The sequence below is a fragment of the Denticeps clupeoides genome, chromosome 1, assembly GCF_900700375.1.
Source record: "Denticeps clupeoides chromosome 1, fDenClu1.1, whole genome shotgun sequence".
Lineage (NCBI taxonomy): Eukaryota > Metazoa > Chordata > Actinopteri > Clupeiformes > Denticipitidae > Denticeps > Denticeps clupeoides.
This window is the reverse complement of record NC_041707.1, coordinates 27352832-27491876: the sequence shown is the minus strand read 5'-3', so window position 1 is coordinate 27491876 and position 139045 is coordinate 27352832. Positions and strand designations below refer to the sequence as shown.

At 40.0% G+C, this 139045-nt stretch overlaps 1 protein-coding gene across 3 annotated transcripts; it reads left to right on the top strand.

Moving 5' to 3' along the window:
• The first annotated feature begins 65257 nt into the window (after positions 1-65257).
• On the top strand, positions 65258-137452 carry elavl2 (ELAV like neuron-specific RNA binding protein 2). Of its 3 annotated transcripts, none has more exons than XM_028975261.1 (7): positions 65258-65329; positions 66102-66333; positions 74543-74646; positions 102445-102598; positions 111500-111725; positions 120330-120368; positions 137122-137452. In XM_028975261.1, the coding sequence occupies exons 1-7, from the start codon at positions 65258-65260 to the stop codon at positions 137450-137452; spliced, it is 1158 nt and encodes a 385-aa protein (XP_028831094.1). The 3 variants fall into 3 exon arrangements, with proteins under 3 accessions (XP_028831094.1, XP_028831103.1, XP_028831112.1); XM_028975279.1 differs by lacking the exon at positions 65258-65329 and adding an exon at positions 110282-110290 and having other exon boundaries at positions 66108-66333; XM_028975270.1 differs by lacking the exon at positions 120330-120368.
• The last annotated feature ends 1593 nt before the right edge of the window (positions 137453-139045 follow it).

Here is a 139045-nt window from a genome sequence, read left to right as displayed (position 1 = left end):
AAAAAGTTGATTCCGGACAGCGAATTCTAATCTTTTTACAACGTTCTCTTTCTTACAACTTAGAAACTTCATTTCCAATACAGAAAGTTGAAGATTTCAGCATGTCTCACTTGTTTCAGCTTGTTTTGTGCAAAAACACGTTTGACCTTGAAAAGTGACAATCTTTTGATAAATCACTTTCCCTTCAACATTTTCCACATCTAACACTTTGAAATACATAAGAACATCCCAAATTAAAAGGAGAAATAAAAGAATTTGAAATTTCATGTGTTTTAGAGGCCTCTTTTGTGTAAAACTAGGTTTGACATTGAAAAACATACTTTTCTCCTAAAACTACCCTTTCCATCAAAATTTTGCATGTCCAACACTGGGAAACAATTAAGAACATCATTTCTAGCAGTATCCTTAAAGAAAATTCGAAGTTTCATTTGTTTTTAGCTTTGTTTATGTTTGACCTTGAACAGAGTGCTTTAAAGTGATTTTCAGCGCGTTTAAGGCCAAAACATGAAAAAGTTGATTCCGGAAAGCGAATTCTAATCTTTTTACAACGTTCTCTTTCTTACAACTTAGAACTTCATTTCCAATACAGAAAGTTGAAAGATTTCAGAATGTCTCACTTGTTTTCAGCTTGTTTTGTGCAAAAACACGTTTTGACCTTGAAAAAGTGACAATCTTTTGATAATCACTTTCCTTTCAACATTTTCAACATCTAACACTTTGAAATACATATGAACATCCCAAACTAAAAGGAGAAATAAAGAGAATTTGAAATTTCATGTGTTTTAGGCCTCTTTTGTGTAAAACTATGTTTGACCTTGAAAAACACACTTTTGGCTGAAACTACACTTTTCCATCAAAATTTTGCATGTCCAACACTGTGAAACACTTAAGAACATCATTTCTAGCAGTATCCTTAAAGAATATTCGAATTTTTATTTGTTTTTAGCTTTGTTTATGTTTGACCTTGAACGGAATGCTTTAAAGTGATTTTCAGCGCGTGTAAAGCCAAAACATGAAAAAGTTGATTCCGGATAGCGAATTCTAATCTTTTTACAACATTCTCTTTTTTACAACTTAGAAACTTCGTTTTCATTACAGAAAGTTAAAGATCTCAGCATGTCTCACTTGTTTTTAGCTTGTTTTGTGCAAAAACACGTTTGACCTTGAAAAAGTGACAATCTTTTGATAAATCACTTTCCCTTCAACATTTTCAACATCTAACACTTTGAAATACATGAGAACATCCCAAACGAAAAGGAGAAATAAAGAGAATTTGAAATTTCATGTGTTTTAGGCCTCTTTTGTGTAAAACTAGGTTTGACATTGAAAAACATACTTTCTCCTAAAACTACACTTTTCCATCAAAATTTTGCATGTCCAACACTGTGAAACACTTAAGAACATCATTTCTAGCAGTCTCCTTAAAGAAAGTTCGAAGTTTCATTTGTTTTTACTTTTGTTTATGTTTGACCTTGAACAGAGTGCTTTAAAGTGATTTTCACCTCGTGTAAGGCCCAACATGAAAAAGTTGATTCCGGATAGCGAATTCTAATCTTTTTACAACATTCTCTTTCTTACAACTTAGAAACTTCGTTTTCAATACAGAAAGTTCAAGACTTCAGCATGTCTCATTTGTTTTCAGCTTTTTTTGTGCAAAAACACGTTTGACCTTAAAAAAGTGACAATCTTTTCATAAATCCCTTTCCCTTCAACATTTTCAACCTATAACACTTTGAAATACATAAGAACATCCCAAACTAAAAGGAAAAATAAAGAGAATTTGAAATTTCATGTGTTTTAGGCCTCTTTTGTGTAAAACTGTTTGACCTTGAAAAACACACTTTCTGCTAAAACTACACTTTTTCATGAAAATGTTGCATGTCCAACACTGTGAAACACTTAAGAACATCATTTCTAGCAGTATCCTTAAAGAAAATTCGAAGTTTCATTTGTTTTTAGCTTTGTTTATTTTTGACCTTGAACGGAGTGCTTTAAAGTGATTTTCAGCGCGTGTAAGGCCAAAACATGAAAAAGTTGATTCCGGATAGCGAATTCTAATCTTTTTCCAACGTTCTCTTTCTTACAACTTAGAAACTTCATTTCCAATACAGAAAGTTGAAGATTTCAGCATGTCTCACTTGTTTTCAGCTTGTTTTGTGCAAAAACACGTTTGACCTTGAAAAAGTGACAATCTTTTGATAAATCACTTTCCCTTCAACATTTTCCACATCTAACACTTTGAAATACATAAGAACATCCCAAATTAAAAGGAGAAATAAAAAGAATTTGAAATTTCATGTGTTTTAGGCCTCTTTTGTGTAAAACTAGGTTTGACCTTGAAAAACATACTTTCTCCTAAAACTACACTTTTCCATCAAAATTTTGCATGTCCAACACTGGGAAACAATTAAGAACATCATTTCTAGCAGTATCCTTAAAGAAAATTCGAAGTTTCATTTGTTTTTAGCTTTGTTTATGTTTGACCTTGAACAGAGTGCTTTAAAGTGATTTTCAGCGCGTTTAAGGCCAAAACATGAAAAAGTTGATTCCGGAAAGCGAATTCTAATCTTTTTACAACGTTCTCTTTCTTACAACTTAGAAACTTCATTTCCAATACAGAAAGTTGAAGATTTCAGAATGTCTCACTTGTTTTCAGCTTGTTTTGTGCAAAAACACGTTTGACCTTGAAAAAGTGACAATCTTTTGATAAATCACTTTCCCTTCAACATTTTCAACATCTAACACTTTGAAATACATATGAACATCCCAAACTAAAAGGAGAAATAAAGAGAATTTGAAATTTCATGTGTTTTAGACCTCTTTTGTGTAAAACTATGTTTGACCTTGAGAAACACAGTTTCTCCTAAAACTACACTTTTCCATCAAAATTTTGCATGTCCAACACTGTGAAACACTTAAGAACATCATTTCTAGCAGTATCCTTAAAGAAAATTCGAAGTTTCATTTGTTTTTAGCTTTGTTTATGTTTGACCTTGAACGGAGTGCTTTAAAGTGATTTTCAGCGCGTGTAAGGCCAAAACATGAAAAAGTTGATTCCGTACAGCGAATTCTAATCTTTTTACAATGTTCTCTTTCTTACAACTTAGAAACTTCATTTCCAATAAAGAAAGTTGAAGATTTCAGCATGTCTCACTTGTTTTCAGCTTGTTTTGTGCAAAAACACGTTTGAGCTTAAAAAAGTGACAATCTTTTGATAAATCACTTTCCCTTCAACATTTTCAACATCTAACACTTTGAAATACATAAGTAGTTATAATAATATACTTTATGTCAAAAATGATTGATGACATATCTGCATGAGGAAAAAGCGCGTGATTTATGACCATCTACCCTTCTACATTCAAGCCTTCTCCACCGGACACCGTGCGCGTAATTTATGACCTCCTTCCCTTCTCCCCTTCTCCACCGGACACCCTGCGCGTAATTTATGACCTCCTTCCTTCCTTCCCCCTCCAGACATCTGTTATGCAAGACAAAGCATGCTCCCGCGATGTCCATTCTTACATAAACACTTAGACAGGCTTTTAAAAAAACAGATGTCTTATCACTTGTTTACAAACTGGCTGTTGTGGGAGAGGTCATAAACCGGTATACCTCTACTTTTAAAACAGAAACCTTATTTTTAAGTGTATGGTTTTACTCAACTACTGTTTCAGTGTTTAACACGTTTAAACACAATACTTACACAAACTTATTGTAAAAATACAAACGCATACGCTATTCATATACTGACTGAATATGGTAGAATCCCATTTTGTATGTAGGAAGCATCACAGCACCTTCTGGCCCCACTCTATCGCTCTCTCCCTTGTGTCGCATTACAGATGTCATATACACTTAGACTAACTTTTAAAACAGATTTCTTATCACTTGTTTACAACTATGGCCATTGCTGATGGCTTATGTCCCCATTTCTCCCAACGCCATCCCTTTCCCCACCGCACTTCCATTCCCGGTTTCATCTCACATTCTTCCCCGACACCTTGCAGAGTCTCATATTGACACACACACACACACACACACACTTAGACTATTTTTAAAACCATATTTTAATGATATATAGTTTAAAAGGATTTCTAGTTAAAGAAAAACACGTTTAAACACAATACTTATTTTAAATATACAACACACACACACACACACAGACTTTTTCTTTTTCTTGCTAAAATAAAACTAATAACACTGTTTTATGAACAAACCTTTCTCACAGAAACGTTAACAAACTATAATTTCTATTTAATTGAACCACACACAGACTTCTGTTTATCAAACTGATTTATTTATGAACATGAAAAAACTTCTCAAATCCTACTTTAAAACCACTATTCTTTTTAATCATGTTTTTTTTTTTTTTTTTTTTCCACTTTGGATTATGTAATGATAATATTGAAAAATATACCTACACACTTCTAACCACTTTTTGTAGTTGTTGTAGTTCACATCAGACATATATATATTTTAGACACGATTTTTAATTTTATTATCAAGTAACTTTCTCAAAATTTCTAAATAAATTTCTTATGTTAACAATTTCATATTTTCTAAAATCGTATCAAGGGGTCTGATTTTTAGAGAGGGGGGGTTGCGACTTTTAGGGCTATAATATCAAGAATTTAAAGTTTCAGTTATTTTTTTCTACAGTATATTTGTATTTTTTTAAACCTTCTGATGCTGAAGGGCTTCACTGTTCATAGATTTACTATTTGTATGATTGACACACAACACACACACACACACACACACACACACATACAGAAAACAGACTTTTTCTTTTCCTTGCTAAAATAAAAACTAATCGTCACGCTGTTTATGAACAAGCCAGAGGTATTTCATTTATGGTTTTCAGATGATATGACACACAAAACGTTAATAAACTATAATTTTTATTTAGTTGAACCATACACAGGCTTTTGTTTATCAAACTGATATATTTATGATCATGAACATTTTTTTTTTTTTCAAGATTCTTTTCAGAAAATAAAATCCTACATTTATTAACAATGTTAATTTCCTCTGAAACTATCCCAGCTTGTGACCGCTCCTCATTGGCAGTAACAAGGTCTTCACCACCCAGCAGATAACCAACTACTTTTTAGTGCTCGCTTGAAACTGATGTTTGCAAAAATGACCATTGTTGGTGGTTTACGACCCCTCACATCAATGACACAGACCCACAGTTCACACACCCTTAGACTATCTTTTAAAACAGAAACCTTGTTTTTCACTCAAGGTTTTAACTCAACCATCAGTCATTTTCCAAAAGATACATCACATAATGGTATGTAGGAAGCATCACACCATTGACACAGGACATAACCTGTACACACACACACACACATACACAAACAGACTTTTTCTTTTCCTTGCTAAAATAAAACTAATCATAATGCTGATTTATGAACAAGCCTGAGGTATTTCATCTATGGTTTTCAGATGATATGACACACAAAACGTTAATAAACTATAATTTTTCTTTAGTTGAACCATACACTGATTGATAATGAATAAACAAACAATGAATTACATAATGTTTTTAACACCTTCTGTTTTTCTACGAAAAGGTTTTAAGGTGCAGTAGGACTTTTATCAAACTGATATATTTATGAACATGAAAATGTTGTATTTTTTTTTCAAGATTCTTTTCAGAAATAAAATCCTACATTTATTAACAATGTTAATTTCCTCTGAAACTATCCCAGCTTGTGACCGCTCCTCATTTGCAGTAACAAGGTCTTCACCACCCAGCAGATAACCAACTACTATTTAGTGCTCGCTTGAAACTGATGTTTGCAAAAATGACCATTGTTGATGGTTTACGACCCCTCACATCAATGACACAGACCCACAGTTCACACACCCTTAGACTATCTTTTAAAACAGAAACCATGTTTTTCACTCAAGGTTTTACTCAACCTATTGTTTCAGTGTTAAACACATACTAAACACAATACTAATTTTAATACAACGCAAACACTGTTCATATACTTACTGAATATGTTATCCCATCAGTCATTTTCCAAAAGATACATCAGATAATGGTATGTAGGAAGCATCACACCATTGGCACAGGACATAACCTGTTCACACACACACACACACACACACACAAACAGACTTTTTCTTTTCCTTGCTAAAATAAAACTAATCATAATGCTGATTTATGAACAAACCTTTCTCCAAAGGTGTCTCATCTATGGTTTTCAGATGATATGCCACACAAAAACTAATTGTAACACTGTTTTATGAACAAACCGTTCTCCAAAGGTGTCTCATCTTTGGTTTGCCGCACAAAAACGTTAACAAACTATAATTTCTATTTAACGAACCTCACACAGACTTCTGTTTATCAAACTGATATATTTATGAACATGAAAAAACTTTTCAACATTCTTTTTAATCATGTTTTTCCACTATGGATTATGTAATGATAATATTGAAAAATATACCTACACACTTTCTAACCACTTTTTAATATAGTTCACATCAGACATATATATATTTTAGACATGATTTTTCATATTATTATCAAGTAACTTCAAATAAATTTCTCATGTTAACAATTTCATATTTTCTGAAATCGTATCAAGGGGTGTGATTTTTAGGGAGGGGGCTTGCAACTTTAGGGCTATAATAACAAAGAATTTAAAGTTTCATTTATTTGTATATTTTTTTCTACAGTATATTTGTATTTTTTTTTTATCCTTCTGATGCTGAAGTGCTTCATTGTTCGTAGATTTTCTATCTGTATGATTGATTCTCGCTGGTCATATTATTAGGTAGACCTCGTTAGTACTCGGGTGGACCACCTTATGCCTTTAGAACCACCTTATTCTTCATGGCATAGCCTCAAAAAAGGGGTGGAAATATTCCTCAGATATATTGGTCCATAGAGACATGATAGCATCATGTAGCTGCGGCAGATTTGTCTGCTGGCTGTCTATGATATCCAAAGCCAATATCCGAAGGTGTTCTGTTTGGATCGAGACCTGGTGAATGTAGAGTATAGCGAACTCAATGTCATGTTCAAGTAACTAGTCTGAGATGGTTTGAGCTTTGTGACTTGGTGTATTATGCTGTATTTAAGTAGCCATCAAAAAGGGGATACACTGTGGTAATAAGGGGATGGACATGTCAGCAGCAATACTAATTTATGTGTACATCTATGGTATTTATCAGACAGCCTTATCCAGAGTGACTTACAATCGGTAGTTACATGGACAGTCCCCCTGAGAGACCAACACCAGCCTGAACCACTAGATCCAGGGTCGGATGCATCCATGCTTACATGTTGATTACACCACATTTTGACCCTACCAGCTGAATGTTAAATTGTTTTGATAATTCTCCAATCTTCAGTTTTCTAGTTAATAATGTAGAATAAAAAAAATAATAATAATAAAATAAAAAATTTAAATATACTTTTTGGCATTTACTGTCAATGTTACTCTTCCACAAATAACTTAAAAATACTAAAGATCCTTCAATACAAATCAGATATTTTAAACTTGATGTGACAATGACAAAATGCACTTTAAACCTTGCCACCACATATCTTTTTAAACACAACACAATATATGTTTTAATGCAACCCAGCAACATTACTTCATGGCCATTTACAAGAACCCTCTAAGGTGTCAGTGCTGAACTGTTTGGTTGAAAAACTTAAATCCCCCCAAAAATCCAATAATGGCTAACAATTGGCATAAACATATGAGGTGCTGCTTTTCTAATGCTTGCAAAAACAAAAAAAAAAACAAACAAACAAAAAAAAAAACACTAAGTTTACTAAATAATGAGGTTACAAGTCTTATCAGTGAACAATACCGAGATAATTATTATAAAAATTATTTAAAAAATGCATGAATTAATTATTCCTCGCACTCATACTGTACTTGGAGAAAATGGAATGTTTTGTGGTAACGTTTGGCACTGTTACGCGCACTATTACGCACACTTGTGCTTGCTCTGGAACGGGCAGATGGTCGTCCTGGTGGCAGCGCAGATCAGACAGCCGTGTATACATTTATTTTAACAAAGTAACTGTATTCTGATTATCACTCATTTAAACGGTACATGCATTCCGTCACTCCCCGACACTGTCCTCATACATTGGTTGTTCTGACATTTTGAGTCTGCCCTTTATCCTGTGACATCAACAAGGCTTTTTGTCTACACAACTGTTGCTAACCGGATCTTTTCTCTTTTTCAGACCTGGTAAACCCTACATATGGTTGTGCATGACAGTAGATCACCAGTTTCGAAAACTGCAATCGTGTCTCGTCCAGAACCACTTAAATATTCTTTTACCCCCATTCTAATGACTGGTTTGGAGTTCAGAAAATTGTTTTCACCACGTCTAGATGAGCTGTTTGTGTTAACCTACATGTAAAAGGAAAGGCCAGGCTGTATTTGACAGCACTGTTTAACCCCACTTAAAACCAATTTAAACGAGTACAAATTGTATTATACTGAATACATAAAAACTATATGCAATCACAATAATAAACATAACCAGTAAAAAATCCATAACCTGATTGAAACTGAAGGGAATTGATTTGTGGTTATGGGTCAGAAACTACATAAAACAGTGAAAAAAGTGGATTCTTCAGTCTGCTTAATGCTGATAAAATAACCGTAATCAAATACTTTTATCCAAAACTAATTCCTACAATGCAAAAAACATTCAGCAAAATATAAACTCGTAAATAAATGTATTTACCAATCCACAATATCACCACAATGTATAATATTAAAAGGAGAAATAAGTCAAACAAAATGCACTTCTAAGTCCTTGCCAGACAGAGGTCTCTCATCTGAAAAAGAATAGGTGGACGACCCTAAAATGAATGAAATAATATCTAAATGCTGTTAACAGCCATTGAAAATTATTAAATCAGATGCCTCTTTCAGTCCAGCACAGATAGAAAGCTCTGATAAGGTTATGGATAAGCCATTCACACGATAAAAGAGGACTTTACATCATGATTTGATGTTACTATGTGCTATTCAGGGTATTCAAGGAGAATTGAAGTCAGCGTCAGCACACATAACAGAGGATGGAGAGAGATCTAAATAAATTATATATACATACAGTGGAGGAGCCTAGGGTGGTAGTAGCCTAGTGGGTAACACACTCGCCTGTGAACTAGAAGACCCGGGTTCGAATCCCACTTACTACCATTGTGTCCCTGAGCAAGACACTTAACCCTATAGTTGCTCCAGGGAGACTGTCCCTGTAACTACCCTGTAAGTCGCTCTGGATAAGGGCGTCTAATAAATGCTGTAAATGTAAATGTAAATGAGGAAATAATTATTTGACCCCTCACTGATTTTGTAAGTTTGTCCAATGACAAAGAAATGAAAAGTCTCAGAACAGTATCATTTTAATGGTAGGTTTATTTTAACAGTGACAGATAGCACATCAAAAGGAAAAAAGACTTAATACTTAGTGGCAAAACCCTTGTTTGCATGCACAGAGGTCAAACGTTTCTTGTAGTTGATGACCAAGTTTGCACACAGTTTAGGAGGAATTTTGGTCCACTCCTCTTTGCAGATCATCTCTAAATCACTAGGTTTCGAGGCTGTCTCTGTGCAACTTTGAGCTTCAGCTCCCTCCATAGGTTTTCTATTGGATTAAAGTCAGGAGATTGACTAGGCCACTCCATGACCTTAATGTGCTTCTTTTTGAGTGACACCTTTGTTGCCTTTGCTGTATGTTTTGGGTCATTGTCGTGCTGGAACACCATCCATCCCCACTGTCAAGCATAGAGGTGGAAACATTTTGCTTTTGGGGTGTTTTTCTGCTAAGGGCACAGGACAGCTTCACCGACGGGAAAATGGACGGAGCCATGTATCGTAAAATCCTGAGCGACAACCTACTTCCCTCTGCGGGGAAATTGACAATGGGTCATGGATGGTGTTCCAGCACGACAATGACCCAAAACATACAGCAAAGGCAACAAAGGTGTCACTCAAAAAGAAGCACATTAAGGTCATGGAGTGGCCTAGTCAATCTCCTGACTTTAATCCAATAGAAAACCTATGGAGGGAGCTGAAGCTCAAAGTTGCACAGAGACAGCCTCGAAACCTAGTGATTTAGAGATGATCTGCAAAGAGGAGTGGACCAAAATTCCTCCTAAACTGTGTGCAAACTTGGTCATCAACTACAAGAAACGTTTGACCTCTGTGCATGCAAACAAGGGTTTTGCCACTAAGTATTAAGTCTTTTTTCCTTTTGATGTGCTATCTGTCACTGTTAAAATAAACCTACCATTAAAATGATACTGTTCTGAGACTTTTCATTTCTTTGTCATTGGACAAACTTACAAAATCAGCGAGGGGTCAAATAATTATTTCCTCCACTGTATGTATATATAATTTATTTAGATCTCTCTCCATCCTCTGTTATGTGTGCTGACGCTGACTTCAATTCTCCTTGAATACCCTGAATAGCACATAGTAACATCAAATCATGATGTAAAGTCCTCTTTTATCGTGTGAATGGCTTATCCATAACCTTATCAGAGCTTTCTATCTGTGCTGGACTGAAAGAGGCATCTGATTTAATAATTTTCAATGGCTGTTAACAGCATTTAGATATTATTTCATTCATTTTAGGGTCGTCCACCTATTCTTTTTCAGATGAGAGACCTCTGTCTGGCAAGGACTTAGAAGTGCATTTTGTTTGACTTATTTCTCCTTTTAATATTATACATTGTGGTGATATTGTGGATTGGTAAATACATTTATTTACGAGTTTATATTTTGCTGAATGTTTTTTGCATTGTAGGAATTAGTTTTGGATAAAAGTATTTGATTACGGTTATTTTATCAGCATTAAGCAGACTGAAGAATCCACTTTTTTCACTGTTTTATGTAGTTTCTGACCCATAACCACAAATCAATTCCCTTCAGTTTCAATCAGGTTATGGATTTTTTACTGGTTATGTTTATTATTGTGATTGCATATAGTTTTTATGTATTCAGTATAATACAATTTGTACTCGTTTAAATTGGTTTTAAGTGGGGTTAAACAGTGCTGTCAAATACAGCCTGGCCTTTCCTTTTACATGTAGGTTAACACAAACAGCTCATCTAGACGTGGTGAAAACAATTTTCTGAACTCCAAACCAGTCATTAGAATGGGGGTAAAAGAATATTTAAGTGGTTCTGGACGAGACACGATTGCAGTTTTCGAAACTGGTGATCTACTGTCATGCACAACCATATGTAGGGTTTACCAGGTCTGAAAAAGAGAAAAGATCCGGTTAGCAACAGTTGTGTAGACAAAAAGCCTTGTTGATGTCACAGGATAAAGGGCAGACTCAAAATGTCAGAACAACCAATGTATGAGGACAGTGTCGGGGAGTGACGGAATGCATGTACCGTTTAAATGAGTGATAATCAGAATACAGTTACTTTGTTAAAATAAATGTATACACGGCTGTCTGATCTGCGCTGCCACCAGGACGACCATCTGCCCGTTCCAGAGCAAGCACAAGTGTGCGTAATAGTGCGCGTAACAGTGCCAAACGTTACCACAAAACATTCCATTTTCTCCAAGTACAGTATGAGTGCGAGGAATAATTAATTCATGCATTTTTTAAATAATTTTTATAATAATTATCTCGGTATTGTTCACTGATAAGACTTGTAACCTCATTATTTAGTAAACTTAGTGTTTTTTTTTTTGTTTGTTTGTTTTTTTTTTTGTTTTTGCAAGCATTAGAAAAGCAGCACCTCATATGTTTATGCCAATTGTTAGCCATTATTGGATTTTTGGGGGGATTTAAGTTTTTCAACCAAACAGTTCAGCACTGACACCTTAGAGGGTTCTTGTAAATGGCCATGAAGTAATGTTGCTGGGTTGCATTAAAACATATATTGTGTTGTGTTTAAAAAGATATGTGGTGGCAAGGTTTAAAGTGCATTTTGTCATTGTCACATCAAGTTTAAAATATCTGATTTGTATTGAAGGATCTTTAGTATTTTTAAGTTATTTGTGGAAGAGTAACATTGACAGTAAATGCCAAAAAGTATATTTAAATTTTTTATTTTATTATTATTATTTTTTTTATTCTACATTATTAACTAGAAAACTGAAGATTGGAGAATTATCAAAACAATTTAACATTCAGCTGGTAGGGTCAAAATGTGGTGTAATCAACATGTAAGCATGGATGCATCCGACCCTGGATCTAGTGGTTCAGGCTGGTGTTGGTCTCTCAGGGGGACTGTCCATGTAACTACCGATTGTAAGTCACTCTGGATAAGGCTGTCTGATAAATACCATAGATGTACACATAAATTAGTATTGCTGCTGACATGTCCATCCCCTTATTACCACAGTGTATCCCCTTTTTGATGGCTACTTAAATACAGCATAATACACCAAGTCACAAAGCTCAAACCATCTCAGACTAGTTACTTGAACATGACATTGAGTTCGCTATACTCTACATTCACCAGGTCTCGATCCAAACAGAACACCTTCGGATATTGGCTTTGGATATCATAGACAGCCAGCAGACAAATCTGCCGCAGCTACATGATGCTATCATGTCTCTATGGACCAATATATCTGAGGAATATTTCCACCCCTTTTTTGAGGCTATGCCATGAAGAATAAGGTGGTTCTAAAGGCATAAGGTGGTCCACCCGAGTACTAACGAGGTCTACCTAATAATATGACCAGCGAGAATCAATCATACAGATAGAAAATCTACGAACAATGAAGCACTTCAGCATCAGAAGGATAAAAAAAAAATACAAATATACTGTAGAAAAAAATATACAAATAAATGAAACTTTAAATTCTTTGTTATTATAGCCCTAAAGTTGCAAGCCCCCTCCCTAAAAATCACACCCCTTGATACGATTTCAGAAAATATGAAATTGTTAACATGAGAAATTTATTTGAAGTTACTTGATAATAATATGAAAAATCATGTCTAAAATATATATATGTCTGATGTGAACTATATTAAAAAGTGGTTAGAAAGTGTGTAGGTATATTTTTCAATATTATCATTACATAATCCATAGTGGAAAAACATGATTAAAAAGAATGTTGAAAAGTTTTTTCATGTTCATAAATATATCAGTTTGATAAACAGAAGTCTGTGTGAGGTTCGTTAAATAGAAATTATAGTTTGTTAACGTTTTTGTGCGGCAAACCAAAGATGAGACACCTTTGGAGAACGGTTTGTTCATAAAACAGTGTTACAATTAGTTTTTGTGTGGCATATCATCTGAAAACCATAGATGAGACACCTTTGGAGAAAGGTTTGTTCATAAATCAGCATTATGATTAGTTTTATTTTAGCAAGGAAAAGAAAAAGTCTGTTTGTGTGTGTGTGTGTGTGTGTGTGTGAACAGGTTATGTCCTGTGCCAATGGTGTGATGCTTCCTACATACCATTATCTGATGTATCTTTTGGAAAATGACTGATGGGATAACATATTCAGTAAGTATATGAACAGTGTTTGCGTTGTATTAAAATTAGTATTGTGTTTAGTATGTGTTTAACACTGAAACAATAGGTTGAGTAAAACCTTGAGTGAAAAACATGGTTTCTGTTTTAAAAGATAGTCTAAGGGTGTGTGAACTGTGGGTCTGTGTCATTGATGTGAGGGGTCGTAAACCATCAACAATGGTCATTTTTGCAAACATCAGTTTCAAGCGAGCACTAAATAGTAGTTGGTTATCTGCTGGGTGGTGAAGACCTTGTTACTGCAAATGAGGAGCGGTCACAAGCTGGGATAGTTTCAGAGGAAATTAACATTGTTAATAAATGTAGGATTTTATTTCTGAAAAGAATCTTGAAAAAAAAATACAACATTTTCATGTTCATAAATATATCAGTTTGATAAAAGTCCTACTGCACCTTAAAACCTTTTCGTAGAAAAACAGAAGGTGTTAAAAACATTATGTAATTCATTGTTTGTTTATTCATTATCAATCAGTGTATGGTTCAACTAAAGAAAAATTATAGTTTATTAACGTTTTGTGTGTCATATCATCTGAAAACCATAGATGAAATACCTCAGGCTTGTTCATAAATCAGCATTATGATTAGTTTTATTTTAGCAAGGAAAAGAAAAAGTCTGTTTGTGTATGTGTGTGTGTGTGTGTACAGGTTATGTCCTGTGTCAATGGTGTGATGCTTCCTACATACCATTATGTGATGTATCTTTTGGAAAATGACTGATGGTTGAGTTAAAACCTTGAGTGAAAAACAAGGTTTCTGTTTTAAAAGATAGTCTAAGGGTGTGTGAACTGTGGGTCTGTGTCATTGATGTGAGGGGTCGTAAACCACCAACAATGGTCATTTTTGCAAACATCAGTTTCAAGCGAGCACTAAAAAGTAGTTGGTTATCTGCTGGGTGGTGAAGACCTTGTTACTGCCAATGAGGAGCGGTCACAAGCTGGGATAGTTTCAGAGGAAATTAACATTGTTAATAAATGTAGGATTTTATTTTCTGAAAAGAATCTTGAAAAAAAAAAAAATGTTCATGATCATAAATATATCAGTTTGATAAACAAAAGCCTGTGTATGGTTCAACTAAATAAAAATTATAGTTTATTAACGTTTTGTGTGTCATATCATCTGAAAACCATAAATGAAATACCTCTGGCTTGTTCATAAACAGCGTGACGATTAGTTTTTATTTTAGCAAGGAAAAGAAAAAGTCTGTTTTCTGTATGTGTGTGTGTGTGTGTGTGTGTGTGTGTGTTGTGTGTCAATCATACAAATAGTAAATCTATGAACAGTGAAGCCCTTCAGCATCAGAAGGTTTAAAAAAATACAAATATACTGTAGAAAAAAATAACTGAAACTTTAAATTCTTGATATTATAGCCCTAAAAGTCGCAACCCCCCTCTCTAAAAATCAGACCCCTTGATACGATTTTAGACCTTGTTACTGCCAATGAGGAGCGGTCACAAGCTGGGATAGTTTCAGAGGAAATTAACATTGTTAATAAATGTAGGATTTTATTTTCTGAAAAGAATCTTGAAAAAAAAAAAATGTTCATGATCATAAATATATCAGTTTGATAAAAGTCCTACTGCACCTTAAAACCTTTTCGTAGAAAAACAGAAGGTGTTAAAAACATTATGTAATTCATTGTTTGTTTATTCATTATCAATCAGTGTATGGTTCAACTAAAGAAAAATTATAGTTTATTAACGTTTTGTGTGTCATATCATCTGAAAACCATAGATGAAATACCTCAGGCTTGTTCATAAATCAGCATTATGATTAGTTTTATTTTAGCAAGGAAAAGAAAAAGTCTGTTTGTGTATGTGTGTGTGTGTGTACAGGTTATGTCCTGTGTCAATGGTGTGATGCTTCCTACATACCATTATGTGATGTATCTTTTGGAAAATGACTGATGGTTGAGTTAAAACCTTGAGTGAAAAACAAGGTTTCTGTTTTAAAAGATAGTCTAAGGGTGTGTGAACTGTGGGTCTGTGTCATTGATGTGAGGGGTCGTAAACCACCAACAATGGTCATTTTTGCAAACATCAGTTTCAAGCGAGCACTAAATAGTAGTTGGTTATCTGCTGGGTGGTGAAGACCTTGTTACTGCCAATGAGGAGCGGTCACAAGCTGGGATAGTTTCAGAGGAAATTAACATTGTTAATAAATGTAGGATTTTATTTTCTGAAAAGAATCTTGAAAAAAAAAAAATGTTCATGATCATAAATATATCAGTTTGATAAACAAAAGCCTGTGTATGGTTCAACTAAATAAAAATTATAGTTTATTAACGTTTTGTGTGTCATATCATCTGAAAACCATAAATGAAATACCTCTGGCTTGTTCATAAACAGCGTGACGATTAGTTTTTATTTTAGCAAGGAAAAGAAAAAGTCTGTTTTCTGTATGTGTGTGTGTGTGTGTGTGTGTGTGTGTTGTGTGTCAATCATACAAATAGTAAATCTATGAACAGTGAAGCCCTTCAGCATCAGAAGGTTTAAAAAAATACAAATATACTGTAGAAAAAAATAACTGAAACTTTAAATTCTTGATATTATAGCCCTAAAAGTCGCAACCCCCCTCTCTAAAAATCAGACCCCTTGATACGATTTTAGAAAATATGAAATTGTTAACATAAGAAATTTATTTAGAAATTTTGAGAAAGTTACTTGATAATAAAATTAAAAATCGTGTCTAAAATATATATATGTCTGATGTGAACTACAACAACTACAAAAAGTGGTTAGAAGTGTGTAGGTATATTTTTCAATATTATCATTACATAATCCAAAGTGGAAAAAAAAAAAAAAAAAAACATGATTAAAAAGAATAGTGGTTTTAAAGTAGGATTTGAGAAGTTTTTTCATGTTCATAAATAAATCAGTTTGATAAACAGAAGTCTGTGTGTGGTTCAATTAAATAGAAATTATAGTTTGTTAACGTTTCTGTGAGAAAGGTTTGTTCATAAAACAGTGTTATTAGTTTTATTTTAGCAAGAAAAAGAAAAAGTCTGTGTGTGTGTGTGTGTGTGCGCGCGCGTGTGTGTGTGTGCGTGTCAGTGATGTGATGCCTCCTACATACCATTGTGTGATGTATCTTTTGGAAAAAAACGACTGAATGTGTTGTATATTTAAAATAAGTATTGTGTTTAAACGTGTTTTTCTTTAACTAGAAATCCTTTTAAACTATATATCATTAAAATATGGTTTTAAAAATAGTCTAAGTGTGTGTGTGTGTGTGTGTGTCAATATGAGACTCTGCAAGGTGTCGGGGAAGAATGTGAGATGAAACCGGGAATGGAAGTGCGGTGGGGAAAGGGATGGCGTTGGGAGAAATGGGGACATAAGCCATCAGCAATGGCCATAGTTGTAAACAAGTGATAAGAAATCTGTTTTTAAAAGTTAGTCTAAGTGTATATGACATCTGTAATGCGACACAAGGGAGAGAGCGATAGAGTGGGGCCAGAAGGTGCTGTGATGCTTCCTACATACAAAATGGGATTCTACCATATTCAGTCAGTATATGAATAGCGTATGCGTTTGTATTTTTACAATAAGTTTGTGTAAGTATTGTGTTTAAACGTGTTAAACACTGAAACAGTAGTTGAGTAAAACTATACACTTAAAAATAAGGTTTCTGTTTTAAAAGTAGAGGTATACCGGTTTATGACCTCTCCCACAACAGCCAGTTTGTAAACAAGTGATAAGACATCTGTTTTTTTAAAAGCCTGTCTAAGTGTTTATGTAAGAATGGACATCGCGGGAGCATGCTTTGTCTTGCATAACAGATGTCTGGAGGGGGAAGGAAGGAAGGAGGTCATAAATTACGCGCAGGGTGTCCGGTGGAGAAGGGGAGAAGGGAAGGAGGTCATAAATTACGCGCACGGTGTCCGGTGGAGAAGGCTTGAATGTAGAAGGGTAGATGGTCATAAATCACACGCTTTTTCCTCATGCAGATATGTCATCAATCATTTTTGACATAAAGTATATTATTATAACTACTTACATACGAACATCCCAAACTAAAAGGAGAAATAAAGAGAATTTGAAATTTCATGTGTTTTAGGCCTCTTTTGTGTAAAACTATGTTTGACCTTGAGAAACACAGTTTCTCCTAAAACTACACTTTTCCATCAAAATTTTGCATGTCCAACACTGTGAAACACTTAAGAACATCATTTCTAGCAGTATCCTCAAAGAAAATTCGAAGTTTCATTTGTTTTTAGCTTTGTTTATGTTTGACCTTGAACGGAGTGCTTTAAAGTGATTTTCAGCGCGTGTAAGGCCAAAACATGAAAAAGTTGATTCCGGACAGCGAATTCTAATCTTTTTACAACGTTCTCTTTCTTACAATTTAGAAACTTCATTTCCAATAAAGAAAGTTGAAGATTTCAGCATGTCTCACTTGTTTTCAGCTTGTTTTGTGCAAAAACACGTTTGACCTTGAAAAAGTGACATTCTTTTGATAAATCACTTTCCCTTCAACATTTTCAACATCTAACACTTTGAAATACATGAGAACATCCCAAACGAAAAGGAGAAATAAAGAGAATTTGAAATTTCATGTGTTTTAGGCCTCTTTTGTGTAAAACTAGGTTTGACATTGAAAAACATACTTTCTCCTAAAACTACACTTTTCCATCAAAATTTTGCATGTCCAACACTGTGAAACACTTAAGAACATCATTTCTAGCAGTATCCTTAAAGAAAGTTCGAAGTTTCATTTGTTTTTACTTTTGTTTATGTTTGACCTTGAACAGAGTGCTTTAAAGTGATTTTCAGCTCGTGTAAGGCCAAAACATGAAAAAGTTAATTCCGGATAGCGAATTCTAATCTTTTTACAACATTCTCTTTCTTACAACTTAGAAACTTCGTTTTCAATACAGAAAGTTCAAGACTTCAGCATGTCTCATTTGTTTTCAGCTTGTTTTGTGCAAAAACACGTTTGACCTTGAAAAAGTGACAATCTTTTGATAAATAATTTTCCCTTCAACATTTTCAACATCTAACACTTTGAAATACATGAGAACATTCCAAACTAAAAGGAGAAATAAAGAGAATTTGAAATTTCATGTGTTTTAGGCCTCTTTTGTGTAAAACTATGTTTGACCTTGAAAAACACACTTTCTCCTAAAACTACACTTTTCCATCAAAATTTTGCATGTCCAACACTGTGAAACACTTAAGAACATCATTTCTAGCAGTATCCTTAAAGAAAATTCGAAGTTTCATTTGTTTTTACTTTTGTTTATGTTTGACCTTGAACAGAGTGCTTTAAAGTGATTTTCAGCGCATGTAAGGCCAAAACATGAAAAAGTTGATTCCGGACAGCGAATTCTAATCTTTTTCCAACGTTCTCTTTCTTACAACTTAGAAACTTCATTTCCAATACAGAAAGTTGAAGATTTCAGAATGTCTCACTTGTTTTCAGCTTGTTTTGTGCAAAAACACGTTTGACCTTGAAAAAGTGACAATCTTTTGATAAATCACTTTCCCTTCAACATTTTCAACATCTAACACTTTGAAATACATATGAACATCCCAAACTAAAAGGAGAAATAAAGAGAATTTGAAAATACATGTGTTTTAGACCTCTTTTGTGTAAAACTATGTTTGACCTTGAGAAACACAGTTTCTCCTAAAACTACACTTTTCCATCAAAATTTTGCATGTCCAACACTGTGAAACACTTAAGAACATCATTTCTAGCAGTATCCTTAAAGAAAATTCGAAGTTTCATTTGTTTTTAGCTTTGTTTATGTTTGACCTTGAACGGAGTGCTTTAAAGTGATTTTCAGCGCGTGTAAGGCCAAAACATGAAAAAGTTGATTCCGGACAGCGAATTCTAATCTTTTTCCAACGTTCTCTTTCTTACAACTTAGAAACTTCATTTCCAATAAAGAAAGTTGAAGATTTCAGCATGTCTCACTTGTTTTCAGCTTGTTTTGTGCAAAAACACGTTTGAGCTTAAAAAAGTGACAATCTTTTGATAAATCACTTTCCCTTCAACATTTTCAACATCTAACACTTTGAAATACATACGAACATCCCAAACTAAAAGGAGAAATAAAGAGAATTTGAAATTTCATGTGTTTTAGGCCTCTTTTGTGTAAAACTATGTTTGACCTTGAGAAACACAGTTTCTCCTAAAACTACACTTTTCCATCAAAATTTTGCATGTCCAACACTGTGAAACACTTAAGAACATCATTTCTAGCAGTATCCTTAAAGAAACTTCGAAGTTTCATTTGTTTTTAGCTTTGTTTATGTTTGACCTTGAACAGAGTGCTTTAAAGTGATTTTCAGCGCGTGTAAGGCCAAAACATGAAAAAGTTGATTCCGGACAGCGAATTCTAATCTTTTTACAACGATTTCTTTCTTACAACTTAGAAACTTCATTTCCAATACAGAAAGTTGAAGATTTCAGCATGTCTCACTTGTTTTCAGCTTGTTTTGTGCAAAAACACGTTTGACCTTGAAAAAGTGACAATCTTTGGATAAAACACTTTCCCTTCAACATTTTCAACATCTAACACTTTGAAACACATAAGAACATAGTAAACTACAAGGAGAAATAAAAAGAATGTGAAATTTCATTTGTTTTCGGCCTGTTTTTAGCAAAACTATGTTTGACCTTAAAAAACACAATTTTGGCTGAAACTACACTTTTCCATCAAAATTTTGCATGTCCAACACTGTGAAACACTTAAGAACATCATTTCTAGCAGTATCCTTAAAGAAAATTGGAAGTTTCATTTGTTTTTAGCTTTGTTTATGTTTTGACCTTGAACAGAGTGCTTTAAAGTGATTTTCAGCGCGTGTAAGGCCAAAACATGAAAAAGTTGATTCCGGAAAGCGAATTCTAATCTTTTTACAACGTTCTCTTTCTTACAACTTAGAAACTTCATTTCCAATACAGAAAGTTGAAGATTTCAGCATGTCTCACTTGTTTTCAGCTTGTTTTGTGCAAAAACACGTTTCAGCTTGAAAAAGTGACAATCTTTGGATAAAACACTTTCCCTTCAACATTTTCAACATCTAACACTTTGAAACACATAAGAACATAGTAAACTACAAGGAGAAATAAAAAGAATGTGAAATTTCATTTGTTTTCGGCCTGTTTTTAGCAAAACTATGTTTGACCTTGAGAAACACAGTTTCTCCTAAAACTACACTTTTCCATCAAAATTTTGCATGTCCAACACTGTGAAACACTTAAGAACATCATTTCTAGCAGTATCCTTAAAGAAAATTCGAAGTTTCATTTGTTTTTAGCTTTGTTTATGTTTGACATTGAACGGAGTGCTTTAAAGTGATTTTCAGCCCGTGTAAGGCCAAAACATGAAAAAGTTGATTCCGGACAGCGAATTCTAATCTTTTTACAACAATTTCTTTCTTACAACTTAGAAACTTTATTTCCAATAAAGAGGGTTGAAGATTTCAGCATGTCTCACTTGTTTTCAGCTTGTTTTGTGCAAAAACACATTTGAGCTTAAAAAAGTGACAATCTTTTCATAAATAACTTTCCCTTCAACATTTTCAACATCTAACACTTTGAAATACATACGAACATCCCAAACTAAAAGGAGAAATAAAGAGAATTTGAAATTTCATGTGTTTTAGGCCTCTTTTGTGTAAAACTATGTTTGACCTTGAAAAACATACTTTCTCCTAAAACTACACTTTTCCATCAAAATTTTGCATGTCCAACACTGTGAAACACTTAAGAACATCATTTCTAGCAGTATCCTTAAAGAAAATTGGAAGTTTCATTTGTTTTTAGCTTTGTTTATGTTTGACCTTGAACAGAGTGCTTTAAAGTGATTTTCAGCGCGTGTAAGGCCAAAACATGAAAAAGTTGATTCCGGAAAGCGAATTCTAATCTTTTTACAACGTTCTCTTTCTTACAACTTAGAAACTTCATTTCCAATACAGAAAGTTGAAGATTTCAGCATGTCTCACTTGTTTTCAGCTTGTTTTGTGCAAAAACACGTTTGACCTTGAAAAAGTGACAATCTTTGGATAAATCACTTTCCCTTCAACATTTTCAACATCTAACACTTTGAAATAAATACGAACATCCCAAACTAAAAGGAGAAATAAAGAGAATTTACAATTTCATGTGTTTTAGGCCTCTTTTGTGTAAAACTATGTTTGACCTTGAAAAACACACTTTCTCCTAAAACTACACTTTTCCATCAAAATTTTGCATGTCCAACACTGTGAAACACTTAAGAACATCATTTCTAGCAGTATCCTTAAAGAAAATTCGAAGTTTCATTTGTTTTTAGGTTTGTTTATGTTTGACCTTGAACGGAGTGCTTTAAAGTGATTTTCAGCGCGTGTAAGGCCAAAACATGAAAAAGTTGATTCCGGACAGCAAATTCTAATCTTTTTACAACGTTCTCTTTCTTACAACTTAGAAACTTCATTTCCAATACAGAACGTTGAAGATTTCAGCATGTCTCACTTGTTTTCAGCTTGTTTTGTGCAAAAACACGTTTGACCTTGAAAAAGTGACAATCTTTTGATAAATCACTTTCCCTTCAACATTTTCAACATCTAACACTTTGAAATACATATGAACATCCCAAACTAAAAGGAGAAATAAAGAGAATTTGAAATTTCATGTGTTTTAGGCCTCTTTTGTGTAAAACTATGTTTGACCTTGAGAAACACAGTTTCTCCTAAAACTACACTTTTCCATCAAAATTTTGCATGTCCAACACTGTGAAACACTTAAGAACATCATTTCTAGCAGTATCCTTAAAGAAAATTCGAAGTTTCATTTGTTTTTAGGTTTGTTTATGTTTGACCTTGAACGGAGTGCTTTAAAGTGATTTTCAGCGCGTGTAAGGCCAAAACATGAAAAAGTTGATTCCGGACAGCAAATTCTAATCTTTTTACAACGTTCTCTTTCTTACAACTTAGAAACTTCATTTCCAATACAGAACGTTGAAGATTTCAGCATGTCTCACTTGTTTTCAGCTTGTTTTGTGCAAAAACACGTTTGACCTTGAAAAAGTGACAATCTTTTGATAAATCACTTTCCCTTCAACATTTTCAACATCTAACACTTTGAAATACATATGAACATCCCAAACTAAAAGGAGAAATAAAGAGAATTTGAAATTTCATGTGTTTTAGGCCTCTTTTGTGTAAAACTATGTTTGACCTTGAGAAACACAGTTTCTCCTAAAACTACACTTTTCCATCAAAATTTTGCATGTCCAACACTGTGAAACACTTAAGAACATCATTTCTAGCAGTATCCTTAAAGAAAATTCGAAGTTTCATTTGTTTTTAGCTTTGTTTATGTTTGACCTTGAACGGAGTGCTTTAAAGTGATTTTCAGCGCGTGTAAGGCCAAAACATGAAAAAGTTGATTCCGGACAGCGAATTCTAATCTTTTTACAACTTTCTCTTTCTTACAACTTAGAAACTTCATTTCCAATACAGAAAGTTGAAGATTTCAGCATGTCTCACTTGTTTTCAGCTTGTTTTGTGCAAAAACACGTTTGACCTTGAAAAAGTGACAATCTTTGGATAAAACCATTTCCCTTCAACATTTTCAACATCTAACACTTTGAAATACATAAGAACATAGTAAACTAGAAGGAGAAATAAAAATAATGTGAAATTTCATTTGTTTTCGGCCTGTTTTTGGCAAAACTATGTTTGACCTTGAAAAACACACTTTTGGCTGAAACTACACTTTTCCATCAAAATTTTGCATGTCCAACACTGTGAAACACTTAAGAACATCATTTCTAGCAGTATCTTTAAAGAAAATTCGAAGTTTCATTTGTTTTTAGCTTTGTTTATGTTTGACCTTGAACGGAGTGCTTTAAAGTGATTTTCAACGCGTATAAGGCCAAAACATGAAAAAGTGGATTCCGGTCAGCCAATTCTAATCTTTTTACAACATTCTCTTTCTTACAACTTAGAAACTTCATTTCCAATACAGAAAGTTTAAGATTTCAGCATGTCTCACTTGTTTTCAGCTTGTTTTGCGCAAAAACACGTTTGTCTTTGAAAAAGTGACAATCTTTTGATAAATCACTTTCCCTTCAACATTTTCAACATCTAACACTTTGAAATACATAAGAACATCCCAAACTAAAAGGAGAACTTAAGAACATAATTTCTAGCAGTATCCTTAAAGATAATTCGAAGTTTCATTTGTTTTTAGCTTTGTTTATGTTTGACCTTGAACGGAGTGCTTTAAAGTGATTTTCAGCGCTTGTAAGGCGAAAACATGAAAAAGTTGATTCCGGACAGCGAATTCTAATCTTTTTACAACGTTCTCTTTCTTTCAACTTAGAAACTTCATTTCCAATACAGAAAGTTTAAGATTTCAGCATGTCTCACTTGTTTTCAGCTTGTTTTGTGCAAAAACACGTTTGACCTTGAAAAAGTGACAATATTTTGATAAATCACTTTCCCTTCAACATTTTCAACATCTAACACTTTGAAATACATAATAACATCCCAAACTAAAAGGGGAAATAAAGAGAATTTGAAATTTCATGTGTTTTAGGCCTCTTTTGTGTAAAACTATGTTTGACATTGAAAAACACACTTTCTCCTAAAACTACACTTTTCCATCAAAATTTTGCATGTCCAACACTGTGAAACACTTAAGAACATCATTTCTAGCAGTATCCTTAAAGAAAATTCGAAGTTTTATTTGTTTTTAGCTTTGTTTATGTTTGACCTTGAATGGAGTGCTTTAAAGTGATTTTCAGCGCGTGTAAGGCCAAAACATGAAAAAGTTGATTCCGGACAGCGAATTCTAATCTTTTTACAACGTTCTCTTTCTTACAACTTAGAAACTTCATTTCCAATACAGAAAGTTGAAGATTTCAGCATGTCTCTCTTGTTTTCAGCTTGTTTTGTGCAAAAACACGTTTGACCTTGAAAAAGTGACAATCTTTGGATAAATCACTTTCCCTTCAACATTTTCAACATCTAACACTTTGAATTACATAGGAACCTTCCAAACTAAAAGGAGAAATAAAGAGAATTTGAAATTTCATGTGTTTTAGGCCTCTTTTGTGTAAAACTATGTTTGACCTTGAAAAACACACTTTCTCCTGGAACAACACTTCCCATCAAAATTCTATATGACTATCACTGTGTAACACTTAAGAACATGTTTCTAACAGTATCCCTAAAGAAAGTTTGAAGTTTCCTTTGTTTTCAGCTTTGTTTCTGAAAAACTATGTTTGACCTTGAACGAAGTGCTTTAAAGTGATTTTCAGTGCGTGTAAGGCACTAACATGAAAAAAATGAGTCCGGACAGCGGATTATAATCTTTTTACATTTTTTTCTTTCTTACAACATAGAAACTTCATTTCCAATACAAAAAGTTGAAAAAAAAACAGCATGTCTCATGTGTATTCAGCTTGTTTTGTGCAAAAATACGTTTGACCTTGAAAAAGTTACTTTTTTGATAAAACATTTTCCCATCAACATGTTAAACAACTAACACTTTGAAATGCATAAGAAAATCACAAACTAACAGGAGAAATAAAGAAAATGTGGAATTTCATGTGTTTTAGGCTCTTTTTCTGTAAAACTATGTTTGACCTTGAAAAACACACTTTCTCCTGGAACAACACTTCCCATCAAAATTGTATATGTCTATCACTGTGAAACACTTAAAAACATGTTTCTAACAGTATCCCTAAAGAAAGTTTGAAGTTTCCTTTGTTTTCAGCTTTGTTTCTGGAAAACTATGTTTGACCTTGAACGAATTGCTTTAAAGTGATTTTCAGCGCGTGTAAGGCACAAACATGAATAAAATGAGTCCGGACAGCGCATTCTAATATTTTTACAACTTTTTCTTTCTTACAACATAGAAACTTCATTTCCAACACAGAAAGTTGAAAAACCAGCATGTCTCATGTGTATTCAGCTTGTTTTGTGCAAAAATACGTTTGACCTTGAAAAAGTTACTTTTTTGATAAAACATTTTCCCATCAACATGTTAAACAACTAACACTTTGAAATGCATAAGAAAATCACAAACTAACAGGAGAAATAAAGAAAATGTGGAATTTCATGTGTTTTAGGCTCTTTTTCTGTAAAACTATGTTTGACCTTGAAAAACACACTTTCTCCTGGAACAACACTTCCCATCAAAATTGTATATGTCTATCACTGTGAAACACTTAAAAACATGTTTCTAACAGTATCCCTAAAGAAAGTTTGAAGTTTCCTTTGTTTTCAGCTTTGTTTCTGGAAAACTATGTTTGACCTTGAACGAATTGCTTTAAAGTGATTTTCAGCGCGTGTAAGGCACAAACATGAATAAAATGAGTCCGGACAGCGCATTCTAATATTTTTACAACTTTTTCTTTCTTACAACATAGAAACTTCATTTCCAACACAGAAAGTTGAAAAACCAGCATGTCTCATGTGTATTCAGCTTGTTTTGTGCAAAAATACGTTTGACTTTGAAGAAGTTCCTTTTTTTGATAAAACATTTTCCCATAAACATGTTAAACAACTAACACTTTGAAATGCATAAGAACATCACAAACTAACGGGAGAAATAAAGAAAATTTGAAATGTCATTGTCACGACTACGGACTTACGAGGGAAGGAAGCGCAGAGGTTTGACATACTGGGAACGGGGTTTATTTATAACAAACAATAAAGAAATACAAATAAACAATGGCGCGGTGGCCGAAAACAATTTAACTTAAATTACGAACATAAACTAACCCGTAGGCGTGTGGCGATTGCCAGAACTCAAATTACAAACACTGTTATCAACTAAAGTTCACGAAAATGCCGGAGACCTAGAAGGGGCGGAAACATCCGGCATTTATGGGGCATCAGGATTGGAGTCAGGTGTGGAGCCCAGCTGCAGGCAATCCTGACAGAGCCCCCCCTCCAAGGGCTACGTCCTCGGAGCCCCAACAGTACCATCAGTGGAGGCGGCGGGGCGGACGGCGGCAACCACAGGGCTCCTGCCCTGCTGTATCCTCCCCTTGGAGGACCCGGTCCCTCGGGCTGGCTCCCCGGCGTGGTCAGGCGTGGCGGCCCCGGTCCCTCGGGCTGGCTCCCCGGCGTGGTCAGGCGTGGCGGCCCCAGTCCCTTGGGCTGGCTCCCCGGCGTGGTCCCGCATGGCGGCCCCGGACCCTCGGCCTGGCTCCCCGGCGTGGTCCCGCATGGCGGCCCCGGACCCTCGGCCTGGCTCCCCGGCGTGGTCGCGCTTGGCGGCCCCGGACTCCCGTACCTGCACACAAACAATCAGGGCCGATCCATCTGGGTACGTGTGGGCCCTGTCTCCACATGTCCCCTCTGACACGTCTTGTGTCACCCCCTGCACCACGCAGGGAGATTGTCCCAGAGCCTCCGGCGACTGTTCCAGGCACCCCAGGCTGGTGCCTTCTGGGACTATGCAGCCCCTCTCGCTGCGCGGCCCTGGTGCCAAGGGGGGGGCATTGCCAGACCATCCGGCTAGCCCCTTCTGCGTCCGTTGGGACAAGCAGGCCCTCTTCCTGCCTGTCCCAGCTGAGTCCTCATGCCTACCCGGGGGCTCTATGGCGCTCCACCCCTCTGGAGGCGGACACAGACCCATGCCTGGCCCACCCTCCTCACCGGCTACCGGAGGACCCAGCTCAATCGCTTCCCCACCTACCCTCCCCTCAGGAGGAGCCCCCAACCCGAACTGCACCCCCCCAAAAAATTCTTTGGGGGAGCACCCCCCCCGGCTGGACTTAGGGGTACCTTGGGGCTCGTCCACCTCGCCTTGGACCGGTGCAGTCAGGTTGGGAACTCCGTCCCTGGGGTTCGGCTCTGCTGCTGGGTCACCATCTGGTGGACACAAAGAGGGGAAGTGGGGGCGACATACGGACACATATACCACGCACACACACACAGACAGAGACAGACAGAAGAGAGGGTCGTCTGGCTCCCTCTCTGGGCTCTCCGGGACCTCCTCAGGGGGCACAGCCAGGATCTCGGGAGGAGTGACCTTCTCGTCGCCCACCAGTGCTGGGTCTTCTTGCCCTGGATCCTGACTGGCGCTGGATGTGGTGGAGGGGCAGAGTTTGATCCCTGGCTCAGGCTCTAGCCGATCAAACTCCACCCTCAGTCTATGCTGGAAGTCCCGAAAACTCCTGTCTGTCTCTCCCTGCTGCCAGAGGGCTGCGCTCCAGCCCCATGCTGACCCAAGCAGACACGCGAGGATGGTGGTGGTGTTATCAGTGTCTGCTGCCCCACTGAAGGGTCCCGGGACAATTGGGCTGTCCCACACGGGGCTGGGCTCGTGGGTGGAGATGGTGGTAGGTGTGTGGTGTGGAGGGGGGTGGACGTCTTCTCCAGCAGGTGTGGGTGCTGGTGCTGCGCTGCCATTTCGCTGGGGAACGTCCGGGCAGAGGGAAGGCGGGTCAGCGACTGGAGCAGGAATGGAGGATTCCCTGCGAGGCAGTCCTGGCAGCGCAGTTGCTGGCTGGCGACCTCCCGTCGCCCTCTTCCACCAGCTTTCCTCACACTGCTGGGAGGGACGTGGGTCTCCACGGACCTTGTGACGATCCTGGATGGGCGCGATGGGCGGAGCCATCCCGGCACCGACTGCCCAAACGGCGTCATCCTGGTCGTCGTCCGTGTCAACCTCGTACCCCCGGAAGTCACATGGGTCATCACGGACGCCGCGATGATCTCGGACGCGCACGCTGGGCGGAGCCATCCCGGCAACGACCGCCCACCGAAAATCCATGTCATCATCGCTTTCGTCATCCGTGTCCTCCCACCGGTGACTCCGAGGGTCGTCCACCCTGCGGACATCCTGGACCCATGGCGCGATAAGCTCCCATGGGCAGTACTCTGGCCATTCGGGCTGGAGGCTGCCCACCTCCTCGCTGGAGGAACGCCGCCGTTGTTGCCGCTTCTCACCCCCCTGGAAGTGACGTGGGTCCCCACGGACCTTGCGACGATCGCAGACTGGCGCGATGGGCGGAGCCCAACTCTCGTCTCCCGTGCTCTCGTCGTCGTCCGTGTCGTCCCAGTCCACAGGGAGCCTTGCCAGCAGAGCGCAGAGTTCTTGGCTCGACATGCCGAAGATCATGGGGGTCGCATCTTCTGCGCTCGCTGCCCACGTCACTTCCTCGCTGCTGCCGACGCCAACGTCCTCGCTCCGCCCACTCACCCGCCGACGTTGTCGCTTCCGGGTTTCGCAGAGTTTCCCGGGGGTGACGTCATCACGCGCCGCCGCGTACCACGGCTTCTCGGGGAGAAAACGCTCCACCAGAACGGGCGGCGCGTCTCTCCCCTGGCGTCCCGGCGCGGCGTTTCTTCTCCTCTGTTTTTTACCTCTGCGCTTTTGGGTGGGTCTCCGGCATTCTGTCACGACTACGGACTTACGAGGGAAGGAAGCGCAGAGGTTTGACATACTGGGAACGGGGTTTATTTATAATAAACAATAAAGAAATACAAATAAACAATGGCGCGGTGGCCGAAAACAATTTAACTTAAATTACGAACATAAACTAACCCGTAGGCGTGTGACGATTGCCAGAACTCAAATTACAAACACTGTTATCAACTGAAGTTCACGAAAATGCCGGAGACCTAGAAGGGGCGGAAACATCCGGCATTTATGGGGCATCAGGATTGGAGTCAGGTGTGGAGCCCAGCTGCAGGCAATCCTGACAGTCATGTTTTTTAGGCTCTTTTTCCGTAAAACTATGTTCGACCTTGAAAAACACACTTTCTCCTGGAACAACACTTTCCCATCAAAATTTTATATGTCTATTACTGTGAAACACTTAAGAACATGTTCCTAACAGTATCCCTAACGAAAGTTTGAAGTTTCCTGTGTTTCTTGAAAACTATGTTTGACCTTGAATGGAGTGCTTTAAAGTGATTTTCAGCGCGTGTAAGGCCCAAACATGAAAAAGTTGATTCCGGACAGCGCTTTTTAATGTTTTTACAAGTCTTTGATTCTTACAACATAGAAACTTCTTTTCCAACATAGAAAGTTAAAGAAACCAGCATGTCTTGTGTGTTTTCAGATTGTTTTGTTCAAAAACACGTTTGACCTTGAAAAAGTGACTTTCTTTGATAAAACACTTTCGCATCAACATGTTAAACATCTAACACTTTGAAATATATAAGAACATCACAAACTAACAGGAGAAATAAAGAAAATTTGAAATTTCAAGTTTTTTAGGCTCTTTTTCTGTAAAACTATGTTTGACCTTGAACTGAGTTCTTTAAAGTGATTTTCAGCGCGTGTAACGTCCAAAGATGAAAATGTTGATTCCGGACAGCGCATTCGAATCTTTTTACAACTTTTTCTTTCTTACAACATAGAGAGTTCATTTCCAACACAGACAGTTGAAGAAATCAGCATGTCTCATGTGTTTTCCGCTTGTTTTGTGCAAAAAAACTAACTGGAGAAATAAAGAAAATTGGAAATTTCATGTGTTTTAGGCTCTTTTTTTGTTAAACTATGTTTGACCTTGAAAAAAACACTTTCTCCTGGAACAATACTTTCCCATCAAAATTGTACATGTCTAACACTGCGAAACGCTTAAGAAAATCCTTTATAACAGTATTCTTAAAGAAAGTTTGATTTTTCATGTGTTTTCAGCTTTGTTTTATCAAAAGAAAGTCACTTTTTCAAAGTCAAACATGTTTTTGCACAAAACAAGCTGAAAACACATGAGACATGCTGGTTTTTCAACTTTCTGTGTTGGAAAAGAAGTTTCTATGTTGTAAGAATGAAAGAGTTTTAAAAAGATTAGAATGCGCTGTCCGGAATCAACTTTTTCATGTTTGGGCCTTACACACGCTGAAAAAAAGCCTAAAACATATGAAATTTCAAATTTTCTTTATTTGTCCTGTTAGTTATGATGTTCTTATGTATTTCAAAGTGTTAGAAGTCTAAAATGTTGAATGGAAAGTGTTTTATCAAAAGAATGTCACTTTTTCAAGGTCAAACGTGTTTTTGCACAAAACAAGCTGAAAACCCATGAGACACACTGGTTTTCTTCAACTTTCTTTGTTGGAAATGAAGTTTCTAGAATGAAAGAGTTTAAAAAGATTAGTATGCGCTGTCTGCGCATACTAATAATTTAGATTAATGTAGATTAAAATGGCTCATTTGAATTCTGCCGAAGGCATTTAGAATATGTGTGCTACCCAAATAATGACTAAAAGTAAGTCTTTGAGAACGGGTTTCTCAAGCCAGGTGGGGCATTAGACCAGGGGCTCATCTCCTGTTTCCAAAATGCATCACAAACTGCTTGAGAAAGCTGTTCTACTATGATAATTGGTGATAAATTATGTTCAATAAGATGTACTTGTGCTTACCAACATTTTATTCAGTTAAATAGCTGCATCCATGTTACCACATCATGTTTGAGGTGAAAGGTGAAAGTCATCATAGTGTAGCGGTTCTTCTTTTTGATTTAGTTTCTTGAACCACAAATGATGAGCTGCCACCCAAGAGATTTTCTGTGCAAAGTGTATTCTGTACAAAAAGCAAGGTCGCATCAGAACATCGCATCAGAACATCGCGTCACTTATCGCGTCTTTCTGCACCTCTCTCTAAAATATGCAGTATTAAAGGAACTTAAAAAAATATTCACAAAATAACACACATGCAAAATATTCCTAATATGTACATAAATTAAAATGAAAGAAATAACTTTTTGTACACAAACCCCATGCACCTCTCACAGCTCACGTCATGTGTCCAAGAGACCTGAACCGGGTCTCAAAAACAAAATAAAAGTCTTTAGAAAAATAAGAAAATAAAAGACACAAGAAAGAAGAAATATACTTATAAATCTAGTGTAACCATTTAACTTTAACAATAGCTTGCGTAGTATAGACCCAGCTCGTAACCCAACTTTGCGAATAGATTAACGGCTATATTTTTTTTATCGCACGATAAGAGTCTCATATTAACGCAGCGCGTTAACGCCGATAACGGCCCACCACAATCTAAAACACATGAAATTTCACATTTTCTTTATCTGTCCTTTTAGTTTATGAAGTTCTTAAGTATTTCAAAGTGTTCTTAAGTATTTCAAAGTTTAAAATGATGATTGGAAAGTGTTTTATCAAAAGAAAGTCAAGGTCAAACATGTTTTTGCACAAAACAAGCTGAAACCCATGAGACATGCTGTTTTTTTTTCAACTTTCTGTGTTGAAAATGAAGTTTCTATGTGGTAAGAATGAAAGATTTGTAAAAAGATTAGAATGCTACGGTGGCCCTGAAGTGCAAACCACAACAACAAAAGAAGAATCACAACAACAAAAGAAGAATCACAACGACAAAAGAAGAATCACAACGACAAATTGAGAATCACAATTACATTAAGAAACGGAAAGGGTAGGTACCAGTCAGCAACAGGAGACATCACTGATGGGACGACAGTCTTTCGTCTTTGGAACCGGACGTTCCTCTGCCTGCAGTGCATTTCGTTTGAACGGCGGAATGTTTCGTTCAGACTGTTGGAAAAAGTTGGTGGAGGAGTCACCAAACTTTTTCAGCGGCTGTGGCAAAAGGCTTTATGACGCATCTAGCATCGGAGACACTTCACTCCCATCGAGTAAGTTAATAAGCATGATAAAGGGTTTGTTTTTATGGTTGTATTAGCCTAGCATTAGCTGTTTCCAGACCATAACAGACCAGAGGGTCCTCACAACCAACACACAGAGCAGAGTGAAAAGAATACAGCATTTTAACAATAACATTACTGCTGGGTCGCTACAACATTTATGGAAAACTAATATGCATTACTTTGTTTGACATCCATTTGTGGCATGTTTTAAATTAGACCAAAATGTAACAGGGGATATTTTTTTTCAAACACTATAAAATGATCAAGAACAAAGCTAAATTGATACTTAAATATTACTAATTATATACCCAGGTCTCAGTTTTGGATGGACTTGTTTGGAGACCTAAGAGACTCTGGAAACTTTAATGGAAGCCACGAACACCAATGCTCGCTGAGATTCTGCTTCAGCAGGGTTCTACAGACAGACCTGGATGAATGCAAAGACCTCTGGAACAAACACAGGATCCGGCCAAGCAGACTTGCATCGTGTCCAGGGGAGATTCCAAACAAACTCTATCTCTTGCCTCACAGGTATTTGAGTTCTTAACAAAATGAATTAAGCTTTTGCATTAAACTTTAAAACTTTGCATTAAGTTGGTTACTATATATTCATAATTTTACACATAAGTATGATAGAGCAGTTTATAACCTGTCACTGCATGCGTTGATTTATATAGTTCCATATTGTCAGCAAAAAAATCCTTCACTGTTCTATTTTCATTTTGCAGATATGGTTCAAGAGACTGTGGATTTGCTGTTGAGGAGAGGGAACTGGATGCATTTCCTGAGGAGAGGCTACCAGTTGGATTGTGTGGTGATCCAAACATTCAGGAATATTTAAAACAGGCTCTACACTGCAGCAGCCACAAGACTGGGAATCAGCCACAGAACTGTATTTAGCCCTGAAGGACATAGCTGGGTTTTAGACACCAACTAACTGAACTTCAGTTTTGAATGTGTAATAAGGCACTCTGCGCGTCATTCACTCACGAGTTGCTCTACAGCTGATGGACAGCCATAATGAAAAACAGAAGGGTCAGAGTTACTCTGACGAAGACACACACTGTGTTGACACTTTAGTGCCTTTCCTTTTTTGCACCTAATAGAACCTTTGGACTCAATGGAGTGCTCCAGCCCTTCTGTTTTTCCTTCAGTTTTTAATGTATGTAGTGGTTCCTTTCCGTCTTGCTAAATTGAATATAATATTGTTCATATTGTTCATCTTTAATAAAACCATTTATAAATAGTGTCCAGCATTTGATACTTTTCCAACATACACAATATTCAGAATAAAATGGTGTTTATTAAGATGGAAGTTGCTTGTCACATGACAAGGGCATGCTTGCCAAGGGCAGCTGAACTTGACAAGGTAACATAGTGACTGTAACATGACCTTGGCGATTTAAGAACATCCAAATCCTGGAGCATTTTGAATTCCAAAGTCCATGTTGGCCTTAAAGATGCTGTATGAGTCACAGATGGGAAGCTTAAGAGTATTTGCACAGGTGTTTGCAACTGGAAAAGGCGATTCACTTCAAAACTGGATGCATGGTGGTGGTGGTGTCATTCCTGCCGGTGAACTGCCGTCAGCCCTGTGGCAAACATCATCAAATCTTCCAGACACACTGCTGTTGCCTTCTCTAAAAGAAGAAAGTAAACACTGTAGTACATTACAGAAAATTAATTTCGTTACCTCTCCTTTCATAAAACTATAAACAAAAAGGTATCCATTCAAACCTTCAGAATCAAGGAGATAATCTGCCCAAAAGACAAGTGTTAGGACCTCCTTATGCCGCCTGTTGCTTCCTGCTGGGCTGAGATCTGGTCTGAACATGCTCTCCAGTTCTGAAGCAGTCAGGGCCTTGGCAGAGAAGCATAGGAGTGGGGTCAGCACACTGGAATGCTGTTGCAGTGCACTTAAAAAACTAATCCCAAAAGCCAGGCTCACTCTGAAAATCACGGCTCAATAAAGGAACAAGCTAACCTGCAGTCATTCAGCTTATTCACTATGCAATATGCTTGTGGACAAGCCTGGTTCGTGGCACCCTAGCTGTGAGGTTTGTTTAACACTAGAAATGCCCCCAAACCTTCACTACTAGATAGGTCTTGAGCAGTCATTTTGAAAGCAGTGTGCATTTTCAAATGAGCCTTGATTTTCCGAGTTCGCTTCATGGAACAGACCTCTAATAAATAAAGTAAATATAAATAAAGTGAAGTGATTGTCACATGTGATACACAGCAGCACAGCACACGGTGCACACAGTGAAATTTGTCCTCTGCATTTATCCCATCACCCTGAGTGAGCAGTGGGCAGCCATGACAGGCGCCCGGGGAGCAGTGTGTGGGGACGGTGCTTTGCTCAGTGGCACCTTGGCAGATCGGGATTCGAACCAGCAACCTTCTGATTACGGGGCCGCTTCCTTAACCGCTAGGCCACCACTGCCTCTGGTCTGCTATGGTCTGGAAACAGCTAATGCTAGGCTAATACAACCATAAAAACACACCTTTTATCATGCTTATTAACTTACTCGACGGGAGTGAAGTGTCTCCGATGCTAGATGCGTCATAAAGCCTTTTGCCACAGCCGCTGCAAAAGTTCGGTGACTCCTCCACCAACTTTTTCCCACAGTCTGAACGAAACATTCCGCCATTCAAACGAAATACGCTGCAGGCAGAGGAACGTCCGGTTCCAAAGATGAAAGACTGTCGTCCAATTAGTGATGTCTCCTGTTGATGACTGGTACCTACCCTTTCCGGTTTCTTAATATAATTGTGATTCTCAATTTGTCGTTGTGATTCTTCTTTTGTCGTTGTGATTCTCTATTTGTCGTTGTGATTCTCAATTTGTCGTTGTGATTCATCTTTTGTTGTTGTGATTCTTCTTTTGTTGTTGTGATTCTTCTTTTGTTGTTGTGGTTTGCACTTCAGGGCCACCGTAGAATGCGCAGTCTGGAAACAACATTTTCATGTTTGGTCCTAACACAATGATAATCACTTTAAAGCACTCCGTTCAAGGTCAAACATAGTTTTCCATTAAACAAAGCTGAAAACACATAAAACTTCAAACTTTCTTTAGGGATACTGTTAGAAATTATGTTGATAAGTGTTTCACAGTGTTAGAAAAGTCAAATTTTGATGGGAAAGTGTAGTTCCAGGAGAAAGTGTGTTTTTCAAGGTCAAACATAGTTTTACAAAAAAGAGCCTAAAACACATGACATTTCATATTTTCTTTATTTGTCCTGTTAGTTTATGATGTTCCTATGTATTTCAAAGTGTTAGAAGTTAAAAATGTTAATGGGAAAGTGTTTTATCAAAAGAAAGTCACTTTTTCAAGGTCAAACATGTTTTTGCACAAAACAAGCTGAAAACACATGAGACATGCTGGTTTCTTCAACTTTCTGTGTTGGAAATGAAGTTTCTATGTTGTAAGTGTAAAAGAGTTGTAAAAAGATTAGAATGCGCTGTCCGGAATCAACATTTTCATGTTTGGGCCTCACACGTGGTGAAAATCACTTTTAAAGCACTCCGTTCAAGGTCAAACATAGTTTTCCAATAAACAAAGCTGAAAACACATGAAACTTCAAATTTTCTTCAAGGATATTGCTAGAAATTATGTTCTTAAGTGTTTCACAGTGTTAGACATGTAAAATTTTGATGGGAAAGTGTAGTTCAACAAGAAAGTGTGTTTTTCAAGGTCAAACATAGTTTTAAAGAAAAAATGCTTAAAACACATGATATTTCACATTTTCATTATTTGTCCTGTTAGTTCATGATGGTCTTATGTATTTCATGTTCGTCTCGTGTAATGTTCCCTGATCGTGTTCACCTGGTGTATATTTATATAATTGTATAAAGCTATCCTGTTCGTGTGTGTTCACCGTCGGGTCATTGTGCGTGTTGATGTTCCCCTGTCTTGTGAAGTTTGTATTAAACCCCTGTCCTGTGATCGTGCGAATGCGTCCTCCTTCACCGCCATGTCCAGCCCACCCGTGACAGAATGACCCGACCATGTGGACGCAGCTGATCTACGCCCCGCTGAGATCCAGGGAACCGTGGATGGTCGGGAGGACGTCTGCCCCACAGATCCATGTTCAAGGTTCCATGTATGGACGTCCCCCGACGCTGCCGTCTCGTCCAGATTCCAGCGACGCAGCTCCGGTAATCGCCAGTGCCCTGCCCAAGATCCAGTCCATGTTTTTAAAGTTTTCCCAAGCGTGGCAGACTCTCGGCGGCCTACGAAAGCTACCGTGGGGTCGAGAGGATCTGTCACGCGGTCCATGTTCCCCCTGGCGATTCCGGAGGCGGGGAGTACCGACGAATCCGTGCGACCGGACCTCGATGGCCTACGAAATCTACCGTGGGGTCGAGGAGACCGGTCGCGCAGTTCAGGTGCTCCCGGCGTTAACCGAGACGAGGGAGGCGGCGAATTTTCCAGCGGGGCGTACCGGAGACTGACCGGAGTGACGGTGCCTGCGGACAGGATGCCGGTCCCCCACGGACGAGCCGTGCTTTGGCCCGGGCCTGACGCCGCCGGTGCAGGACTGCCGCCACTCGTCCTTATGGACTTCTCCCCCCTTTCATGGACCGTTTTGTGGGCACTCCCAGGTGGTAGTGCTTTTAAGGGGGAGTACTGTCATGATCCGGACCGGCAGGGGTTGACTCCGGGTCCGGACCGGAGTTTCATGTTCGTCTCGTGTAATGTTCCCTGATCGTGTTCACCTGGTGTATATTTGTATAATTGTATAAAGCTATCCTGTTCGTGTCTGTTCACCGTCGGGTCATTGTGCGTGTTGATGTTCCCCTGTCTTGTGAAGTTTGTATTAAACCCCTGTCCTGTGATCGTGCGAATGCGTCCTCCTTCACCGCCATGTCCAGCCCACCCGTGACACATTACTTAAATATATATGTTGTTGTAAAATGAGAAATCAAGTTCATAAATACTGTTAGGCTTTTTACTTTCAATTTTTATTTTATTGAGCTCAGCTGACACAAAAATGATGCCTTTTGATTCAATATATAATCATGACTTGTCTGAGTTTAAAATGATATGTTAATCAAAAATAATTAAATTTTAAGTTCTGTCAATGTAAAATACAACCTGATTACGTGGAAACAGCCCACATTTTCCCTCTTCTGCTGAAGCGGACCTGTCTAACAGCATGTGTTCAAGGCTCAGCGTTGTGGTCGTGTTGAATGGTAAGTAATTTTATGCTTAATTACACATATTTGCATTCGCTTGGGATTCTGTTAGTGATGACCTACTTTAAAAGAACGATGTAACATATTATCTCTCCGGCTAGAGGGCGAGACGCTCCGATTAGCTTGCCCCCGCATTTGTGTGCACCGCAGTTCAGTTTTAACTTACACAGAGCCGCTAATTCAGCGATTGTTGTAACATTGAAAAGTAACGTTACTGTTATACAGACCATTGTAATTGTCTTATAATGTTTAAAAGATCACAGATTTAGTTAGCCACGATGCTAACGGCAATCTTTTATGGCACTAATGTAGCACACTTGGCTAAATTAATAACCAGTGCGGGAGAGGGTTGTGTTCATTCACTCCTTTATTGCACAGCTGCAATCACACACGAAACTCAAAATGAACAGCGCGAACTCGGCATGCACGCTACTCCGGCTGCCTTTGCTCTAATTCAGCGGTCGTGTAGAGCACTCGTCCTATGGTTCCTTTGGTGCCGCCCTAGTGGCGGGTGTTCGGTATGACATTTGCAGAATACAGGAAATATACATTCAGTTTTGCCATGACTCTGTGCCCAAACATGCAGGATTCTAGAAAATACAAAAAAATACAATGGGGGAGGCCCAGAATGATCCCAAAGAGTCCAGATCCCTACACTAACGCAGGCTTCTGTTGCGTGTGAGTTCTAAAGTTGAAGCTAGACAAGCAAAGTTGATATCACTGCAGTGTTTGCTGTTAGTGAAGTAGTGATGGAAAAGTTTTATTGTCGAAATGTGACATTTCTTTGTAAATGGAAGCCTGTTTATGTTAATAACTGTTAGGTAACGCTAATGCTAGATTCCGCTTTTCGCTTCTAAATGTACGTCAACAGCACAGTTTAAAATCATTTAACTTAATTTATTTCCCTACTTAGGTCTTCAGTTACTTTGATGTGTGCCTTGCAAGGACAAAAACTCAAGCCTTCATCTTCTCCTGGTATCCTGGTGTCATCCTGGTGGATGAAGGGGTTCAAGTTGAAACGTGGTCAGCCTTCTGAAGTAAGCGTGAACAAACATAGAGTAAGACAAAAACGTAAAGTATGGATTGGCCTCGCAAAATCTGTAAATATGTAACCTCTACTAGAGAAGAGTTGTTGAAACATTATAGGTTAAGTCAAACCCCCGGTGTGAAACCTCTGCCATGTCCTTACCTTGGTTGTTTTTGTTCATTTAAATTATGGGGTAGCCTGAAGTCACATATATCAAGGAGACACTCAACTCACTCATCAAGAGTAAGAACCTCAGAAATTCTCAGTTTCTGTTGCCAGTTCTGTAATGTGTGCACATTTTCCACTGAAAAAGAGTATTTTGAACATCTTCATCAACATTTGAAAAAGCAAGAAACTGTCTCCAGTGTTTTCAAAAATTGCAGTTTCAAAACTAATATTTATGGAACATTTGCTTCACATAGAAATCACAAGCATACTCCCCACTCATTAGATGAGTTTAAAGATGACGTTTTAAAGAGGTATGAAAACCCTTTGCAAACAGATCAGTGCAGTGATTTAGTTAATCTAATCAGTTAGTCTGACATTGATGAGTTTAGAGATGACAATGTAAAAGTACTGCCAAAGTTGATTGAAAGTAGCTTGGCTCATTTGATGTTGAAATTAGAGTTCCTTTCATGTTCCCAACTGATGCATTGATGAGCTTGTAGAGGAGTTGCATTTTATTTCTCATTCAGCCTCTGGTCCCATCATGAAAGACATTTTACTGTCTTGCTTGAAGAGACACAACTGTGAAATTGATGAAGCCATTGTGTCTGAAATGGTGAACGACATCTGTGGTGCTAACCCTATTAGCTCTGCCCTCCCTGATGGTGGTTCTCTTTCCTCTGCCTTCAAAAGAAGAAAGTATTTTAATGAACACTTTTCTGTTGTGGAACTGATTGAGTATATTCTTAGTGGAGAGAGCAGCTTCCAGTATGTCCCCATTCTAATGTTTTTACTTCAGGTTCTTAGCAGGAAAGATATAGTAAACCTGATCTTGAGTGAGGCAGAAGCTCAAAGAACTGTGTATGTCAAGTACAGCGGCTTGTAGTGTGGTGGTGTTGGTTGTAATGTGTTTTGGTTTTTGCTGACTGGTGCTCGTTTGGTGGGTCCTGGACTAAATGAACACTAATAATAACTGGCTATGTTCCTACCAGGGACTGGTGTGTTGAATCAGCCTGGTTCTCAATGACTCTGATGGACTAATTGGTGGAGACTGGGTATTGGTTGTGGGTAGGTTTGTATGCCTTATAAATAGGGCCCACCTTGCATCGTGAGGAGGCGGAGAGAACGGTGACGAGGAACCGGAACCGGGACACGGCGTAGTGGACCGTGACTGGCGGCGTAGTGGAGGGCGGTGCGGCCAGTGGCGCTACAGCCAGTAACCGACAACGCGAGCTAAGTACCCCGCAAAGGGAGGTCGGAGTTGTCATTTCCGGTTAACGCGCTATTGTATGTGGACCTGAATCATTCCATCTAGCAGCCCGACGGTGTTTGTGTTGCAGCGCGATCGGCGTATAGCGACGGCGGCCGACGGAAGAAGGAAGCGTGGACAGAGTGGAACGGCGCCTATTCTTGTTACGTTTTCATTCATACGGCCTGGCCGGGAACTGGGCGGAGCTTGTCGTCGAGCATTCCGGAGGGCGACGTGGGCGTGTTCGCGGGATCCTGGACTGCGTGATCCGGCGCAGCTGCGGAGTGGAGCGCTTGGAGACCGACGTGTGAACACTTCCTGTTTGACAATTTGTGCGACCATTCGTTTCGTGGGTTTGGGTAGACTAGTTTTCATACTGGTCGGGGGTAGCCGACCAGTATTTTTAAGATCTTTTCTTATTAGATAGGTATTTTTATATAGGTATATGTTTTAGGTAATTAGTAATGCTGTGTGTATGGGGGTTAAGATAACCAGCCTGGTTTGTCACCATACTGATTTTATTACCCACCCAACCCTCTTAAAATGTGCGTTTGAGGTGCTTCACTTGCGGTTTGAAAACATGTGTTTGGTGTGATCTCCGATTTCTGATGAATTGTGGGTTTGTACGTGTGTTCTGAATTGTTGTCACGATTTGCTGTGTGTACCGGGGAGGGTGGCATTGACCCTGCAGTACTAGTGAGGTGTAACCGTTCCTGGCAGTGTTATTCTCATACGCCCCCAACATGCATCTTGTCTGATTTTACTTAAACAACAAATAAAGTGTACTGTTTGAATTATACTTTGCGTGTCTGGGGTGGACAAAGTGGGAGCAATAAGTAACCTTACGGTCACGACATGTACAAGTCATTTCATGATGGCACCTTTTACAAAACCAATGAACTGTTCTCAAAAAGTGACCTTACAATTGCTCTCAATCTCTATGTGGATGACTTTGAGATTTGCAATCCGCTTGGTACATCCAGGAAAAAACAAGATGAACAAGTGCATCAAAGAGTTCCCCTATAAATGGTCAGACAAAACCGATGCACCACAGCCTGTCCCTGTGAACTTTGCCCAACGGAAAAGTGTGGGTGGCAATGCCCACGAGAATTGGGCTTTGCTGCGACTCTTGCCACTTATGGTTGGATCAAAAATCCCTGAGGGTGACAGCATGGGAAGTGCTTCTTGTGCTCTGAGACATTTTTGAGCTTGTTGTAAACCAAGTCCACACAAAGGAGACCATTTGCTTCCTGGACAGCAAGATAAACACAGGTTTCTCATGGTTTTCCCAGAGCAACGTCTTATCCCAAAACACCATTTCCTTGAACATTATCCAGAACTTATCAGGGCTTATGGTCCTCTGGTGTCACTGTGGACAATGCGGTTTGAGGCAAAGCACAGCTTTTTCAAGCGTGTTGTCAGACATACTCGTAGCTTTAGAAATATCCTGCTGTCACTTGCTATGAAGCATCAGTTGTTGCTTGATTATAACCAACATGATTCCAGAGCTGTCAGACCTTTACTACAGGCTACAACACTCTCTACAGTGGATGTTCGTGTGCTGAGAGAGGATATCCAAGAAGCACTGCTGGCCAAGTTTCTTGGTGAGACATGTGTCCAGATAGCCAAAAGTGTGTGTTACAGGGGCACCAAGTACACTAGTGGAATGATCCTGGCTAATGGTTCCACTGGTGGTCTACCAGATTTTGGGGGGTTGGATAAGATAAGATAAACCTTTATTAGTCCCACAAGTGGGAAATTGCACTTGTCACGGCAGAAAGTGGACAGAAGCAGAAGGTAATAGCAGCAAAAACAGAGGTAATAGCATCACAAAAAATAAGATAAATATGTATCTGTATATATGTACAAATTTACAATTTAAACAGTTAACAATTTAACAGAATGTGCCCAAGTGTGTGTGTTTGTCTGTGTATGTGTGGTCAGCTGTGAGGTCTTTGTTATAGAGTCTGACAGCGGTTGGAAGAAAAGACCTTCTGAACCTCTCCTTCCCACATAGTGGGTGCAGTAGCCTGCCACCGAAGGAGCTGCTCAGTGCTGTCAAAGTTTCCTGCATGGGGTGGGACATGTTTTCCAACAGGGATGACAGCTTAGCCACCATTCTCCTGTCACTCACCACCTCCACTGGGTCCAGAGGGTATCCTAGAATAGAGCTGGCCTTCCGGATCAGCCTGTTCAGCCTCTTCCTGTCCCCAGCGGAGATGCTTCTACCCCAGCAGACCACACCGTTAAAGATGGCTGATGCCACTACAGTCATAAAAAGTCTTTAGGAGTGGCCCCTGTACTCCAAAAGACCTGAGCCTCCGCAGCAGGTACAGCCTGCTCTGCCCTTTTTTATAAAGTGCATTAGTGTTATGAGTCCAGTCCAGTTTATTGTTCAGGTGAACACCAAGGTACTTGTAGCTCTCCACTGCCTCAATGGCCATACCCAGGATGTCCAGTGGTTGCAGTGGAGGATGTTTGTGCCTGCGGAAGTCTACCACCAGCTCTTTGGTTTTTCCAGTGTTGATCTGGAGGTAGTTCTGCTGGCACCAGTCCACAAAGTCCCTTGTCAGTTCTATGTACTCCCTGTCGTCCCCATCAGTGATGAGGCTGACTATTGCAGAGTCATCAGAGAACTTCTGCAGGAAGCAGTTGGTGGAGTTGTGTGGAGTCTGTTGGTGGAGTCTGCAGTATAGATTGTGTAGAGGAATGGCGCCAAAACCGTTCCCTGCGGGGCCCCCGTACTGCAGACAACTGTGTCTGACACACAGCCTTGAGTTCTCACATACTGTGGTCGGTTAGTGAGGTAGTCCAGGATCCATGTGGCTAGATGAAGGTCCACTCCTGTGTGCTCCAACTTGGCCCTCAGGATTGTGGGTAAGATGGTGTTGAAAGCACTGGAGAAATCACAGAACATGATTCTCACAGTGCTCCTAGCGGTCTCCAGGTGAGAGAGGGAACGATGTAGGAGGTGGATGATGGCATCATCCACTCCAATGCCAGGCTGGTAAGCAAACTGAAGCGGGATGGCGCAGCGTCTAAAATATAAGATGAACAATTTCAGAAGCAAGCTTAGAGGTCGCAGCGTCTAAAATATAATGGGCACAGCGTCTAAAATATAATATGAACAATTTCAGAAGCAAGCTTAGAGGTCTCGGCTGCCCTGAAGTTGAAGTAAACTCACTGAAGAGCAAAACTGTCATGGCCAACACTCATCCAGCCCACCAGAGAGCGCCAGACCAACCAGAAAGACCACGACCCGGAAGAGGAAACGTAAGCGTGCAGCGTCGAGTATAAAAGTCGGGTGACCCCGAGGAGACGCTGCATGCTCTTTGTATGAGACTACTCATTCGAGACGTTTGCTATCTTAAACCACGACCTAGATCTATCGACCAATGAATTACGACCTTCGCCTGCCCCCGACTCCGAGAATTGCTTGACCCTTCGATCTACGACGACATCCATGTTCCCCTGCCTTCCTGCCTCCCCAGCCGTCCTCTCGTCCCGCCCACGCTCCTGGACAACCCTGAAACCCGCCGTCTTCCTATTCTCCTCTGCCCCGGTAACCCCCACGGATCCCGACTTCCCTTCCCGCCGCACTGCGGAGCGTCCTCTACTTTCTCCACGTCCCCATTCCCCGCCAGTCTCTCCCCCACAGACCAAACGCCCCTGATCCTCCTCCCCAGCCCCTAGCATGTCTGCAAATGCGTCACAGAACTCACCGTGTGACAAAAACAAAACATGACCAATATCCGGCAAAGAATGTTAAAAAAACCAAGAAGGCTGAGGTGAACTACCTACCCCCTCATGCTCTAGGTGAAAGTAGTGAAAGTTTGGAAAAAGAGAGAGTTGAGCTCCAGGGTGGTATCTCAGAAAATGGCCAAAACGTTCAGCCTTCGTTGGGAGGAAATAGTGAAAGAGGCCATCAGTGACTTCATGAAGCGCTGGCCTGCACTTTTTAGTGAGGCACAGGTGAGATAATAAAATGTTTCTTAAATCAGTATTTTTGTACTGTGAATTGATAAATTGTGGATACATGTCCACATATTGAAGTCAAATAACAAAAAAACAAAACAGTATACAAATACACATTTAGATGTTTTATTTCTGCATCATTTATACATACTTATGTCTCTTTGGGTATTTTACACTGCTGTGCCCTACAGATATGTGAAGAATTCAAGAGGATAACAACATTTAGCCTTAAATCGACCTTTGTGGCCAAGCTTGACCAATGCACCCCAAAACTGATAGCCTTGACCCAGTCAAAAGGAGGAGCTGCAGGCCTGAAGATAAGGCAGATTAAGGACATGCTTCGGCAGGTATTGTTAGAAGAATTTGACTCTTCTCTGTAGAAGGTGTTATTTGAGTTGTTTTATTTCTGTTCTGCCTGCATTCCTATGTTTTTTCCGTGACTCACCTGTTCGGGGTCACAATTCTGTGTATAAATAAAGACTGCAAGCTTGGCTTAGGCAGAAATCGGTCAGCACTTCGGTGGACCCTTTCTTCTCAGCTGAGTAAGGCACATGGTTCTCCTGTCTACTTCTTGCTCTGGCGCTACACGGTGACTGTTTTCACCCAACAGTTCATGGTCCTTCGAGCCGGATAATACATTCCAGTGTGCGTCCCAAAATACCCATAAGAGGGGATAGGTCACCCCCACGTAAAAGTGACCGATTGAAAGAGAAGAAAAAACGTGAAATTTACCCACAAGATCAGCTAAAAGATATTGAACATAGCTTTCATTCTAAACATGATGTGGTAAACGAAGAGTCAGATAGTCAAAGTGATGACGAACTTCCAATAAGCCATATATATGTCCTATGGTAGAAGTGGCCAACCCGCGGGCGGGAAATGGACAACCTGCTACCATTAAAGTTTTTAGAAATGCATCGAGTGGTTGCTTTGACGCTTAAATCTCAATATTATAGAGTAAGGGGAGATTATACAGGGGCAAGAGCCAACAGGGACCCTATCCCATTTGATCATGCTGATTTGGAGGCTCAGTTGAACCAACTATAATACAAGCCCTCTAATAAAAGGCTGTTCATCAAGTCAGCCACAGGACATGTGTCTTGCCAATTTGAATCTGACCCATTAGATATAGTGGACATGCAGACGGGAAAAAGCACCTCTGGGTCAATAATAGTTGACTTAAGCTGTCCAATATATTTACTTGGATGAGACGTTATGCGTAATTTGAATATCTGCATACTACCTACAGAGGAGGGAATGAGAGCTGAAATTTTAACAGAAGTAGAACAAAATGTCTCATTCTCTCCCACCTCACCGTATTACTACTGGGTATTAGAAATTAGTTCTGGGTCTGTGGGTGGGGAAGTCCTAAAGATAATAAAACAGAAACTTCCTCATCCTGAAGAAACAATGAGCCCAAATGATTTACATTGTACCATGTGGTACAAGCCCACTCGGGGCCCAGACTTTGATTATGATAAAAATTTAACAACCAATTGTCTAAACAACAGACTATCACCTTACACCTTACATCACACCGTGCGGAAATGCTGTAGTTTCAGTTAGTCTAACAGGTGTACAGAAAAGGTTGTTCATAGGGGACACCCCCCACATGTCGGTATGCAGGAAAGACATGCCATGGAAGCTATTTGGATCGCTGACTCGACGAGTTATATCCCAAAGATATACAACACACACACCTCAAGGCTGAGAGAGAGCCCCGGAGGGGACTTTCTGATACCACCTGAGGTGGACAGTACGAGTCGTGCCAAAAACAAAATTAGATATGTGATTAAACACTTAATCACTTAGATATTATAAGAGCAATTAATGACATAATAGAACCAGAACCAGTTGAAGTGGCCGATCTCTACACAATTTTGAATAGATTAACAAACAAAAACATCTAGTTCACAGTAATAGATCTCAGTAATGCCTTCTTTTCTGTACCATTACACAAAGATTCACAATATATATTTGGGTTCAAATTTGACGGGGTAAATTGCACATATTCTAGATTACCACAAGGGTTCAAAAACAGCCCTAGTATTTACTCAAGAATATTGAAACATTCATTGTTGTCCCTACCAAGTCCTGAACAAGGCAAAATCATTTGTTATGTAGATGATATAATGATAACAGCGCCTACAAAACTCCTCTGTATACAAAAAACAAGAAAAGTACTGGAACACCTTCATAAGGAAGGTCATAAGGTTTCACTAGACAAATTACAATATGTGCAACAGACAGTAATATATTTGGGAGATGAAATTAGTCAGCATGGCCGTAGGTTAACCCCTCGGAGACTACAAGCTTTAGCTGATGCACCAAAACCAGTAACCAAACAACAAATAATGGCTTTTCTAGGATTATGTAACTACTGCCGTCTGTTTGTTGCTGATTTCGCCTACTTAACAAAAGATTTATTAGCATTAATATATGGAAAGGATATGGCTTTAGGAGACGTAATCGAATGGACAACTGAAGCAACCCAAGCATTTGAAAAAATTAAAAAGTCAATGCAAACAATGGAAGTATTAGCATATCCAAATCCAAACCACACCATAGACACAGACATTCTCAAAACGAATCAACTAGCTGCACCGCACAAAGAAATACAACAATGGATAAAAAAAAAAAAAAAAAGGAGCTACACAAATTGATAATATATATTACATGAATGACAAACCCATCCTACCTAAATCATTGCACAAAACAGCAGCCTTAGTGAGCAATGGGAATACCCATGTCTCAACAGGAGGGATGGTTACATTAATACACAAACACTATTACACTATAAACTTCAGCAAAACTTTTTGTACACAGTTACATGATTGTAAGAAGCACAATGCACAAGGCGCATATAGACAACCACGAGGAACCTTTCCAAAAGCCCCACACCCATTTCATACAATACACATGGATTTTATCGATATTCCAACAACGAGCAGAGCTAAATACGCTTTAGTTATTATTGATTTATTTTCCAAATGACCAGAAATATACCCATGTAAAAGAAATGATGCAGAAACAGTTGCTAAATGTTTATTACAACATTACATCCTTACTTATGGCATACCTAAGCTAATTAGATCAGATAATGGATCACATTTTGTAAACAAAATAATACAGTTATGCAGTCAAGTGTTAGGATTTGAATTAAAAACACATACCATCCACAAAGTACCGGTTTAGTGCAAAGAACTAATGGAACTATTAAGGAATGACTACGAAAAACACGAATGGATGAGAATCACAAAAACCACGGAAGGATTAAACACCACAGAGTGTTTTTCATGCCTAATTTTAATGATGTGCTCAAGCGCAGTGAACGTGAGCACACCTTATTACATTGGATGTCCAGGACACTACAAAATAAGGAAGTTCAAGAGAGCAATAATCTGCCAGATTCAGTAGTTCCTCCACACAGGTTGAAGCCAGGAGATTGGGTGCTGGTGAAGGTGATACAGAGGAAGGTGTGGGATCAACCACGCTGGGACGGACCATACCAGATCCTGCTGACCACGCCAACTGCTGTGAAGATAGCGGAAAGAGCCACCTGGATCCACATCAGTCACTGCAAGCCCGTAGAGCTCCGGGTGCCTGAGTAGGGGTGGAAGTCGGCCGGTATCAAAACCGTTGGCTGCAGAAGAAATCGACAGATCCCCGCTCCCAGCTATAGGGTATACGGTAGAGTCTCTTGGAAATGGCAAGTTTGGTGTGGTGGTGTTTTCTCGCTCTCTTCCTAGCTCAAGCTCAGCAAGAAACGGATGGGGCTCTGGCAGGTCGATACAATCCCCACGCCAGAGACCCCTGTAATGGAGGATCAGCAGACGATCAGAGTTTGTACTTCAGCCCAAGAGACAAGGTTGGACGAAAGGTACTCTGTTTCTGTTACAACGCAACAGTGGACGCACTCCTGGTGATCCCAAGGAGTTCCTTGGTCGAGAATCGGGGAATGTGGCCCGGAGCACCAACCAACTGGAATGGATACACCTGGTACTTAAAAGCTCGCACCTATAACGGTGGGGGCGATTCTTGGTCACGGACAATCACAGGAACTGACAGGTCGTTCACAGACAAACCTGATTCCTATGGTTGGGACACTGACGGTGCGCGGGCTGTGTTCTACAATTTTTCTGTCACTGATACTTTAGTCACTTTTCGCATGGAAACTACCAAAGTGCCCCTTTAGCCTACTTGGGGTCAAAATTGTTACAAAAATACTGATATGTGCTTGGGCAAAAGGGGCAGACCCTTGTTGGCCAATAGCCATGTGTAAGACTAGAAACCAGACTACCTTAACCTTGGTACCTGGTGACAGTGGAGCCCAAGCCCAGTGGCTGATCCCTAGTCCGGTGGATCGGCAAGCAAAAACCGTTAAAATAATAACCGAAAAACTTCTTGGTGTCAACAGGGGTTTCTGGGCATCGCTGCACTGCATGCTGTCCTTAAATGGCAATGACAGTTAACCCCACGGTAGGACTGGAACTCAACTCTCCCCTCTAGTCTCACTACAGCTCCGCCACGCCGCAGCTCCCGGAGACACCGGTTCGAGGCCAGTGACGGACAAAGGCGTTCTTTGGCTCTCACGCTGAGGGCCTCGCTGAAGATCCTGCAACATGACCTCTTGAGGAGAGGTGTGGCACTACAAGCAAGGACATTTCAGTTTCATTTTTTCCCTGAGTTTCAATAAAAAACGCATTTCTCATTTTTCAACCTGCGTCCTCCATTTATCACCTGAGCTAGAGGGGAAGGTGACAGAACCAGAACGAGAGAAGATGGCCGCATCCCACATCCCTCTGCCGATGGAAGAACCCCCTCAGCTGCTTCCTATACTTCATTGCCATGAAACACAGCTGAAACAGGTTTCTGAGGTACTCCAGCAAGTGGTGAATGCCCTGCAGTCCCCTACACGACCACCAGCTCTGCCCGCACCGACAGTGGAGCCTCGCAGCTCCAACCACCATCATGCTTTGCTGCCGGAGCGTTACAGCGGGGATCCGGGTACCTGCAGGAATTTCCTGCTCTCCTTTCAGCTGTATTTCGCAGAGTTTCCTGAGCTCACTGACATTCAGAAAATCTGTCTTCATCCAGCAGCTTTCTGGGCGTGCTCATGACTGGGAGGCAGACGTGTATCGGGGAGGAGGCCCTGAGACGACGTCTTACTCTGCATTCCTGGCAAGCTTCAAGATAGTCTTCGACCACCCGGACCAGGGGCAGTCGAGCAGTCAGCGCCTCCTGCGGCTCAGGCGGGGCAACGCTTCTGTGGCAGACTACTCAATCGAATTCCGGATCCTTGCCACAGACAGTGGCTGGAATGAGCCTGCGCTCATGTTCCGGAACGGTTTGAGCCAAGACTTACAGACCAAACTAGCCTGCCGCGATGCCGATTTAGGGCTGGATGCCGTGATCGCTCTGGCCATTAAGCTAGACCAGCATCTGTCTGGGAAAGGGCACTTGGCACCTGCGACTACTTCCACAACTTCTTCCAGACTCGTTTGTCCTCGGATCCGGTCCGATCCGGTGTCAGACTCCTGCCCCTTGTCTAGGGAGTGCGGAAGCTGCCCAGGAACCCATGCAGCCGAGGTCCACACGTTTGTCGGCCGAGGAGAACAGGAGACGGCAAGAGCTAGGACTTTGTCTCTATTGCGCAGACCCAAGGCACTCCGTAGTCGGGTGCCCGCGCCTTCGAGTACCAGAGGGGGCTAGTATTAGAGTACCACATCCTACCAATTCAGTTCTCATTTTTTTTGTTTCTGGTGTCATTTCCCATGGTGATAACTCTATCCCTGTGTCTGTCCTTATAGATTCGGGATCGGCTGGGAATTTCATCTCTTTATCCCTGGTCTCGATTCTCTCTATCCCAGGTGGAGTTGCCACGGCCGATCACCGTTCGGGCCCTGGATGGTCACCCCGTCAGTAATGCACCAGTCACGCACAAATCTGAATTGGTCACTATTTCTATTCCTGTATCCTCCCTTTGGAGGACCCGGTCCCTCGGGCTGGCTCCCCGGCGTGGTCAGGCGTGGCGGCCCTGGTCCCTTGGGCTGGCTCCCTGGCGAGGTCAGGCATGGCGGCCCCGGTCCCTCGGGCTGGCTCCCCGGTGAGGTCAGGTGTGGTGGCCCCGCTCCCCAGGCGTGGCGCCCCACCAGGCACCCCAGGCTGATGCCTTCTCGGCACGTGCAGCCCGTCTCACTGCACGCCCCTGGTGCCAAGGGGGGGGCATTGCCAGACCATCCGGCTAGCCCCTTCTGCATCCGTTGGGACAAGCAGGCCCTCTTCCTGCCTATCCCAGCTGGGTCCTCATGACTACCAGGGGGCTCTATGGCGCTCCACCCCTCTGGAGGCGGACACAGGCCCATGCCTGGCCCGCCCTCCTCACCGGCTACCGGAGGACCCAGCTTAATCGCTTCCCCACCTACCCTCCCCTCAGGAGGAGCCCCCAACCCGATCTGCACCCCCCCAAAAAATTTTTGGGGGAGCACCCCCCCGGCTGGACTTAGGGGTACCTTGGGGCTCATCCAGATGGGTCGCCATCTGGTGGACTTAAAGAGAGGAAGTGAGGGACGACATTCTGTCATGTCTACGGACTTACGGGGGAAGGAAGCGCAGAAGCAGGACATTCTGGGAAGGGGTTTTATTAATAACTAAACTAAATTAACGTCAGACGGATGTTATATAATATTTGAGTACTATGATGACTCAAAGGAGTTGATTACTGTAAACTCAAAATATTAGAGGTGAATTAACTTTTTTAAATATTTCAGTTAACAAAACCTAGATTTTTTGACACGCTTTTACGATTCAATCTTACAGTGAAATGTTTTGGGCTTGTTTCAGCAAGAAGTTGAAAGGAGTGCTTTAAAGAGATTTTCAGCAGGAATAAGTTGATTACGGACAGCGCACTCTAATCTTTTTACAACTTTTACTTTCTTACATTATAGAAACTTCATTTCCAACACAGAAAGTTAAATAAATCAGCATGTGTCATGTGTTTTCAGCTTGTTTTTTGCAAAAACAAGTTTGACCTAAAAAAGTGACTTTCTTTTAAAAACAATACTTTCCCATAAACATGTTAAACATCTAACACTGTGAAATACTTAAGAACATCATAAACTAAAAGTATCCTTAAATAACTTTTGAAATAAATCAGCATGTCTCATGTGTTTTCAGCTTTGTTTCTGTAAAACTATGTTGGACAATTTCTAAATAATTCTATGTTGGACAAATTCTAATAATTTCTAAAATTATCCTTGAAGAAAAAAATTAATGTCAACTGTGTTGTGCTTGTTTCGGCATGAATTTGAACGGAGATCTGCAGCATGTTTAAGGCCTAAACATGAAAAAGTTGATTCCGGACAGTGCATTATTTCCAACACATAAAGTTGAAGAAATCAGCATGCCTGATCAGTTTTTAGCTTGTTTTCTCCAAAAACAAGTTTGACCTTGAAAAAGTGACTTTCTTTTGAAAAAACACTTGTTAAACATGTTAAACATCTAACACTTTAAAATATCCTAAACTAACAGTACCCTTAAAAATGTTTGAAAGTTCATGTGTTTTCAGCTTTGTTTCTGCAAAACAATGTTTGACCTCGAAAAACTGACTTTCTTGCAAAACAACATCTAACATCAGCATGTTAGATATCTAATACTGTGAATTACTTAAGAACTTATCTAACAGTATCCAGGGAGACTGAACACAGGACTAGAGGGACCGGCTGGTTATAAAGAGGAGTGGACAGAGGAGTGGACAGACCCATTGCCGCTAAACTAACCAATCACCGATCAGAAGGACTAGAGGGACCGGCTGGTTATAAAGAGGAGTGGACAGACCCATTACCGCTAAACTAACCAATCACCGATCAGAAGTCATTATCCCGCTAAGCACCCGTGATTACCACCACTTACCTGTGATGAAGAACAGGTGGGAATAATCAGGGTGCTAGTGAGCCCCGGAAGAACACACACTAATGGGAGAGTTCGACCACTGGGGGCGTGGCAGAGGTGGCACGAATGTTACAGTTAGATAACATTGTGAATGAGTGTTGTTTCAAATAAAATGTCAATATTTCAAGGTCAATATTTTACAAGAACAAAGCTGAAAACACACAAGACTTGCTGCTTTCTTCAAGTTTCTGAAATGAAGCTTTTCTTTTTTAAAAAAAGAAGTAGTGCTCTGCCTGGAAACAACTGTTTCATATTTGGACCTTACACACGCTGAAAATCACTTTAAAGCAATTATGTTCTTAAGTGTTTCACAGAGTTAGACATAATACAAGTTGATGGGAAAGTTTTGTTTCAAGAGAAAGTATGTTTTTCAAGGTAAAACAATTTTTTTGCAAGAACAAACCTAAAAACACACGAGACATGCTGATTTCTTCAAGTTTCTGTGTTGGAAATAAAAATCTAAAGTGCGCTGCCCAATAGTACCTGTTTCATGTTTGGGTCATGCACGTGCTGAAAATCTTATTAGAGCATTCCGTTCAACTTAATGCTGAAACAAGCCCAAAACCTATGACATTCAAATTTTTCTTCAGGAATATTATTAGAAATTTTGTTCTTAAGTTTTTCACTGTTTCAGACTGTATTCCGGCAGTGTAGCATCATGATGCTAACGGAGACCTGGCTAACACCGGTAACTCCGGACACAAACGTGGCTCTGCCCGAATTCCAGCTGTTGCGGGCGGACAGAACAAAGGAGAGCGGTAAGCGGAAAGGAGGGGGACTGGCAATGTTTGTGAACGACATATGGTGTAACCCTGGGCACACCACTGTGAAAGAGCAACTTTGCAGTAGAGACATTGAGCTGTTAGCCGTTAGCATGCGACCATACTACCTCCCCAGGGAATTCACGCATGTTATCGCAATAATGGCGTATGCCCCCCCCCCCCCCCCCCCCCCCAATTACAGAATACATAAACTTGTGGATAACACCGTAGACTCAAAAAACTAATTTTTGTTTGTTCAATTTAAGTAATTAAAATGAGAAGATATGACTTAAATATTGATTAAAATCATTTGAGCTTAATTGAATTTAATTTAGTCAACATAATTTAGAGAAAAATAGGTGGGGTTTTTTTCTAGTTGAGTCAACATGAACATTTTTCGTTAATCATAACTGGATGTACGTCGTCAGCTGAAACGGATGAAGAAGCACTGTTCAGCGCCAAAAGAACATGTGAGGTAAGTAGGGGTGTTAATTAATCGTATAATCGATGCATTGAGATTCAGACGTGGACGATTTTGCATCAATGCAGTGCAGAACATAATCAATAATATCATGATGACGTGGAATTCAATTTCAGCCTGATCTGGGAACAGCGCCACTTCGGGTAGGAGTTTTACGCTGCACGTATTTTCACGTGACCAATTTGGACATCACACGTACCAAATATTACTGCTTTTATGTAATACAAAACGAAATAATACAAGGACCTTGGTTCTTCTGCTTGGTGGAGATGTCGATCTGCATCAGGACTGGGGCAGACGATTAACTCCGCCATGTGCATTTAAACTACCAGTATAAATAACTGTTACAAGGTGAGTGCGGATGTAACAAGTTTTTCTGCTCTGGAGCAAATCAGAGCGTCCACACAGGCGCACGAGACCGTAACTCTGGTATTTGGAAACATCATGTGACCATGTCTGGGATGCATCGATATCGAGGCACTGCTAATCGTAATCGAATCGAATCGTGAGACCAGTGAAGGTTCACACCACTAAAGGTAAGTATTACTTTTTTAATCTATCACCATCCGAATATTAATGTCATGCTGCATGTCAGGAAATAATTAACTTAAGAGTGTGATTAATAATAATTGACTTTAGCCTTTAGGTTGCAGCTATTAATGTTTAATCATCCATTTTGACTAACAGCGTAACATAGCATGGTAAACTACAATGTGTAATAGGAACAAAGAGGACACAAAACTCATCTGTCAGGATCCGGTCCGAAATGGGGGTTACATTGTTTTCATTGTCATGTGAAATGTTCCCTAATCGTTTTCACCTGTGTTAATTGTATAAAGCTGCCCTGTTCGTTTCTGTTCGCCGTCAGGTCTTTAACGTTATGTTCCGTGTTCACCAGTGTCTATGTCTCGGATGTCTCCCCTGTCCTGTGATTCACCATTAAACCCCTGTTCCGTGATGTCAGGTGAAAGCGTCCTTCATTCCTCGTTTCATCGTCACTCTTCGTCCTCCTCTCCGTTCACCCGCCGCGTCATGCCCGCATGGACGTGACACCATCAATATTTTCAGTAAAGTTACTGTTAATTAATGAACGAATCAGGGTCGTAAGCACCCCCCCACATATGACATATTCGAGGTCTCCCTCAACCGTATATATCTTATTGCTCATCGATGTCAAAATAATTAAAAAATAAAACGGGCAGTAGATTAGCCACCTGTAGCGCGTTCATTGGTAACCTTTCCACTCTCGGGCTTTTTTCAAGCTGCGCGGGGCAAATAACCTCGGAGACCTGAGTTGCAAGGACAGTATCAAAATGCGATTTCATTGTTGGGCCAGTGTTAAGAAATAATCTCATTTAGATCGCAGTACTAATTATTTTAGTCATTTTGTGCAGAAATGGGTTTAAAAAGTATTTTTAAAACTCTACTGATGCAAAACATGGGAATGAGCTGTGGTGTCTACCGGTCTCTGCAAGGTAAAAATGTGACGTTTCTTCAAGCGTTTGCATGTTCTGTCGACCGACATAAATGTTACCAGGTTGTCAAAAGGTATAATCAACCGTAATGATTCTGATGAAATGGACGGCCTGTACACTGTGCTAACTAATCTGTACCAGATAACTTTTTCCTTTGTATTTCTTTGTACATAAATTATATGGCGTTTAAATGCTTAATATACCGCACAATCTGTGTTTTAATAATTATAAACAAAATGTAATAATGTCGTTACATTAGCAGGAAGCTAATGTTCCTAACTCTTACGTTATAGCATGGTGTCAGAAATACACTTTTAATATTACACTCTTAAAACACATTTAATATTTATATTAAGTTGTACATTTAAATGTTTTAGGATATATATAACCAGACTGTTATTTGTACAAACTTTTGCATGTGTGCAAGGTTTTTGATTTGGTTAAAACTTCTTTCCTGTTGTGATTTTGTTTTAGATTGTAGTAGACACTCATCAAAGTATTGGAACTGTTTTTAAGTGACTACAGGTAAGTTCAAATTCTTTATTTAATATTAGAGCATGTTAGTCATGTGCCAGCCACTATAGTCTATACATTTTAGCAGAATTTATTTTTTTGCATACATTTGCATCGGTGCCCCTCTCGATTAATAACATTCAGGACATGTTGCACAGACGTAACATTATTGTTCAAAAAGCAGTTATACAGGACATTTCTTTTTTATATATTTATATATTTTTTAAATATATTTTTTAAATATTTTTTTATATTTAGGCTTGGTTATAAAACTTATTTTTTTAGGTTTTAGTACACTGTTATTTTATCAAGTATTGGAATTGCTTTTAAATGACTAGAGGTAGGTGCAAAGTCATTATGTAATAATGTTCCAGAATATAATAAATATTAAGACAAATATAAAGCAACTTTTCAGTCTCACAAGAACAGAAAGCATAATTCACATTCAGTCAAAGATTTCAAGTCTGGCATAGTTTAAACTGCAAGGGATTTGATGACTTGCAAGAGCACGTTTTGGAGGATGACAACCCTGTAGATGAAACAGTTAGTGTTCATCACAGCAGTGATTCTGTGGAATTAGACTTTTCAAAAATAATTGAGAATAATTTTGCTGCAGCATTGTTAAAATTAGAGCATGTTAGTCATGTGCCAGCTACTGTAGTGAATGAATTTTTAGAGGAATTGCATTTTTTGCATACATCTGCATCTGTGCCCCTATCGATTAATAGTATTCACGATGTATTGCACAGCCATATTATTGTAGATAAAGCAGTTATACAGGAAATAGCTGCAGCAGCCTCTTCCTCTACCCCTTTGTTCAAAGCTATTAGCAAGGGTGGTCTCCTTAGCTCTGATTATCTGTGCAAGAAATATTACAAAGATAATTTTCATGTTGTAGAGCCAATTGAATACATTCTTGATTTTAAATAAAACCGAACATATCAGTATATTCATATATTGCAATCTTTACAGCAGATTTAGCAAAGTAGAGAGGCTGTGGACGTCAGCAGCATAGTGGTGGTATTAAAGAATACAGAACATTTAAGGACGGCAAAATTTACAGAGAGAACAGTTTTTTTTCTCAGTGGATGATTTACGACTGTCTAAGTTTATATGTGGATGATTTTGAAGTTTGCAATCCCCTTGGCACATCTAGAAAAATAACATCAACAACAACATTTATTTCTTATATAGCCCAAAATCACATACAGTATGTCTCAATGGGCTTTGACAGGCCCTACAGTTGACACCCCCACACTTGACCCTTCTGCACACAAGGAAAAACTCCACACAAAAAAAACTCTAGGAGAGAGAAAAAAAGAAAGTAAGAAACCTTGGGAAGGAGTGATACAGAGAGGGCCCCCTTCCAGGGTAGAGTGAGCCTGCAAATGGTGTCAGTGCAGGGTTGGGGATGATATAATAATAAGTCCTACATATACACAAATACACACAAAATACACAAACTCTGTGCAATTTATTGGATTTTAAACAATCTAACTCCTGGACCACATTCAGCTTTGTCTAATATTTACTTAGCAGTGCTTTGCAAAACTGATGATGTAAAGAAATTTGGGTACCATACAGTTCTGGAACCTCTCATTCAAGATTTGTGTACTCTTGGGGAACATGGAGTCTTTGTCTCTCAGTTGGGTAAATTTCTCAAAGGGGCTCTTCAATTTGTAGTGGCAGATAACCTTGGAGCGTATGGGATAGCAGGCTTTATTGGGGCAGTGGTGGCCTAGCGGTTAAAGAAGCGGCCCCGCAATCAGAAGGTTGCCGGTTTGAATCCTGATCCGCCAAGGTGCCACTGAGGTGCCACTGAGCAAAGCACCGTCCCCACACACTGCTCCCCAGGCGCCTGTCATGGCTGCCCACTGCTCACTGAGGGTGATGGGTTAAATGCAGAGGACACATTTCACTGTGTGCATTGTGTGCTGTGCTGCTGTGTATCACATTTGACAATCACTTCACTTTACTTTACTTTATTGAAAAATTTTCCTGGAGAATATGATTTTGCTTAGCAAAACGCTCAGATATTCAGACAAATGAGTTCCGCTCTGGTTGTTTTGTACAAAGGTCAAAAGAAGGTCATGAATCTCATGTGAAGCTGGCTAAGCAGACAAATGCTCCATCCTTTTGTGTTAAATAAGAGTGTGTGTTCACAAAGCATTTTAAACACTTCTGTTTTATCTCTGGTTATCCACCAGATATTCTGCATGATCTTTTGGAGGGAATCGTGCCAGTTGAGCTTGCACAGTGCCTTGCAGTTCTTGTATCTAAAAAATATGTCACTGTTGAACATCTCAACATGATTTTGTCATGTTAAATTCCCTTATACAGGAACAGATAAGAAAAACAAACCACATGTGATACTACACAACTTTTCCAAAAGAAACACCATTGGGGCAATGGACATGAAAATTGGACACTGTTAAGGTTGCTTCCATTGATACTTGGGCATTTGATTCCATAGGACGAATTGGCATGGCATGTTCTTTTGGATTTGAAGCACATTGTAGAACTTTCTATTGCAAGGTTTCACACAGATGATACAATTGCATAACTTGAATGCAAAATTACTGAGCATAGACAGAAGTACACAGAGCTTTTTTTTGTTGAACACTACCCTGAGCTCATAAAGTTATGTGATTCACTTGTAGGGCAGTGGACAATGCATTTTGCTTCTTCAAGCAGGTCTCAAAGCATACAAAATGCTTCAAGAATGTGCCACTGTCATTAGCAGTGAAACACCAGCTAATGATTTCCTACTACACAAGGCCTTGTTCCCTAAAGAAGCTTGACTATGAAGCCCATGATGTATCAACTGTTTCAGTTGATGTTTTGAATCTAGCAGCTGCTGAGAAAATTAAATTGAAGTATCCTAATACAACTGAAGTACACCTTACCAAATGTGTGAACAGTAAGGGTGTCTAATTTAGAAATTGAATGATAGTCCATATGGATCCACAAGTGGGCTGCCAGACTTTAGTGGTCCAGGAAAGATTGTGCTTTATTGTGAAGAGGCTCTCATCATGGTACAGAGAGCACAACCGTGCCTTTGAAGTAAATCCAACAAGTGACATCTCCTTGGTTGAAGTTGATGATTTGCTAGATTCTTACCCTCTGGCAGCCTACTCTATTAAACGTGTGAGGATGGTTACTTTGAAACGATTTCTGACTGTGACAGGTTTGTGATTTATCATTCTTGCTTTTCACTATATGTATATTCTGGACATATTAATGGACAGTTTCCCATTTTGTTAGGTTCAAATTTATTAGCTTTTTGTGGTCTGTGCATATTAGGTTTGTAATTATATTCTTGCGTAAACAATTTCAAAATCTATGTTTTCAGTTTTAATTTGTATCTCAATTGGCTTGATATCTGGTTGACACTAAAATGTTCTTGTCTTTGCAGATTAGGAAAGATTAATTCAGGATGGCATTCAAACTTCAAACTGGGAAAATGAAAATTCACAGAAGCTCACGTTCAATGATGGCTTGCCAGCATCTGTAAATGAACTGTCAAAAAAGATAGAAGATGAATGTGATCTCCAAGGCAGCAATTTCGTCTTCAGTACATGGACAAAGACTTCAATAAGTTCATGAATCTGAAATCTGTCTCTAGCCTCAGTGACAAAGACACTCTCAAGGTTGTTTTTTTGACCTCAAGTGGCAGTTCCGTGAGCGATGTTCCTGTGGTCAGTCCTGTTGCCCATTGTCATTCTTCTGACTCCTTTGATGCTGACAATGAGAGCTCCTGTACTACAACTTCGGACACTGACATTTTGTCATATTCTGATTCCATATCAGCAAGGTCATCCTTATGGCCATCACCATTCGTTTTGCCTCGCTTCTCTTACAAAGTCCTAAAGACTTTTTATGACTGTAGTGGCATCAGCTATCTTTCACGGTGTGGTTTGCTGGGGCAGCAGCATCTCTGCTGGGGACAGGAAGAGGCTGAACAGGCTGATCCGGAAGGCCAGCTCTGTTCTAGGATGCCCTCTGGACCCAGTGGAGGTGGTGAGTGACAGGAGAATGGTGGCTAAGCTGTCATCCCTGTTGGACAACATCTCCCACCCCATGCAGGAAACTCTGACAGCACTGAGCAGCTCCTTCAGTGGCAGGCTACTGCACTCACGATGTGGGAAGGAGAGGTTCAGAAGGTCTTTTCTTCCAACTGCTGTCAGACTCTATAACAAAGACCTCACAGCTGAACACACACACACACACACAGAGACAAACAAACACACTTTGGTACATTCTGTTAAATTGTAAATTATTTAAATTGTAAATTTGTAGATATATACAGATACATATTTATCTTTTTTTGTGTGCTGATATTACCTCTGTTTTTTGCTGCTATTACCTTCTGCCTCTATCCACTTTCTGCCATGACAAGTGCAATTTTCCACTTGTGGGACTAACAAAGGTTGATCTTATCTTATCTTATCTTATCTTAGACATGTAACAGGTTTAGAGTGCGCTGCTCAGAAGAAACTTTTTCAAACGAGTTGAAAATGACTTTGTTCATCTTCAAGCTGAAAAAAGCCCAAAACACTTGACCTTCAAAATTTTCTTCAGGGATACAGTTGTTCTTACGTGTTTCACATTGGGGCAGTGGTGGCCTAGCGGTTAAGGAAGCGGCCCGCTTAATCAGAAGGTTGCTGGTTCGAATCCCGATCCTCCAAGGTGCCACTGAGGTGCCACTGAGCAAAGCACCATCCCCCACTCACTGCTCACTCACTGTTCCTCACTGCTCACTGAGGGTGAGGGTGCAGAGGACTAATTTCATTGTGTGCACCTTGTGCAGTGCTGCTGTGTATCACATGTGACAATCACTTCACTTCTTCTTCACAGATGTAACAGGTTGATGGAAAAGTCTTGTTTCAAGAACAATTGTGTTTTTTGAAGGTCAATTGTGTTTTTAAGGAAACAAAGCTGAAAACAAATGACATTTCAAATTTACTCTATGGATACTGTTAGATATGTTTTTCTTAAGTACTTCAGAGTGTTAGATTTGTAAAATGTGGATGGGAAAGTGTTTCAAGGTTAAACCTGTTTTTACAGAAACAAAGCTGAAAACACATGACATTTCACATTTTGTTAATGGATACTGTTATATATGTTGTATTTCACAGTGTTAGTTATGAAACATTTTGACGATAAAGTGTACATAGGAAAGTGTCCAAACATGGACAGATGCTCTATTCTGCACTTTGGACTATTCCACCACTACAACTGTTTTTTTTTTTTTTGGATAAATCATTACCAACCTTCCACTTGTTTCAAAAGAAATCAGAAGTCAAACATGTTTTTACAGAAACACATGACATTTTACATGTTATTCAAATATTATTGTTAATGTTTTTCTAAAGTTTTTTTTACTGTGTTAGACATGTATCATGTTGATCACATATTTCTAAAACTAAAGTGTTGAACCACATTGATGCCCTAACTGTGTGATCTGATTTAGTGACATCACATTTGATAGGTGAAAAGCAATTTTTTCTCCATTAAAAATTATTAAAAATAAAACAGAAGCACATTTCTCACAACTAAGAGAAGGAGAATTTAAGAAGAATTTTGATGTTCTGTGTGATTTTGGTTGCTTCTCATTGGATAGGTGCAAAGCTATTGATTATTTTCTTGAATTAAATATCCTTACAATTAAGAAAAAATATGCAAACTACGAGGGGTAGTATGATTATAATGTGGCGTTGGCTTTATTGGGTAATTTTTTGGCATTATAACCAGGTTGATCACATCCTCTTCCAGAACAATACGAGAGGTGAAGATGTGCAGGGATGATGACACAGGATGATGTTTGTTAACAAGGGCAGGCCTTGTTTATTGGAAAGAGTCCAAAAACACAAAAAGGGACAAAAATCCAAATGACAAAATATGTGCAAAAAAATTATAAATCTACAAAACAAACAGTCATGTGAACACTTTAACAAACAGCATAGCACACATTTAACCACACACTCCTAAATCAAATCTCCAACAAATCTCCATAACCAAATCCAACCTACTCTACCAGAATCTTTAAGGCTCCTTTGATCACTGCTTGATCTAGGCTTTTATAATCCTGACTCAACCCATTTCACTGGCTGGAATAATCATATGGATGGATAATCATAATCATTCACAAATCAATAATTACATTAATTGGCAAACTCTTTCAAATTAATTTAAACAAATGCAAAAAAACCACCCCCTCTGAGTTGGAGTTGACTTGGTTTCCTTTACCTCTGCCCCCTTCCCAGAGGCAGAAAATAGGCTCCTTAGCATGTGTTTGTGCTTTCAGTTTTTTTCCTGAGTCATGTGCTGCACCATACACGGTTTCCCTGGTAAGTAATAGCTATCAATAAATAAATGTTTTATTTTACCCTCCAATGGCTGTTCCGAGTGTATTATTATTATTACTGTTACAGTAATTTACCGATCTCTCAGGGCAGCTCTTCGCAATGAAAAATTGCCTGTAGCTCATTGTCTATGTTACCCCTATTTTGGATAGAGCTGTCTCGTGTGCTGACATGACGTTTCATGAAGGATTTATTGAACCGCAAACTATGAATATAATTTCTAATTTCTTGCCAACTTTAGTTATTCTCTCTTACTAAGTGAAAACTCCTGCTGTCATATTCTTTATATGTTTTAAAATGGGCCCTAGGGAAAAATAGAGCAATATCCCAGGGATCATAAATTAAAAAATGCCACAGTAATGTTTCACAAAATCAGTATTCTGGCACTCTATCTTATACAGAACAGGCTTCTCTAGTCTCTATAGATGTTTTGAAATGAACAATCTAGGCTCTACGGAATAATGGAGAAAACAAGCCCTTTTTCAGTGTTAAGGCAGTGTGTTGGGAAGGTGCTTTGCTCCGTGGCACCACAGTGGTGCTCCTTGGCGGATTCGAACCTGCAACCTTCTGATTACGGGGCCGCTTCCTTAACTGCTTGGCCACCACTGCCACAGGCGAGACTCTCAGTCCGCGTTCCGTGCTGAGAGAGGGAGCATCCACATTGAATTGAGTGGGGTGCAGCCAGTTCATTTATAATAAACACATTTCATCGGATGACCGCATTTCCTTGTTAATCAAAACACAGAACACAACGCAGAGTAACTGGGTGTGCAAGAGTCCGCGTGGGGATTCCGCTGACACTCGCAGCTAGACACCCGTTACATACACCTATGCATCTTACGAAAAGTGCGAAAAAGTAGATTTTTGGACTAGAAAAAATAAACGTTTTCAGAAAACTTTGTTTTGTGCGGAAGGTATCAGGAATTACCGTCGCAGAGCAGGGAGTGTTCCGCACGGGAAAAAAAGCGACGGCTATGATGCGGTGCTTGGGGTGGCCAATAAGGTGACCAGGATTAAGCATGGGGATATCCCCGGCCACCTCACAGCTCCGCCACAGGGGAGGTAGGGAATTTTGCCTTGATTCAGTTTGGGCATAAGCAAAAATCATTAATTTTTTGCATTTGCTCAGAATGTATGGGAATCAATTATTAAAGACTTAACTATGTAATTTTTAAAATATGCGAAAGTCAATGTAGCAATCATGAGCGAAGCAGTGAGGGCTGCACACTTTGTACTTGCCTTTAATGGCAGTTTCCCGCAACTTCAGGATCTTTTAAGGTGGAGCGATTAAGACGCCGACAAATAAGACACCAATTTCATTAGTGGCAAGTGGCTATATAAAACTACAGCGTTCACCCCCAACCCCGGCTAAAAATGTGCGTTTTATTCCCCACGTTGTGAAATGTGCAGCCTGCTACGCAGGGACACTGGGTAATACAGGATATATCACATTAATTGTACTTCGTTAATAGCAGCTGTGCATGTCGGAAGAATTATTTAAATATATCGGAACATCTGGTACAAATATGTCTTTGTCCCGCCCTCTGTTGAATGTAATAGGATGAAGGAGGATGCTTTTCGATTGGCCAGTTTACTTGTCAGTTTGTGCTTGTTAAACGTGCCGCGTTCAATTTGTAAATTTGGACGCAGCGTAAAATCTAACCAACTGTTGGTGTAGTGAGCGAGGTAAGAATTCTATAATTTAATGTATTTAGAAGAATTACAAATTAATGTATTTAGAGGAATTACGAAAATTAGTAGATGATATGCTGTGAGTGGTTTTAGTGGACGTTTTCTGTGCTTGTTGGGCTGGCCACGAATTGTTTCTATCTATGTTCGTGCTATTCATAAAGTAACCAATATATGAGAATAGGTAACTGAAAAGGCAAAATAAATGGCTCTCCTAACGCCTAATTTTCCTTAGTTGTGCGTCAGCAAGTTGCGCTTGATTTATGTTGAGAAATAATTCGGTTTTTGAAGGATTTCAGCAGTTATCCTCAAACTTTACAGTGAAATATCAGCACGTTGTTGATTCTTGGCTAACCTTATTTAAGAATTGTAGTGAGGTTTTTTTTTTATAAAGTGTCCTGACTTTTTGGCGTCGACTGTTTGTTCAAACCAGCAGGTGTGCAGTACCACACGTGTTAAGCCTTGTGGTTATACTTAGAATTTAACATATAGGCTTTAAAGAAAATGTGTCCAGGATATGTTGAATAGGTTTGTGTTACAGCAATATACAGCTGGAAATTTGTGTATTTTAAGGGCCATTATATTTTAGGAATCACTCTCCTCACTTAATCACTTTTACGGTATGTTTGCTAACTATGTACTGTGGCTATTTTGCAATGTCTCTTTAACAGTGTTTTTAGATTTATTTTTCCATATTCTGTTTTCTAGTTTTATTATTATGAACAAATTTACAATAACTAATGATTCTAAAACTAGATTGAAAGCTCCAAAAAAATAAAATATGTGATTTGATTTTGAGCACAAACAGCTGTTTGAATTGTTTTTATAAGCCATGTCACTGGAGTTCCCAGATACAGAACCATTACTGGTTTCAATAAAAAAACAACACACAATTGGTAACCAGTACATTTATATATATTATTTACAACTGAGCATAGGGACAGTTCTAGCCTTGTGATGTAACATGCTCATCTACACTCAGGAATCATATTATTATTATTTTTTTTTGCATTTTAAAATTGCCTTTCTGCGCTGAAAAGATATGTCCATATTTGGACAAAATGGCCAGTGCAGAGTATGTTTTCGTCCAGCATCTTGGTCCACAGTGTATGTCCCTTATGGTCCATCTAAAGATCCCTGAAACATCAGCTGTTATGGTGTTTGTGGCTATGGTGACCCTTTTGTACATTTCATGCTGATATGTCATTAACAGCTTAATGCCAGGAATCAGAGTCTATAGTAGCTCAGAGAGACCAATTAGACTCTGGTTGCTGGGATTGGTTGTGGTAGATGCATATGTACATGTCAGGGTTATTATGATATAGGGCTGCAATCACGATTCGCTAAAAATTTACAACAAAGTCGGCAATGCATTTCATAATTGTTTTGTTGTGTTGCACGACGCAGAGACATTTGATAAAACTAATTGAGCGCGGAGCGGAGTGAACGCATTTTTCTGTGTCATCACATGCTGTAGTGTTTCACAATGACAATCACTTCACCTCTGATTCTCAGATTAATAATAATAAAAAAAGACAGATTAATTGATTATTAAAATAATTGTTAGTTGCAACTGTAAATGTCACCAAATTTCATGTGACTCATTGTGACCATGCCCCAGCAGTATTTATTAAATTTGAATGCCATCATCATGCTTTAAACGTCACCAAACAGCTTGTGTTAATATGCAAATTAAAGCCCAAATATCTCAATTTCACCTATTCCACGAAATTAACTAATTCAACAATGATTCCGTTTTTTCTTTTAACCTTCCACTGATTTCTGAGCCAAAACTTCCCTTTTCTAGTTTTTATTTGAGGTTTAATTTTGACCTGACAGCCTTGTTCATTCACTGTTTGTTTAAAATAGAAAGTGCCATAAATATGTTTTACCTAAAATAATTAATAATCATGATTACTGATAAATTAATTGCGATTTATCATTTTGGCCATAATTGTGCAGCACTAATTCATATAACAGAGTTTTGTTGTCTATTTTACAAGTAGCCAATGCAGTGAGTACGGAATCGGTGTAATGTGTTCAAATTTTGTTCCACTTCTGACAGCAGTTTGAACTATGAGGTATTTAGAGATGAGGCTGGACTTCCAATAAGCATTAGAGTAGAGTAGTTGATCCTTGACATTACAAATGCATGTAGCAGTTTTTCTTTTTCTGATGTTGCCTAGTTCTTGTATGAGGAGTCGAAAGGAGTCCCTTTGATTTAAACTCTGAATGAATCCTACCATTTGCTTTTGTCTGTTAATCTAACATACAAACTTTTGTGTCCTTATTCCACATTGCATCTCCTCTCTAGCATGGCTGTCAGACTGTGCGATGTGGCTTCTCTACTTCGAAGTGGTTCGTGGGGAGCAGAGCCTTGGACTGGGGTGTGTTGGACTTGCTCTTATTTCAAGAACATGATTTGCTATGGACAAGTGGCCTTCCTTTTAGCACCACAGGTTTTTCTTTTTTTTTTTTTTTTTTTTCTTCTTCCACAAAAGGTTAGATACCCCTGCTTTTAGTGAAAGTTTCTGTCTGATCGGTGCTGTGAAGGCAGTATTTTGCATAACAATCAAGATCGGTGAACCACCCAGCTCTATATACAATAAAATTGTATAACCATATTTATTATTAAATTTCAAGCTTAAATCTAGCAAATAGCAAGGTACTGCTTTACCCTTGAGCAAGGTAGTGCTACATGCACTGCATCATCTCTGCTGTGCTGTGTATCCATTATACACCAATGGTCTCATTGGTATGCATTGGTAGGAAAACTTTATCAGGTTGAACATTTACTGGACACAACACTGATTAACAGTACTTTGTATAATGTATATGTGATGTACTCTTTGGGTTCTATCAAATCATCATGCAGGACATTAACAAAAAGTAAAAATGTAATTAGTATGGTATGGCAAAAGGGCTCTACAATTGCACAAATGCTATAAGATGATATCTTGTACAGTTGATGTCTGAGGTTGTAATGTACAAATTGTGTTTTTATTTTTATTTTTTCCCCCCAACATCAGAATACAAACTTTAGTCAGTGTATGTTTTATTTATTTCCTTACACATCTGAATTTTTTTGATTTAGTACTGCAAGAAATAAGTGGTCTGCTTTTCGTCTTATGCTTAACTAATTCTGACTCTTATCCCCAGATAATTGCTGCAATGGAAACACAGCTGTCAAATGGCTCAAGGTGTAACACAACCAATGGTCCTGCAACCAATAATTGTTCTTCACCTGTGGACTCAGCCAGCATAGAGGACAGTAAAACTAACCTGATAGTCAACTATTTGCCTCAGAACATGACCCAGGAAGAACTGAAGAGTTTGTTTGGAAGCATTGGGGAAATTGAGTCCTGCAAACTAGTTCGTGACAAAATAACAGGTAATACTTCTTTATCATTGTGGTTTTTCAGCATTGTGGTTACTGTGATCTGTAATGCAATGTCATGTGATCTATCATGTAGTCATGATCTGAATTGTCCATATCATTGTACATATTGTACTACTATAACTCAAGCCTTTTCCATTACAACAAAATGAAAGAGGACACAAAACTCCAGCGTTTCAACAGCTTTATGGTATATATCACTAAGTAATTATTTCACTACTATGAGCTAGAGGTGTGAACCTTCACTGGTCTATTACGATTAACAATGTATCTAATCAATTTTTCTTCTGTTAATTCACATACCCAGAGTGGCGCTGTACTCCGATCAGGCAGCTGTGGCATAGTCACTACCAGAACTGCTTTTTATTGAGGATTTTTATGCCGCTACCTGAAAATCACGAAACAACATTACTGCATTGATGCAAAATTGTGCACGTCTGCATTGTGATTAATCAATTAATTTTAACACCTCTAATAATCATTTACTGATCCATTTTACTGTTTCAAACTGTCTCTAGAATGGCTGTGCTCTAGATTGTTTCTAAATACACAACCATTTAGAAGTATTTACATTCAGTTCTTTTTACCACTTTTGCTTTTAAAAAAAAAAAAAAAAATTCCCCCAAATGTGTGATTATAGATCAATTTGTGAATTGATTCATAAGCACAGGATTTTTAGTAATTAATAGTTCCACATTTTTGACAACTCGTCTGCTGAGTAAGTCTTGTGTTTCTTATTAAAAATCTATGTTTTTATATCGAGGCATGGACAAAAAGGGTGTCCCCTGAGGTTGTCCGCGATTATTATAAATTAGAACAAGTCTGATCGTTATCAGATTTTAAAACGGAGAAATGCCTTTTGGGAATTTTATTGTATACATGTTCTAAAACTACATTACACTTGTAAATTAAAACCGTATTACAACTACATGGGAGGGAAGGGAGGTACGTTTAAGCAGACTTAATGATTTTTTTGCTGCATGGTTCTTCTGCCATTCCTCTAGCTGTTCTTCTGTTTTGCTGTGCTCTCTCGTCTCAAATTTATACCCTAGCTTGAGATGCAGTAAGAATTGTGTCGGCCCGGGTGATTCTAAAAATAGAGATTGTTCCCATGCCGCTTTAGTTAGAGGGTGGATTGATACTCTGGACCAAGATATATAATCTTGATGTACTACCTCTTGTAAAGGGGTCCAGTGCAAGATTTTAATCTGTGACAAAGGTAGAGATCTGAAGTACTTGCTGCCAAAACTTCTAATCTGTAAGAATAATATGATATTAGTTTGTCTGTACTCTGGTGATTTTATAAAGTAATTTAATCCATAAGATAAATGTCGGACCGAAACCGAACCTTTACATAACTGCCTATAAATTTCTCCCAATCCCAATTTATAGTCGCATGAAAGGAGACTTATTGGTTGATATGGACCACTTTTACTAGGTCCCTTTCTTTTTTGGGTAGAGCCACTATGACTGCCTGAGTCTTTGTACAGGCCAGCTTCTATTTAGAAATAATTTCCTTAAAGAGTTTACTTAAAACAGGGGTCAGCTTGGTTGAAACTTTATAAAATGATGTGTAGAATTTATAGTTTGTGTTATGTCTTCACAGGATATCCCAAGGTCCAAGCATGATTCACAGCTAATTTTAGGAATTATTAATTGATCAAGAAACGTGGATTTCAGGAAAACTACCTGCCTCCTAGCAGTTGCCAGGAACCAGGATTTATCTGCAGGTCTCTTCACTGGAGTCTTCCAGTAGTCTGGACTCTTAATTCAGTGTCTCGGAGAGAACAAACAGAAGCAGCTGCAGACAGTGGCATTGTATGACTGATACTGAAATATGTGGTTATAGTGGTATATTTGTGCAACAGTGGCCCGGGATCCTAACTAGGACAGGCTAAATTAGGTGAATTTAGCACTGTCTGTGCTTAATACGGTGACTGTGTGATAAAGTGGATTTAATAATTGACACTGTGTCTGGGACCTTAAAAGAAGGCCAGAGAAAACAGATGTGGTTTTAGTTTAAATTTAAACACTGAGACTGAGTCTGAGTCTCGGACACTGACTGGCAAGCCAATCCACAACTGCGGAGCTCTATATGAGAAGGATCTGCTCCCAGCTGTGACCTTCTGTACTTCTGGGTACCAGTAGTGACCCCGCACCTGTTGATTGCAGGGGGCGTGGCAGGTCCTAAAGAACTAAAAGTTCACTCTGGTACTGCAGGGCAAGACCATTTACAGCTTTATAGGTCAAAAGTAGGATTTTGTTGTCAATCCTACATTTGATGGGTAGCCAGTGCAGTGATTGTAAGACTGGGATGATGTGGTCAAATTTCCTAGTTCCAGTTAGAACTCTGGATGCAGCATTCTGAGCTAGCTGGAGTTTACTAATGCACCTACTAGAGCATTCAAAAAGTAATGCGTTGCAATAATCTAACCTTGATGTAATAAAGGCATGGACCAACTTTTTTGCATTGTGCATTGAGATTATTCTTATCAACATTTCTAAGGTGATAGAATGCTATTCTAGTGATTATGTACAAGCGAATCGAATGAGAGACCTGCATCAATGAGGACACCTAGATCCATCCACTGTCTAATGTCCTTCAGACAATTCTCTATTCTGTTCAGCTGCTGCCTCTCATCTGGCATTGCTGATAAATACAACTGTGTGTTGTCAGCATAGAAATTAAAGCTAATACAGTTTTTGCGAATGATGTCCATTTACAAATGAATTGAAGCCAACTATCGGTGATTGAGATCTTAGTTTCAGCCCTCTGGTAGGGCTGAGGGGTGAGGGAAAAACCTGGGAGTTCTAGTTTAAGCGAGCCTGTGCCAAGGTATAACATTTTTCTCTTACTATCTTCCTTTTGAAAGGAGTGACATTATCTAACATACTATGAAGTGTTAATTCTAGACCTTTGGTTGCTTTGTCGAGTTCAGTGCATGTGTTTTAAGGGCTTGAACTTGATTATCATCTTGGCCTAATCGGTTTGCTGCTGTCTCTTGCTGAAAGGCAGCAGGGGAGAGTGGACACTTGACGAGTGCATTTATAGATGCATTATGCTTTTTTTCAGCGTTTGCTCATTATGAGTAAAGAATTGTTCTAGGGTGAAATGACAAATTAATCATGTGATGCATTTTTTATTAGCATGAAAATGGAAGCTGAGGTGTTGAAACAAACCCTGCACTGATTGCAGGCTCACTCTACCCTGGAACAGTTCCCAAGGTTTTTTTTTTTTTCCTTGTGTGCAGAAGGGTCAAGTTTGGAGTCAACTGCAGGCTGTATGTGATTTTGGACTGTATAAGAAACTAATTTTAGTTTCTGAGTTTCACCCAGAATGCAAGTGTGTGCACAGGGAATTGATGTTAACTGATCTAACACCCGATGCAAGCCTGCTAGTACCTCCCAAGGTGGAGTAAGCAGTGGTGGCTTAGCGGGCAAGTATGCAGAGACTTTATTGGAAGTTTGCCAGTTCAAATTCCAAACCACTGAGTTCAATCATCACACACTGCTCCCTGGGAGCCTGTCATGGTGGTCCATTGCTCACCAAGGTGACTGGTTAAAACTGATCCTTTCTGCAGCTGCCCGGGTGGCTGGTCTCAGATGATCATGGAGGTGAATATGCTGGTGTGGTTACATGTAGTCTGCAGTTGTAAGGCTGGTTGAATGTACTTCCAAATTCTCTGAATCTATGAAAAGGAGATTGCTTATGGTAGAGAAATGAATGTTCATTTCACGCGCAACAAATCTGGTAGACATTCCTGCAGTCAGCATGCCAATTGCTGGCATTGTGCTGTGTGATCAAACTGCACAGTTCAGAGTGGCCTTTTATTGTGGGCATTCTAAGGCACCTGTGCAACATTCTTGCTGTCTTATCAGTGCCTTGATATGCCACACCTGTGAGATGTAATGGATTTATCTAGTCAAAGAAGTGCCCACTAACACACATTTACACATATTTGTGAACAATGTAATGGATGTTTTGTATATGTAGAAAATGTTTCAGATCTTAGAGTTCATGACAAATGGCAGCAGAAACAAGTGTTGCATTTATATTTTTGTCCAGTGTATAAATCAAATTGATTGAAAGGGAGGTAAGCATGAAGTAGTCATAAGAAAACACAGACCCTGAACATGGGGATGATGAAGAAACAGCATCAGGTTGCATTAGCTACAATGCATTTCTTGAATGTCTGGCACTACTAAATAAAGAGTTGAAAGACCTTAAACAAGACATGAGAAGGGTGACCTCACCTCACATGATCTAAAACATTACAATCACTGACTTTGTAAGATTGCGTACAAAGGTAAATTTGAGATGCCTGACTTAATTGAACATCAAATCCAGTGCACACACTGAGCATTGGTTTCACGTGGACGTGCAAGAGAGATGCTCACCGAGTTTAGAAGAGATGTATAGAGTGAGATGGGATATGGCAGAAGAGATGAATGTGGGCCAGAAGTGTCCCAGTCCTGTCCTGCTCTTTGAGAGGTACTTGGGAAATTGCATGGTTTTGATTTGTCAGTTTAAGCAAAAAGTAAGCACCAAGTCTTGGGCACATCAAGTTGATTTTATACTACTAGGGAGGGCCTGTACTTACATCAATAACATTTTATTCATACAGCACTTTTTACAATGTACATTGTTGCTCAAGGCCCCATGTGAGCAAACCAGAGGTGGCAAGGAAAAAGAGGAACCAAGGCTCAGCAAGGGGAACCAATCCTACTCTGACCAGCACTGGATTACCCAGGGATGCATAATGAGATGTATCTGGGGAAATATGACACATAGAGGTTATTACAATTCGGATGTGTGCCTTCCTTAAATGGTACCCTGTTTTACAAATTAAATTTTTTTTTTAATATATATTCTGCCCTTTAATTAACCAAATTAGATATAAAAATAAGGAAGTAATTAACAATGTTACTAAAAGGATTAGGAGAAAATTAAGGAATTTGGGAGTTGACATTTGGAGAGAACTTTAATCCCTGTAAAAGGGATTTATACATACTACTCAGCCCCTAATAATAGCTACTGTAGAATAGACTACTTCATAAAAATAAAAATTATTCTTATCGAGAAAAAAATGTGAACTTGAAGGAGCAGATGTATCATATTATTGTTCAATATTTTTGAAAGTCCAACTAAATCTACAGTTTAAAAAAACTGTATTAACATAAATCACACAAATTCTATAAAGGTTTTTAAAATCAGAAGCTATCTGTTGCAGCTTTTCAGTAAACGCTGTACGCATAGCGTAGCTCATTTGTTCTTGCCAAAATCCTTAACTTAAATGCTGTGACAATTAGTATTATCAGTCTTTTTTTTTTTTTTTTTTTTTTTGCCTAATCAGCACTTTTTTTCAATTTTGACATTGGAGCACTTACTCCATTTTGAGTCAAACATAAAGTTTCAACTCTGTGTTACCAAACATGCAGACATTTTTTTTTCCCCAGTTGGAACCCTGAGTTACTGTCCAAAGGTGGATGTACCTTTCTTTCCAGGTAGTTTAATTAGTTTTAGTTGCACTGTTTTTTCTTTTCTTTGGTTTTGGTGATTTGCCCTAATTGAACTCTTGGAGTTCAAAATAAATGGACTTACACAAACATACACATGTATGCTTATATCTGCTAAATATACTTTTTTTTTTTTCTAAATAAATTGCCACCTTATTTGATGAGCTGCCAGAAAAATAAATAATTTATATATAAAAAAAAATATACAAACCAGAATTTAACAGGACACATTTGTCTCCAAACTACACTGCACACGCACTCACTCGCAGACGCACACACTTTTGCAGACGAACACGCTCACAAACTCACACTGACACACCCAATTTTACTCTCTCTCACTCATTTACACTTTGGTGGCATTTGGCAGACGCCCTTATCCAGAGCGGCTTACAACGTGCTTTCAAGTTACCATCGATGAAGTGATCATTTCTGGTTCACTAGGACTACCAACTATGAATACAATCTTTTATTCTCTCTGTTGTAGTTTCTATACAAAAATCATACAATAAGACGTTTACAAGTTAATCTAAATATTCTCTAAAGAGGGAGGTCTTCAGCCTCCCTTTGAAAGTGCTCAGTGAGTGAGCTGTTCTGACCTCAAAGGCAAGTTCATTCCATCACTGAGGGGCCAAAACAGAGAACAGTCTAGATGAGCGTCTTCCTTTTACCTTTAGCGATGGAGGGAACAGACGAGCAGTACTGGAGGCTCGGAGTATACGAGGTGCAGTGCGAGGTGTTATAAGGGCTGAGAGGTAGGTTTGTGCTACTCCATGTTTGGCTTTGTAGGCCAGCATCAGTATTTTGAATCTGATGCGTGCAGCTACTGAGAGCCAGTGGAGGGAACGTAGCAGAGGGGCGGTGTGGGAGAATTTGGGAAGGATAAGTATCAGTTGTGCTGCTGCATTTTGTATGAGTTGTAGAAGTCGGATGGTACATAGAGGTAGACCAGCTAGAATGGAGTTACAGTAGTCCAGTCGTGAGATTTACTAAGGACTGAACCAGTAGCTTGGTGGCCTGTGTTGACAAATAAGGACTGATTAAAAAATGTGAACATATCCACATGCTCCTGGGTCATGCTCACTAAGATGGTGTTGATGTGGCAGGGATGCAGAGGTAAGACTTGGCTAGTCTGGCCAACATGGGATATCTTTCATTGTTAGCATTCCACTACAATACAATTTTTTTTTTTTTTTTTTTTCTGCTTACTTTGACTGACTAGGTTCTTTTCTCCAAAGCATGTGAGCTCTTCGTTCCTTGCTTGGCTGTAGACATCAGTGAGTGTAATAAAAATAATTCAAGAATGTCACAGATGGGACAGTGGTGGCCTAGCGGTTAAGGAAGTGGTCCCGTAATCAGATGGTTGCCGGTTCGAGTCCTTGTCCACCAATTGTGTGGGATGCACAATTAATTTGCATGTTTACGGTCCAGTTAATTGAAAGTGAAGTGATTGCATACATGAAATGTGTCCCCTGCTTTTAACCCATCACCCTTAGTAAGCAGTGGGCAGCCATGACAGGCGCCCTGGGAGCAGAGTGTGGAGACGGTGCTTTGCTCAGTGGCACCTCAGTGGCATCTTAGCGGATTGGGATTCGAACCAGCAACCTTTTGATTACGGGATTCGCTTCCTTAACCGCTAGGCTACACATTGCCACACATTCAGGCATTTTAGATTGCAAAAATCACAAGTTTATTGTGAAATTCTGGAGGTACTGTTTAGCACTCTATGACCGCCTTCCCCTCCCTCATATATGTAGAATCTGGAATCTACCCTAAATTGTGCGTATGTGTCCACATGATCTCGTGATGCTGCAAAAGATGGCAGCATCTCTGCGCGCTCTGAAAATGGGTGACCTTTTGTTCTGGATTTATCTTTTTGTATTTTTTGTGGGGGGTGTGTATATTACTTTGTCTTTGGTTCCGGCAAATTTTGCGACGTTGGGAAAGTATTGACTGTGGATATTTCACACCACGGTTAGTCAAACAGCTTTGAAAATATTTACTGCGTCAGTTTGCCAGCTAAAATGATCTAGTCACAGGCTTTTATCTATTTGCTCATTTAAATGCAGATTTTTCTGTTAAAATGGCATTGGATTGGAGGGGTTTGGTGGGGTTTGTTTGGTCATGTGTGAAAACAATCATTGCACTCGGGTATGCACCAAAACAACCCAGGTAGAACGTTAGTGTGTTCTGCCTGGGGAGAATATGTAGCGAATGAAAACAGGACAAACCGATATGTTAATTGCACAGTTTGAGAACAGTGAATAATTGGTACATTTTCAATTTTATGTGTGCACTCCAGTGTCCTGTACGATGAACCACGGGAAAAACTTGGAGTAATGAGGAGGGCCTTAGAGACATTTGTGCCCAACTTTCCACAGTACACACACACAAATTTAAAGGGAACCATACCAAGAGGAAAATGATAGTGTTACAAACTCACCGACTGAATTGGACCAAAGCAAACATACTGAGGTGTTAAAGTGCCCTTAGTCACAACAAACAAATGTTACAGCTGCATTATGTTTTAGGAAACTGAAAACCAGACAAATTCATGGTTTTGTGGTTTAATTACTCCTTTGAGTTAAGTAGAGTTAAGTAATTCGTTTTTCAAAATAGCCTTGAATTTTGCTTGTAACAATGTGCCATCTTTAAATTGCTTCTTACTTTTTTTTTACATTTCCTTCAGGTCAAAGCCTGGGATATGGATTTGTGAATTATATTGATCCTAAAGATGCAGACAAAGCCATAAACACTTTAAATGCTTTACGTCTTCAGACCAAGATAATCAAGGTAAGCAATTAAAATAAGGGGATCGGGAAGAAAGTCATTAAATCATATTACAACTGCGTATCACAGTATTGATGTCATTAATCGCAATATGGGAAAGAAAGTGCATCACAGGGGGCGCCATCTTATGCTGTTGTTCTCTTGTGATTAGTAAAACCAATAAAGCTTTTGTATTCACATTACAATTTAATTTTAAGTCCTTGAAAATGGAGGAAAAATTTTGAGAAACCTTGCAAAGGAGTAATCTGGGTGCTTGATTCAGTGTCTCGGAGAAAACAAACAGAAGCAGCGGCAGACGGTGGCACTAAACGACCGAGTGTGTGTGTGTGTGTGTGTGTGTGTCAGTGTGAGAGTTTGTGAGTGTGTGCGTCTGCGAGTGTGTGCATCTGCAGTGTAGTGTAGAGAACAAGTTCTGACACTCAAACAAATCCTGTTAATTTTTCTGATTTGTATTGTTCTTTATTTTTTTATGAATTATTTACCGTTCTGGCAGCTCAGGTGGCACTTTATTTTTAAAAAAGTCTATATTTGGCAGATGTAAAGCATACATGTGTATGTTTTTTGTGTTAGTCAATTTTTATTTTATTATTATTATTATTATTATTATTATTATTATTATTATTATTATTATTAACAGCTCAAGGAGCAACATGTTTGTGCACATTCTAAAGATTTTGGTTCTTGCTTTTCCCTGGAGCAACTTAGGGTTAAGTGTCTTGCTCAGGGACACAATGGTAGTAAGTGGGATTTGAACCTGGGTCTCCTGGTTCATAGGCGAGTGTGTTACTCACTAGGCTATCCGATTCTAACACCCCTTATCTGATTCTATGATTAATCAAAAAATAATCGACAGATTAATCGATTATTAAAATAATCGTTCGTTGCAGCCCTACTGTAATCTGACCTAGTCAGACAACTAGTGGGTACTACAAGCTCATCCACACTCTGCGTTACTCTGTTCACTTTTTTTTCCCTGTGTTAAGTAACTTCAGTTTAAAGCTTGTTTTTCTTACGAGCAAAGGCTGCAACATTTCCTTCTATTAAATTGATTTTATCTTTAACTGTTTTCTTTCCACCTCATTTTTGCCTCAAAGTAACCCACACATTTTTTGTTAGCATGTATCTATAACTACACAAAAAAATAAAGGGAACTCTTGAACAACACAATGTTAACTCTCACTCAAACTTCTATAAAATCAAACTGTCCACTTGGAAAGCAACACTAACACACTGAGCACATGTGACTGACGTCAGAGTCTGGAGACCCCGTGGAGAATATTCTGCTGCCTGCGACATTCTCCAACATGTCCGGTTTGGAAGTGGGTCAGTAATGGTGTGGGATGTAATTTTTTGAGGGGCCGAATAGCCCTCCATGTGCTTGCCAGAGGTTGCCTGACTGCAATGGACTTCCCCGATCGTTCCCCAGACCTGAATACAATTAAGCACATCTGGGGCATGTCTCACTCCATACACAAATTAAGACTTCTTAATCCAGTTCTGGGAGGAGATCTCTCAGGAGACCATCCACCACCTTGCGCAGGCTTTGTAGGGAGGTCATACATTCACTTGCAAGCCACACACACTACTGAATTATCTGTAACAAGGTGTTGCTACTGAAATATGTGGTAATAATGGTATATTGTTGCTACAGTGACTCGGTACCCTAACTAGGACAGCCTAACTAGGGTGAATTTAACTTTGTCTGTGTCTAACAGGGGGACTCTGTGATAAACTGGACTTTATATTTGACAATGTGTCAGAGAAACAGATAGGTTTTGAGTCCCGGAACACCTCTGGAACACCTGTAGTTTGCCCTTCGCTGCTGTTGATCCCGCATCACTGTATCCAACTTTCAAAGACGTGTCATCAGGTTTTCCACATCTGGTGCGTCCAGCTCCTCCACCTGAAACCTGTGTTGCTTCATCTCCCTCATCTTCCGCATGTCCTGTGCACTGGTGTAGGTTATTGTCCTGGACAACCAATGAATCTCGGCAAATTCACTGCACTTTTTCACAATCTCTTTTGTGTAGTCATGATTGAAGTAAATAGTCCTGGAGTCCAACTGAATTTTCTTTTTCTGCCAAGGCTCTTTAAGGATCATTTCCTTCGTTGTGAGTTCCTGAAATTGATCAAATTGGAGGGGGAGAATCAGGGCATATTCTCTGCGCCAGGGACCAATTGAGCCCACTGTATATTCAAATTGAAGTTGTGCAGGAGCTGTAATTTGCTTCTTAGAAGTTTATCAATAAATATCTGTAGTTTCCCTCCTCTCCTTCTGCAACTTTGAAGGTGCCCTCTGCACCTTCCTTTTCTCCAGGAAGGTGCAGAGGGCCTCAGATTCCTCTGGCTTTGCATTTCCTTAGCAATTCCATCCAGTTTATTGTTTGTTTCTATTTGTAGGTGTTAATTTCCTGTCTCAAATTATTGTTGTCCGTTTTAAGGTTTGTTTTTAACTCTTATCACATGGTTTTATCTCCAGGGCCCTTTTTAAATGAGGACCATTCCTCAGAGCCTTCATTCCTGACATGTAAGCTTCGCTGTTGCAACAATTGTTATATATAGTGGTTGTAATAACACACCGCCATTATAAACCTTGAGGTATGGTGCGGTAGATCTAAATATTTGAAGTAAGGTTCCCAGGTCCTGTGGAAAACACTCACCGTAGGAGTAGTCACACACACACACACACACACACACACACACACATATACATATATATCAAAGGGCATACAGTCCGAGATTGAGATTTTTTTTTTTTTTTTGTCTGAGCCATATCCTTGATCCAGAATAATAAAACATTCTTCATCACAGCAAATGTCAATAGGTTAAAATTTTGTTTTAGTTTGGAATCTGTGGGTCTGGGGAAACAAAGAGGAGACATATAGGGTCCAGGTCCAATAGAACAGAGATTGGACCATTCTTCCACAATGCACATCCAGTACAGTGGACATAATCCGCAGCTTCATAAATACATTTACAGCAGATAGGTGAGACACTGGTGTTCATTTTGATCTTAAGAGCAGGTGTAATGTGTATAAGATGTAGAATTTTGAACTGAATAGATTTGGTTTTGTCATAAATAGAAATAGACGTTGAATGAGACCATGCCTTTTCCTATTGTGAGTAATCAATATGTGTACCAAGATGACAGACACATTTCATAGACAAATAGATAAAGCCCTCTCTAAAGTCTTTTTTTATTTCTGCAGTCTAATGTTGTGTTAGACCCCCTCCAAACAACCCCCTCCAAAACCCGAATAGACCCCCACACCTTTGCTGTATTAGAATTATTTACAATTATCAAGTTCCATGAGAGGTTTTTGGACCGGGAGGATTCAATACCCAGCCAGATGGAAGCTGGGTCAGATTTGAATCAATCTGATTTAACCCTGAGATGTACAGCAAGTTGATAGTTTAACATTAGGAATCTCTAGGCCACCTTAGGTTCCATCCGTCTGCAGTTTATCCTTTTTAAGTCGAGGTTTCCACTTGAATGAGCTCAGCCAACCCTCCAGAACCTTAATGGCCTTATTGGTTAACAAAATCATTTCTAGTGGATAGAGTAGCCTAGGTGGCATATTAATTTTGAACAAGAACAATTCTGCCAAGCCAAGACTGAGACAGGAAAGCCCAGTGATTCGGGTCTGCTGTTATTGTGCCAAAAAGTTTAGGAAAATTAGCTTTGATTATTTAGTTTTACTGGGATTCTTAGATACACAAAACCCGAGGGTGAGCAGCAAAAAGAAGATGCTGAAAGGGCAGAGGCAGAAGACAAGACTCTCACTGGCGCATAGCCTGAGACTTGGCAAGGTTATTTTTGTACCCAGAAAAGGTGTCAAACATTGAGATGGTTTAGATGAAATTATGGACCGAGATATGCGGCCTTGTTGGAAATTCATAATGTCATCAGCATAAAGGTTCATTTTGTGCTCCCTATCTTCCACCCAGATATTAACTCACTCAGCCTGATTGCTTTTTGATATTATCAAAAGCTAGGGACTAATGGGGTTGCCCAGTCTATTACCACATTAGAGAGGAAATTTATTGAACCTTTCATTTACACTTTCAGATGAAACACTGCATGCCATCGCTTGTTTTTATACATCTCACACAGAGCAACACAAACTTCAAAGGAAAAAGACCCTAACCCCAAATGTCCCCTTGAGAAAAAAAAACATTTAGTCAGTTGTACTAAATACCTATGAACAGGATTCCATATCTTGAAAAGTCCAATATATAGTTAGATCGTAAGTCAATTTTTCCAATGGTAAAAAAAGGCAAAGGTGGAAAGTAAATTACATTTATTCACGTTACTGTAATTTAGTTTTTGTGAGCAATTTGCAATTTATGTTTTTAATTTTTTTTTTTTATTGTAATTTCACTTTTACTAATTTACCCAAGTATTTTACTTCGCTACATTGGGAACCCTCCCACCATTGAGCAAAGCATCTCCACACACTGTTCCCCAGGCGCCTGTCATGGCTGCCCACTACTGACTAAGGGTGATTGGTTTAAACAGGACACATTTCTTTGTGAGCACCATGTGCTGTGCTGTGTTTCACAATGACAATCTCTCTGCAAATTTATTAAAAATAATATGTACATAAGAATTCACAGCCTTTGCTCAATACTTTGTTGATGCACCTTTGGCAACAATTGTACCCTTAAGTTTTTTGTAATATGATGCCACAATCTTGGCACACTTATCCATGGCCAGTTTGGCCCATTCCTATTTGCAGCACCTCTGAAGGATGGGATGCGTTGGTGCACAGCCATTGTAAAATCTCTTGTCAGAGTTATACCTCGTTCTAACACTTATTAAATAACTGGAGAAGAAAGACACGAAGCAATTGAGTCTGTTTTACTTGCAAGGAGAGCAATCAGAGACGCACATTACAGCATGCCTCCAACAGCTCTGGCGTCCTTCATCGCATCTCCTTCTTTTATTTGGTACAGGGCATTAGGTTCATTAGGGTTCACATAAAATCACACCATATTAGTTAATAATTATGTATTACACGTAGTCTAATGAATTGATCTTTGGTCGAGTCATGGTGACTGGACTCTGGTTCATCATAGTCTGCTTGTTGTTGGTCCTCAGGTTGCGGTCATGCTGTCCTGCAAACTTCAAACCTTTGCTCTGAGATTTGTTAATGATTAAGAGTTGTCAGTAATATTCCAAGGATTAATACATATTCGTGCTTAAAGGATATGAATAAAAGAAGTAATTACATGATAACATATATACATTTTTCCAACATTTCCCTCCTGTTTATCATGTTATTTACTCTTTTGTTCGCTTCCCTAATAGTCTCTTCCTTTAGGATTTTCAACTATTAGTTCATACAATGAGAAATACATTTTACACACAAAGGGTTAGTTGCTCTCATTCTCATGGAGAGAACCGCTGGCTCAGCTGCAAGTCGCTGAGGTCTGTTGGATCTTCCAGTAGCGGGTATACCTGTGCTTCATCAGTTTCCTTAGTTAAGGCCGCGGTAATGAGACTGTTCACAAGGCTGCGTAGACGAGGAATACAACAACATCCACACAAGGTCAGGATTGCAACAAAGACAGCTACAGATACTAAGACAGATTGGATTAGGGCTTTGTATTTCCCAAAGACACTCATCCAGGAATCCCACATGGAAGTTTCCACTCCCGAATGCTCTTTCATATTCTGGTTGAGGTTGCGCAGCCCGTCAATGGCCAACGTCAGACTGCCTCCTGCAGCTGTGTTGTTTGGGATGAATGAGCAGCAGTGCAAACTTTTCAACAAGAAACATTGTCAGGCGATCCTGTTCTGAAATGCCATGAGGGAAGTGGCTGACAATTGCCCATGCACGGCCTGAAAAACCGTCTTGTGTCCAATTACCTAATTTTTAAACATTGTAGTGGATGTAGTTGATTCCTTCTACGTTCTTGTTAATTGTACATAAGACTGATTCAAAACCCGCAGCTATTTGATTTGCGCTTTTATATTCGTCAGGCACCCCCCTGGGAACCCCAATTGCATCTATGTATGTTGGATCAGTTAGCTTCTCCCAGGGTAGGTTTGACCACTTCCTCCTGTGCCAATCTGCAGGTGCCAGGCTGTTTAATTTGAACAGATTAGTTACCTTTGTTGGATAAATGGATACTGGTAATAGTGTTACTAAGGCTCACAGTCCGGTAGTATCGGAGGGTAATTGATCGAACAACATTTTTCCTCCACACCACCACCATAAGTCACTTCGAGACAGCGGGTTAAAATAAGTTCCCACATTTTGTATTGTGCTACACCAATCTCTCGGTGCTCCTTCTCCCAATAGGTTCTGTCCCCCCAGTAGATTGATACATGTAAAATTTCCTTGTGTTATTTTACTGGAGAAATTTGGTTTCAGCTTCTCCGGTCCTGTAAGAGGATAAACTTGATCCCAAGCTTGACAACCTCTATACGGTTGAGTTTTGATCATTACTTCAACAACACATTCATCCGCTATTACTGCTGGTATTACCTGTAATAGCGGTCGCGGCCCCAAACAAACAACGCAGTCTTGTTGAGTAACATTAGCAGCCTGTTCCACTAATAGGAACCAATTATTATTTTTTCCCGTTATCCCCGTAGTTACCCCGAACCAATCATCGATTGGTTGGTTCTCTTTTAACTCTCTAATCTGTATACCTTTATCAAATGCTTGCCAGTTCACTCCAGTTTTGTTCATCTTACGCTCGGGTATTTGATTACCTGTTTACAATGCGACTGATGTATCCAAGTTCCTCTTTCCGTTATTTTAACAGCCGTTGGTGTCGTCAGGATCACTTGGTATGGCCCTTCCCACTTCAGTGAGTGCCAATGCTTCCGCTTTATGCTTTTTACGAGCACCAGGCCAGTCTCCGGGCTCCACCAGTGGAAGTTCCTGCTGAGAGATAGAATAAGCACCCAAATAGGGAGTTTGTCATTAGGATTACTTTATTTAGTCTGAGAAGAAATTTATGAATAGTTGTATTCATTTACGTCTATAATAATCAAACAGTACTCCTTCCTATCACTTTTACTAAGTTGGATAAGGTCCATATGTATTGTTTGGAATGGGTATTGTGGCTTTGGGAACTGCCCACGCTTTGGTCTTAAGTTACCTTGGGCATTATGTTTAGCGCATATCAAACATGTTCTACAAAAGTTTTTTGAATATAGGTTAAACCCATATGTGGTGCAATTTTTTTTGTACCAGTCCTACCATCCCTCCTGTTGAGACATGTGATTTCCCATGGCTCAACATAGCAGCCCATTTATACATATTTTTTGGTAGGATTGGTTTCCCCAGGTTGAGGTTTGTTTTGTAGCCCCATGCTTTATCGATGTGTCTATCTCATGTGGTGTGCTTTGTTGTTGCATGTCAATGAGAATGTCAGGAGAAATGATTTGGACTTGGTCAGTAACAAAAACACGTATGGTTTTTTTCAGCGGCTTGCTTTGCAGTGCGGTCAGCAAAGGCATTACCGAGTGAAATTGTGTCTTTGGAATTAGTGTGAGCTGCACACTTACATATAGATAATTTAGCGGGTAGGTGCACAGCTTTTAGCAATTCTCGTAGTAATTGAGCATGAGTCACTGGCTTGCCAGTTGAAGTAACCATTCCCCGGTTCTGGCAATACTGAGGAAACGTGTGTACTGTTGCAAATGCATATTGACTGTCAGTATAAATGGTGACATCTTTCCCTTTCATTAGTTTACAGGCCTCTGTTAAAGCGACAATCTCGGCGGCCTGCGCTGAAAATGAGGATGGCAAGTGTTCTGCTTTGCGTACGGTGTCTAATGTCACAACAGCATAACCAGTCAGTGTTTTTCCCAGGTCATTTTTCTTAGAAGAGCCATCAACGAACACTATCTCACCCTGAGGCAATGGTTGGTCACTTAAATCTAATCTAGATTTGGCTGTATGTTCTGCGAGTGCTTGGCAGTCGTGTTGTTCTCCGTCACCCGGCAAAGGTACCGATGTGGCTGGGTAGAGAGAGAGAGGGGTAGAGAGAGAGACTGAGACTGCCAATACATGCAGACTCTCTCTCACACACACACACACACACACAGAAGCTGGAGTGTCTCTTCAGAACTCCGGTCCTCCACGAAAACACATCTTACTTGCAATTTACACAGTCTGATATTCTCTATCTCACACACAGTGCCTTGTTGGTGCCCTCCGATCACCCTCTGCTTCCCATCTTTTAGAACAGTCTCCCATTATACCCATTTCCTGAATTACTTTAAACTTTCTTTGACTGCTCTTTTTCCTGTACTTCGCCCATATGCGTCCCAGCAATGCCTGTGTTCTGGTTTCCAATTCTGACCCATTGTGACTCAGAGGCTGTCCTCCTCGTCTTAAAGGGGACCAGTCACCTTTTACATGGTGCCCGTCCCGTCCCATTGCCTGCATATATTTACCTGCCGCACTTCCCTGCCATTTAAGTGATAAGACTGTCTTACAGGGGAGGAGCTGCCGGCGCAGAGGGAAGCGCTGGTGGCTGCGCTAATAGTCCCATCGCCCCCTCCTCTTCTACTCCTTCCTCGTCAGCCCTACGCACCCCTCCCCTATGCCTTCTCCTTATTCTTACATGTCTGTTTTATGGCTCCCTGTAACTCAATTAGACTTTTTACCCGTCAAATCCGTATTTTATTATATATTTTTGTTTTTCTTTTGGCTCTGGTTCACTGGATGTCTTACCCATTTTTTACCTAAAATTGGACCAGTGTGCTTGTACCTAGGGTATCCTAAAACACTGGTGTTCAGATCACAGGACCGTGTTAAAATACCTATCGTGGTGTATTCAACTTCTACCTCAAATGTTTTGGGGTGTGAATACCTTGCGTAAAAGCTTCCACAAAAGTTACACTGTTCCGTTTCCTGTGATTTTTTACATGGAGTGTCGGTCTAGCGACTTTCACTCCCTTTCATCCACACAAGCACTCCGCATGCGCGCTCTCATACAACTGTATGAGTTTTACACAACTTTTTTCTTATTGAACGTTCCTTTTACCTGGGCAGAGGGGTCCGTTTCCCCGCGGAATTTAACCCTTTATGGGAGGAGTCCGCCCCTCCCCGCAGAATTTAACTGCCACCTGGCAGAGGAGTCTGCACCTCCCCACGGAACTTAACTGCCGCCTGTCACCTGCCAGAGTCTAGAATACCCAGGGTATTTTTTAAGTAACCTCTTGTTACTTCAGTTACCTCTTGTAACTTCTTTTTATGTAACCTCTTGTTACCATACCTTTCATACCATTTAAATAGAAGTCAACTTACCCCGTGCCTTCTCTCAATCATAGAATTCCTTCAACCTCCAGACTTCCAGCCGACGGTCGGCCTACCAGTCCCCAAAGGGGTCTGTTCCTGACCCCTGCTAAGGAGTCAGCCTTGGCCAAGGTTTTTCCGGAGTCCGTCCCGTCCACTGGAAATCCTTTGGTGTCTTGGAATCCGGCTCGAAGGACCAATTAAATGTCAGAGTTATACCTCGTTCTAACACTTATTAAATAACTGGAGAAGAAAGACACGAAGCAATTGAGTCCGTTTTACTTGCAAGGAAAGCAATCAGAGACGCACATTACAGCATGCCTCCAACAGCTCTGGCGTCCTTCATCGCATCTCCTTCTTTTATTTGGTACAGGGCATTAGGTTCATTAGGGTTCACATAAAATCACACCATATTAGTTAATAATTATGTATTACACGTAGTCTAATGAATTGATCTTTGGTCGAGTCATGGTGACTGGACTCTGGTTCATCATAGTCTGCTTGTTGTTGGTCCTCAGGTCGCGGTCATGCTGTCCTGCAAACTTCAAACCTTTGCTCTGAGATTTGTTAATGATTAAGAGTTGTCAGTAATATTCCAAGGATTAATACATATTCGTGCTTAAAGGATATGAATAAAAGAAGTAATTACATGATAACATATATACATTTTTCCAACATCTCTCCAGAGAGATCGGATTCATGGACATTGTCCTGAAGCCACTTCTTTGATATCTTGGCTGTGTGCTTAGGGGCGTTGTCCTGCTGAAAGATGACCCCAGTCTAAGTTCAAGAGCAATCTGGAGCAGGTTTTCATCCATGATGTCTCTGTACATTGCTGCAGTCATCTTTCCCTGACTAGTCTCTCAGTTCCTGCAGCTGGAAAACATCCCCAGCATGATGCTGCCACCACTCATTGGGACCTTCAAAGCAGCAGAAAGTTTTCTCTAACCTTCTCCAGATTGTGCCTCAAGATAATCCTGTTTCGGAGGTTTACAGACAATTACTTTGACTTGAACTGTCAACTGTGGAACCGTATATGGACAGGTGTGTTCCTTTCCAAGTGTCTTCCATGTGTGTGTGTGTGTGTTTATAGAATTCTGAGGGGATTTTTTTTTTTCTGAGCAGATTTTTTTTTTATTTTTTTTATTTTGGAATAAGTTTGCAACATAACAAAATGTGGAAAAAGTGATGTGCTCTGAATACTTTCCAAATGCACTGTATATGCTTTTTGCCTGTGTATTCCATACATTACATTGCTCAAACTGATAAATAATTTAAATAATTTAAAAAATAAGTAACTTTTACTCAAAGTAAATTTAATTTTCTACTTTTTCTCAAGTAAAGATTTTACTTAAATTAAGTAATTAATGTAATTATTTTCAGTACTCTTTCCACGTTTGGTAAAAGGACAGATAATTGACTCAACCACATATCCTTAGTTGGCATGTTTGCAGTAGAGCATAATAACAAGATATATTTTCTAGCCAGAAAAACATAATACCAAGCAGGGACCTAGTGTCACCATTGAAAATGCAATCATCCAAACCATTTAACAAATATAACCGAAGAGACAATTGTTTACCAATCGTGTGTGTAAGTCTTTCCAGAACGTTTTAACACAAGACCACAATACATGTACAAAGGTACCATACATTTGGGACAAATGTTAGAATCAGTTGGAAACATTTTGTGCAACCGAATAAGGGTCAAATAGGTCCTGTGGAAAAATGTTAAATTTGATTAATGTATTTTGATAGAATGTAATTTTGGGAAAATGTTTGCACAAATCAGTCCACTTTGTCATCTCACTATATACAAGTATACAGAAAGACAAGATTGCAAAGATTTAGAGATTCACAGTGTGCATGCAAAAAGACATAGTGCACATGGAACATCACACAACACAAAAACCTTACAAAAGACATTGTGGACATTGTGCACTGACTCATAAAATAGTGCAGGTCAAGACAAACTAGACCAACCTGGCAGACAGGTAGCAGCAATGTGACAGTATATCAGTGTGTCGATGTATTTAGAATACAGTGTATGTGGTATATGATTTGCTATGATAATGGCATTAGTAGTGATATGACATGATGACCATAAAACAGCAGCACAGTGTGAGGTAGTGAGAGTTTAGTGTAGGGCAGTTATACTGCAGAGTGCAGGGGGGGGGCGCTGCTGAGCGTGTTATGGAGTAGACGCCGAGCGTGATTTAAATTGTATAATTTTAGGCATTTTTCATTGGTGAACCGTCGGTTTTGCTTTGGTCAGAAAGGAATCTACACACGTATAACCCGGAGAAATGGCTGGTAAATCGACCAGAGGAAAACAAACTACTCTTCAGACTACGAGGCCTACGGCGCCACCTCTGACCTCGGGCTTGCCTGTTCAGGGCCGCGTGGAAAATGCTGGAACGGGCGCAGCCGTGTTAGCGATTAACGTCAAATCTTTTTTAAAGCTGAACTTCTGTCCACGCTGCGAGTGGTTTTGGTTGATGCCTTAAAAATTTAGGTCCTGGCGGTGTTGGAGAGTGAGCTGGCTTCTATTAAATCGCGACGACGCAGAGGCCAGATCGCGGAGGAACAACGTCAGAATAATAGGAGTTCCTGAGGCTCAGATCTGCTCCACAACCTTAGTCTCGTCACTACTTCAGCAAGCTGTTGAGTTGAAAGAAGCTCCACTGCTGGACAGGGTGCACCAATCTTTTCTTCCAGAGCCCAGGCAGGGAAATCCACCCCGTGTCATCGTGCCCCGCTTTCACTTCCACCAGGACTGTGAAAATATCCTGCGTCTTGCCTAAGAGAAGCATCGTATAAAGATAAATGACATGTCCATCTCAGTCTTCCCAGACTTCACGGCTAAAGTAGCTAAGGCTCGGGCTGCATTTAATGACATCAGACGGCATCAGATGGGATGGAGGGGGTGAAGTTCGGCATTCTGTATCCTGCTCTACTCCGAATCACCCATCCAAATACCGAGAAAATGTTCTCCTCTCCGGAGGAGGCCCGAACCTTCATCTCTGGACGCTTTGAGGGACATCCAGGTGGTGAATGACTTTTTTTTTTTTTTTCTTTTTGCCTGTTTTGAATAAGAAATTCAGCTGATCCTGTAAGTTATTTAACTTGTACATATAGGAAGTACAGTATTCCCTATTTAGGTATTTTCGATAAAACTGGTCTGATTCATGATTGACAATTCTTGTTAAAATATCACAGTTTCAGTACATGTTCCATTTCAGTTGATTTATTGGTGTGCTCAGTTATTACTGCTTACTGACAGTTTATTGTTATTGATGACGTTACCATAATTGCCATAATTTTTTTATTTTGCTTATTAGAGCGTGGTAGTTCACCCTGAGCACTGTTGTGCTATATTTATGGGGGGCAGCATAGGTTTTGGGGTTAAGTTTGCTCAGAATTCATTAATTTTTTTATAATAATTTTTTTTTTTCCTTTTTCCCCCTCCTCCTCCTTTGTGTGTGTGTGGGGCTGCTTAGGCTATCCACGCTATGGTTGGTCTTAACAGGTCAGTGTTGGGCTCACTGCGTTTTGTAAGCTGGAATATTAAAGGGTTGCACCATCCTATAAAACGTTGCAGGATTTTTTCCCATCTGAAAGCCCTGGCCCCTAAGATTATATTTCTACAGGAGACTCATCTTCGAGTTAATCAGCGCTCAAAATTAAGAGAGGCTGGGTAGATCATATCTTCCACTCTGAATATGGGGACAGATCAAGAGGCGCAGCGATATTGATAAGAAAGGGGGTTCTGTTTGTAAATGAGTCTGTAATATCAGATACCAAAGGCAGGTTTGTCATAGTTATAGGGAAGCTGTATGGATTTAATGTAGTTTTAGCAAATGTCTATGGCCCCAACTGGGACTACCCACAGTTCTTTTGCACCTTTTTTGCTAAGCTCCCACACCCAGACACATATCACTTAATTCTGGGAGGTGACTTCAACCTGGTCCTGCAGCCAAATCTAGACAGATCGAATCCCACACTGTCCAAGATTGTGTCCAAGTCTGCATACAAATTGTATACTAACCCCACCTCCCAGCAACATTCATTTTTCTCACCTGTCCATCATTCATACTCAATTCATACTTTTTTTTTTTTTTTATTGATAGAAGGTTTCTCTCTTGCGTCACAAATAGTCAATACTACCCTATCGTGATCTCGGATCACTCCCCTGTGCAACTCGATATGTGCTTTCCTAGCAACATCGCAACTTGTCGACCCATTACTGCTTTCTCATAAACCATTTCGAGACCATATTTCGGAGCAAATTGACTTCTTTCTTGATGTCAATCTCACACCTGGTATGTCCATCACTATTTGGGAGGCTCTTAAAGCATTTCTTTGGGGACAAATAATTTCATTTACAGCCCATGTGAGGAAAATTCATAATCGCCAGCTAGTGGACCTGTCCAAAAAAAATTCTGGAAATAGACAAAAAATGTGCTAGTTCCTCTAATCCAGAGTTATACAAGGACAGGTTGCTTTTGCAAGCAGAATTTAACAATCTTTCTATTGCTGAGACTGAAAGGCTGCTTTTGAAGACTAGATGCACATACTATGAACACAGTGATAAAGTCGGCAGGTTATTATCTTATCAGCTTAAGCAAATTCTGGCTAGCCACACAATATCTGAGATCCACACGACGCATGGCACTGTATCAAACCAGCCAACAACCATAAATGAACAATTCAAGGAATATTATACAAAACTATACACTTCTCAGGTCCATGTCAGTCCATCTGAAATACATACATTTCTTGATCAGTTAGAAATTCCTAAGATTGCCTGTGAAGACCGGTCACGGTTAGACCTTGGAATATCTTGCGAAGATATAACACAAGCTATAAATTCCATGCAAAATGGTAAATCTCCTGGCCCAGATGGATTCCCAATTGAGTTTTATAAAATTTTTTCAACCAAGCTGACCCCTCTTTTAAAGAAACTTTTTGAGGAAATTCTCTCCCAAAAGAAACTGCCCTGTGCAATGACCCACTCAGTCATAGTGGTTTTACTAAAAAAAGATAAGGACCCACGTTAATGTGGTTCATATGGCCAATAAGTCTCTTTCCATGTGATTTATAAAATTCTTTCAAAGGTCCTGTCCTGCCGCCTGGATTCAGTGATACCTAAAATTGACTTGGACCAAACAGGTTTTATACCAGGCAGGCAATCATTCTTTAATATGCGCCGTTTGTTCAATATATTATATTGTTCACACTCTACTGTCCAGCCTGAAATCGTTATCTCTTTAGATGCCGAAAAGGCGTTTGACCGGATTGAGTTGGACTATTTATTTGAGGCCTTGGAAAGATTTGGTTTTGGCCTGACATTTATATCATGGGTTATAATAATGTATAATTCACCACTGGCCTCTGTACGAACTAACTCTGTAATATCAGATTATTTCCCTTTGCATTGTGGTACAAGTCAGGGTTGCTGTCTGTCACCTTTCCTTTTTGACTTAGCTATAGAGCCTTTGGCGATTGCCCTTAGGAAAGAGGAGATTATTACAGGTGTAAACAGGTTCAATAAAACTCATAAGGTGTCACTTTATGCAGATGACCTCCTAATATATTTGTCTAACCCTTTAGAATCTATACCAGTCCTCATGGAACTATTACGGTCATATAGTTTAATTTCAGGCTATAAACTGAATTTTTCTAAAAGCACCATTTTGCAGGTTAATCAGTTAGCAGTGTCACTGGATCTTAGATCTTTTCCATTTAAGCAGGTTGTGGAATTTACTTATCTGGGAATTAATGTCCCCCGTTCTTATAAGGACCTTTATGCACGCAATTTTAAAACTGTACTTGAGCGTACAAAAAACGATTTTTCAGGATTGTCTTCATTGCCCATTTCTTTGGCTGGAAGAGTGAATACCATTAAGATGGTAGTCCTACCACGCTTTCTGTATTTATTCCAAATGATTCCTATTTTCCTACCCAAGTCTGTCTTCAAGGAATTAGGTTCTTTGATTTCTTCATTTGTGTGGAATAAATCTGTCCCGCAGATGAGGAATAATTTCCTTGAAATGCCTAAAGCAGCAGGTGGTTTGGGTTTGCCAAACTTCATGTATTACTATTGGGCAGCAAACATAAGTAAATTAATATACTGGATCTTTGCGTGGCGTGATAATCCTGGCCCTGCTTGGGCAGACATGGAATTGTGAGGTGATTCAGGGCTTTGTCCTATTTCCTTAATGAGCGCTCCTATATCTATGCAGCCGTATTCACGCCTCCTTAATCCTGTAGTAAAACACTCACTCAAGATTTGGCTCCAGTTTAGGAAACATTTTCGTATAAAGCAACTAAACTTATTTTCTCCCCTTTTGAATAACCATCTTTTCTTACCATTCCAAACGGATGCAGCATTTCAAACCTGGCACAACAATGACTTGATCTTTATCAAAGACCTCTTCGTTGAAGGAACACTTATGATATTCGAAACATTGCAAAAAAGTTACAACATTCCCAAATCTCATTTCTATAGATTCCTACAGATTAGAAGTTTTGTGAGCAAACACTTTAGATCTGTACATTCACCAGCTAAAAATGCTGCAGATTAAATTCTTGCTCTGGACCCCTTTATGAAAGGCAATATATCAAAATTATATACTCTGATCCAGAACATTTATTCACCCTCATGGGAGAAAACTAAATTGGCATGGGAACAGGATCTTAACATTTGTAGTTACGGGTGAGAGCTGGCAACAGTGCCTAGAAGCTATTCATACCTCCTCGGTCTGTATTAGACAATGTTTGATCCAGTTTAAAGTACTACATTGTCTACACTACTCATTAGATAAACTAGCAAAAATGTTTCCTAATACCAGCTCGAAGTGCCTACGATGTCACAAAGGGCCAGCTACTTTAGGCCACATGTTCTGTAACTGCCAGTCATTGTACAATTTCTGTGAAAATATTTGCATAGTCTTGTCATCTTTATGTAATAGAACGATTGAATCTACACCATACATTTCTATTTTTGGGGTCCCCCCTCCAGATATAATTCTTACGAAATCTCAAGCCAAGGTGGTAGCTTTCGCCTTATTAATGGCCAGAAGACTTATTCTTCTGTTGTGGAAATCAGACAAGCCCCCTTCTTTCAATAGTTGGATTAAGGAAATGCTCTCCATGTTGCAGTTGGAAAAACTGCAATGCAATCAAGCTAATCGTCAGGAAAAATTCAAGGAGATATGGTCACAATTTATTGATTATGTTAAATCATCCAGTTTAAGCCCAGCATAGACATGTCATTTCTTAATGCATATACAAAGTAAAATACTACAACACTGAGAGGAGACAGCTTCCCTTCCCCCTTTTTTTATTATTATTTTGTTTATTTTTTATTTTATTTTTATTTATTTATTTATTTATTTATTTATTTCTCTTCTTGCTGTTTTATGGGTGGGTCTGAGGGTGGGGGGTGGATATTGGTCAACAGCTGTTATTTGTTTGTTGTTCAGATGTGGTTGAGGTGATATGGATGATCAATATTATTGAGGAGCCAGACAGCCTGGGGGTAAAAACTGTTCCTCAATGTGGTATATCTGGCTCTGATCCTGCAGTATCATCCTCGGGAGGGCAGGAGTGGGAAATATCTATGTAAGGGGTCATGCAGCATCCTTGCCAACACTGCGTTTGTTAAATGTGTCTAGTAGTTTCTCAGCTGTCTTAGCTTTCTCAAAGATAAAAGAAAAAAAAAGACGGAGAGAAGAAGAAAGACAAACAAAAAAAATCTATAAGATACTTGTCTTTCAGTGTCCTTCAGTTCCACAAAAGAATCACCTTCCAGACTCTGCAGAAAATCACAAAACAACTTCCAAATGGACCAAAACACATGGAGTCTGTTTTTCAAAAAATAAGTTATCTTTTCTAAAGCAAGACATGGAGTCATCCCCTTTATCCACTGAGACACGTTAGGACTTTCTTCATTTTTCCAAATGCAAGCAATTACACGTTTGGCTTCCAACAAACAAATAATTTATGTTTGGTGATTTTAAAATTCAAAGTACAAATATGTAATATACACAGCTTGATCAAAAGGAATTATTTTTCCAATGATTTTACTTATAATGTTCGATATTTTAACCCCAAAACAGTTAACTTTAGTACATTCCCACATACAATGGAATAAAGTTCCCTTCTCTTGCTTACATGTGTAGCATTCATCAGGAATAGTCGGATTGAAGTAGTGTAACTTAACTGGAGTGTTTTATATTGTCTACTCAGCCATTTGTACTGAAGCAGTCTCAAATGGGTGTTCCTTGTCTGAGTTTGAGCTTTTTTAAACTCTTCCTCAGTTATATTGACCTGCAGGTCGGATTGCCATGCTTGAAGTCTATCATTAAATGATTCTTTAGATTTGGCCATAAACTACTTATATAATAAAGATATTTGCATTTAAGTGTAATGTTTTCTTATGTAGAAAAATGAGGTTCAACTAGGCTTTGACCTTGTCTAAATTGAATTAATAAAAATGCGTAATTACAAATATTTGAAAGTGTTTTTGCGGAATTTCAAACCTAGTCCTAATTTCTTCAAAGGACATAAATTTTCCTTCTTTACAGAGACACCTTACTAATACCTTGTATTGACCAGATTTTAAAACTTGGGTCATCTCTACCAGGACTGAAATTTTCATTACTAAAAACTGGTGAAGTGTGAAAGTTGTGATAATTCACCTAGACGAGTAAGAGCCTCATACCAAACTCAGTTTGAGCCGCCAAGTAGTACCATTTTAGGTTAGGCAGGTTTAAATCCCCTCTAACGTAAGGCAAGTAAAGTAAAGAGTCTGAGGTGAGGGCACTTGTTAATCCAAATAACGTTTGTAAAAGTTTTTTTCATTAGAACAAAAAAGAAGAATGTGGAGGAAGTGGAATAGATTGGAAGAGTAACAATTTGGGCAAAATTGACTTTCTTTAAATATTAACATGACCGATCAAAGAGATGGGGAGTTTTGTCCACCTGTTCAGCAGACCAGTTATATGATCTGACATGGGATCATAATTAGTTGATACAATTTCATTAACAGTTGGTGTGATTTTAATCCCAAAATAAATAAAACCGTTTTGAGAGATTATAAAGGGTGTCTGGACTTGGGGGAGAAACCTTTCAGCTTTATTGAGGAACAGCAACACAGATTTAGAGTTATTAATTTTATACCTTGAGAATTCTCCAAAAGTTTCAATGAAGTTTAACAATGCTGCCGTTTTAGATTAGAAAGGAATATAATTATATCATCCGCATATAATGAAATATGTTTTCTGTAGGGCCAATTGTAATATCTGAAATGTGTATGTTTACGAATTGCCTTAGCCAATGGTTTGATCGCTAGGGTGAAAAGCAAGGGGGAGAGCGGGCAGCCCTGGCGTGTTCCCCTATAGAGTCTGAAGGGGGCCGCTATTATTCCATTCTCAGGTGAAAGGTTTGCATATAGAATCTGAAAAAATATTATCCCCAGACCCCATTCTTTCCATAGGATTGAGTGGCGGTACCTGTTTAATACCTATCAAATGCTTTCTCGGCATCTAATGACAGAAGTGCATTATCACAAGTATTAGATTTTTCATGCAATATATTTAATACTCTGCGAATATTATGTAAAGCTTGCCTCCCCCAGACAAAGCCATTTTGATACATATGAACAAGCTTAGGCAAATGTATTTCAAATCTTTTTGCTAGTATCTTGCAGAGAATCTTTAAATCATTATTTAAGAGAGAGATGGGTCTATATGAACCACAGTCATTTGGGCGCTTCCCTGGTATTAGCAGCAGAGTTATTACCGCAGTGTTCAAGGAAGGAGGCAAAACCCCATTTTGCAAGGATTCCTGGTACATATCCAAAAGGGGACCAGTTAATTTATGATTGAACATTTTATATAGCTCTATCGGTATGCCATCAGGCCCTGGGGTCTTCCCTCCTTTCATACTGTTAATGGCCTCACACAGCTCTTCAGACTTTAGGTCCTCTTCAAGTGATACCATGAATCCCAAATCTGTGCTTTTAAAGTTCGAAGTATCTAGGAAAGCTTTTTCTCTCACTGTGGCACACTCCGAATATTCAGAGCAATAAAGAGCCTGATAGTAACTCGTAAAGGCCTTGTTTATCTCTGGTTGATCAAATGTTACCTTGCTCTCCTTTGTTTGAATAGAATTTATGGCCCTTTCAGTTTGTAACTGCTTAATATGCCAAGCCAGTAACTTGCCCGCTTTCTCCCCCCCTTCATAAGTCTAAGTCTCAACAAGCTTTTCTTTGCATGTTTGAATGAAAGTTCGTTATATTGCATTTTCAGTTTATGTAAATCTTCAAGATGATCAGGTGTAATTTTTTGATATACTTCCGATTCAATTTTCTTTATTTTGTTTTCAAGATCCACCATTTCTGCTTGACAGTGCTTATATTTATAATTTGTATAGCTAATTATTAGTCATCTTATAAAAGCTTTAAATGCTTCCTAACAAACTGAGGCAGATTTTTGATTTGTGTTAATTTCAAAATAATAATCGATCTGTTAATCACTGAACTCCAAAAATTCAGGATCTCTCACCCAGGTTATATGTTGTCGCTATCTTGGGGATCTACACAGAAAATTAGGAAATTTTAATGTAAATGAGACTGCCGCATGATCAGAGATTAATATGCTATCATACCAGCAGTTCTTAACTTTAGAAATAAGATCAGTGGATAAAAGAAAGTCATCAATACGGGAAAATGTTTTATAAGTACTAGAGTAGCACGAGTAAGTCAGGTTATCTGGGTGTTTTGTTCCTCCAAATATATTAAATTTAAATCTTGCATATATTGTTTTATCTCTGATCTGGTCTGTGTATGAGAGAGGTCTGATTTAGTTGATCTATCTAATTCTGGGTATAAAGCACAATTGAAATTGCCTCCTATTACAAAGTATCCAGGCATTCCAGGTAATAGTAAAAATAGATTTCTGAAAAAAATAGGATTATCCACATTGGGTCCGTAAACATTTACTAAATTCAATCTAACAGGACAAATTTGGACAATTATGTACCTCCCTAATTTATCCTTGGTAATGTTAATTATTTGTAAAGGTATAGATTTATGTATAAGCATTATAACCCCTCTAGATTGTGAATTAAAAGAGGCCGAAAACACTCGCCTTGGCCATCTCTTCCTCAGCATTCTCATCCCCTGAAGCTAAAAGGATTTCTGTAGGAACAGTATTTTAGATTTCAATTGTCGAATTCTATTCATTACTTGTTTTAACTTTACAATTTTATTGAGATCTCTTACATTCCAGGATGTAAATTGAATGAGGATGTAAATCAAATAGGGGAGCCATTATTATGTAAACAGCATATTCACATTCTTGCCAAAAGTAGAAATATTTGAGTACAGATTATTGTTGTGAGTGGAGGAAAAAAAAAAAAGGAAAAGCAAAATACAAACAAAACAACTTGCCAACAAACAGGTATTTACCCAAATGAAATACCATCAATCCCCCTTCCCTAGTTAAACACTTCCCAAGGCCTTCTCGGAAGAGCCTGATTATGGAGCTATGCTGATCCACACGTGGTCCATTCACGGTGAGGAACAGCTTGCCTGAACGACGGACGAGTCCGCAACAGACAGGAATATCAACCCAGCATTACAAAAGATATATATTGTATATATCCTCAAAGACATATATGTATGTATTAGAGGTGGGCATAGATTAATTTTCTTAATCTAGATTAATATCACTGTAATCTTGGAATTAATCTAGATTAAAATGGTTTATTTGAATTCTGCCGAAGGCATTCAGAATATGTGTGCTACCCAAATAATGACTAAAAGTAAGTCTTTGAGAAGGGGTTTCTCAAGCCAGGTGGCGCATTAGACCAGGGGCTCATTTCCTGTTTCCAAAATGCATCACAAACTGCTTGAGAAAGCTGTTTTACTATGATAATTGGTGATGAAAATAAATTGTTCAATAAGATGTACTTGTGTTTACCAACTGTTTATTTAGTTAAATAGCTGCATCCATGTTACCACGTCACGTATGATGTGGTAATTTCACAGTTCGAAGACTCGTTCTTGCCCCCTACAGTGCAATTCGGCTAGGTATACATCCGCGCTAAAATATCAAGGTGAAAGTCATCATAGTTTAGCGGTTCTTCTTCTGCGTTGTGTAACTTTTTGATTTCGTTTCTTGAACCACAAATGATGAGCTGAAACCCAAGAGATTTTCTGTGCAAAGTGTATTCTGTACAAAAAGCAAGGTCAAGTCATGCCATCGCGTCACACATCGCGTCTTTCTGCACCCCTCTCTTCAATATACAGTATTAAAAGAACATAAAAAAAATATTCACAAAATAACATATGCAAAATATTCCTTGTACATGTACTAGGGCTGCAAGATTTAGGGAAAAAAGACATATTGCAATTATTGAGATCAATATTGCGATATGCGATTGCAATATGATAAAGGACACTTGCTTGTATATCAATGAAAAGTCACATACAAATTACTAATGGTGAAATGTTTAATTTCAAAGTGAAACATACAAACTACTTATAACAACTTCAAATGCCCAGTGCTTTCAAAATACAATATTCTACAAAATTAATTAATCACAAAAAACATTACTGTCGAACGACAAACCCTGGTAAGGCTAAATAACTTTTTTGATTATATTTGGCCATTATAAAATCCCTTATTACAGTTCTTACGTTTAACCAAAACGTTGTTTGGAGGCTAACTTGAACACAGGGAAACATAGCTTTGCTAGCTTAGCTAAGGTTAAGATTTGTAAACTGAGGTGAATTTCTTTAGGAAACCTTCAAAGTTTGAGAAAAGTTAACTAAACAGCTAAGAGCAGTCTAAATAGTTAATGCCTTTGTTTAGCCAAAACGTTGTTTGGAGGCTGACTTGAACACAGGAATGCATAGCTTCGCTAGCATTGTCCAGCCTTACCTATGAAATGTAATCCCTGGGATCTGGTTTGGAGCGTACAGTGGTTTGTACAGCCCCAAGCAGCACAAGAGTGAGGCATTTTTATGCACTTCTCTCCATAGACATGTATATGCTTCACTCCACAGCAGAGCCTATCGCACGTCTACCCATATGTCTATGTGAGTCACGAATCTGAGGTCTCCATTGAACCGAATCGAAAGTCATGTGACCAAACACGTCACATTCGACTGAAGTGAGACTTCAGTCAGCTCGCAAACTTTGAGCGAATGAGTATGTTGCCGATTCAATCCATGTACTAATAATTTAAATCGCAGCGTTTTGCGTTCATGTAATCGCACAGACTGACAGCGTGATTATGATTGCAATTAATTGTGCAGCACTAATATGTACATTGTTTAAGCATCAGTAGTGAACCAGAAGTTTGCTTACACTTATGCATCTGACCCCTAAAGAGAAACATATTCCTTTGTCCTCCTGCTAAGCATTATTTTTCAGATCTTGCAAAAACCTCTGAGCATCTGGTGGATTGTCGAACAAATGGCGCTTTCCTTTATATGTCAAGCACAAAGTCGCTGTGCGCAGGATGCCATAACACAGTTCAGGAAAGTTGAGATCGCAAAGATCCTTCAGCGCATCAAATCTTTTCCGTTTCTTATGCAGTTCATCTGATACGTCAGGAAAGAACATAAGTTTTCTTTTGCCCAACATCACTGTGCCTGCTGCTCGCAATGATCTCCTTAGTCTTATCTACATTCAGAGACAGAATGTTGTTGTTGCACCATGCAGACAGCCGTTCTATGTCCTCTATGTATGCCGATTCATCATCCCTGCTGGAGAGCCATACACTCTGATTAAATGTTTTTTCAAAGTCTCGTTTCCAGACAGCCTTCCAAAAGAATCATCTCACAAAGATGGTTCAATGTTGGACAGGAAGTTATATATCTCAGACATTTTGCATTTGAGGGGGGGTTGAGAACATAAATAGTTCCTCCCTTAAAGTGTCCAAAACGGTTTGTTAGACCGTATACTGAACAAATGTCTTCAAACTTTCTTCAAATCAAACATTTGACAAAAAATCTGCTCACACATCCAATCTGCAGGTTTGGTACTTTTTTTTTCAGATCTGGGTTTAAAGCAATGGGTGACCATACAGACAAAGCGTTAGGACATTTTAAATATTTCATTATGTTCCTCCAAACCAACAAAGTACTAAAGACAACTGGGTTGCTGGGAAATTTTTTTATTTTCAATGAAAGGTAGAGATTTAACTAGCAGTGCTTTTACTGTCAGTACCTCCACATCAAACCATAATGAACCATATTTTTTTATATGAGCTGACCAGTAATACAGCTCGAAATTGGACAAAGGGGGCACAACCGCTACTCTTCAGTAATCTAGCAAGAACAGAAAACTTAACCCTTGATTATTTACCCGTCCAAAAATAATGTGAAATATGCTTTTTCAAAATCTGAAAAAGGATTGACTTAACAGCGAAATATTTCTTTTAAAATTTAACTGAGGGAGAATATTCATTTTTACAGTAATTCTGCAAAAGAAAAAGGCTGACCAAAGCGGCAGGTCCTGGGCAATGCCACTGATTTGTCATAGTTTATTTTAAATCCAGAGAGGACCCTAAATTCATAGTGTCCAGAGCATTAGGCACCGATACTTCTACTACTTACGGGGCAATCCCGATCCGCCAAGGTGCCACTGAGCTGCCACCGAGCAAAGCACAGTCCCCACATACTGCTCGCTGGGCGCCTGTCATAGCTACCCACTGCTCACCAAGGGTGATTGCTTAAAAGCAGAGGACATATTTCATTGTGTGAACCGTGTGTGCTATGCTGTGTATCACAGTGACCATTACTTCACTTTCACCTTTCTGGATGTTGTAGATAATTGAGTGCATCATCTGCGTATAAAGTGATGTCATTAATTACATTTATAAATACTAAAGCCCTGATTTATCTTAATTACATCTAAAAGATTCAGCAAGGGGTTCAATAAATAAGGTGAACATTGGGGATAAGGGACAGCCCTGCCCCCTTTCCCCTAACAAATTCACAGAAGTCATTCCTATTTAACAGTAAAGTTTACAAATGCCAAAGTGGCATTTTAGATACAGTGGGGCATGGCCTGAGAGAACGACTGATCCTGTATTACATTATAGCATATAAATTTTTTGAGTAAAAAAGTAATCCAGCCTTGAATAAGAGTTGTGGGGATGAGAAGTCTCTTTTGGGTAAAGCTCCCTCCAAACATCCACCAGAATGAAAGGATTTTGGAGTACTTGAGGCAATGAAATAATGCAATTACTTCCATTTGTGTAATTCAAGTCACTGCCTAGAAACCCCAGACCCTTGCAATGCTGGTTGAACATCAATATAATCTGAGTAATAAAACCAGGGGAATCCGTGTAAGCATTTAGCAATGGAATGCGCTGACCCAAAATTGTGCCTGAAATTAAATAAATAAATCTACTTTCCGGATCGCATTCTTCATGTTCAAAAATGAAAGGAATTTATGTTAACCATACTTGTCTTAACCCTTTCTGTTAAGTTGTAGGAGGGGAAAAAGACCCAGTCAACCCATCTCTTTAGTTTCTTATGCTCTATATCTGATATATATCTTGGAGAAAATCTATATCCATATTGTTCTTTATAGAAATGTTAGAAATTTTAATTACATGCCCAATGCCCTGAGCATTCCACAAGACAAGCCTAAGAGTCATTGCCATAAAAAAATGTACATCTGAGGTAACAGGGACCATAACTGACCGGAAATACCAACAAAACAAACACAAACCAATACATTTGAATAACATAGACAACAAAGCAGGGTACACCTCCCAACCCAGTCCCCAAATGACGGAGTACCAGAACAATGAAGTCACTATACATGCTACCTAAGTAGGAGAAAAACAGCAGCGCCCCAACCAGTAAGCAGCTAAAACAAATCCCAAATTATACAAACATGTCTGCACTTGCTAATAAACTGCATTTGCCCAAATCCATAATGCAAATCTTGTCAAGTTTCATAACATCCAATGAACAAATTCCCATAGCACAACGATCATGGGAAAGCTTTTGCCTCTTCAGGACTCTCGAGCAGTTGAATCTTGCCCTCATAAAGACAGCTGAGCCACACTTGATACACAAATCCGCTGTACATATTTTGATAAAGTGCTTTAGCGGCAGCATCGAAATCCCGTCTCCTCCGGACCACTTTGCCAGAACGATTCGGGAAGAAGCGTAACCGGGAGCCATTGTGGGAAATCTCCTCCCCACAGCATTCAGAATTGCCTCTTTTTGTGGATATCTCAAAAACCGCACCAAGATGCTTCTCTGTGAATCACCAGGCACCGGCATGGGAGCAAGGGATCTGTGCATATGCTCGATATCCAGCGGTGGTCTGATGGAACTCTGATGGAAGTGGACAGCATTTTCTTCAGCAGATCAGCTAGAGGACACTCCTTCTCCTCTCCCTCCGGTAATTCCACGATTCTTAGAATTTTGCCCAGACCCCAGCTCTCTAGATATAGAAAAAGGGATTTTATTCAAGTGAGGGCATATAAAGTGGCAGGCCAGGATATGGTCTAGTACTGAATCCCCACCAGCGGGGCTAGCCTGAGAGCTTTTGTCTTCGGAACTAGCATCTCGTTGCTGAGACTGTTTTAAGAAAAAATCTTAATCTTTATCCTGCTGTGATCTGGACATAGTTAAATGTATTTGAAGCTTTTAACTTTTTTACATTGAACGGGAGAAAGATTAAGATGGTCTGAGTGCAGCTAAATCCTGAGCATCCATCTTGTATCGGATAATGTGACCACCTCACTCAGCACTGCTTTTTAACACGATTTTTTTGCCACCAGAAAATCTACAGACAACGTCATGATTATATAATCAATTATGTTCTGCACTGCATTAAAGCAGAATCCTTCCACATCTGCATCATCTATTAATTTGAACACCTAATGGAGGCCACTTGTCTAATTGGGACCTTCAAAGCAGCAGAAATGTCTTGAGGCACAAATATGGGCAAGGTTACAATCCTGTCACAGTGGAGCAGTACACACTTGTAACAATAATCTTAGGGCACACACTGCCAGTACTCAGTGGCTGGTTTCTGTGCTGTATGCTAGTGGAATCACCCTTGGTAAACAGTGGGCAGATGGTGCCAAGGTATTTGTATCCCCCTGACTGGCTTTCTGTGGATGAATGTGGTAACTGCTGCAGCAAGGTCCCTCTGCTTGTTGGTGAAGGTCACCACAATCTCCTTGGTTTTGCTGATGTTAAATCCAAGCCCATGAACCCATGGTTTTGTGTGGGGCCTGACAGCAGATAATCATACTTCACTAGGTGACAGTTGGGCTGTCTGGTCACATTAAGAGCTCCATTCCAGACAACCTGAACCCTCTGCAGTTTGCTTGTAGACACAATAGAGCAACTGACTACATAATCTCACACACCATTCACAGCACCCTGGCTCACAGTTACAGTAACAGAGCGGAGGTGAGACTCTTGGTACAAACAGCACATCCTCCCTCTCAACATCAGCAAAACTAAAGAGCTACTAATGGACTTTGGCATATGGCTCATCTCCCATCTACATGCTGAGGAGATGCTTTGGAGAGCAGCTTCAGGTTCCTTGGTCACACTCAGTGCCAGCCTCAGTTTCACGGAGTATGCTGCAGCTGTAACCAAGAAGGCCCACCAACGACCTTACTCCTCGGACATCTGAAGAAAGCTAGGATGGTTACGTCAGTCCTCACAAGCTTCTGCCATCTGGCAGGAGACTGGACAGTATACACACACACAGCCCATTTTAGAAACATCTTTTACCCCAGTGCTGTAAGACTTTTGAACACACATTAACAGGATAATCTTTTCTTTCTCTTTTCTAAGCAATACAATTTTTCATCTCATCACATGCAATGCTGTAGCACACAACACTTTGCATGGAACTGACAATTTGTATAACTTACTATGTTATGCAACATTTATTTACCTACTTTGATAAAGATATATATATATTTATTGTATTGTTACTCTAGTATATTGTGTGTGTCCTGTCAGATGTCTTATATGTATGTAGAGATGGTACTTTATATAGACAGGTGTTTGCCTTTCCAAACCATGTCCAATCAAGTGCTTTTCCCACAGGTGAACTCCAATTAAGCTGCAGAAATATCTCAGGATGGTCAGGGGAAAAAGGATTCACCGGAGTTCAATTTTGAGTTTCATGGCTATGAATACTTAGATGGTCACAATTATTTCCCTTCATTAAATTTTTTTTTTTCTCCAAAATCTCAAGTAAACTTTTCACATAATCATAATGGGGTTGTGTGTGTGTGTGTGTGTGTGTGTGTGTGTGTGTGTGTGTGTGTGTGTGTGTGTGTGTGTGTGTGTGAATTGTATTAATTCAATTCATTTTGGAATAAGGCTTTAACATAACAAAATGTGGATGCGCTGTGAATACTTTCCGGATGCACTGTAATGTAAAAGTATTGTAACAATAAATTCATTTCCAAATAATGAGTCCAATTCAAGTAGTAGATCACTAAATGTCTCAAATTACTCATTTCAGGTATCCTATGCTCGTCCCAGTTCTGCCTCAATCAGAGATGCAAATTTGTATGTCAGCGGCCTTCCAAAAACAATGACCCAGAAGGAGTTGGAGCAACTTTTCTCCCAGTATGGACGCATAATTACCTCACGCATCCTGGTTGACCAGTTGACTGGTAAGCAGGAATGTCTGTTGTAAGTCACACACTGGCCTGTCAAGGTTACTACCTATATAGGTGGTAAAAACCTTCAATTTGATTAATTATTATAGTGAGTAATATGTTCTGGCTGGCAACTGTGTAAGAAGGGAATTTCAGGCTTCCCTATTGTGCCTGTGAAGCAGTGTTTTTTTTTTTTTTTTTTTTTCTCCCACTTGGTCAGGTGTGGGTAAAATTCCACATTAAAACAATGCTGTTACAAGTACAACGATTAATGGTTGTAATTGTTGCCAAAAGGTAGAAAATTATTTATTTTATTTTTTTTGACAGTGTAGTGTGTTTCTTTTTCTTAGCATTTTCTGGGTAGCAGTAGTGGCCTAGCTGTTAACACATTTGTTCAAGTTATTTTCTTTATTGTAGCTTATTCAGACAGGAGTTTGGTTCACATGTTAATTCGCACAAGGAAGTGTGATTCTTGAACAACCGTATGTATCTCTTTAGAATTCAATTAGAAATCACATGAAGCACACAGGGCCTTCTCTTTGACTGTCCATTTATGTTCAAAGTAGGGCTGCAACTATCAAATGTTTTTTAACAGAGTACTCTGTCAATTTATCGAGTGCTTGGAGAAGTGCAGATGCTTTTGTTTCAGGTGCTGCAACCTTTCACGCACACAAATTAAATTTTCAAAAGTGGACTGTCACACCCATAAGGATAGTGAATTACAAGGTATTTGTATGATTCAAGTGATTCTATATAATTTCAGGATTTTCTGTATTCAGCTGTAGAGTTGACATGAAAAATATTGTCAGAAAATATTTAAATATATGCAACTTTGTCCCAAGGAGTGGATATTTCTGCGGTATGCCTGTATAATCAAAGTTAAAGCAATAGTTGCTATAAGCCAATTACAGTTGTCAAATTTGCATACTTTCACAAAATCAGTAATTACTCATGAACCATGTGGACTAGCCACCAAAATTCACACATGTGGGATGCAATTCTCAAATTGCAACATTATTGGCCACTAGGTGGTGCTATGACACACAAAAAGCACTGACTTTACATTATTGGCACTCATTCGTTAATGGTACGGCCAATCAGCAGAAAAATGTGCATTATCAATGTGCATTATCAGGCCTTGGGTCTAGCACACAATAAAATGTCATTGTCATAATGAAACTCTCACGAAACATGGCCAATATACGCAAAGAAATAGTAAAAAATTGCAAAATGTTGAAAGACGTTGTTAAGCTTGGCAGATCCTTGTCTGGTTAAATCTTGACTGTATGCCAAATCTAAAAATTTGTATTTTATTGTGCCAAATAATTTAAATTGTGCAATAGTTGCATAGATCTAATAACATACTTTAGTTTTAGTTAGTAGTTTGTTTAGTGTGTATCTAAATATATATATATTTTTTTATGATTGCATTATGACACTATAACATGAATTAAACAGACTCTTGTGATATTGAGTCCAAATGGGAAGAAATGGCAAATACTGACTCAGATCTGCAACAAATTCGTTATGTGTATGGTCAATCGTGCCAACTGGAGTCCACCACTGGGGGGGGTCCTATGGTGGAAAAATGAAATGGGGGCCAGGGTCCTGTTCAACAGATTAATGGTTTTATGTACTGTTGTACCAAACACATTTGCTTTGCCAAGAATAGCAAATATGTGTGTTAAGTGTGCGATTCAGAAAACCGCAACAAACTGCATCTATAAGAATACGTTAAAATACAAACAGCACCTGAAAAAATAAAAATCCAAATAGCTACACAAACATGAAGTTGCAGATGGAAGAGGGAGGCAGAGCCGCTGCAGCCAGGGAACCAGCAGCCAACTCCACAAAATGTCAGCCATTCTGGCACAATCCCATAACCACCATGAGTCCACATCCACAGGAAGCAGCAACAACCAGCAGGGAAAACCGTGAAGAGTGACACGCGTTGATTGATATCGGCTTCCTGATAACACCACACTGGCTCTCTTTGCCCAGCATTCTTCTCGCCAACATATGGTCATTGGTGAGCAAAATGGACGGGATCCGAATCAATCACAGTAACAAACTCTTGAACTGCAATGTCATGATTTTCACTGAAACATGGCTAAACAATGGAATACCGGACAATGATATTGCTCTAGGTGAGCATCAGATGAAATCCAAGATGGTGGCGCGTGCACACGCAGCGGCTTCTCTCTCTCCCGACCAAACAGCGTTTTCGTGGTTTTTTTTTTTGTGTTTTTTTTTGTCCTGTAAGTCGCAGTATTTTTGTACGTCTTCGTACACTTCGTACACAAATCCGCTATCCCTTCCATCGTTCTGGCCAACGTACACTCATTGGAAAACAAACTGGACTACATCCGACTACTACGTTCATCCCAAAGGAATGTAAAGGACTGTTGTGTTTGTGTTCACGGAAACATTGCTCAGCGACAGTGTCCCGGACCGCGCCATTCAGCTGGACCAGCTGACATGCTATCGTGCCGACAGGGTTGTCGTCACTGGGGTAAGACCCGTGGTGGCGAACTTTGTGTTTATACCAGTGACGCTTGGTGCCGCAATGCTGTTGTAGTCTGCAAAAACTGCTCACCAGTGCTGGAAGTTATGGTTAAGTGCCGGCCGTTCTACCTACCGAGGGAATATACAGCTATACTGCTGTGTGCGGTGTACATCCCTCCCACCTCCAACAACAACAGGAGCGAGGCACTACACAAATTATATCAGCACATCAGTGAGCAGCAAACAGCCCACCCCGATGCTTTTCTCATTGTGGCTCTGGATTTCAATCATGCAGACTTAAAGAGCGTGTTTCCAAAAATACAGCAACACATTGACTTTCCAACACGGGGAAATAACACACTGGACCTTGTTTACACCACCCAGAGAGGAGCCCACAAATCCTTTCCCCTCCCCCACCTCGGTGCCTCTGATCACATCTCTGTTAGGCTAATGCCCTCTTACAGACCGCTTGTTAAGGTCAACAAACCGGTTCGTAAGCAGATACAAGTGTGGCCAGAGGGGTCTTCAGAGGTTTTACAAGACTGCTTTAACACCACAGACTGGAATAAGTTTAAACAGGCTGCCACTTACAACATCACTGACCTCCAGGAGTACACAGAGACTGTTACAGCCTACATTAACAAATGCACTGAGGATGTAACAGTCACCAAAACCATCACTGTCCGTGCCAACCAAAAGCCATGGATGACAGGGGAGGTCTACAGACTGCTGAAAGCTCGGAACGCTGCCTTCAGAGTTGGAGACGAGGCGAGCCTGAAGACAGCTAGGGCCAACCTTTCCCGTGGCATCAGAGAGGCTAAGCGACAGTACTCCAGAGGAATATCTTGTCGCTTCAAAGACAGCAGAGACACACAGAGCCTGTGGCGGGGCATACAGACCATCACGGATTACAAGCCCCCTCCACAGACCATAGCACCATCTCCCTGCTGAACGAGCTGAGCACCTTTTTTGCTCGCTTTGAAGTGAAAAACAGCACCACAGCACAGAAGACCCCACCCTCTCCTGGTGACCAGGTGATGACTCTGTCCCCGGACAGTGTGAGGAGATCCCTCAGCAGGACAACATTCCTGGTCGTGTACTGAAGGACTGTGCAGTGGAACTCACTGATGTCTTCACAGACATCTTTAACATCTCACTCTCCCAGGCTATCGTCCCCACCTGTTTCAAAGAAACCACATTCCGTTGCCAAAAAAGTCATCTCCTTCCTGCTTTAATGACTACCGTCCAATTGCACTTACCCCCATCCTCATGAAGTGCTTTGAACGGCTAGTCATGAAGCACATTAAGTCTGTCCTTCCCCCCTCACTGGACCCCTTCCAGTTTGCATATCGGCCCAACCACTCGACCGATGATGCCATCTCAACTGCACTCCACTCAGCACTCACACATCTGGACAAAAAAGACTCATATGTCCGAATGCTGTTCATAGACTTCAATTCAGAATTTAACACTATAATCCCACAACAGCTCACACAAAAACTGATCCAGCAGGGGCTCAACACCTCCTTGTGTTGGACCACAAGCAGTACGGGTTGGCAGTAACACATCCAGCACTATCATTCTAAACACGGGGGCTCCTCAGGGATGTGTGCTGAGCCCCCTTCTCTTCACTCTGCTGACCCACGACTGCACTCAGCACACTGCTCCAACCTCTTCATCAAGTTTGCGGATGACACGACTGTGGTGGGTCTCATTAGAAACAGGGATGAGTCTAACTACAGAAGCGAGATGAGCCGCCTTGCCACGTGGTGCGGAGACAACAATCTCTCTCTGAATGTGGAGAAGACGAAAGAGATTGTTGTTGACTTCATGAGAGGAAATACTCAGCATGCTCCTCTGACCATCAACGGTGCATCTGTGGAGAGAGAGAGAGAGCAGCACCAAGTTCCTGGGTGTGCACATCACTGAGGATCTCTCCTGGACAAATAACACCACTGCACTGGCCAACAAAGCACAGCAGCGTCTCTACTTCCTCCGCAAACTAAGAAGAGCAAGAGCACCAGCCCCCATCATGTACACATTCTACCGAGGAACCATCGAGAGCATCCTGTCTAGCTGCATCACTGTGTGGTTTGGAGCCTGCAATGCGTCCTGCCATAAAACTCTCCAACGCATAGTCAGAGCAGCTGAGAGAATCATCGGTGTCCCTCTCCCCTCCCTCCAAGACATCTACAGCACATGTCTCACAAAAAAAGCCTTCTGCATAGCAGCCGATCCCACCCACCCAATGCAAACCTTCTTCAGCCTGCTGCCATCAGGGAGGAGACTTGGTGCCAGGCCAGGACCAGCAGACTGAAGGACCCATCAGGCTGTCAGGAAGCTCAACTCTCTCCCGGCTCCCCTCTTCTGCTTCACAAACTTTCTGAACTCTAAACTCTGAAGTCATAACTGCTGCTTACATTCCTCCTGATGCTGAGGCCAAGCTATGAACGAACTTCATGTGACCATCAGTAAAAAACAGACTGATCACCTAGAGGCTTAGAGGCGGGGGATTTTATTCACTCCAATTTGAAGACTGTACTCCCTAAATTTCACAAAAACATTGTCAAACCAGAGGAAACAAAACCTTGGATCAAGTTTACACAAACATGGCTGAAGCCTATGCTGTGACCCCCTCCCCCACTTCGGACAATCAGATCACCTTTCTTTGTTTCTCACCCCCAAGTACCCCCCCCTCATAAACCATGTGAAGCCATCAGTGAGGATCATCAAAGTGTGGCCAGCGGTGGCTGACATTACACTCAAGTACAGGTTCCAACACACAGACTGGAGTATGTTTGCTTCACAGGCCCCCTGTGGCTCTCACACGGACATAGACAGCTACTCCTCCTCTCTTCTGGATTACATTAACACCACCATAGACACTGTTACTACTCAGAAACAGATCACCACATACCCAAATCAGAAGCCTTGGATGAACAAGGAGGTGCGTCTCCTGCTGAAGACACGCAACAATGCAAATCTGAAGAGGGGCATCAAAAAGGCCAAGAACTGCTACAACAGAACTTCTCCAACACTGATCCTTGACACTTGTGGCAGAGCATTCAGGCCATTACAGACTATAAACCCAGCAATTCAACCCCCACAACCACAAATATCCTCTTTTTGAATGAGCTTAAGGACGTTTATGCTCGCTTTGAAAGACAACAAGCAACCTCCTCAGATGTTTGCACTGCACTAAGCCGGATCAACGCGCGCATGGCTGCTGGACCAGACTGCATTAGAACATGTGCAGAGCAGCTCGCTGGCGTATTCAGACATTTTTAACATGTCCCTCGCCCAAGCAGCTGTTTCAACATGCCTCAAATCCACCTCCATTGTGCCAGTGCCGAAACACTCTAGCCCAACGTGCCTGAATGACTACTGCCCTGTAGCACTCACACCCATAATCATAAAGTGCTTTGAGCGGTTAGTCCTGGCACATCTGAGGGACTTTCTCCCACCAACACTGGACCCACACCAGTTTGCTTACCGTAGCAATAGGAGCACAGAGGATGCAGTCTCCATAGCGCTGCACTCTGTACTCACACACCTGGACAAGCAAAACACCTTTGCACGGATGCTGTTTGTTGATTTCAGCTCAGCATTTAACACTGTCATCCCCTTAAAATTAATCACTAAACTTAGAGCCCTGGACGTTAATACCTCACTTTGCACCTGGATTATGGACTTTCTGACCAACAGACCACAGCATGTAAGGTCAGGCCACATCTGCTCCACTATTGTCATGCTCAGCACTGATGTACCACAGGGCTGTGTGCTGAGCCCCTTCCTCTACTCCCTCTTCACTCACGAATGCCGACCTGTATATGGATTGAACTGTTATCAAGTTTGGAGACGACACAAGGGTGATTGGTCTCATCGACAACAACGATGAGACTGCCTACAGGAAGGAGGTCCAGCATCTGGCCACTTGGTGCACAGACAATAATCTGCTCCTAAACACCACCAAGACCAAGGTGCTCATTGTGGACTTCAGGGGGGAGAGAAGAGGCTCGCATGATCCCATCCACATCAATGGGATGGCTGTGGAGCCTGTTTCATCCTTCAAGTTCCTGGGGACCCACATCTCAGAGGACCTGTCCTGGATCATTAACATCTCCAGCCTGGTCAAGAAGGCTCACCAGCGCCTCTTCTTCTTGAGAACATTAAAGAAGAACCAGCTATCCATTACCATCCTGGTGAACGTCTACTGCTCTACAATAGAGATCATCCTAACCAGTTGTCTCACAGTGTGGTATGGTAGCTGCACTGTTGCTGAGCGTAAGGCGATGCAGCGGGTGGTGAAAACTGCCCAGCGCATCACAGGGACTCCACTTCCATCCATTGAGGACATCCACTGCATCGAGCTCACAGTATTCTTAAGGACTCCTCCCACCCTGCCCACGGACTGTTTTCTCTCCTGCCTTTAGGCTACCACGGACTAGAACCAGCAGACTTAGGAACAGTTTTTTTTTTTTTTTTTTTTTTTCCCCCCCAGAGCTGTCTCCACTGTACTACCCAATCCTGCACATTTTGCACATAATCATTGCACCTCATTGTACATAGAATTCTAACTATACACTATATATATATATATATATATTTTGTAAATATGTTCATATTTATTCATCTCATGTACATATCACCTTATGTATATACATAACTTATTTGACCTTTATCCTGCACTTGCTGCTTATTGCACTTCTGGTTAGACCTAAACTGCATTTTGTTGCCCTGTACTTGTACATGTGCAATGACAATAAAGTTGAATCTAATCTAATCTGATGCCTGCAAATTGCCAAGCAAACAGCATGTAAGAAATTACATAGACAAACAGCATCCTGATTGGCTTTTCAGCTACATACACGTTAGACAGTAAGCACACAGTAAGAACAAACCAGCTTCCTAAACAATAGACAGTGCTAAAAACCAGTGAAACAAGTCATGAAGGTGTGGTATATGATATGCTATGACAATAATGTAAGTAGTAGTGATATGAAATTATATGATCATAATGACCATAACACAGCAGCTCAGTGTGAGGTGGTAAGAGATTAAAGTGTAGGTAGTAATACAGTTAGTGCAAAGTGTCCCGATGCCGCTATGCTGGAAGTGGCTGTGGATATTCTGCACATGTACACGTTTAACTGCTCTAATGGCTTGAGACAAGGTGGCCCTAAGAACAACGAGGGCCAAACAGTCACCCTTTCTGAATGCAGATTCTCGATATTGAGTAGTTCACATACCTCTGCCATCATCCACAGCTTCTGGTTAGATTTTGTGGTGTAATGTCATCAGTACATTTGCTGATGTAGCTGTTCAATGATGTGTACTCTTCCATGTTTATGGTGTTGTCGGTGTTTATGGTTGGTTGGAGCCTCCCTAAACATTTGGATCTGACTAGCAGTCTGTTGGTGGAATTAGCATAACAGTGATTTGGTCGGGGCTCCACCCAGTCCGAATTTCCCCTTTCATCGCCAAGTCCACATGTTGATAGAATTTAGGGAGAACTGATTTGAGATTTGCATGTATGAAGTCTCCAGTGACAACAAATAGTCGGGGTATACATTGTGCAGATCACTAATAACACCCCATATTGACAGAAAAAACGGATTTTTCCTTTTTTTTCACATTTTTGCAGATTTATTACCGAAGAAAAATTGAAATATCTCATGGTCCTAAATATTCGGACCCTTTGCTGTGACACTCATATTGCTAACATTGCTAACTGCTAACATTGCTGTCCATTTCTTCTGATCATCCTTTAGCTGGCTCTACACCTTCATTTGGTGTTGAACCATCTCACCATTTTGGCCTTAATTCTAAGTGGAATTTGGCACTGCTCATCACCTGTCCAATACAGTCCCAACAGTGAAGCATGGTTGTGGCAGCATCATGCAATGGGGGTGGTTTGCAGCTGCAGGGACAAAACAACTGGTTGCAATAGAGTTAAAGATTAATGCAGCCATGTACAGGCATATCATTCTCCAGAGTGCTCAGGACATCAGATTGTGCCGAAGGAAATTCTAAATACTGAGCAAATGATCTGAATACTTTTCTTTGTTAATGAATATTAATAAATTTAAGGGGGTCTGAAAACTTTCCGTACCCACCGTATGTAACTGTTATCGGTATATAGGAGCATCATAAGCCTGAATTTCATACCAAAAGAAAACCAGTGCTGACAATATTTCGAAATCTAATTGCAGTGGGGTGTTGGGGCAGCGTGATAATGTTCCTATTGTTCCTGAAAAAATGGGGCTATGCAGAAAAAGTTTGGGAACTACTGGCATAAAACTAGCAAAGAGCAAAAAGGCTGAAAATGGAGCTAAGGACTGCAGCGAAAGTCTGTTTCATATGTTAATAAGCTATTTTATCTCTTGTGTCTTTGGTTTTCACCTCTCTCAGGTGTGTCCAGAGGGGTTGGCTTCATTCGATTCGACAGGAGGATTGAGGCTGAGGAGGCCATTAAAGGCCTAAATGGCCAGAAGCCCCCTGGTGCCACTGAGCCAATTACTGTGAAATTTGCAAACAACCCAAGCCAGAAGACGAGTCAGGCATTGCTGTCCCAGCTATATCAATCTCCTAATCGAAGATATCCTGGACCCCTTGCACAGCAGGCACAACGTTTCAGGTAATAGGACACACTGGAAAAGGCTTCAGTTCCAGTGTGTCAATTTGTTTCTTTTGCATAAATACTTTTTCCACCCCTTATATTTTTTTGTCATCCACAGCATACCAGGTCCATATTTATAGTAGACAGTCATTAAGCGGTGATATTTAGTAACAAATCAGTAACTGAAAACATTTTAACCAATCCAAAGCAGAGAGAGTATCAAGATGGAGGAGTTTTTGAAACAATTGTGTAATTATTCAGATTGTCATCTCTTGGTTGCAAAACTGAATTCATGTATAAGTCAAGTTGGCAAATAGTGGCTACCATGGTGTTGGGCAGAGAACCCATGAATTTGAAAAGTGTATAAAACCTGCTGCATTAGAAAAGTGAAGATGAGCTCTTTGAATTGATTCCCAGGTCACTGCTAGGAAAAGCTTCCCTAAAGTAGAGAAAGCAAAACATGATTTAAGATTGTCTACTTTGTATACCACGTTGGTCCCCATTATGCAATTAAAAGTGCTCTGACTATTCAAGCAAAGGACTTCCATTTCTAATCAGTCAAATTATAATTCTATTATTAAAATACAGTACTCTTTACTAAAAATCCTGTTCGCTATTGCAAAGTAAATTTAATTCTAAAAATTCTCTTTTTGATTCCAATAACTGAAATTAGGATTTAAAATTTTAAATCTGCTCCTACCATACTACATTACCAGCATATCAGACAGTCATATGGCCATCATACATAGTTTGGTAAAAGGGTAAGCATGCATTCTGACACTATACAGTGCTTTATGCGACAAGCTAAAGCACAATTGGGGAAGGGTTACTTTTAGTTTGTATATATTGGGCACAAGAGGTTAGTACATGATGTGAAAAAGATGTGTGTATACAAGCACAACTTACATTTTTGTGTATATTTATTGTGAATGCAGAAATGCACATTTTTGCCTATTAAGAGAGGTCAGTTTAACATTAACAAGTGTTTAGATTGAGCATATTGACTAAATTTACTATGAAAAAAGCAAGCATCTTTTCATGTTTAACAGTGGATCTGGAAAGTATTCAAAGTGCTTCAATTTCACTTGCTTGAAACAAAATTATTACAAATGAAACGTACATAAGTATTCAAAACCTTTGATCAATTCTTTGTTGAAACAACTACAGCCAGAAGTCTTTTTGAGTGAGTAATTCAGTTTGGGCAGTTTCTTCCCATTTCTTCTTTGTAAGACCTCAAAGTTTCATCTGGTCTGATTGAGAGCAGTTTTGTACAGCCATTTCCATAACTCTCCAGAGATTATTCAAGTTCAGGCTCTGTCTTGGCCCTTCAGAGTTGTTCCAAAGCCACTGCTTTATCTTGGCTGTGTGCTTGGGGACATTGCCCTGTTGGAACATGAACCTTCACTCTAGCCTAAGGCCCACAATGCTCTGGATATTTCAAGAATGTCCTCTATACATTACTGTATTTGTTTTTCTCTTGGCCCAAACTAGTCTCCCAGTTCCTGCTGCTGGAAAACATCACCACAGCATGCAAACCCCATCCTCACACATCCCCACACCAGAGGTGGTTTAAAATCTAGAACTGGTCCTGTGAATTTCCTCCAGCTGATGTTTTTATTATGGGCTGGCCTTCTGCAATATTTCATTTTAAAATTAAAATGAAATCAGCAGCTAGTAAGAAATTAACTGATGCAATAACATGGTCATTCAGTATATTCAGGTTGTCAGTTGACCTCATTCTTGAGGAACATGGACATGACCAGATCATATGGTAGAAACGGCATGTTTGCCAAATATTTCAGTACACATCACTGATTATTGAAGATTTATTTCTGACCACATTAACCAAATGTAATAGTTTCAGCAATCTTGTTAGATTTTTTTTCTTTGATTTGATGCATGCCAATAATTTGACACTTCTGAAACAGATTGGCATCTTTTACACAACCACAGGATGTTTTCTGACACGGTGGTTTAAAAAAGTGAGAAGTTAGTTACTGCCTCAGTTAGGGTTAAATAACTTGTTGCCAGCTAAAACCTAATGAATACAATAATTTAATTAAATACTAATTCTTTGTTGTAATTCCAATAACTATTATATTGCACCATGGGGCAGTGGTGGCCTAGCGGTTAAGGAAGCGGCCCCGTAATCAGAAGGCCACTGAGGTGCCACTGAGCAAAGCACCGTCCCCACACACTGCTCCCCGGGCGCCTGTCATGGCTGCCCACTGCTCACTCAGAGTGATGGGTTAAATGCAGAGGTCAAATTTCACCATGTGCTGCTGTGTAACACATGTGACAATCAATTCACTTCATTATATAATATTCAATGTTTCTTACCTGTTTGCTTAGTTAAATCTATATCTTACAGATTGCAAATGCTTTTTTGGATTTCTTGCTCTTCCTGCAAACATTCGTGTTTTTATAGAAAGACTGTATACCTCTGTCATACATATATCAATCTAGGTTCTTATGCCTGTCAATGCGGGTGTGTTCTGAAAATGTGCTAAAAATAAATTTGCTCAGCACCAGCATTGCCCAAGTGGAAAGAGGTACCAGAGGACCTGGTGGTTCCAGATTTCTATTTTAGGCCACGGTTATTTGTTCCTCACTGTTCCTGTACAGACAGTTGTACTCTAACATACACTGTCAAATATTGGACCTTGTATGGAAACGTGTGTGGCTTGTTGTACAAACTGGATGACCAGATGGAAAAGGATGAGCTCAGTTTTGATTGTAATGGCAAAGGCTGTGAAACTTATGTACGTGTTTTAGTTTGAATAAATAAAGTTTCAAGCAAACTTTTTCATTTTGTCATTAAATGGGTATTGTGTGTAGAATGTTGAGGTTTTTGGGTAAAGGCTGTATCATAAAATGTATATAAGGTGAAGCTCTGTAAATATGTTCCGGATGCAGTGTACTTAAACTAAGAGTCACTTAAATTTTTCACAGCGGTAATGGTGGCACCATAAGATGGCATTCACAAATAGCTTGCCAGATTTGTCTATTAAATCAGACTGCTCTTTTTCACATATACATTTGTACATTGATTTGAGCTACTATGTAGGTCAGTAAAACAGTGCAATAAATTCAATTTATTTGTGACCAAATTGACTTGCCATAACAATTTTTTTACACTTGTCAATTTCTGCTTGAACTTTCTAAAACATCAGGCTTTATTTTTGAAGAATAACATAAATTATCTTAACATTTAATTATGCTTAGTCAGGCAAAAAATTATTTGAACCCTTGCTGATTTTGTACGTTTGCCCATCATCAAATAAATGACCAGTTCTCAATGGTAGTAAAGAAGAAACGTAAAATCCAAAATTATGCATTTGAAAAAAAGACTCCTGTCCATAGAAGCAATCAATCTATCCGGATTCTATCCAGATTCTAAAGCTTGGACAAGATTGCAACCTTCACAAGGCTGGGTGAAGAGGTGAAAACAGTTAGTGTGATTATTCGCACCAATGATAATGATCTGTGTGGACCCTGCCCAGAGATACTCGGGAGGAACTTGACAATGCGGCCCTTAGTCACCAAGAAAACAGTTCATAACACAATGCTCTGAAGGACTGAAATCCTGCAGTGCTGCTCGTAGTATTTTTGTCAACATAATTTTGTCTTGATATCTTAGTCAACCAATCTTTATGATGTGATCTAAATGCTGGTCATGTGACTATAACTATATTGATATAGTTATAATGTTGTAGATGAATAAAAATGTGAAAAATATGGTTTACAAAATAAAAACTGTACTAAAATGTCTCTTCATTTTCCTTGGCTGTGGGGACGTCTTGTTTTAGTCAAACATGGAGGTGGAAAATTTTACCTAGTTAAATTTTGGGTGATAACGCTTGCAGCGGCCACACCAGGTCCTGACCATAGGGTTTTGGTGTTGTGTAAAGGTGATTTATGACAGTCATAGAACCCCATTTAATCAAGCCTGATTAAGAAACCCTGGAGCGACTGTGCCGCTACAACATTCTCTGAACTCCAAATGGGCAGATTTTGGCACCACCAGATCCCGCGGCCACCCCAGAAGTACGCGAGAAGGTGGCAGCGCAGTAAGAAAGACAGGATCCATTCTAGGCTAAAGGATAACCACAGCCGACTGCAGTTGCGGTCTCTTCTGCACCGACAGATACCGTAAGACGCGAGGGATACACCCCTCCCCCTCTTCGGAAAATCATACCCCATCTCCATACTTCTCTCCCCAGCTTACAGACCCTTCAACAAGCAGTTCGGACCAGCCATAAGAGAGGTGAGAAGGTGGCCCATATCTGCCCTCCAGGACTGTTTTGACTGCACAGACTTGGAAATGTTTAGAGATGCAGCCATCACCACTTGGAGTACACAACCTCAGACACCAGCTACATCAGAAAGTGTGTTTGTCACAGTCTCCAGTAATCACCCAACTAAACCACAAACCCTGGTTCTCTGCTAAAGTGCACAACCTGATTAACCTTCCAGTTGAAAAGACAAATCTACAGCCAGAGCCAACCTATCTTGGTCCATTAAGGAGGCAAAGTGAGCTTATGCAGGGAAAATCAAGTCACTTCACGTTTCCGGATGTGGGGTATGGAAGGGAGTGTATGGCCTGGCGTCCTTGGCCAGAGGCACCTGCCTTTAGCCCTTGCACAGGTCCAGGGTGGTGATGAAAGAGGTGATGCCCAGGCCTCAAGCCAACGCATTGAATAAGCAGCGAACTGGAATTGGGCATTCACCCGTTGAAAGTCAATACAAAAGTGTACTGTACAATCCTTTTTGTGCACCAATGCTATGGAATTACTCCATGCACTGGAAGATCACTGGAAGCTCCACCACCAAGCTGTAGCCCAAACTTTCCTGGAAAAGACCAGGAGGAGGGATGATTCCCTTGAGCTCTTTTTGCAGGTAGGGAGACAGGTGAGATGTAGAGGAAAGATCACTGCTCTGGTCTATCTTTCTCCACCTCCACCAAGGCCTGCACATGGTTGCCTCTCATGCCTCTCCTTCAGAAGCTTGACATGAAAAGTCTGTTGTGTTTTCTGGCTTACCTGGCTGGTCCATATCCAGGTGGCTGGACCCATTTTCCACACCTCCTTACAGGGCCCTTGCCACCTAGCTAGAAACTTGTTCTCCGAGGTGGGTAACAGGAGTAACACCACCTGACCTGGTTGAAGGACCCTCTGCCTGGCCTTTTTGTCATCCCATGTTTTCTGTTGCTCTAGGTTGGTCTGCATCATCTCTGCCATCTCCTCCATTTGGTCACGCATATGTATAACATGTGCTCCATATGAGAACTTGGGACCCTCCCAAGTACATCATTAAACACATCCAAATGGCCACTCATTGGCCTCCTTTAAAGCAACTCAAAAGGAGAGAAGCCAGTGGAGGCCTGGGGGACCTCCTGGAAGGCGAAGAGCAGGAATGGCAGCCACCAATCCCAGTCCTTCCCATTGGCTGCCACAAACTTCCTCAGGATGCTCTTTAGGGTCAGGTTATAATGTTCCACAAGTCCATCGGTCTGGAGGTGGTAGATAGTGGTCCAAAGGCGTTTAATGACCAGTAGGCTATATACCTGTCCCAACAGCTTTGACAAAAATCTTTTTTAAGGCTGTGCAGGTGAAGGGAACCTCTTCAACTGGTAATGGGTAGGGCCGGGCCTTATGGTTACTGGTTTATTTGCATTCCGGACAGGCTCGGCAGAATTCTAACATGTCCTTATACACCCCTGGCCAACAAAACTTGGCCACGATTCTCTCGTAAGTCTTCGTAGTACTTTAGTGACCTGCCCAGGGAATTGAATACCCCATGACTAAAAACTGAACCCGGAGTCCTTGCGGCAGCACCAGCTGCTCAGTCCGGTCCTCCGATGGCTGATGGTACAACAAACCTTCTTTCAAAATATAACTCTCTCCAGACAAAGCCCATCTCATAGACCTTCTGCAAAGTGGTATCTTCTCTCTGCAATCGCTCAATGTTATCTGGAACCTCCCCTTCACAACCCCCAATGGCAGCTCTGGGAACTCCCTGTTTTTCTCCACTGTACCCACCATCCTGTCCTGTCTGTCCTGACGGTGAGTCTTTTTCCCTTCCCCCTATCCACAGGGCTAATCTCCACATCCCAAAAGGGCTGTTTGCCCCAGCTATTTAAGCTCTGGTCCTCACTTTCTGAGGATCAGGTTGGCTTGACTGTATACATTTTGGCCAAACAGCACAACCCAGCACAACAGGGTGACTCAGCCCCTCTACCACACCAATTGTCATCTGGAAATTTTGATCTCTAACCTCAATATAGACCTCAGCAGTGGGATATTCGTGCTCATCCCCATTTACACACTTCCCACCCGGACCAAATCCCTTCTCTCCACCAGGTGGGGCTGCACTAGAGTCTGGGTACTCCTGGTGTCTAACAAAGAAATAGTGTTTTTATCATTAATAAGAACAGGAACCTGTATAACTTGTGCTGCCCCCTTCAGGCAAAAGGATACAGTAATGGCTATGGGGTTTGCGTTTTCATTTGGGATACTCAGGTTTTAACTTGACTATGTGCTCTTTGTACAGCTCCTGAGGGGGTTTCTCCAGCCCTGACATCGGGTTACCGGTACCACCTTCGGCATACCTCCTCAATGATCTCATACTTATTAAAGATGCCCTCTTTCACATGGTTGTACTCCATAGCGTGGTACACGTCCATTGCCACATAGGCGCTACGAGCCTTGCCTGTAAGGTAGGGTACCAGGAACACTACCCAATCTGCCCTTGGCCAGCAGTAGGCTGTTGCCAGTCACTCACATGTGATTAGATATTGTTCAAAGTCATTGCCTCCTTCCAGTTTAGGAATGGCGGAACAAGACCAGCTCACTGGTCCTGTGGGTTCTGATTGGGCTGGGGACCTTGGTACTGTAGGCACTGGCAATACTGCTTCACAGGGGGCCCTGCTGGAGCTGGGAACATGTGCTCCGTACCCCTTCTGATGCTGTGGCCACAGGAGGTTAAGTTGACTGTTCTCCTTTCAGCCTCGACCTCTTTGCGGAGCTGATTCAGCTGTATCTGGACACTCCTCCAGCGCAGCTCTTGCTTGAAAACCTGGTTCTCTTGGGTCTGCAGAGCCTTCTCCACAAGCCAAGAGTAATGATTCTGGGTACGCTGCCACATGACCACCAACCGCTTGGCCTCCGTTGTTGCTGCCTTGCACATCATTTTCCACCTCCACCTCTCCCTTTCGGCAGCCTCCGGTAAGCCATTGTTTTCCGGGCTGGACAGCATTTTCCCCTTCTACTCGCAAGTGTCTCCATCTGCATGACATCCCACCGCTGCCACCAAATGTGGGTGACCAGCTGAAGACTGGACTGTGATTGTATTGTGTGAAAACACACAGCAGCACACTACTGGTGTACCCGGAAACCAGGGTTTAATTCTTCCTCAATGTGCAAACAAAAGAAAATAAACACTTAAACAAAGGAGCAAAATAAAATGCACATAAATCACCACGCCTGCAAGGATCAATTCTAACAAAGAAAACCACCCGCACCAACGCTTTACTTTTACTTTACTTTACTTTATTTAGCAGACGCTTTTATCCAAAGCGACTTACAAGAGGAAGACACCAGCAATTCTCGTTTGATTTCTATAGAATATTGAGTTTACAAACTAAGAGCCCTGATAAGGCTCAGACTTGTCAGTGAAGAGCATGCTCAGAGATTGTTAGGTGCTAGACGAAGAAAAATTATAATGTATTTATACTTTTTGTATTGTCAACTCCCTTTTTACCCATTCAATAGGCGACAACCTCTTTGTACATCTCCCCCTTACAATATTCCCTCCCCCTCAACTGAAATGTCGGTGCTCCCAGTCATTGAACTGGAACTTGGGAGCAGAAACGTGTTCATATGGTTGTTTGGTAAGCCAGTGTTATTACAGACAACATAAAAAAAAACATGAAACAGGGAACGCTGTTTACATGCGGTTACTGCGGTTGACCTAAGTGAAATAGTTGCACATATTTTAAGGGATGAGCAGGACCGTGGAACAACCGCGACATAAAGTCTCTTAAAATGTGCGTGCATGTGTTACTGTCCAAAATCTATCTTTCGCTCTTGTGGGCAACAAGGAACCTGGAGATGAGAAGGGAGGGTGGGATTCACCTTCTCACATCCATTCAGGTTGTACACAGAATCTTGGATTTCTGTTTTTACATTCAGTGAACTGTAGAATATCGTAATATATTCTCACCCCTACTAGTCAGTCTCCAGACTTTAATCTGAAAGAAAATCAGTGGAAGGTTTTATTTGGGAAAAGTGGAACAAAGTCCCCTCTGAGGTATAGCCAAACCTTGTGGCCAATAACAAGAAATATTTGACCTCTGTGATTGGCAACAAACCTTTTTGCAAGTACTAAAGCATGTTTTGCAAAGGGATCAAATACTTATTTAATTTTTGAAAAACATTTGCATTTAATTTATAACTATTTTGAAATTATTTAAATCATTGAAATTAATGGGCAAACTTACAAAATCAGCAGGGGTATTACAAGAGGTATTGGTTTGACACTTTATCTGATTGGTGCTTTTTAAAATGAATATTTAAACCATTTCTATTAATGCAATATTAATGCTACTAAATCTCTTGATAGGTTGGACAATCTGCTAAACATGGCCTACGGGGTAAAAAGGTAATTTTATTTTTTGGTCTGCATTGTTTTTTTTTTTTTTTTTTTTTTTTTTTTTCTTCCAGTATTGATTCTGAGCATTGTATTGACATTGTCAGACTCCTTAGTAACGTTGTGTTTAAAAATGCTGGAAAAAATGGATGTTCTTTGGCACATCTGCTCAGGTTGAAACAATTAAATAGTTATTTTTGTAAATGCACTGAAGCATTTATTACTATTTAATTGTTTGCATTTACTGAAAGGAGACCTAACATTTTAAATGTGCATCATGATCTTTTGCATGTGAGGACTACTGAGGTGCTCCAACATTCAAGCAACACTCATTTGTTGTCCACATTAAATGGAAATGAAAAAACAATGTCCTGTTGAACAAAGTAATTTGCATAAACATTTTCATTTTATTTAATATATCTTGTTTCATGTTTATACTTTAAATATGCATTCTTACAAGCTTTATTAAGATGTAATTTAATGGAACAGTTACAATTAATAAAAAAAAATTAATCAATATATATTTTTGCATTAATAGTAATTTGGTTTTGACCATAAATATAAAATAAGCAGTGATTGGGCCCTCACACGCCACGCACCTTAGGGTGTGCGAGATGCTTTCAGCAACCATGTAACCTGATTATCCAATCTGCAAATGCTGCATTTATTCAGAAACTTTGCACATACATTTAGACTCAGAACCTTATCAAACATATAATTCCATGGGTGAGCCATACAACGAAAGCTCAAAAACATCAGGCTCTTTAGATCATATCTGGTGTGTGTGTGTGTGTGTGTGTGTGTGTGTGTGTGTGTGTGTGTGTGTGTGTGTGTGTGTGTGTTTTTATATATATATATATTACACACACACAGTACAGGCCAAACGTTTGGACACACCTTCTTATTCACTCCATCACTCTTCTTCTTGGTCAAATAGCCCTTACACAGCCTGGAGGTGTGTTTTGGGGTCATTGTCCTTTTGAAAAATAAATGATCGTCCAACTAAACGCAAACCGGATGGGATGGCATCACTGCAGGATGCTATGGTAGCCATGCTGGTTCAGTGTGCCTTCAATTTTGAATAAATCCACAACATTGTCTCTAGCAAAACAACCCCACACCATCACACCTCCTCCTCCATCCTTTACAGTGGGAACCAGGCATGCGGAATCCATAAGTTCACCTTTTCTGCGTCTGACAAAGAAAAAGTGGTTGGAATCAAAGATCTCCAATTTGGACTCAGATCAAAGCACAGATTTCCACTGGCCCATTCCTTGTGTTTCTTGGCCCAAACAAATCTCTTCTGCGTGTTGCCTCTCTTTAGCAGTGGTTTCCTGGCAGCTATTTGACCTTGATCGCCTGATTCGCACAGTCTTCTCTTAACAGTTGTTCTAGAGATGGGTCTGCTGCTAGAACTCTGTGTGGCATTTATCTGGTCTTTGATCTGAGCTGCTGATAACTTGCGATTTCTGAGGCTGATTAACTCTCTTCTGAAGCAGAGGTTACTCTTGGTCTTCCTTCCTGGGTCGGCCCTTGTGTGTGCCAGTTTCGTTGTAGCTATTGATGGTTTTTGCGACTCCACTTTGGGGGGACAATTAAAGTTTTTGCAATTTTCCGGACTGACTGACCTTCGTTTCTTAAAGTAATGATGGCCACCTGTTTTTCTTTAGTTATTCAATTGGTTCTTGCCATAATATGAATTTTAACAGTTGTCCAATGGGGCTGTCAGCTGTGTAGTAACCTGACCTCTGCACAACACAACTGATGGTCCCAACCCCGTTGATAAAGCAAGAAATTCCACTAATTAACCCTGATAAGGCACACCTGTGAAGTGAAAACCATTTCAGGTGACTACATCTTGAAGCTCATCGAGAGTACATAACTATAAATGTGTTCATTCATAGTTTTAATGGTCATGAAAATAAAACTCATTGAATGAGAAGGTATGTCCAAACATTTGGTCTGTACTGTATATTTATTATCTGCTTGTGGAAATGTATTCAAATGTAAAATTTCCTGTTACCAGTAGATGCCGCTTTGAGTGTTCTGGAAAACATTGCACATATACTTTGTTAGGCCGGCACCCTTTTATTAGTCTTGTGATGTTTGGTGCATGGCATTTTCTGTTTCCACTAGGTTACACTTTCCATATTTCTGAAACATCGCACATACTTACATTTACGGCATTTATCAGACGCCCTTATCCAGAGCGACTTACAATCAGTAGTTACACGGACAGTCTCCCTGGAGCAGTTTAGGGTTAAGTGTCTTGCTCAGGGACACAATGGTAGTAAGCTGCATTTGAACCTGGGTCTTCTGGTTCATAGGCGAGTGTGTTAACCACTAGGCTACTACTTAGTTAGGCCCACACCCTTATCATGTGAAGTTTGAATGACAGCAACTTTCTGTTACATGGCGAATCATCGAAATTCATTGCAATGCCATGAGCAAGCAGTGCAACCAAAACTCAAATCCTTTGCAATTTAACATCACAAAAAAATGTGAATCTGATAAATTCTCTAAAAGAAGTTTGGTAAATTCTGAGGCATGGAAATGACAAATTGACCAAAATTGCACCTTTTTCAATCAAAATTACTGATTTCCTGTTTTGCTTTATTTATTTATTTATTTATTTATTTGGGCCTGTCTCTTAAGCCTGCCAAATTTCATGTATGTCGGTCAAACGTGGCACCGGGGAGGTTTCACTGAAATTTAAAAAAATTACCCTCCCTGTGCTTGGGTCCTAATAGTAATCTTTGCAGAAACAATTCTGTCTGAAATATTGTGTAAATATTGTGATAACCTGTATAAAGTTGTGTTTATGGGTGGATTTCTAAGTTAGTGGGAGGGCTGAGGGAGTGCACCAGCCAGAGATTCTTGGAGAGTTGGAGACTGAGTTGGCGTGAGCTGCAGCCGGAACAGAAGCTCCTGTTAATGGTCAATTTTGTTTTTTGTAAACCTTTTGTTTAACAACTCACTGCCTTCATATGGTTTGAGGGAAACAGCGGGGCATTACAATATATAGGTTTATGTATACAGTGTATATAGTACTTTCTCATGATTCTCCTCAACCCATGAGGTAAGCTGTTACATGGAGCTCCAGATTGAAGACAGTTATTGGTCATTTTATATTTCGCCCATTTCAACAGTTCACAACTCCTCACCAAGCTTCACCAGCCGTTCCACCTGCTGTCTCGACTGCGCTCTTGGGTGTCTATTTGTATAAAGACTATCGATCAAATTAGAAATAAGAGAAGCACCCTTCAAGGTGGGACGGATACCATCTCTCCTAATTAGTCCAGGCTTCCCCTCAAAGAATTTCCAATTATTATCATAGCCTATATTTTTTTGTGGACTCCAGTCTACTATACATTTCTTTGACTTGTAGTGGGAGACGCTATTTTCACGTTCCTTAAAATAGAATCACAGTGTGCATTCCTCTTAAACAGGAGTTCGGTTTAATGAAAAGCGGTTACAAATGACAATCTGCATGTCTGTGCCTGTTACGAACATGACCAGGTCGCCGATCAGTCACCCAGGTGCCTTGCTGCTCAGGCTCTGTCAGGACTCTCTGTGCAGCTAATGTCGTCGTCAAACTAGTCACTAACTTACACTTCACAAATAAACAAGGCTTTACCGCTAGTTAAACATTCTACAGTTATAACAAGAGAAGAATCCTTACTTAGAAGCAGATATGTGAAGAGGAAATGAAGAAGTGACTATTAAACATGATTGCTATTGTGATCTGTGTAAAACTGGGTTCCTAACATTCAGACAAATATTGGTTTGGAGAGAAGAATATACAAGGATAAAAAAAAAAAAAAAAAAGTGTTGCATGATTGGGCCTCCACAGAGCACCAGACAATGCTCTAATGTACATTGTACTATGGATATTACAGGCCCAGTAATAATACTGGAAATTGGTAGAGCCAAACCACAACTGAATATATTACTGATTATATTTTTGAAGGACCTGCAGACCTGGGGAGGTCAGCACCCAACACATCCTATCTAGGGAGGAAAAAAATACAATGTTGGCTTTTTGGTAAAAATACAGGCACTGTCTGAAAAAAAAATAAAAACCTAGATACCTTCATTTAGATTACATTGGGAAGATTAATCAGAGAAAGTGGAAGGTTGTTCTATCTAAAAAAAAAAATTGACACAATAGGGACACACTAACAAATTAGTCTTGAGAAGCTATGGGTCACATTTACATCAAGGTATTTAAAATCAAAGTGGGCAAGGTAAATTAGTTATGCCTTTTATTTTCATTGAGACTGTTCTACACCTTCATTTGAGTCAGCTATGTTTGATTATACACTTGACTTGATTAGGAAAGCAAACCAGGTTTCAGCCATGCAGCAGGTTTCAGCCATGCGTGTAAGAGCCAAAAAAACATTATTTCAAAGAGGAATGGGACTTTAATTTCACAAATATGAATGACAAGTGTGTGTCTATCTTTGGAGGGAGTCTGGCAGTTGGGAGAAGATGCAATATGGAGTTGTGAATCCCAGACACCTCCACTAGCTCCTCTGGCAGCACCCAAAGGCGTTCCCAGACCAGACTGGAGATATAAATTCTCCAGCGTGTCCCGAGTTGACCCGAGGGCCTCCTGCCGGCAGAACATGGCAGGCATCCTGACCAGATGCCCGAACCACCTCAACTGGCTCCTCTCGATGTGGAGGAGGAGGTTCTACTCTGAGTCCCTCTCAAATCTCCGGGCTCCTCACCCTATCTCTAAACTCATTTTGGTCGCTTATATCCGCAATCTTGTTCTTTTGGTCATTACCCTAAGCTCATGACCATAGGTGAGGATTGAGACATAGATAGATCGGTAAATCAAGAGCCTTGCTTTCTGGCTCAGCTCCCTCTTCACCACTCACCGTCTGTCGATCTTCTGCTCCCTTCTTCCCTCGCGAACAAGACCCTGAGATACTTAAACTCCTCCACTTGTGGCAGGACCTCTCTCCCAACCCGAAGTTGGCACGCCACCCTTTTCTGGTCTGGACTAAAGTGCACAAAGTGCAACCCTCACAGGGAACAGGTGCGACTGCCGACTATGTGGACCAAACTCATGCTCCTCTGGTACAGGGACTGAATGGCCCTTAACAAAAGGTCATCCACCCCATACTCCTGGAGTGCCCCTCATAGGGTGCCCATGGGGACACGGTCATAAGCCTTCTCAAAATCCGCAAAACACATGTGGATTGGTTGGGCAAACTCCCATGCCCCCTCCATCACCCCAGCAAGGGTAAAGAACTGGTCCACAGTTCCACGGCCAGGATGAAAACCACATTGCTCCTCTTCAATCTGAGATTCAACTATCGACCGGACTCTCCAGTATCTTGGAGTAGACCTTTCCAGGAAGGCTGAGGAGTGTGATTCCCCTTATATTTGGAACACACCCTCTGGTCCCCCTTCTTAAAAACGGGAAGGTGGTAGTAGCCTAGTGGGTAACACACTCGCCTATGAACCAGAAGACCCGGGTTTAAATCCCACTTACTACCATTGTGTCCCTGAGCAAGACACTTAACCCTAAGTTGCTCCAGGGGGACTGTCCCTGTAACTACTGACTGTAAGTCGCTCTGGATAAGGGCGTCTGATAAATGCTGTAAATGTAAAATGTAAATGGATCACCACCCCAGTCTGCCACTCCACTGGAACTGCCCCCGATGTCCACGCAATGTTGAAGAGACTGGTCAACCATGATAGCCCTACAACATCCATAGCCATGACTGATCTCATCCACCCCCGGGGCACTGCTGCTGTGTAACTGTTTGACTACCTCAGCAACTTCTGCCCCTGAGTTTGGACAAACCATACCCAGGCATGCCAGCTTTGGTTCCTCATCGGAATGTGTGTCGGTGGGATTGAGGAGCTCCTCAAAGTATTCCTTCCACCGCCCGACAATAGGGCCAGTTGACGTCAGCAGCTCCCCATCCCCACTGTAAACAGTGTGAGCAAGTTGCTGCCTTCCTCTCTTGAAGCGTTGGATAGTTTGGCAGAACCTTTTTGGAGCCGATTTGTAGTCTTTCTCCATGGCCTCACCGAACTCCTCCCACGCCTGAGATTTTGACTTGGCGACTGCAACTGCTGCACCCCGCTTTCTGTCCTGTACCTGTCTGCCGTTTCTGGAGACCCTCACTATACATTTGGGTCTGCCAGGTCTCCGTGGCATCTTCCCCTGCCATCTGATCCAACTCACCACAAGGTGGTGATCAGTTGACCGCTCCGCTCCTCTCTTCACCTGCGTGTCAAAAATATATGGCTGCAGGTGAGATGATCATCGACCTGCAATCTAGGCTGCCTTGGTACCAAGTGTACTGCTGGGCATCCTTATGTTCGATCATGGTGTTTGTTATGCAGCTTCCACAGAAGTCCAATAACGAAACACCACTCGAGTTCAGATCTGACCAGACAGTTCCTCCCAATCATGCCCCTCCAGGTCATGTTGTCATTACCCATGTGAGCATTGAAGTCCCCCAGCAAGACAATGGAGTCCCCAGTCGGAGCACTATCTAGCACTCATCCCAGGGACCCCAAAAAGGGTTAATAGTCTGAGCTGTTATTCGGCGCATAAGCACATACAACATTCCTCGACCGAAGGAGCAGGGAAGCTACCCTCTCATCCCCTGTGTAAACCCCAAAAAACAGCTGCGAGTCTTGGGGCTAACAAAAAGCCAAAACCAGCCCTCCACCTCTCACCCCGAGCAACTCCAGCAAAGGAGAGTTTCTGTTCAACCTCTCTCAAGGACTTTGGTTCCAGAGCCAATGCTATGTGTTGAAGTGAGTCCGACTATATCTAGTCGGTACCACTCAACCTCTTCCACAATCTCCAGCTTCTTCCCCGCTAGAGAGGTGATGTTCCATGACCACCGAAGCTCCCGCCTTGGTCTGCCACCTGATCCACATTGCACCGGACCCTTCATGTTCCTTCTGAGGGTGGTGGGTCCACAGTTGGATGAGCCCATGTATCCAGACCTGGCTCTAGGGTAGGACCTTCGGGACTGGTACACTGGCGCTTTGTTGTTTTTTCCATGAAAGGTCTTCTGAACCGTTCTTTATCTTTATCCCTTTACCTAAGACCATATTTTCATGGAAAACCCTACCAGGGGCATCAAGTGCCCCCGACAACATAGCTCCTAGTATCATTAGGGCTCTCAAACTCCTCCACCACAATAAGGTGACTATCCAAGGAGGAGCCAAAAACGGTCTGTGTTCAAAAAACATCTGTTACATCTACAGAGGCATAATTTAAACTGGCACACATCCTGGCCAAGCACAAGAAGGCATTAAATGGCCTTCTTGTTAATTAAAAAAAAAGGTTAATTAAAAAGGCAATGATCAGGGTAGCATAATCTTTCCTCCAGGGCCATAAAAATACAGAGATTCTGGTCTGAAGGGGCGGTCCTAGCCTGTCCTTCAACAACCCCCTCCCCCCAATCAAAGAATCCTCAGCCGCCCCCCCCCCTTGCAAATGGAAGACAACCTTACTTGTCCTAAACTGCCATTAGAAAAGTGAGTCAGCAAAAAAAATAAAAATGCATGAGGCTGCTCCCATTCACAATGCAACTGCCATCCTATGACCTGTAACAATCAATATAAAAAACATCCACTGTCTGTCTTCTATTGCCAGTGTCCAAATATTGTCATGGAGAATTTGTGAGTTAGACACTTCAGTATGACAAGTCAGTGGGAATATTCAAGAGAACAGCATGGAATAATTTTTTTTTTTCTCTCCAAATATTTAAATACAATGAATGCAACATTTCCTGTTGTGTATCCAAATTGTATGACTGAAAAGTACTGTGTGATACTCACTAACTTCACAAGCAATATGAACACATCAGACTGATTTACCCAGGAGTATAAACATCAAAAGCAGCAGAATTAAAACCCACATCATTAGTGATGCTCAACAAAGCAAAATGGTCTGCAAGTTTGCACAAAAAAATAAATTCAAAAAGATTGGGTATATGATTTAGAACTATATTTTCTGTTCCTAAGTGGGCTTGTGTGTGTTGCCACAGCACAGTACTCCAGTTCTGTGCATGCAAATGCATAGTGAGGACTGTCATGACAGGTTTGTCCTCATAATCGAATTTTAAACAGATTTGATTTTCTTATGATTAGCCAATTGCTAGTTTTGTCCTGGTCGGGAGGGGTGAATCTGTGTGTGAATGTGAGTGAATATCATGTATGCTGAAAAACGCATTCCTTACCCGCTAGGCCACAACCTGCACATTGTCAAGCATTTTGCTTGAGCGATGAGGGGAGGGGCAGGTCTACTAGCACGACAAAACCTAGCCAATTCTGGATGTGTGGTGTGTGTATAATACTGAGGAAAAAATCTATTTAAACCATTTTAAAATAGGGCTGTAACATATAAAAAAAAAAAAAAAAAAAGGGGGGGGGGCGCTGTACATACATTCCAGATATACTGTCTTAGCAGCACTGTCCACCTCTCATCTGCCATTTAAATGTACTCCTCCACCTATGTCGGGAAGTTATAAATACACCCACACATGAACAGGGACATACTTTGAGCTATGACTATGAGATATTTTTTTTTGTTTTTAGCCTCTCATGCCTCACCAGCCCATCAAACAACGGGCTTGCAGAATATTTTTGGCCAATGTCAAAACTCCCAGGCTTATCCTTGACACAGATGTATTTCTTGATAAGCCAATAAACTCACTTGTCAAGATGCTTTTGCCAACTGAGACTGCTTGTTGAAGTTGACTGTCATTTCAGCTATATACATGTTAGACAGTACATAGTGAAACTAAATAATGTTTCTGCGGAACCTGGTGCTACATGTTACATACTGACATAAAGTGCACGTGTGCAACACAGACAAACTGGGTTACATAAAGTGCAAACAGGGCACAATGGCAGTGCAAGAAAAACATGTATACAACAATGGGAAATGCGCTAATCTGCACATTTATTATTCATTTCAGTTAAGTAAAATAGTGCAAATATTGCTGTGCAAACTGGAATGGTGCATTGATAGATAATATTACAGATAGATAATATTACTCAATATAACAGAGGTAGTATGTGTGTGTCAGACCAGAGTGGAAAGTCCCTGAGTGTTCAGGTGTCTGATGGCCTGTGGAAAAAAGCTATTGCACAGTCTGGCAGTTAGGGCTTGAATGCTCTGGTATGTTTTTCTGGATGGTAGGAGGGTGAAGACTGCATGTAAGGGGTTTGTAGAGTCCCTCACAATGGTGGCTTTCCTGGTACAGTGTGTGTAGTAAATGTCCATTATGGAGGGAAAAGAGACTCCGATCTTCACAGCTGTCCTTACTATCCGCTCTAAGGTCTTCGGTCAGCAGGGTGAACCGCATTGGACAGAGCACAGAGCCCTCAGGAGCACCAGTGCTCAGTTTCGTGGTGCTGGAGATGCTCCCGGTCCTCATTGTCCAGGTGGGTGAGGGTCAGATGCAAGGTGGTGGCGACGATGGCATGGTCCGTGGAGCGGTTTGGACGATAGCAGTGGGTCCAGGGTGGAGGGCAGAAACGTCTTCATATGTTTCATGACCAGCCTCTCGAAGCACTTCATCATGATGGGTGTAAGTGCAACAGGATGGTAGTCATTGAGACACAACACTGAAGACTTCTTCAGCATGGGCACAATGGTGTTGGCCTTGAGACACATTGGAACAACAGCGGTGCTCAGTGAGATGTTGAAGATGTCTGTGAGAATATCTGCCATCTGAGCACTCTTCCAGGGATGTTGTCTGCTCCAGCAGCCTTTCGTGAGTTAAATCTGCGAAGAGTTTTCCTTATGTCTGCTGTGGTTAGACACATCACCTGATATCTGGAAGGAGGGTTTGATTCCCTCACAGACACATTGTTCTGTTTGTCGAACAGCTCTGTGCTGGGTGTACACGCCAATAAAAAGTTAAGCTATGGCCAGGGCACTCGCTCTGGTTTAATTCTTTTGCTTTTGGATTACTCAATTTTAAACCTGGTATCAGTAAATTTCTTGTCTCTAAGCTGCTGCTAGTCCAAAATGCCTCTGCTTGTTTTGTTTTTTGGTACTCACTTCACTGGCTTCTTTTATATGTATTTATTTATAATTGTCAACAGACAGACCAGTTGGAGCATACCCTTCATACACTCTGCCACAACAAATTCCCATTAACAATAAGAATGCATAGGAAAACAAAGAGAAGAAATAAAAAAAGAAAAGAAAGAATAAGGCATTTTTCAAAACGGGCACAATTTCAAAACGGGCACAACCTGCTTTCCACATTTTTTAGAATATATTTCTTTGCAACCACTGATACCAATCATTCAAATATGACCTGAACCAGGGATGGCTATTCCCTTAATCCAAACAATTTTCTCTAACCTGTCAAGGAGAATAGTGTGATCAATAGTATTAAATGCCGCACTCAGGATAAGCAGCAAGATGTGGCCCTAATCACAGGCCAGCAGCATGTACTTAATCACTTTAACCAGCACCGAGATCTAATAAGTAAAAGTTCACTTTGATATTACTAATAATATACAGTGGGCCAATTTTACTCATTTTCCACCATAATTTGCAAATAAATTATAAAAAAAGGATGTGATTTCCTGGATTTTTTTTTCTCAATTTGTCTCTCATAGTTGAGGTATACCTATGATGAAAATTTACAGGCCTCTCTCATCTTTTTAAGTGGTAGAACTTGCACAATTGGAGCTGACTAAATACCTTTTTGCCCCACTGTATGACCGGAAATATAATTTTCATTAGTTTAATATTTATTACCCCATAAATGTATACAATAACAGGGATATCCCCAAATTAGGGCTGCAAATAATGATTATTTTAATAATCGATTAATCTTTTTTTTTTTTTTTTTTTTTTTTTTTTTTAATTAATCGTAGAATCGGATAAAGAACAAAAAAAAAAAAAGTGCACAAACATGTTGCTCCTTGAGCTGTTATAATAATAATGAAATAAAATTAAAATGGACTAACACAGAAAACATACATATGTATGCTTTACATCTGCCAAATATATAGACTTTTTAAAAATAAAGTGCCACCTGAGCTGACAGAACGATAAATAAAAAGAATAATACAAATCAGAAAATTTAACAGGATTTGTTTGAATGTCAGAACTTGTTCTCTACACTACACTGCAGATGCACACACTCACAAACTCTCACACAAACACACACACACACACACACACACACACACACACACACACTCTCTCTCTCTCAAGCTCACCTGAAGCTTATTCATTAAATTATTACCATCAATGTAGTAAGTGCAACATTCATTTATACACCACATTTAAACACAGCTTAAGATGACCAAAGCACAGAATATACACTGCAAAAAATGCTTTTCTAACTTAGTAGTTTTGTCCTGTTTTCAGTCCAAATATCTAAGAAATCTTAAATCAAGATACATGTACTAGACACATGAAATAGCATAAGAAATTATCTTGTTTTCTGAGAAAACACCTCAGAATTAAGTGATTGTTTGCTTAAAACAAGCAAAATTATCTGCCAATGGGTTAAGGAAACTAATCTTATTGAGATATAATCTCAAACAGAAGTTTTAAGCATCACTTAATTTTCTCATGCCATTTTTCTTGTCTAGTAATCTTGATTTTAAGATTTTTTAGATATTTGGACTGGAAACGAGACAAAATTACTTGGTAAGAAAAGCTTTTGCAGTGTAGCTAAGCATGACAACAGATTGAATGGTCCAAAAAAGGCTAGTGAATAAAAACATGTCTTTAGTCTTTTAATGCAAAGTAACTATACCACCCCTGCTTTACTATTAACGCGCTAACGCTAACTTGTCATGCTTGTCAAGCTGGATAACGAGTAAACACCAGCACCAGGGACATTACTTTCCTCACTTCACAGCGGAACAAAAGTAGGATTCTGTAGTGACTTACCCTGCTGTTGAACTCCCTTCCTCCTCATCAAACACTCCATGTTTGCGTTTCAGGTGCTGGATTATTGCCGTGGTGCTCCCGTGCCATGCCATGCCACTTTTGCATATTTTGCAGTTAACACATTTTTTTCTGTTTATTTTGTGTGAAATGCTCCAACACCTTGGATGACTTGGGTTGCGCAGATTTCTCTGCTTCCGCCATGTATCTTTTCATCTACCTCCGCTCTTTTTTTTTTTTTTTTTTTGCTCCGCGCTGTCTATGATGCGCCAAACTCTGCTAGCATCTGTGCATGAGAGAGACTGAGTGTGTTCACTCCACGCTCAACTAGTGTTTTTTTTTTTTTTTTTTTTAAATAATCAAATATCTCCACGTCGAGCGACACAACGAATCGATTAGGAAATTCATTGCCAACTCTTTTAGTAATCGATTTTTATTGATTTAATCGATTCGTTGTTGCAGCCCTACCCCAAATAACAAAAATGTACAATGTCAGTAGCAGGTGTTTCCACCATTTGCTGCAATGACAGCTTGACAGCGACATCTCATGCTCCTCACTAGCCTCATGATGTTTTTCTGAGCCAGTGCGTTCCACTCTTCCACAAGTGCTACATGCAGTTCTGCCATGTCACGTGGGGGTGGGGTATGATTATTCAGTCTCTGCTTCAACTGGTCCCAGGCATGCTCTATGGGGTTCAAGTCAGGGGACATTGATGGCCATACCATATGAGGCACTCCAACTTCCTGAAGTCGAGCTGTGACCATTCTGCCGTGATGTGTGTTGGAGCATTATCATCCATGAACAGAAAGTTGAGAGGGGGTGCGCTGACAGAATTGGGGGATGATGATTCTATGATGTCTCTGAGGTAAGAACATGCAGTGAATGCGCCATGTACAATAACCAAATCTGTTTTGCGCTGACTGGGGATGCCTGCCCAGACTGTTGCACCACCTCCACCAAAGAGACCATGTTGATCTCAGCATATCACTCACCTCACCTTCTCCAGCAATGCTGACGTGACACTCAACAGTGAACAGGATGGTAGACCACTGCTACATTGTCTAGGTCACATGGTCTTGTGCCCACTGCAAATGTTCACGGTGCTGTCTTTGTATCAGTGGAGACACCTTCAACGGTCGTCTGGCATTCAAGCCAAAGCAGTGGAGTTGTCTGGAAACCCTTTTACCCCTCGCATCTCAGCTGCAGCTGTGTGCCAGTTGCATAACGATGTCTGAGTGCATAGGTCCTTAGGTACTGGTCATCATTGCGGTGTGTCACCAGTGGGTCTGATTACTGACACTAGCAGCTTTTTCATACCCACAGAATGTTGAAATTGATGTCACATTGAGAAAGGTTGTCTCTTGGTATTGGCCCCGATATAAGGCACACCTGTACACAATGAGACCATTACATGGAAAACACAAAATGGTGTGTCTATTACCCCAAAAATATATAGCCTCGCTATCCCAAAAATGTCTGAGATTGTATGTATGACATCCACTACGTCTCTCACAATATCCTTAACTTACTGTGAGTAGTGTAAATCCAGACAGATATACTTCATGCTTTGTACGTGCTGTGTAGGGTTTTTTAATAAGGGGTCCGATGACTGCTACTTAGGGCAGTGGAAAGTGTCATAAAATTGATATTTTAATAAAACGTAACCATAGACTGTATATAATGTGGTATTTAATTTGTAAACATCTGGTTAACGTGTCTATAGCAAAGGAAGTGCATCAGGAAGCTGTATAATAAACTTTTTATTGATACATCAACATATAGCATAACTGTATAAAACAATATCTGGTCAATTTTACTAAACGTTGACTGTAACACCCATAAGGCCAGTGAAATACTGGGTATTTATGATTCATGTGATTACAGAAAATCCCCAAATTTTATTTAGTCAGCTGTATATATTAAAAATATTGTCAAAAATATTTTAACACTATGCTTCATATTTTATCATGCAGTCATTCCAAGATTGTAAGGTTTTATTTGTTTGTTTGCCCCTTGGTCATTTCCATACACGCTGTCATTACCAATTGCAGACATGTAACCAATCAGACAAGTGGTATGGCTTGGGCACTGACATGCACTCTGCGCTTGGTGAACCAGGATGTGTGCAGTAACTGGCAGATTACTGACAGATTGAAGGCTTGTTTTATTATATTTATTGGGTCTGTGGTATTTTTAAGTCATTTAAGATTTAAAGATGACTAGTCATCTTAATAATATTTAAGGCCTTATTTTTTTGGAAACTTTGACTTTTTGTTTATTCAGTAAGATTGGTTTCTGACATCAAGTGCTCTAAGGAATCTTGTAGGAAGTGGATCTAATATACAAGTACATTAATTAATCTTCAAATCTGTTTAGCCTCTTTATGGAGGTCTGTTGGTGGTCTAATATTGCAAGATTATTTTCTATACTCATAGTTTTATCTACAGAGCTGTTGCGTTTCAAATCATTTAAAAACATTTTTAGCATTACATTTCATAAAACTATTACTTTGATAATATCGAGTGATTGTATCCATGTTGGTCTTATTCCTGGTTATTTGGCTACATTATTAAACAGGGATCTGGAATTATTTGTAGATTGAGCTGCACTAAGAAGTTTCAAAGAGTTAAAGAAATGTGTTAAAGAAATCTTCTTCTTACTGGGAAATATCTCATTGACTCATTAGACCATAGTTGAGAAAGCATTTATTCTTGCACAAGGAGACAAGTCAGCACAGTGGTACAGGATTGTCCTTTTTATAAATTATTAGAAGGCAGTATTAGTACAGAGATAGTAAAACCTTCCATTATGTGTTATTTTTTTTGTGAATAAGTTAAGATGTATCTACAAGAAACCTTCAGCATGGCCTGTCTGCAATGATACACTCCTGATATCTTCATATATTCAGACTAACCTAGATACGATCAATGTGACACTCAAATATGAAAATGCTGGTTAGTTGAATATAATAGAATATGTGTAAAGGACAACAGTCAATGAATAAACAGTAAATGGAAATAAATGAAAACACTGCCAAAAGCTTGCACAAGGAAGCTGCTATATGGAACTCGCTGGGGGAAAAAAGTGCTGTTTTGGCACAAATTACACCTTCTGAGCTTCTAGTGTTTGTCAACCCAATCAACATTTTTTTTTTATTGTGGTACAAACGAGATGAGAAGCAACATAAAAGCTGGTCATGTGACTATAATTGTAACAAAGTATACAATGTAATATTGTTGACTAATAAAAATAAGGCTAAATATGGTTTACAAAATCAAACCCTATTAAAATGTATCTTCAATTATGTTGATTAAACAGAGACGTTATTTTCTTTCATTTTAATAGCGTTTTAATAATTATTCTCATGCAGTATTTCTGTTTCTGTGTGTCTCGTCCAGTCACACAGATAATGTTACTTACGCAATACATATTCACAACCTTAATTAGATTTTAGGATACTTGTGATGCTTTAGCAGATGGGTGGGAGAAAATGACAAAACAATCTTACCTTACAATGAAGAATGTCTGGAATGGATGTTTAGTATTCTTGAGTCTAGAGAAAAATATGTGAAGTGGATTTGACTAAAAGAAATGTATTTGTCTGGTATTTACATTCATGGCATTTGGCAGACGCAATTATCCAGAGCGATTTACAATGTGCTTTCATGTTACAATCAATGAAGTAATCAGTTCTGGTGCAGTAGGACTCAAACCATGAATACAATCCTTTTATTCACGCTGTTGTAGGGACCTGGTGAGCAGTACTGGAGGGTCAGAGAGTGCAAGGTATAATACGGAGGTAGGATGGAGCTACCCCATGTTTGGCTTTGTAGGCCAACATCAGTATTTTGAATCTGATGTGGGCAGCTATTGGGAGCCAGTGGAGGAAGGATAGCAGTTGGGTGGTATGATAGAATTTGGGAAACCAGTCGTGCTGCTGCATTCTGTATTAGTTGTAGAAGACTGATGGCATTCAGATGTAGACCTTCTAGAAGGGAGTTAAAGTAATCCAGTCATGAGATTACTAAGGAGTGAACAAGGATCTGGGTGGCCTGTGTTGATAGATAAGGGAAGATCCATCTGATATTGTAGAGAAGAAATCTATGAGTGGGAAAGACAAGACTGGTGATGTGAGTTGAGAAGGAGAGTTGGTTGTTGAATGTTGGATTATATCAAGTTTCATCAATGCTGCATTGGGAAGAAGTTTAGGAAAATGTTCTATTATTCCTAAGGGGTTAAAAAAAACTGCCTCAACTGTATGTGACTGCTCTAAGCCGTATGCAGACAATTGGTTTGCCCAGTCTATCTGCTGCCTGCTTTCAGCTCTAGTAGGTTAAGGGTTGCCACTCCAGGATGGATATACACAATCAGGTCTAAAAAGACAATTCTTTCCCCAGAAATTCTAACAGTTATTAATAAAACCCATGCTGTTTTTGGCTCCAATCAGACAGACAGCTATTTAATTCAATATTTAATAATGAAGATGAAAAGGCCATGGGTGCGGTTTGTGTGGGGGAGTTTGCCAAGTAGCCCTGGGAGCTTGTGAGCAGTCACCCATGCACCCTTCCTTCCAGAGGGCTTTACAGTCTTCAGGGCTGGAGGGGAAGCTACTGGCTGACAGTAGAGTGCCCATATCTAGAAAAGATTCTGTGACTCTCTCTGACTTTCAATGTGCAAAAACAGGGATAAGAGGAAAATACCTTAGCATTAAATTAAATATACATTTAATATGAATAATGTATCATTTGGACACTAATCACAAACTGTTGTTGTTGTTTATTTATGTATATATATATATATATATATTTATTTATTACAACTTGTGTGTTAATATCATTTTTGGCCCACAGTCGGTTCTCTCCTATGGCCATTGACGGAGTGACCAGTTTGGCAGGCATCAACATTCCTGGACATGCAGGCACAGGCTGGTGCATCTTTGTATATAACCTGTCACCAGATGCTGATGAGAGTGTCCTTTGGCAGATGTTTGGTCCATTTGGTGCCGTAACCAATGTTAAGGTAATCCGTGACTTCAACACAAATAAGTGCAAGGGGTTTGGATTTGTCACAATGACTAACTATGATGAGGCTGCCATGGCAATTGCCAGTCTGAATGGGTACTGCCTTGGTGATAGAGTTCTACAAGTCTCATTTAAAACTAATAAAACACACAAAGCCTAATGTGATCCTAGGTTGTTTCTTTGAAGTAATGATGGCATGGAACAAACAAGAATATTTTTGTTAAAAAGATTACAGAAACCTTTGTATCCTAGTTTTTGTTCCCTTCATTTTCATTTTTCAATTGTATTTATTTATTTTTAAAGAGGATTGCATGCATTTTGTTTTACCTTTTTTTTTTTATTTTTTTTTTTATTTATTTATTTATTTTTTGTTGATTTTGCATCAACAAAGTTTTTTTTGCTTCCTTTCTCTATTACTTGTGTTTAGTGCTTAGCATATATGTCCAGTTGAGTTTAGGACCGTTACCTTCTCTATCAGTTAATTTGTGATTTGGTTATTGTAAAGGTGAATATCAAATGAAAAATAAATGGCATCTTGTTCCTTGCCAAAAGGCCTTTTTGATATGCATTAACATATTATTTTACCCAGCCCCAGAATTCTATTCATAACATAATATTGTTTGCCTACTGGGTCTTCAAACTTTTTTTGTAAGTTGAAATGTAAGCTGAGAAAAACATATTATTTGTATTGTTTTGTTTTGTGCTTTTTTTATTATTATTATTATTATTATGAGCATAATTATTTCTGTAAGCAGTTTATTCTTCCTTTACCCTGAAAGATAGCTGAAACATTTTTCATTTCTTTGATTTCAGTTTTACCTTTTTACTTTGTGTGCAATTGCACTTTTCTAAATGTACTTTGGACTGTGTGGCATTTCTTATTTTTTTGTTCACATTATGCATATATGCATTTTCGAGCTTTTCCATGTTGACTGTGCATATAAACTGCTCAGAATGAATCTGGAGTAGTGTCATTTATGAGGTGTTTAAGACTGCTTAAGGGGGATGACCGAATGAAGATCACCATTTTAGTAGAGTAGCAGGGCAAATTGGCATCAGGGAATTTTGTCAGAAATGATGTTTAGATAGGTGGGATATGTCACCTTGGCATGTTTTCCATTAAAACGTTGTCTAAAGCATCATATTGCAGAGAAAAAGACCATCAAATCAGTCATGAACAATGCCATTTGCTCTCTGTACAGCAGTCATAGACTGCTTTCTCAGTCCTGCTCTGCAGACAGGCTGAGGAAGTCTTTCTTCATACCCAAGGCGACTTTCTCACTCTTTTCAGCAGTGGAAGGGTGAGATTGATCACTTGCACAGTGAAGTCTCACTTCACTTTCACATTCAACTTTGTGATGTCCATTAGATTTCCAATACATTTCCACTACACATCTATAACTTTACTGACTTAAACAATGCATATACACTGTTCAGAAAATAAAGGGTACACAAAAATAAGACATCCTAGATCTGAATGAAATATTCTTTACATAGTTAAATGTGAGGACTAATGTGACACACAAACATTATTGATGGAAATAAAATTTAGGGAGGTCTGGATTTGGAGTCGAACTCAAAATGTAAGTGGTACAACACATTACACTTCAAAATTGATGTAATGTCCTTAAAACAAGTCAAAATGGGGCTCAGTAGTGTGTGTGGTCTCCATGTGCCTGTATGACCTCCCTATAACGCCTGGGCATGCTCCTGATGAGGTGGCGGATGGCCTGCTGAAGGATCTCCTCCCAGA

Excerpts from the sequence above, each read along its gene's own strand:
- elavl2 (XM_028975261.1), top strand. The coding sequence starts at position 65,258 with ATGGCTGTCAGACTGTGCGATGTGGCTTCTCTACTTCGAAGTGGTTCG. Across the intron at positions 66,334-74,542 it reads AGTTCGTGACAAAATAACAG|GTCAAAGCCTGGGATATGGA; the intron begins GTAATACTTCTT and ends CATTTCCTTCAG. Across the intron at positions 120,369-137,121 it reads ATGGCCTACGGGGTAAAAAG|TCGGTTCTCTCCTATGGCCA; the intron begins GTAATTTTATTT and ends TTTGGCCCACAG.